Below are 133,733 nucleotides of genomic sequence, written 5' to 3'. Positions count from 1 at the left end.
TGTCCCTGGATTCCATCCCTAGTAACACACACACACACACACACACACACACACACACACACACACGCCAGAGAGAGAGCCTTTTAGATGACAGCTGCAGTTTCCAGAGTCATGGGAAACATTTCATTCTTTCCTTGCCCTCCAAAGTAGCCAAGCCAAAACTAGTTTGTTCCAAATTTGTATCCATTTTTCCATACCTTCTTTAACATCTTACATTTTAGTATTTTTTTTTACCAAGCTGCTGGTAAAGAATAGTATCTCTTAATTATTTTAATTTATATTTCCTTGATTATACCAGTGAGATTTAATAATAGCCTGTAATTTTATTAGTTTATAGGTCACTTGTAATTCACTTTCTGTGAATATCCTGGTCATATCCTTTTTCCATTTGTCTATTGAGCTGCCTAATTTTATTGATTTGTATGGGTTCTTGATGTATTTTGTATGTGAATGTTTTGTCTATTACTTATGTTTCAAATATATTCTCCTAGCTATGACTTACCTTTTAATATTATTTGTCATTATTTTCCTATAAAGAAATGTTATACTTCTATTTAGTCAATATTTACCAATATTTCATTTAAGTTTTTAGTTTTCTGTGTCTTTTTGAAAAGACACTTCATACTCTAGCTCTATAAGCATATACTTTTCCTAATACTTTCTACCAATTATTGTGGTAGTTAAATCTTTAATATAAATATAAATACATTTTTAAGAAAAGGGTGGTATACAGGGAACTAAGAATTATTTTTCCCAAATGACTGGCCAGGTTTCTAAAAACATTAATTGAAAATTTTTTTATTTTTATTTATTTGCTATGTCATATTTATTTATTTATTTGTAGTACTTGGAATAGAACCTGAGGGCTTTCTACCTCCGGGTTACACTCCAAGACCTATTTTATATTTTATTTGGAAACAGGGTCTCACTAAGTTGCTGAGAGCCTCACCAAGTAGCTGAGGCTGGCTTTGAACCTGTGCGATGCTGGGATTGCAAGTGTGCGACACCATGCCCGCTGCTATGTCATATTTATCAGGTTCTGGATTTTTTATTCTGGTCCTTTATAGATATTTTTCATATATTACACTATATTCATCACTATAACCTTATTGTCTGCTTGGATACTGAACAGTACACGTTCTTTCTGTTTTCTAAAAATTATCTTGGGTATTATTGTATATTTAATACACGGAATGATTTTTTAAAGTCCCATTTATAAAGACCATTATTGGAATTTTTACTAAAATAACATTTTTTGATTTTGTATTGTGTTGAAGAAAGGCCACATGGTGGCTCCAACTTTCATTACACCATGGGTGTGTATATAAAAAGACTCTGAAGTAAATAGAGCTATGCCAAGGTCAATATTTCCATTAACAAATTTTAGCAGGAAACAGGTCAGGACACAGCCTGCATATTGCCCCAACCCATTTGGTGGTAAAGTAGGATAGAAGAAAAAAAAAGTAATAAGTAATAAAGAGACAAATAGGGAAGGAGACTGTAGCTTTAAATCTAAAAACTCCATGATAGTCCTTTCCTTCACCCTATAGATATGTTTTCCTTCATATCTAAATTCCTAAAAGGTATGGTGAACAAAGATTCCAATAAATCTTAGAGCACTATATATCCAGTTGATTGCTATTTTATGTTTTGTTGTCCTGAAGAATGTATCTAATTTTTTATTTTATTTTTATTTTAGTATTGGGGACTGAACCCAGGAACACTTCACCTCTGAGCTACTTTGTTCTGAAACAAGGTTTAATTAGGTTTCTGAGAGTCTTGCTACATTGCTTAGGATGTCCTCAAATCTGCAATCCTCCTGTGTCAGCCTCCCAAATGTGTGCCACCATGCCCAGTTACAGAATGTATTTTAGACTGATGAGGCAATTTTTCTTGAAACAGGGTCTCTTAAGCCAGCGCGGCTGGCTTCGAACCTGCCTGATCCTCCTGTCTCCGCCTCCCAAGCTCTGGGATTACAAGTGTGTGCCACCACGCCCGGCTTGATGAGGCAATGTTTTTTTTTTTTTTTTTAATCAGTGGCTTTTGGCCCAGGTGCCATCCATCAGCCAGATGACATAAGCATGAAGATTCTGAGAAAAAGTGGATAGTCATCCCTGCTCTGAGCTCTTTACAGGGGTCCACCACCTTACACCTCCTAGAAAAGAAGATCCCTGCACTCCCAAAGTATACATCTCTCTCCATTGAGGTAGCCTGTGTTCTATCTTAAACTTGTATTTCTTACTTCCTAAATAAATCTCTGTCTATGTCTTTGACTGACTCATGATGAAATTCTTTTTCATCATATAAGCGAAGGACCCTGATGATTGAGAGTTGAGTAATTGACTCTTCTCCCTTGACTGTTTGGTACTGAGAGAAATAATAACTGGTTTCTGATAAAAACCTACTATCCTCACCTGGCATATCTCAACATTAGAAGACCAGGGAAAACTGAGATTCCTTCTCACTACATTTAGAATGGCAGTAATCAAAAATGCAAACAGAGGCGGGGCACGCCGGACCCTGGAAGAGCCGGGCCGGGTCGCAGGACTCTGGGCCCCGGGCCAGACCAAACAGAGCACGCCAGACCCCTAGAGAAACTGGAGCCCAGTCTTAAGACCCTGGGCCCCAAGCGGGGTTCAGGCGGAGCATGCTGGACCCCCTGAGAAACCGTGGCTGGGTCGCAGGATCCTGGACCCCGGGCGGGATCGCACGGAGCACGCCAGACCCCTGGAGAAACTGGGGCCTGGTCGCAAGGCCCTGGGCCGGGGTCAGGCGGGGCACGCCGGACCCCTGGAAGAGCCAGGGCCCATGTCGCAGGACTCTGGGCCCCAGGCGGAGTCATGCGGAGTATGTTGCACCCCTGGGGAAACTGGGCCCAGGTCACAGTGCTACTGAGTGCCTGATCCCACAACTTCCTCAAACCACATATACTGTCTTCTTTTATTTAAAAAAAAAGAAAAGAAAAAAGAAAAATATCGGAGAAGGGTCAAGAAGGCCATGGCAGATGCCAGGATACTGGAGATGCAGACAAAACTTATCCAAATGAACTGGAACTTTTGGAAAAATTCCTGGCGAAGGAGGACTGCTTCTTCTCTACATTCTTAAGAATCTTGTTCATCACCTATAAGGAGAGAGTTTAGTGGGGACCTAGAAGAAAGGCGGTGTTAAAAGCGGTCTCCACAATGGCGGTGGAGACTTGTATTCAGGAGAAGCAGAAATTGGATCCTACCAACCTTATTTGTTTTTGGAGAAATCACACCAAATGTCGAATGCTACCATCACGCATGCTTAGGAACACTGGACAACATTCAGAGTAAAAAAAAAAGAGGTTGGGAAAGATTTGAAATGGTGGAGGCAGTGGCAATGGCAGTGGCCAGTACTCAGGGGCGGCAGAGATCTGATGCATTACACCTGGAACCTTTGAAGTAATAACCCCAGAGGCAGAATGCTACCACCACGCACCAACAAGAATGTGGGACAAATGGCTGGGAGAAGGGGGTGCTCGGATTAGAGCCTGCCGAGGGGTGAGGCTGGTGACGGACACAGCAAAGCTGGGATTGGAGCCTGCCGTGAGGCAAGGTCGGTGCTGGGGCATTTGAGGGCGGGATTGGAGCCTGCTGAGGGGTTAGGCCAGTGCCGGGGGCAGCCAGTGAGACTAGGATCGGAGTCTACCGTGAGGCAAGGCTGGTGCTGGGGCCTCCAAGGCTGGGATCGGAGCCTGCCGAGGGGTTAGGCCGGTGTTGGGGTCTCCAAGGCCAGGATCGGAGCCTGCAGAGAGGGGTTAGGCTGGTGCCGGGGCCAGTGGCCGGCATCGGAGCCTGCCGTGAGGCAAGGCCACTACTGGGGCCTCCGAGGCCGGGGTCAGAGCCTGCAGAGGTGTTAGGCCGAGCTGGGGCCAGCAAGGCCGGGATCAGAGCCTGCCATGAGGCAAGGCCAGTGCTGGGTCTCTGAGGCTGGGATCGGAGCCTGCTGAGGGGTTAGGCTGGTGCCGGGGCCAGCGGCTAGCATCGGAGCCTGCTGTGAGGCAAGGCCGCTATTGAGGCCTCCGAGGCCGGGATTGGAGCCTGCCTTGAGGCTAGGCCAGTGCTGGTGTCACCAAGGCCGGGATCGGAGCCAGCTGAGGGGTTAGGCCAGTGTCGGGGCCAAGGAGACCAGAATCGAGGCCTCCCATGAGGCAAGGCCGCTGCTTGAGCCAGCGAGATCTGGATCAGTCCACCAGGTATCCAGGCCACTACTGGGGCCGTCAAGAGTGGGATCGGTACTTGTAACACGGCGCGCACAGAGAAATATTACAGAAAATAAAAACCAGATGCTTCCCCTAAAAAAAAAATGCTAACAATAAGCTGGGTGTGCTGGCACACATCTGAAATCTCAGTATTTGGGAGGTTGAGATAAAAGGATCACAGTTTCAAGGTTATGCACAACCACTTAGCAAGACCCTCAGCAATTTAGTGAGACCTTAATTCAAAATAAAAATAAAATAGAGCTGAGGTGTAGCTCAAAGTTAGAACATTCCTGGGTTCAAGTGTCACAAAAGTAAAATAATATGAACAATAATAAATATTAGAGAGGATATTGGGCAAGGAATACTTATATACTGCCATTAATATTGTAAACTATTACAAACACTATGTAGATCAGTATGGATATTCTTCAGGAGACTAGGAATTGAATCAGCACATGACTCTTTCCAAAATTATTTAAGTATGAATATTATAGTGATACATGCATATCTATGTTTATAGCTGCACAATACACAATAGCCAAGTTATGGAATCAACCTAGATATCTAGCAAAGATGAATAGGTAAAGAAAATGTGACATATGTACCCCAAAGTGTATAAACAAAGTCTTACTAAGCCATAAAGAACAAAACTATGTAATTTGCAGGAGAATGTATAGAACTGGAAAATATGCTAAGTGAGATAAGCCAGACTCAGAAAATCAGAGGTTGCATTTTTCTCCCACATGTGGAAGCTAGAGAGAAAATAGGAAAGGAATAAGACTTCATAAAAGTCCTTCTCAACCTTTTACATTCTCTTTTCTCATCTTTCTTATTTTTCCTTTTTTTTTTGTGGTACTGGGGATGGAACCCAGGGGCATTTTACCTCCCAGCTACACTCCCAGACCTATTTTTTATTCTTTTTTATTTTGAAACGGTCTCAGTGAGTTGCAAAGGGCTTCACAAAGTAGCTGAGGCTGTCCATGAACTGCAGTCCTCCTGTCTCAGCCTCCCAAATACTGGGATTACAAGCATGTGCCACCACACCATTTTTATTTTTCCTTTTTAAATGTACTTTCTTTCCCTCTTTTTAATTTTTTCACTATCCTTCTGTTGTATTGTTTTAGAAATTTTGTTTTTATTAATTTTAACATTTTATACGTTTGCTACAGGAAATTGAATCCAGGGGCATTCTGCATTTGATCTACAGCCCTGACTATTTACCCTGGTCTCCCTAAGTTTCTGAGAGCCTTGCTGAGTTTCTGAGGCTGTCCTTCAACCTGTTATCCTTTTGTCTCAGCCTCCCAAGTACTGGAATTACACCAAACCTAGCTACTTTTTACTTTTTGCATATTATTTCCCCTTTTTGTTTCTATTGTTATTGGTGTTATGGTAGTTGTTATTTTTAGTTGGTTATTATTCCTATATCTGGTTTGTTTTATGTGGTTGTGTCTGTTTATTTTTCATTTAGTGCTAGGGATTGAGCCTAGCACCTTTAATATACTGGATGGGTGTTTTGCTGCTGAGATACATCCCCAAGCCCAAATGAGAGAAATTGCACTTACTTCACCAGAACCTAGTCACATTTGAATCTAAGTCACACTCAACTTAAAGAGAAAGTTCCCAGCAGATGACCAGGCACCAAGTAGGCAGGGCTGGGGGAGGCCTGAAGTTACACTGCTGTTCTTTTCTTCTTTAGAAATAACACAATTCATATGAACATCTCATAGTTACCTCACCATATGTTACTCCCATACCTATTCAGACTGCACACTGCTGACAAGACTGGAAGCATAACCACAAAATGTATCCCATATACTCCATTGTCTGCAACACACCTGCGTGAACTGGCAGACAGACCCCACTCTTTCATACCTACAAAAAAAAAAACAAAAAAAAACAAAAAAAAAAAACATGTTTCTTGTGCTCTGACATAGAATGCAGTGTCAAAACCCACTAGTCCCAGCAAAAGACCCCACAGGTAAACTGCACTGTAAAGCATATTTGAAATTAAACTCACTACAACACATTTTCAAGAAAATGTTGCTCACTAAGAAGACACTCACTTAAAAGAATTTGAGATACCCATCCCAACAAATACACAAATATCAGCACAGGACATACAAAAAAACAAGGCAACCTGGTTACTTCCAAAGCTTATAACTCTCTAGCAACAGGTTCCAAAGATATTGAAGTTGATGAAATGATGGGCAAAGAATGATTTCAATGAAGATATAAACAGTTGGATGTATTAGGTAAGATAATTCAGGATATAAAAAAACAATGCAATTAAAAGAAATTCTGCAAAAAAGAAGTTGAAAGATGGCATCTGAATATGATCCTCCAGTGATTCTAGTGATAATATCTCACTATCATGAGAGACCCAAGTTGAGCAGATACCCAGGTGCCTTACCTTCACAATAACTAAGAAATTCAGAGTAGCAAAAGAGTATAATAATGACAACGGCAATTTTAACCATTGAGATTGGAAAAAAATTGCACCACCCTCAATAAGACAAGCCAGAAAAGGAGAACAATAGAGTGTATCTCTGAATGCTGGGAACTGTGGAGTTGTAAATAACCACAAAACATGGAAGAACACAAAGCCAGCTCCTTAGGATTCAATACACGGGCAGCAAAGATACCTGACACTGAGTCACTTAGGCCCTTAGTGGATCCTGGCTGGCTATGCAGAAGGAAAAAAAATCAATGACATCCATGCATTTCAACCCCATGTTTCTTGAGACAAAAAGATCTCAAGCCTATGGGAAGTGAGTGGAAAATTCATACAGGTGGGAATCAGAGAGGAAAACTTAAAGGGATGCTCATTCAGGGAGAAAACTGAGTGGGAACCCAGAGTAATCTCTATGTGTAGCAAATTGCTTGCTATACAGCATGAAAATTTGAAGAGATTTTATAGAGCTTCAAAGACAAAAAGGAGCTCAACCCAGTTCCTCCTCCTCCCTACCACTGAGTCAAGGGTGCTATGCTAACCTGGAAAAACTCAGGTATGGCTGAGGTAGAGGGAGTGAGCTGGAGAGCTCATGTCAGGGCATGAAATTTCACTTGTGAGCAGAGACTGCAGAGATGGGAAAGGGAATTAGCACCAGAAAGAGAATGGGATTAGATTAAAAGCTTCTGTGCAGCAAGAATATAAAGAGATATTCTACAAAATGTGAAAAAATCTCCACCAGCTACTCCTCTGATAGAAGATTAATATTTAGAATATGTGGAGAACTTAAAAAACAACACCAAAAACAAAGAACTCTATAAAATGGGCAATGAATCTGAATTGATACTTCTTTCTCAAAAGAAGAAATAGATTACTATAGAGTTACATTCATTTTCATGTTTACAACAGCACAATTCACAGGAGACAATCTATTAAACCAACCTAGGCATATGTCAGCAAATGAACAGATTATGAAATTGTGGTATATACAGACAATGGAATTTTACTCAACCACAAAAAAGAACACAATTGTGCAATCTGCAGGAAAAGAATGGAACTGGTGAATATCATGTTAAGTGAGATTAGCCAGAAAGTGACTGGCTAATCTCACTTATATGTGGAAACTAGAGAAAAACTGAGAAATAAAGAGATAAATGAGTAGAGACACTAGAAGAATAGTATATAGGGACTTGGGGAGGGAGGTAGTAGGGAGAAAGAGGAGATTTCATGATGGAACCAATTCAAATAATCCTTTGTTCATATATAAAGTTATCTATATCAGGACTGGACTTCTGGGAAGATGGCAACCGAGAAAAGCAGCGTTTATGAGCCCTGCTAAAACTCGATCTCTATTGCCACAAAATCAGTACTTTTCATAGCCAGAAAACACCATCAGCAGAGAAATAAAACATGTAAACACAAGGGACAGAGAAAAAAAGACTAGAAGAACAATCAGAGACCAGAAATCAAGCTCACAATGCAGCAGCAGGGTCACACCGGCACCATCTTCCATCACAGCACCAGGATCCAGAGAGGAAAGGTAAACAACGAGTTGAAGTGAGCAGCTGTGGATCATTCGGGTTTAATTCAGCAGTTCTTTCAGAGCAAAGAACGTCTAAAACTCCCAGTGGTCAAGCTCATCACACCTTCCAGGGACTCAGAACAGAGCTCAAAACCAGAAAAGAAATATGCCAGCCTCATAGCCGAGGGCGTGGTAGCGGTGCCATATTGCCAGCAGCTCCAGCCTTAGCGGCAGCAAGTTCACCATTCCCTCTACAGCTCCTGATCAACACCCACAATAACCGTGAGTGAAATTATGGTCCCTAAAAGAGAAATCCCTGTACTAAATGCCCAGCGACTTTGATAATCTCCCTGGGTCTGAGAGTTTGCAGTCCAATCTAGTCAAGGAGTAGCAGTGGCAGAGATACCACACCTTAGTCGCAGCTCCCCGTGGGAAAATGCCCAGCCTGGCACCCCCCACAGTCCTGTGCAGCCTTGATTAACTTCCTGGGTTTGAGACTTTGTGATACAACCCAGTAAAGGAGTAGTGGCGGCTGAGATTATCAGACTCGAGATACAGAGCACCCTAAGTGAAGTTGTAGTAATCCAGGGAAGGCACAAACTTCTGAAATCATGGGAAAGAGGAACAACAATAGAGCAATGAATGCCCACAACCCCATATTATCAGAACCTGGTAACACAGAAATTCAGAGATCTCCAGGAGATAAAATCAGGAATATAACTGTAGAAATACTACAGGACCTTTGAAAAGACTTTAGGGAGAGTCTAAAAGATATAAAGGATGCAGTCATTGAGGTAAAAGCCTCAATTCAAAGTATAAACAATCGATTAAACCATATGGAAAATAGAATCTCACTTCTAGAAGATGATCACTCCAAAAATGAACGCATAATTTATAACTTAGAAAAAAAATCAGAGAGAAGGAATCCGACATTGAAGAAATAGGGGCCCACTTTAAGAGAGCTAACCTAAGAATAATTGGAATAGAGGAGGGAAAAGAAGGTGATACCAAAGGGATCAATAATCTCTTCAAGGAAGTGATAGCAGAAAATTTTCCAAACATAGAGCAAGAGGTCGATACACAGGTCCAGGAAACTTATAGAACTCCCTTTAGACAGGTTCAGAGAAAAGGTTCCCCATGCCACATAATTGTCAAAATGACCAATGTGGAAGCCAAGCAGAGAATATTAAAGGCAACAAAAACAAAAGGCCAAGTGACATTCAGAGACAAATGAACTAGAATCACTCCAGACGTCCCAAACCAAGTCATAAAAGCCAGAAGGGCTTGGAGTAACATATTCCAAACTCTGAAAGAAAAAAAAAATTCCAACCAAAATCTTCCTACTCAGCACAACTATCTATCAAATTAGATAGGGAAAGAAGCTTCCATGACAAACAGAGACTGAAGGAATTTATGTCTTCAAAACCAGTGCTAGAGAAAATACTTAAAGAGATTAACTACAAAAAAGAAATAGGTAATACACACCAGAACCAGAGAAACAAGATTTTCCATCCACCAGTCAACTAAGCAAAGAATATACTCATGTGTTTATTGGTTAAATTTTTTGGAGATTCATTATTTATTTTAGTCTTTTACCTGTTTCTTGCTTTTTAAAAAATTTTTATTTTTTAATTGGTGCATTGTAATCATATATCACACTGGAATACAAGACTTGAGAGGATATACAAGTACACGTCATCAAATTAGCCCTCATCCAGCCCCCATCCCATTCCCTCCCCCTTCCTCGATCCCATGCTTGTTTGGTGATTAACTTTGATACATTTTTATGTACATCCTGTGTTTTCAAGAGGCTCCATCCTCCCCTATTCCATACCCTCTGATTAGTCACCTTAATTGCTTCTCTATAGGGCCCTTTCTATAGCTCGACCTCTTCCTGTTGCCCCTTTCCTCCTAGTTTTTGCTGATAAGGGGAAGCATCTGATTTTTATTTTCTGCAATATTTCTCTGTGCATGCTGCGTTTCAAGTACCAATCCCACTCTTGATGGTAGTGGCCTGGCTACCTGGTGGACTGATCCAGACCTCGCTGGCTCAAGCAGCGGCCTTGCCTCATGGGAGGCCCCCAATTCTGGTCTTGCTGGCCCTGACACCAGCCTAACCCCTCAGCTGGTTCCTATCCCAGCCTCGGAGGCCCCAGTAGCAGCCTTGCCTCATGGAAAGCTCCGATGATGGCCATTGGCCCTGGCACCGACCTAACCCCTCAGCAGGCTCTGATCCTGACCTCAGAGGCCCCAGCACTGGCCTAGCCTCATGGAGGGTTCGATCCCAGCCTCGCTCGCCCCAGTACCAGCCTAACCCCTCGGCAGGCTCTGATCCCAACCTCAGAGACTCCAGTAGCGGCCTTGCCTCATGGCAGGCTCCGATGCTGGCCCTTGGCTCCAGCATTGGCCTAACCACTCAGCAGGATTCGATCCCAGCCTCGGAGGCCCCAGCACTGGCCTTGCCACAAAGTGAGCTCCGATCCCGGCCTTGCTGGCCCCGGGACCGCCCTAACCCCTCGGCAGGCTCCGATCCCTGCCTTGGAGGCCCCAGCACCAGCCTTGCCTCACAGCAGGCTCCGATGACAGCCTCACTGGCCCCAGCATAGGTCTAACCCCTCGGCAGGCTCCAATCTGGCCTCTGAGGCCTCAGGAGTGGCCTTGCCTCATGGAAGGCTCTGATGCCGGCTGCTGGTCCCGGCACCGGCCAAACCCTTTGACAGGCTCCAATCCTGGCCTTGGAGGCCCCAGCACTGGCCTTGCCTCATGGCAGGCTCCGATGCTGGCCTTGCTGGCCCCAGCACTGGCCTAACCCCTCGGCAGGCTCAGATCCTGGCCTCAGAGGCCTCAGTAGTGGCCTTGCCTCACAGAAGACTCCAATGCCGGCCGCTGCCCTGGCACCGGCCTAACCCCTTGGCAGGCTCCAATCCAGGCCTCAGAGGCCCCAACACTGGCCTTTTCTCATGGTGTGCTCCGATCCCGGTCACGCTGACCCTGGCACTGGCCTAACCCCTTGGCAGGCTCCGATCCTGGCCTTGAAGGCCCCAACAATGGCCTTGACTCATGGCAGGCTCGGATCCCGGCCTCACTGGCCCCAGCATCGGCCTAACCCCTCGGCAGGCTCTGATCTCGGCCTCGAAGGCCCCAGTAGTGGCCTTGCCTCACGGCAGGCTCCGATCCCAGCCTTGCTGGCCCTGGCACCGGCCTAACCCCTCAGCAGGCTCCAATCCTGGCCTCTAAGGCCCCAGCACCAGCCTTGCCTCACTGAAGGCTCCGATCCCGACCTCACTGGCCCCAGCACAGGCCTAACTCCTTGGCAGGCTTCGATCCCGGCCTCAGAGGCTCCAGCACCGGCCATGCCTCACGTCATACTCCAATCCCAGCTTTGCTGTGTCCGTCGCCGGCCTCACCCCTTGGCAGGCTCCAATCCTACTACCATCTTTGCCCAACCAATTGTCCCACATTCTCGAGGGGGCGTGGTGGTAGCATTCTGCCTTTGGGGTTATTATTTCAAAAGTTCCAGGTGTAATGCATCAGATCTCTGCCTCCCCTGAGTACTGGCCACTGCCATTGCCACTGCCTCCACCATTTCAAATCTTTCCCAAACTCTTTTTCCACTCTGAATGTTGTCCAGTGTTCCTAAGCATGAGTGATGGTAGCATTCGACATTTGGTGTAATTTCTCCAAAAAATATAAGGTTGGTAGGATCCGAGTTTTGCTTCTCCTGAATACAAGTCTCCACCGCCATCATGGAGACCACTTTCAATACCTCCTTTCTCCTTGGTCTCCACTAAACTCTCTCCTTACAGGTGATGTCTAAGATTCTTAACAATATAGAGAAACAGCAGTCCTCCTTCACAAGGAATTTTTTCATAAGTTCCAGTGCATTTGGATAAGTTTTGTCTGCATCTTCAGTATCCTGGCATCCGCAATGGTTTCTTAACCACTCTCCGATATTTTTCTTTTTCTTTTTCTTTTCTTTCTTTTTTTTCTCAATAAGAGGAGACAGTATGTGTGGTTTGAGGAGGTAGTAAGATCAGGCACTGTGACCCAACCCGGTTTCCCCATGGGTCCAGTGTACTCCGTATTATTCCGTGTGGGGCCCAGAGTTATTTTTAGTTAATATTTGTATATGGTGTTAGTTAAGGGTCCAACTTTATTCTTTTTCATGTAATTATTATTTTTCAACAATAATTAGTGAAAGGATCATTATTTCCTTCACCAAATGTTCTTGGAAACCTTGTCAAAAATAACCATATATGGAAGAATTTATTTCTAGGTTTTTTATTTTACTCCACTGGTTTATATATCTGTCTTATAGCAGTACTACACTGTTTCAATTAATATAGCTTTATAATGTCTGAAATCAGAAAATGTATATCTTCTAGCTGTGTTCTTTTTCGAGAGAAGACAGTATGTTAGAGTTCATATTTTATGTTAGGATAGATTTTTTCTGGAAAAAAATATATGATAGTTTCACTTTCAAAAAAGAAAAAGGAAAAAAATAAAGTTATCTATATCAATGTAAATATTGCCTATTGGGAGGATGAGGGGGTATGGAGAGACCCAGAGGGAAGCACTGTGTGCATGTGTGTTTCTATCACTCTGAAACTCACTGTGATATATAATTGAAATATACCAATATAAAAAAAGAGATTCTGAGAAAGAATCAAACAGAAATCTAGGACATGCAAAGCTCAAATAAGTCAAATGCAAACTCATTTGAAAGCCTTACCAACAGATTAGACCTAGCAGAAGAAAGAATATCAAGGATTGAAGACAAGGATGATAAATCATCATATTTACATGGTAATAAAAGAAAGGATAAAGAGAATATACAAGATCCTTGGGACAACATTGAAAGAATAAGCACAAAGTCAGAATAGATAAGAGAGATGAGCTCATCCTAAAGGCATAGAAAACTTGTAGAGTGAAATAATAGCATAAATCTTTCCTAATCTTTGGAAATAAATGGACAACTCAGTACAAAGCAGTAGAAACTCTAAAGGCAAAACGGATATAGAAGATGTATTTGAAACTCTAAAAGAAAATAACTGCCAAACTAGATTACTATATCCAGAAAAGTTATCCTTCATAAAAGAGAAATAAAGTCCTTACAAGATTAGTATAAGTTAATCAAATTCATGACCACTAATCCAGCATTACAGAAGGTACTTAAAGGAATTATACACCAAAAATAAGAAACAAGATAAACACAATCATAAGAGCATGAGAAAGAATAAATCACAATAAAAAGTAGATAAGCAAATGAGAACTGTAAAGAATCAAACATTACTAATTCAGAAAATCATCAAAGCACTGACACAAGAGAAAAAGAGACAAATAGGTTATTCCAAACTATAAAAAAGAAAAAAGTGACAGAAAGTAGTATATACTTTTCAGTAATAACTATGAACATAGATGGTCTTAATTCTCGAATTAAAAGATCCAGGGTGGTGAATACATTAAAAAAGCAAGACCCAACAATTTGCTGCCTGAAAGAATATCACCTTACCGGCAAAGACATACACAGACTGAAAGTGAAAGGAATAGAAAAAGATATTCTAAGCAAAGCACATCTGAAAACAAACATTAGTAGCTGTCTATACTTATATCTGACAAAAAGACTTCAAGTAAAAATTGGTCAGAAGAGACAAAGATGGCCTCTACATATCAATAAAGAGAATAATCCGTCAAAAAGAAATATTGATTATAAACATATGCACCAAACATTGGAGCCTCAAATTCTTATCAAACAAATACTACAGGACATAGAGAAATAAGCCTAAATACAATAACAGAGTGGGACTTCAATCCCTCAATATCACCAATAGATCATCCAAACTAAAGCAACCAAGAAACATCATTACTTAATTACACAATAAATAAATTAGATTTAACAGACATTTACAGAATATTTCTTTGAATAGCTACAGATTACAAATTATTCCATCAGCAGATGAACTTCTTACAAAATGGATCATATTTTTGGACATGAACAAGTGTTAACAAATACAAAAAATTGAAATAATTCCTTGTATCGTATCTGATAATAATACAATGAAACCAGGACTTAATAGCAACATGCACAAGGAAACTGAACAATACACTTTTGAATTTAAGATAGCAGAGTGAAAAATTTAAAGATCCTAGAATCAAAAATAAAGAGGAAACATAACAAAACATAATCTATAAGATACAGCAAATTATTAAGATGTAAGTTTATAAATACCTACATTTAAAGTTTATGAGTACTTGAATTAAAAAACCAGAAAAATATTAAATAAATCTAATGATCCACCCCAAATCATAGAAAGCAAGAACAAGCCAAACCCCAAATAATTAGAATAAAACAAATGATAAAGTTAATAGGAGATATAAACAAAATGGAGACTAAAGGAACAATACAAGAATTAATAAAACAAAGTATATTCTTTGGAAAAAAGAAACAAAATTGGCAAATTTTAGCTAACCTAACCAAAAGAAAGAGAGGATCCAAGTAAATAAAATTAGATGTGAAAAAGACATTACAATAAATAATAATGAAATCCATAAGATCATTAAAAATATATTTAAAACTGTGTACCAGAAAGTTGGAAAAGCTGTCAGGCATGGTGACATACACATACAATCCCAGTACTTGAGAAGTTTAGACATGAGAATCACAGATTTGAGGCCAGCATGGGGCAACTTAGTGAGATGCTGTTTCAAAGTAAAATATAAAAAGGGCTAGGATGTACCTCAAGGAAGAAAACCCCTGGATTAAATCTCCAGTATCATACATACAATATAAATTGGAAAAATCTAAGAGAAATGAACAAATTTCTAGATACATATGACTTACCAAAATTAAACCAGCAGGATATTAAAAACTTAGATAGATAAATGTCAAGCAATGAGATTGAAGAAGCAATAAAACATCCTCAAACAAAGAAAAGTACAAGAGTGGATAGACGCACTGCTGAATTTTACCAGCTATTTAAAGAACTAATACCAATGTTCTTCAAACTTTTCCATAAAATATGAAGGGAATGAACATTTCAAAACTTATACTTCTAGCCAACACACACACACACACACACACACACACACACACACACAGAGAGAAAGTAAGAAAGTATAGGCTAATTAATACTCTTGTTGAACACAGAAAAATCTTTGATAATATACTTGCAAATAGAATTCAGTAACATCTAAAAATTATACACGATAATTAAACTGGTTCATTTGAGGCATGCAAGGATGCTTCAACATACATAAATCAATAAAGGTAATATACCATATAAATGTATTTTATTTTTATCCTTGAATATATATACATACATATATATATATATATATATATATATATATATAATGATCATTTCAATAGATTCAGAAAAAGCCTCTGATAAAAGACAATTACAGGCCGGGTGTGGTGGCACACCCTTGTAATCCCCACACTTGGGAGGTGGAGACAGGAGGATCACGCAGGTTCAAAGCCAGCCGCACTGGCTTAAGAGACCCTATTTCCAAATTTAAAAAGTATAAAAATAGGTCTGGGAGTGTAGCCCAGAGTTAGAAGGCTTTCCAGGAACCCCAGTACCACCAAAATAAACAAATAAATAAATAAAAGACAACTACATTCCATGAAAAAAGTCCAAGGTAATTTGGTCCAGAAGGATTACAATTCAATATAATAAAGGCTATATATAACAAATTCATAGCCAACATCATACTTAATTAGGACAAACTGAAAAAAGTTCCTTTAAGATTGTGAACAATACAAAACAACTGCTCTCACAACTCTTATTCAGTATACAAGTAGAAATTTTGGCATGAGAAATTTGGCCAAAGAAAGAAATAAAAAGGATAAAGCTAAAAATTATCTTTGTTTGCTTGTATGATTCTATACATAGAAAATTCAAATTTTCCACTAAAATGCTTCTAGATATAATAAACAAATTAAATAAATGTGCAAGATACAAAACCAGCATCTAAAGATAAGTAGCTTTCCTACACACCAAAAATAAACTCATCAAGAAAAAAATCGAGAGAGAAGCCCCATTTACAATAGGCACCCCCACACACATTAATAAACCTAACTCAGGGTGTAAAATATATCTCAAATGAAAATTACAACCTGAAGAAAGGAATTGAAGAAGACACTAGATTGTGGAAAGAATGTCCTTGATCATGTACTGAAAGAGTCAATATTGTTAAAATAGTCATGCTACCAAAATCTATATACAGAGTCAATGCAATCCTCATCAAATTTCCAATTACATACTTTACAGAGTTACAAAAAATCCTAAAATTCATATGAAAGGACAAAAGAGCCCCCAAAATAGACACATTGTAATACCTGATTTCCAGACATACTACAAAGTCATAGTTTTATAATACCCCATGGTATTGGCATAAAAGCAGACATGTAAACCAATGGCATAGAATAGAGCAGCCAGAAATGAATCCAGGCATCTACAGCCAATTGGTTCTCAAAAAAGATGTTAATACTATATATTAGAATGAAGACAGCCTGTTTAACAAATGGTGCTGGAAAATTTTGGCTATCCATTTGTAAAAGAATAAAACTAGATCCCTATATTTCTCCTGTACAAAAATCAACTTAAAATATTATCGCCTTAGTTGAAGAACTGAAATTTTGAAACTATAAGGGAAAAAGTATGGAAAACTAAGATATTGGCATAATTTTTGAATAGGACTCCAAAAGCTCATAAAATATAATTGACAACTGAAATTAGATAAAATTAAAAGATGCTGCACAGCAAAGGAAACAATCAATAAAGTGAAGAGATAACTTCCAGAATGGGAAAAAATCTTTGCCAGCTATTCATCTGACAGAGGATTAATATGCAAAATATATAACCAAAAAAATAAAATACCAAGTGTATTGGTCAGAGTTCACTAGAGTAACAGTACTCACTAAGCAGTATTTATCAAATAAGCTTACAGTCTAAAGCAGTGTAGTCCCAAGTTTCCTACTGCACAAGGATAACCAGAGGAACCAGTAGCTAGTCAAGCAGTTCAAGATATGGAGTTTCAGAATCAGAATGACCATTAATTCGGTCCCAGTTCAAGATGGAAAGGCCATGAAACTCTCCGGAGAAATGATGGTGAAAGTCCATTTCAACGAGATGAAAGCCAATATCTCAGATGAGAGAAGATGTACTATCTTCAGGAAGAACCACTTATGCATTCATGTGGCTTTCTCTTTCTTTTATCCAGATCCTTCACCTATCACAACTATGCTGCCTATATTCAGGGCAGAACTTCCCCTTCAATCTGCCCTTTTACATGTATCAATAATCTCATCAACACATCCAAAGTCACATAATATTAGGTGTTTCATGATCTAATCAAGCTGACAATCCAGACTTACCTCACAAGTTCACTTTGTCAATTTGACACCTAAACCTATCTCTTTAAATCATATTAATCTTAAAATAAACACAATAACAATATCAAAATATTATCTAACATGCTGTAACTATTCCACATACAATTGAAAATATACCAGTTATTCCCCCGGAATAGGAGACAAAGTTTTCTGAGTGATTCTTACTTCTAATACTTAGATACTATAATGTCAATTTAACAACACCTAAGTACTCATATTAAAATGATATTAAATCAATTAGTATTATGTTACATGATAGAGAAATAAGAGGGAGATAAAAGATATCTGCTTAATACATGTAAATTTATACACAAACATATTCTTAACAAAATAGAAATGAAGTAATTATGACAACTATAATCCTCATTTCTGTAACTGATCTCATGTCCCGAGTTGGTACTTATAACTATCTTCTTCTACTACCCATTCTGTTTTACCCCTACCTTCAGTCACCACTTCAGCAAGTCTTGGATATTTACCCAAAGGGGTGACCCACACTTTCATTCCTGGAGGGTCTCAGACATTTAGCATCTGGCATGGATGGTTGTTGTAGTTTTCCATTGAATATGATAACAGGACATGACAATACTAGGAGATGATCCAAAGGATCTACCGCTCCCAGGCATACTTCTCCTTACCTTCACTGTGAAGTAATAGTCCAATTTCTCCTTGGTAATCTGGATCAATTACTCCTGCCAACACTATCTCACCTCATTAGAATGACTATAATATAATAACTGGTGATAATGTGAGAAAAATAGAACCCTTATACTATGTTGCTGGCAATGAAAAGTAGTAGAGGCACTATGGAAAACAGTGGATGTTCCTAAAAAAAAAACTAAAATAGAACTGCACACAATAGAGCTATACCACTCCTGTTTATTGATCTAAAGTAAATGAAGCCAGCATACAAAATACATAGTTTCACACCTATGTTTATTTTGATACTATTTGAAATGTCCTAATTATGAAATGAGCCTAGATAGAAGCAAATAAACAACAAAAATGACCAGAAAGTAGAAGAAAGACCATTAGGAAATGTGAAGACGGCTGTGAGGAGGGAGAGAAGGGTATACAGGGGAGGATAAATATAATCAAAATCACAATTTTTACAATTAATATATGTTAATTAAAAAGGAAACTTGAACATTTTCAAAAGTGATCACATTATAATAAGCATTCTATTCACTCTTTCATCCCTAGTCATCTCTTTTTCCTCCCCTAGAATAACCAATATTTGTTTTCTTTCATGTGTGTGTATGTGTGCGTGTATATGTGTGTGTGGTAGATAAGCATTTATAAGTAGAGTTTTATATATTGTTTTCTCCCTTCCCCACATGATTCTGTGCTGTACATGTTGTTTTCTACCTTGCTCTTTTATTTAATATAAAAAGCAAAGTAAGGGAGAAAAATGGCAGACTAGACAATCTGAGTGTATACTGGTTACTTCCTAAGATAAAAACTAATTTATAGTGGTACCTAATAAGGTAGGAGAGCCATGGAAAAATACAGGAGTGCAGCACAGTGAGTCAGAAACTATTTGAAACCCAGAAATATTGCTTCGTAAAATAAGATAACTGATCAAAGAAGTGGTCTGCACTAGTGCCAGGAGCCCAGCATCTTGGAAAATAGGAAGCTATCCTTCTGGTGAGCTGAAAGAACAAATTTGTGTAATCTTTTTAACTGTAGACTCTCCTGTCAAGCAGTCATGTAATCCGAGTACAAGAGAGATTTTTATCTTGTAGAGTCAGTCCATGGAGAAGGAAAGATTACAGTTCTGTCTCTGGGGTTTCAGTGAGAACCTGGAATGGAAGCCATCTTAAAATGGGTTTCACTGTCCAGACCCTTTGTGAATTTCATTATTGGGGTATCTAAAACCCAGTGGCCACTTTTTCTTTTTTCTCACTGAGTCAGCAGGCAATGATCTCAAGTTTCAGGCAGGGCTTAGGGGTGAGATGGTGGCCTGATTGTGTTAAGAGCTCTGAGGAGAAGAATACAGAGCACATTTCTCCTTAGAAATTGATGATCTAAATTTTGTGATAAGGAATGAAGAAAGCTTTTTATGTATATAGGACAGAACTGAATATGAGGGAGATGCAGCTGGGCCTGGTGAAAAGTTAATTGCTCATAGCACCCTACTTTGGACTTGGACCCTATGGGCCTGGTCACATACCCCACATTCAGAGGTATTGGAAGATTCACCACCACAATATTGATACCACACACACACACACACACACACACACACACACACACACTTACACAGACAGAAGCTTTCCAGATGTGGATTATGGCACAATCCAAATCAGTCCACAGGCTATAAAGGTATAGCAGCTACACCCCATCTCTTGGTACAAGAAACAGGGCTGTTGAGGGGGAATTTCAGTCTACAAAATCGACAATGTTCCCTCAACACTTGCTGGCAAACAAGGAGGGGAAGAGGTTAGCATACTAATTCCCCTAACAGATTTTGTCTGTTTAGGTCAGAACAACAAAGAAACAAATTATATGGCAATTTTGTCCCACAAAGTTTTCAGTAACTGGCAGGTTAAAAAATGAAACCGTAGGGGGAAAAATATCTCCATAAACAAAGATAAATTTTTTGTATATTGTTGCAGTTTCTTTTTTTGTAAGTTGATTTATTATGACTTTACTCATTATTTGTTTTGTCCATAGTATTAATTTTAATTTCCTCAACTAATAGAATTTTTCAATACCTACATTTTTACTCATTTTATTTTCCTCCTGTCTCTTTTCCTTTCCTGTTTCTTATTCTTTCTCTCTCCTCGTCCCCCCATGTTTATGTCAGCAAGAAGAAATCCTAATTTATGTTAATTTTCACATTTGGTTTTGTGTAAGTTGCTTTTTGTGTCTTGTTTATCCATTATTTTCTTTTTTTATATTCAGTCTAAATTTATGCTCATTCTTTCCCTCCTTAAATTTCCACTATATCTCATACCTTCTCCAAACTTTCCCCCTTTTATTCCTATATAAGTAAATATTAATTATATTTTCATTAGTCCTTAATTTTCCATCATATTCTCACCTAATTTTCCCATTGGTTACTAGCATTGTAGAGAATATTGCTAATAAGTTTTTTTATTATATGTTGTCATATAGTTAGTTCTTAAGTTACTGCTGGTATAGTGATTATTTTCTTCTTTCAAAGAAAAGCTGTTGGTGGTTGATACTTATTACGGGCTTTGATGCCAAGATAGGCATTCATCCTATGGCACATTGTAAAGACATAACTGCTCACTTAAAAAATTCTCTCATAATAGATGAATAGAAATCCCTCATAACAGATACTTAAGCAGTAGCATAAAATAAAGGATTCATGAGAAAATAGGCCAACAAAAAGCCTCCAAAAGTTCATTACTCCCCAGTAACTAAATTCATAGATATTTAAGTAGATAAATTACTAGATAATAAATTAAAAGCTTTGATTATTAAAATGGCCAATTAATTAAAAATAACTAAGAATGATATAAGGAAGAATATACAAGAAACAAAAGAGATTTTAATAAAGAAAGATTCTTAAAAAGAACAAATATATATCTTAGAAATAAAATTCAATAAATCAATCAAAAAACTTCAGTGGAGAATCTCACTAACTACTAGTTTAGGCTAAGCAAAAGAAGTAATATCAAACAGTAATAAAAGTAAAAACTAAAAGATGAATATGTAAAAGCTCTGGGACAATAATAAATGATTCATAGATTTTGAACAAGGACAGAAAATACCAACTAATGACATATACAACAAAGTAAATTTAGGGAAATTTTCTAGTATTATTTTATTTTACTTAATTTTTTTAAGTATTTTAATTTTTTATACATTTATTTATTTTCAGAAAAATCTATCCTAACATGAAATATGAACTCTAACCACTCAAAAGAATCTTGAAAAAGAACACAGCTAAAAGATATACGTTTTTTTATTTCAAACATTATAAAGCTACAATAATCAAAACAGTGTAGTACTGCTTTAAAGGCAAATATATATACCAGTAGAGTAAAATAAAAAGCCTAGAAATAAATTCTTCCATATATGGTCAAGTTATTTTTGACAAGGTTTCCAAGAACATTTGGTGAAGTATTGAAATAATGATCTTTTCACTAAATAGTGTTGAAAAATAATAATTACATGAAAAAGAATAAAATTGGACCCTTACCAAACACCATATACAAATATTAACTCAAAACAGATAAAAGACCTTAATGTAAATCTTAATCTAAATGATAAACGTTTAGAAGAAAACCTGGGTCATATCACTTCACAACATTGAAACTGGCAGTGACTTCTTGGAAATGATTCCAAAGGCAAAACTCCTCATAAGAGACTTGGAAAACAGTTTCAGCAAAACGTAAAAATTATATATCATGATTAAGTTGGTTTCGTCCAAGAGATAAGAAGATGTTTCAATATTCACAAATCAATAAACATAATATAACACATAAATAAGATTAAGGCCCCAAACAATACATGATCATCTCAGTAGATAGATACAAAACCGTGAACAACATTCAATGTCCCTTCATGATAAGAACTTTGATGAAACTAGGGATAAAAGCAACTTAACACAAGATAGTATAGACTGTGTATGATAAACCTAAAGACAACATTATACCCAATGGAACAAAACTGAAAGTATTTCCTCTAAAATAAGGAACAAGACAAAAGTGTCCATTTGTCACCAGTCTTGTTCAATATATTTCTTGAAATTTTACCAGAGCAATTAGGAGAAATGAATAAAAATTATACAAATAGGAAATGAAGTCTGGCATGGTAGCATACACCTGTAATCCCAGTACTTGGGAGGCTAAGATAGGATGCTTTTGGGTTTGAGATCAGCCTCAGCAACTTGCAAGACTCACAGCAACTTAGTGAGATCTTGTGTCAAAATTTTAAGAAAATGTAAGCCTGGCATGTTGGTGCACACTTGTAATTCCAGTACTTGGAAGGCAGAGACAGAAGGATCGCAGGTTTGTGGCCAGCCTCAGCAACTTAATGAGGTACTCTGCAACTTAGTGAGACTGCATTTCAAAATAAAGAATAAAAAATAGGACTGAGCATGTAGCTCATAGGTAAAATTCCCCTGGGTCCAATCCCCAGTACTGCAAATAAAATTAAGAAAATGTAAAGGGCAGGCAGTGTAGAGCAGGGGTAGAAAGTTTCTGGGTTCAGATTCCAGCACCAAAAAGCAAACAACAGAAATAAAATAAAAAATAGAAAAAGAAGTCAAATTATCTCTATTTGCAGGTGACATGATCTTATACTTAATAGAACCTAAAAGATCCACCAGAAGACTTCTTAGCCTGGTAAACCTGATAAATTCAGCAAACGTGATATATATTCAGTAGTATAATACAAAATCAACACCAAAAAATTAATGGCTTTTCTATGTACTAATGTTTTTGTCTGTTTTTCTTGACACTGTAAACAAATTACCCAAGAAGAACAACTTATGGGGGAAAGGTTATTTTGGCTCATAATTTCAGAGGGTCAGGCCTTAGCAGTCTCCAAGGCAAAAACCATGGCAGCAAGTCACATGGAAGAAAAAGACCACTCTTAGTCATGGTGGCTGAATTAAGAGATAGAAGGTAAATAGCTAGGAATATATGTAGGTCTTGATTAAATAAATAAGTGCGGCGGGTCCCTCTGGGCGCACAGATACGCGGGAAGTCAGGTATAGATGCCATAAGCCTTTATTCGCCCAGAAAGCCATATCACAGGCAGTTCCTTCTCCTGCCCCACTCCCGCAGGCCCGCGCGAGCGTGAGAGCGCGTGCCTGTCTCTCTGTGTGTCTCTCTCTGGCTCTCTCTCGGGACTGGGGGACCCCTTTTAGGAGGAGTAGGTCCCCCCACCCGTGGGAAACACGGAACTCTCCCGAAATAGGGAGACGGCTTCCGGCCCCGCCCCCCTGCACTGGCAGGGGACTCAGACCTTAAAGTTCTCAAGGCCACTTACCAAATAATCTACCTCCTCCAGCCATATCCAACCTCCAAAGTTTGCTGCAGTGGGGCATGCTTTCCACACTTGAGCTTTTGGGAACATTACAAGCCCAATCACAACTTTCCAACCCTGACCCCTCAAAAGCACATGCCCATTTTGAAATGCAAAATGCATTCAACCCATCTGCAAGAATAGCCATAATTTTTAATTGTTCCAGCATTGTTCAAAAGTTCAAATCCAAAGTTACCTCTGAGACACAAGAAAAACTTTAAGCTGTGAGCCCCTATAAAAATTAAGCTAAATACTCCCATTATACAATAGAACAAAGTAAATATTTCCCCCACCAGACTAATTATTTCATTGCCTTTAAATTTAGCCTAGCACAAATTTCAGTACATGGCCTAGTAAAAATCTCAGTGATGAGTAGGAAAAGAAGGAGATATGGTTTAAATTCAGAAACAGGGCTTGGTTATTCTTTAAAAAGCCAGGCCCATACTTTAAAATCATAATGGGCTGGCTTAGAAAATTCCTGAGGCAATTAAAACCTGAGAGTTTCACCCTTCCTCAAAATTCCATTCACCTCCAGGAAGATCCTCAGAAAATTCACACTTTTTGTTAAAAGAGCCCTAAATCCTGACAGCCCAGGCTTCCTGTCTCCACTACCAAGGAGTACTGTCCCAAAAGGAATTCCCACCTTTTGTGAACAAGAAAGCTTCAAAGAAGGAGCTCTCCATCCAATGTGTCCTGGCCACCCCTCTCTAGAGGGTTAGATCTGAAGAGCTCTGAGCTCTTGGAGGAAGCCAAGAACTCAAAGAAGTTATCATGTTGTTCATGACATCAGGACATGGACAAAGAATAGACAAGTTTTTTTTCTTATCAGAATATAACATATGTGGCTTCTAGACCAATTCCCTATGGAGTCCTTCTGGTTGTAAGAAAGGAAAACAATTTGTTCTATCAAAGTTATGTGATCACAAAGAAAGTGACAGGCTTCCAATCTGTAACTGTGGCTTAGTACTTTGTATGTATATTAGTATTTTGTAATATTTTATGTGTGTCTATAGGTTCCAACCCTGGCTGTACTGGTGTCATGTAGAATCTTCCCAGAGAAAACCAGCCAAATGGGATTAGATTGTGAAGTCTTTCTCCAGCCAATATGAGACGGTGGAGTGGCCTATGTGTTAAGGAGGTAAAAGGCTGAGCAGACTGCCCACACAGCATGCCTGCACCCTTCTGAGCAGAAGTAAATTTCCTTACTGAATTATTTTTGGTTTCATGAAGTGTGTGTGTGTGTGTGTGTGTGTGTGTGTGTGTGTGTGTCGCTTCCCTAAAATCCATTTCTAACACGGTCATTTGAAGCTTCATGAACAGTTATTACTTTTCACATTCCTATTTGCATTCTGACCTTCTGAATGCCCAGCACAATCACTCATTATGCACTACTTATAGCGTTGTAAGGCTTTTTGAGGCTGTATCTCCACACCTTTTCAAACTCCTACTGTAAATCAGTTCCAAAGGCTATATGGTCATATTTAGACACAGCAACAGCCTTGTTGTTTTACAAGAAGAGAGGAAAGTTTTGGAGGTTCAGTTTGTACTGGCTGGCTGCAAGGGAGAAAGCATGGGAGCAAGGAGCATAGAGAAAAGCTGCTCTTAGTTATGGAAACTGGAAGCAGAGGAAGCAGCTAAGGATATATATAGGCCTCCAGGCTGCACTCCCAGTAACCGACCTCTTCCAGCCATTCTTTACCTCTGAGCCTAACTTTATTGGGAGACTTTGGGTGATCATTCCAAACTCAAACTGAGGAGATAGAAAGGAAATAGGCAGATAGGGAAAAGGCCTTGGTAGAAAAAGTTATTTTCCTGAGTTCCCTGAGGGGCAACAAATGCCTGAAACTCCAAAAGGCTCAGAGATAAGAAGGCCAGAGCTTCACAAAGCCATCCTGAGTTTCCTGAGAGACAACAGATACCTGAAACTCCAAAGGTTCAGAGATAAGAAGGTCAAAGCTTCACAAAGTCATCCTGAGTTTTTCTAATCAACAAACCCACCGAGCAAGTCTGGCATTCCTGAAAGGAGACCCTTCAAAGAACTTGCAAATGTCCTATGCAAATTCTCCTTGAAATCTCAAAGTCACCCTAACCACAAATGGACTTGCAAGCGGTCAGGCATCAGCCAGTCAGATGGCAAAAGCGGGGACTTTCCCGCTCGGGACCCCCTCCCCTTTTGGGGAGCTGTTCTCTCTCTCGCAGGTCGTGTTGGCCCTGAGAGAAGGCAGAGTGCATCTGAGGGCACGTGGCTCGGGCGACTCTCGAGTAGTGACCTGAAGGCCTCTGCTGGACATCATGGCTGACCAGGCCCCTAGGGGTGACCTGTACCTCTTTTCTGGCAGATCGCGTGGACTCTGGGAGAAAGTAGTTTGCAACTGATGGGCACTTGGCTCGCGCGACACTCGGGTAGTGACCCTGAAGGCAGCTACTGGACCCCGGAGTTCCGACCGCCCCTATGGGGTGTTCGGCCACTTTTCTCTATTCCCTTTCTGGCAGATCGCATGGACTTCAGAAGAAAGCAGCCTGCACCTGAAAGCAATTCGGCTTGGGCTACTCTCAAGTATTGTCCTGAAGGCAGCTGCTGGACCCAGAGTTCCAGCCCCTTTGGGGTGTTCAGCCACCCTTGCCCCCTTCCCTGCTGCTTCCAATAAACCTTTTACTCCCCTTCCTGAGGTCTGCGGGTGTCATTCTTCGCTCTCCGTAGACAAGAACTCGCCGGGGTTTTCTCTCAAGAAACTCCCGTTTCAAAACCATAAAAATCGATAATGGTTTCCAAACCCAAACTGTAAAACCAGAAAAACCCAAATCATAAAAATTCAACACATGAGACTTTGGGGATGACAAGTGGGGTCCCTCCCCCTTTCCCCACAGGAGGCGGAACCCTGCAGAAGGAGGAGGAGACTCTGCTAGGCAGGCAAGCAGGGGATATTGCGAGAGAAGCAGCATTCCTATGCGTAAATCCCACCCCCGAGTTGTATTAAAAAAAAAGAGAGGCTTTCCCCTTCTAGCCTCAGATGGGCTCACTGGTCTTTGGGACTGCTCATCCCCACCCCATCCCTGGGAGGACTGCACCACCCACCATTAAAAGCTGATACTACACATACTGGACTCCTCTCATATTTTACACTGCCTCTCCACACAAACTTAACAGGGGAGAAATTCCAAATCCAAATAATAAAAACTAATAATGGAGCAACTGCTTTGGGGGAGCACTAAATCCATGGAAGTCCTAGAGACAGCCTTGGTAACAGAACAGAATGAAACAGAAGATAAAGTGACTAGTACACAGAAAGCTGAAGAAGCAAATTTAAAACTGTTATGGTAGTAATGGTGCTATGGGCTCTTTTCCTCTATTCAAGTAGAATTTGTTGAATAGAGAAATTAAAAGTAATAGGCAGCTCAGTTGTAGCAAGTTTTTAAAAATATATTTCAAAGTCAGTGAAAATAGAAAGGAAAGAGAAGAAATGCTGGAGAGCCTGAAAATGGAACTCTGCATTTATTTCTGTCGCTGGCCTTTATTTATTTATTTTTATTTATTTTTATTTTTAAAAGATATATCAGTGTGCTCTTATTGGCTCCTTGTAGTCTCACATCATAATGTAAATCACATTGAAAATGACAGGGATGCACACAGCACTTGGTACATCTCCCTCCCTCCCCTGCCACCTTTAAATACAGATTTTGTATTGGTATATTCCTCTCAGCGTTGCCAAGGCAACAGGCTAGTAACTTATTTCCTAGGCAGGTGGTGCCTCTTTGTCTCCAGGCAGTGCACTTACTAAGTGCAGAGGTCAATACCTTGTTTCCACCTCTATTGTATTAGGCTATATTGGTTGCCCATTAACTGTGGGTGCTTTGAAGCAGCACATGGAGTTTACCTTTCCTATACTCAGGCTGGGACATAAAGAAGAGAAGGTAAACAGAGGCACTAATTGCCTCTATGTATTTCTAAGTCCAAAGACTTCAGTTGTCTCTAGGGCTTCTAAGGCTAAATGCCTTAATTTTCTTTACATTCTTACTATAGGTTAATTAAGAGAACAAAGGGCAGAGAGAGAGAGAGAGAATCTCTGCAGTGTAATAGCTGCTGCTCCTCCCTGCCTTAGTGACCCAGACTCTGACTGCTTTTTACATTTTGGAAATTAATACCAGAGCAATTTTCCAGTACCAGTACAAAAAGCAAGTTATCCTCACCCAGGACAAAGTTTCAAGGTTCAGATTTTTTATGGAATGATTACAGAAAAAGGAAAATATTTTTATTCTGGAGATTACAACATGGCTAAAGCAAAGATAAACAAGCAATTTCCTGCTGCATCCCCGGACAAATCAGAGCCCACTGGTGACCACATTCCCACTCTACAGGTGCTTCTTCAGGGAAACCAGTCCTTGTTGCTGGAAATCTGGCTGACTGATTAAAAGAGCTGAACTGCATGAATTTTATAATTCTTGTTATTTATCCTTTATGTTACTTTTCCATTTTTGTTTCCTTTCATTACCTAAGTCATTTGAAACTGACAGCTTTTCAGGTAGTAATAGTGTGTGCTGCTATTGTAAGGGAATATACACCTGTAGAACTTTTGATTAGTTTAAGTGCACTGATGAAAAGGACATGTTAGAGCAACATAACTAATCTACTTGAAAATAGTTGTATACATTACCTAATACCTAGTGTAGGACTGGTTTCCACAAGTAAAAAGCAAATTTAATGTTTTGGCTTTTCTTACTTCATTTTAATTATAGCTTTGTATGTTACTTTTTTTAATGTAACCTGTATTGTATTGATTTTTTCTGTATTTTTCTTTTGGATCTTATGAAACAGAAGTTTAAGACCACAAGTTGGAAGAAAGGTCACATGATTCAAACAGAAAACAATGGGGCTCCAAAAGATTTATATAAATGTGCTGGAACTTCATTGGCTTTAAGCCTTTAACAATAGACTTTTACTTGGGCAATACTTGCTCATTCTGGTGTAATTTATGTGATTTCATTGCTTAATGGCTGCCCTTGAAGCTAGTATTCTTATTCAGTTCTTATACTGTTGAATACCATTCATTGTTGAAGATGCGAAAGAAGTATGGATGTGCATCGACTACTGAATTCACATTTGTGATATTTTTGTGAATATAGTAGTTTTGTACAACCTTTCACAAACGTCTGTGTTGATTTCACATACTGTAAAGTATATAATGTGCCAGCCAGAAGCACATGAATCCCTGCACAAAACTCCATATATCATTACAGATTTTGTATACTAAGAGTAGTTTGCAATCTTGAGCTTATAGAATACCAAACTGAAACCTGTGCTCTGTACAAATTATTTTTCTGGTTGGTATGCTAATAATTGAGGGGAAAATATTAATATCTCCAAATATAAAGTTAAAATTAATTTCTTCTTTTTTATCAAATGCTGCATTTTGAATCTAAGGTACTAGATATCATTCACTTATAATGATAATATCTTCAGTTTCTGAATATTGTTTAATCTACTGTAAATTTTTAAAAATTTAACAATGTGTATCCCTAATTAATGTTTTGTTATTAATATTGCTATGTCAACTTGCTTTTGGTTATTATTCACCTGGTTTATTATTTTGCATCATTTTACTTTTGTTTTTTCTGTGTCGTAGTGTTTAAAACATCTCTTGTGAACTTCTAGGTCTTAGCTTTTCTTTCTTTTTTGTTTTTTATTCTAATACGCCAATCTCTGATGTGATATGTGTGTGTGTGTTCATGTTCATTTGTGTGGTACTGAGAATTAAACAGAAGTGCATTCTACCACTGGGCTACATCCCAGCCATTTTTATTTTTATTTCTAGACAATGTTTCCCTAAGTTCCTCAGATTAGCCTAAAAACTGTGGATGTATGCCACCAAGCTTGGTTCAGTGTCTGATTTTTAATCAACTAGATTTAATCCATCTGTATTAACTATGTTTATGATATATTTGAAATCATTTCTGTCATCATATTTTGAGCTTTCTGTGTATTATAGCATTAAATGTTTTCCTTCTTTCCTATTTTTTATGTTGATTCTCTTAAATTTTGTTATTCCTATTGACCTGAGAGTTAAATATGCAACTTTTAATCTTTAATATCTACCCTGAAAGAGCACATGCATAAATAACAAAATCTATTTGTAATAAGTATTTTGAACTTCCTTTAAAATACAAGAGTTCTTTCACCTTGATCTCCACATTTTATTTTATGTACCTTTTGTCTATTGTTTTTCTTTTTAAATGATATTGTTAAGAAGATTTATTAAGGTATAATTATAATACATAAGAAAGTGCACATGTTTAAAGAAAATGTGATATATACACAAAATGAAGATTTACTTATCCATAAAGAAGAGTAAAATTACATCAATTGTAGGAAAATGGGTGGAACTTGACAACATAATAGTAAGTGAAATTGTCCAGTTTCAGAAATTCAATGCACATGTTTTCTCTTATATGTGGATGCCAGAGAGAAAATAGGAATGAAAGGGGGCAACAGATAAAAGTAGGGGAGAGACCAGTAAAACACTGGAAGAGTATTGGGTAAGGGAGAAAGGGAATTAAGAAAAAAGAAGGCTCAATGAAGGAAATGGATCGAATAATGTGTATGTATAATCTCAATAACATGTTAGGGAGTAATTTTTGCATATATAAATATGTAATTTTTGCATATATAAATATAAATATATAAACATGTAATTTTTGCATATATAAATATGTCACTTTGAGTCTCACTATGATGTATAATTAAATACAACAATAAAATTATTAAAAATAACCAAATTATTTCATTTGTGGAAAAATGTATAGAACTGTAAAACATCATGCTAAGTGAGAACGAACAGATGCAGAAAATCAAGGGCCACATGTTTATGCTTATGCCACACCTAGAGAGAAAATAAAAAATAAAACAGACTTTCTGGGAATTAGGAGAAAGATCATTAGAGTAGTGGAAGGAGACTGGGGAAAGAGAGAGATATGGGAGGTATGGGAAATGAATCAGAAAAATAATCTTATGTGCATATATGAATATATCACTATAAAATAGACTATCATGTATGAGTAGGGAAAAGCAGAGAGAAAGGGGAAGTAGAGAGAAGGGAATAGACTTAATACTATTTGTGTATCTCATGTATCACTATGAATCTCCCTATTATGTGTGTGGAGGGAAAAGGGAGGTATGGGAAGTAAACACAACAAATAATACTGTGTGCATATATGAATGTGTCACTAAGGATATTTTGTTTATAAAGGGGAGAAAAATGAGGCATAGAGGTGGGGAGGAAACAGACCAAGTAATATTGTGTGCATATGTGAATGTGTCACTATGAGAAATCAAAATCATATACATTTACAATGCATCAATATAAAATTGATTAAAAATTAAAAATAAAACAATTCAAATACAAAAGGCACTATTATAAAACCTGTGGCACATGTGCACATCCATTTAACCATCACCATAATCAAGATAATAAATTTATATATCTTTCACTTCCAAATATTATTTTTAATTTTTATTGGTGCATTGTATTTATACATCATAATGAAGCAAAAAACTTGTGTAGACATAAATGCACACATCACCAGCCAGCTCCCACCTCACTCCCTCCCCATCCCTCCCTCTCATGCTTGGCGTAGTGATTGACTATGATATGAATTAGTACATTGTGCGCTTTAAAAAGTTTCCTTCTTTCCCCTTCCCATCCCCAAAGTTAGGTTGCCTTATTTTTTCCTCTATAGGATCTCCTTTTTCTCCTGGAGTTCCTCTTATGACCCCTTTAACCTTAGCTTTCACATATTAGGGAAAGCATCCAATTCCTTACTTTTTGCAACTGACTAATCTCGCTTAGCATATTCTTCCACTCATCATTTGAAAATGACTGGTTTACTTTGTTAATATTGCAAGAGGTTCATATAATGCAATAATAAACTATAGATTTTATATGGTTTTTATTTCAGTGCAATTATTTTAACATTTCTCCATGTTGATGAATGTGTTGGTGGTTAATTCCTATATATTGATGAGTAGTATTCCATTGCATGGACATACCAAAATCTCTTTATAGATTTACCTATTAATAGGCATTTGGACAATTTCTACTTTCTTATAATAAGTTAAGCTACTATAAGCATTCATGTATAAATCTTCTATAAGCATATTACCTTTTCAGTACTACCCAGGAGTTGAAATAACAAATCATATGGTAAGTATATATTTAACAGTTTTAGAATTTTATTAGTGGAATATAATTATACATCAGAAATGATATATTCATATATGTACACAACATCTTTTGGTGAAGTTTCCTCCTAACTCCTTCCCACTGACCTCCACTTCCATTCCCATACATGTTAATAAGGTTGTTAGTGATCCCTTTATAAATGGACATAATGTCATTTGATCTGTTTTCTTTCAATCCTCTTTTCTTTCTCTTTTCCTCCCTACATCAATCCCCTTTTACTATTCAACCGCTCTCACTCCTTATAATCATAAAGTACATTTTCTTTCTTATTCTCTGTCTTTCACATAGAAGAGAAAATATTTGACCCTTGACTTTCTGATACTGGTTGATTTCACTTAGCATATTTTCTAGTTACATGATTTTCCTGCAAACGACACAATTTTGTTCTTTATGATTCAATAAAACTACTGTGTATATATGTCACATTTTCTCTTTATTATACTTTTATTGGTATGATGTAAATATACAACCTAATGAGATTCAGTTATTATAATGAGATCTAAATATATATGCACATAATACTTGGTGCAATTCCCTCTGTAAGCCCACCCTGCCATATTTTTCCTCTTCCTCTCTCCCCATACATGTTAATGAGATTGGCAGTGGAACTTTATTGTATGGAAAGAACCTTATTTGAATTGTTCCATTTCTCAATCCTTTTTCCCCTACCCACCACCTGCCCCAATCCCCTCCCATTAGTCTACTGATTTCTCTTCTCATTCAACTGAACTGCCATTTGTTTCCTATTTTTGTTCTAGCTTTCATATATGAGATAAAACATGTGACCCTTGACTTTTTGTGACTGGCTGATCTCAGCACAATATTTCCCAGTTCTACCCATTTACCTGCAAATTACTTAATTTTTATGGCTGAATACTACATTTTCATTAACCATTCATCTGTCAATGCATACCTAGGTTGGCTCCATAATTTGGCTATTGCGAATTGTGCCACTATAGACATGGGTATGTAGCATTCTGTCTTTAATTCTTTTGAAAATATACCAAGGAGTGGTATAGCTGGATTATATGGTGGTTCCATTCCTAGTATTTTGAAGAACCTTCATACTGAGCTCCATAGTGGATGTAATAATTTTCAACACCATCAACAGTGCATAAGAATTCCTATTTCCCCACATTCTCACCAAATTTATTATGGCTTGTATTCTTGATAATTTCTACTTCTCAAAATTTATTTGGCTATTCTGAGTCTTTGTTCTTCCATGTGGATTTAAGGACTATTTTTTCTAGTTCTGTGAAAAATGACATTAGTATATTCATAGACACTGCTTTGGACCTATAGATTGCTTTTGATAGTATGGCCATTTTGAGGATATTTATTCTGCTTTTCCAAAACTTTTCATCTACTAAGGTACTGTTCAATTTCTTTCTTCAGTGTTTATATCATATTTTAATACATTTGTCTGTTGATAGACATCTAGGCTGTTTCCATAATTTGATGATTGTAAATTGTGCTAGTATATGCATGGGTATGCATATATTACCATAGTATTACAATAGTATTTTTTTAAAAATATTCCATAGTATCTTTCTTTTGGAAAGATTCCAAGAAATGGTATAGATTTGTCATATGGATGTTCCATTCCTTGTCTTTTGAGAAACTTTACACAGATTTACAATCCCACAAACTTACAGTCCCACCAACAATGTATAAGCATTTCTTATCCCCTCACATCCTCATCAGGCATTTATTAGTGTTTGTATGTTTCAAACTTGACATTTTAACTGGAGTTAGGTGAAATTTTAGTATAGTTTTGATTTGAATTTTCCTCATTTCTAATGGTGTGGAACATATTTATGTATTTGTTGGCCATTTGTATTTTGTATTTTGAGAAGTGCCTATTCAGTTAAATTCCCCAGTTTTTATATTGGGTTATTTGGGGGTCTTTTTGTAGTACTGGGTATTAAACTCAGGGGCATTCTTTTTTTTAACATTGAAATTGGCAGTGATTTCTTGGATATGATTCCAAAGGCAAAGCACAAAAGAATAAAAAACAAACTTCATAAAAAATAAAAAATTATACATCCAAAGACAATGTAAACAGAATTAAAAGTTACTGATGGAATGGGACAAAATATTTCCAAATGCTATATCTGAAGGTATATTATATTCCAAATGAAAGTCCTAAAAATTAGCAACAATAAAAGCAAACAATACAATTTAGAAACAGGTAAAAGACTAAAATAGATAATGAATCTCCAAAGAATTTTTTAGGAAAGAAAATACTTTAATAAAGCAGGCCAAGAACAATATCTTCTTGTATTTGAGGCATGAGAAACCATAAGACTAAAAACCAGGATTATAAAAATTAGTTTTTAAAGTTTTCTCTGGTAATTAATCTTTTTTATTGTTGTTTGAATTCTTTTTTTAAATTTTTTATTGGTGTATTATATTCATAATCAAAATGGGGTAAAAAACTTGTGTGTACATACATGTACACATCACTGATTTAACCCCTACCCAATTCCCACCTTATTCCCTCCCAGTCCGTCCTTCCTTTGCTTGGCTTAGTGGTTTACTTCGTTAAGTTTAAGTACATTGTTTGTTTTAGAGATTTTCCTCTTCCCCCCTCCTTTCTCCTCCTTTAGGTTGCCTTGTTTGCACCTCTATAGGATTTCCTTTTTCATCTAGAGTTCCTCCTATGACCCATTTCTCCCTAACTCTCACATATTAGGGAAAGCATCTGCTTTCTTATTTTTTGTGACTGACTACTATCACTTAGCATAATGTCCTCCAGTTCTGTCCATTTCTCTGAAAATGATGTAATTGAGTTTTTTTAATAGCTGAGTAAAATTCCATTGTGTACATATCCCACAGTTTTGTAATCCATTCATCTGTTGATGGACATCTTGGCTGGTTCCATAGTTTGGCTATGGTGAATTGTGCAGCTATGAACATAGATACACAGGCATTAGTTTGGTAGTTTGGTTTCCAATCTTTGGGGTAGATACCCAGAAGTGGTATTGCTGGATCAAATGGTAGATTTGTTCCCATTCTTCTGAGGATTCTCCATACTGTTTTCCAAAGCGGTTGCACTAATTTGCAATACCACCAACAATGTCTTAGAGTTCCCACTTCTCCACATCCTTGCCAGCATCTGTTGTTGTTTGTGTTTTGAATGATTGCCATTGTAGTTGGAGTTAGATGAAATCTTAGGGTAATTTTGATTTGCATCTCTCTGATTGCCAGTGATGTTGAGCATTTTTTCATGCATTTATTGGCCATTTGAATTTCTTCTTTTGTGAAGTGTCTATTTAGTTCATTTGCCCATTTTGTTATTGGATGCTTTGTTTTCTTAGTGTTGAGTTTCTTGAATTCTCTGTATATTCTAGATATAGAATATACAGAGATTAGTCCTCTATCAGTGGTGTAGGTGGCAAAAATCTTCTCCCATTCTGTTGGCTCTCGATTGAGGTTCTTGATAGTTTCCTTTGCTGAACAGAAGCTCTTCAGTTTCATGCAATCCCATGTATTGATTTGCCTTTTAATTTGATGTGCCTTTGGGGTCTTGTTGAGAAAGTGTTTATCTGTGCCTTTGTGTTGCAGTGTTGGACCTATGCCCTCTTCAAAGAGCTTCAAGGTCTCTGGTTTGATTTCCAAGTCTTTTAACCATCTTGAATTGACTTTAGTACAGGGTGAGAAAGTGGGATTAATTTCCAGTTTTCTGCATATGGTTAACCACTTTTGCCAACACCATTTGTTGAACAGGCTATCTTTTCTCCAGTGTATGTTTTTGTCCCTTTTGTAAAAAATCAATTGGCTGAAAGTGTGTGGACTTGTTTCTGGGTCTTCTATTCTGTTCCATTGGTCTATGTATCTGGTTTTTTTTTTTTTTTTGCCAGTACCATGCTGTTTTTATTACAATGGCTTTGTAGTATAGTTTAAAGTCAGGTATTGTGATTCCTCCTGAATGGTTTTTGTTGCTGAGAACTACCTTGGCTATTCTGGGTTTTTGTTATTCCAGATAAATTTAAGGACTGATTTTTCTATGTCTGTGAGGAATGATCTTGGTAGTTTAATGGGCATTGCATTAAATCTGTAGATCACTTTTGGAAGGATGGCCATTTTAATGATATTTATTCTGCCAATCCATGAACATGGAAGATCCTTCCATCTTCTAAGTTCTTCTTCGATTTCTTTTTTCAATGTTTTATAATTTTCTTTGTACAGATCTTTTACCTCCTTGGTCTAGTTTATTTCTAAGTATTTTATTTTTTGTGGGAGATCCTGAGTGGAAGTGTTTTCTGAATTTCTTTTTCAGTGGATTTATGTTTGGTGTACAGGAAAGCCTCTGATTTTTTAAGATTGATTTTTTTATCCAGATACTTTGCTGAATTTGTTGATCAGTTCTATAAGCCTTTTGGTTGAGTTTGTAGGGTTTTCTAAATCGAGTATCATGTCATCTGCAAATAGTGAAAGTTTGAGTTCTTCTTTTCATATTTGTACTCCTCTGATTTCCTTTTCTTACCTTATTGCTCTGGCTAGAGTCTCTAGTACTATATTGAAGAGAAGTGGTGATAATGGACATCTTGTCTCGTTCCTGTGTTTAGGGGGAATTCTTGAAGTTTTACCTCATTTAATATGATGTTGGCAGTGGGCTTATTGTAGATTGCCTTAATAATGTTGAGATATGTTCCTTCTATTCCAATTCTCTGCAGTGTTTTTTTTTATCATAAATGGATGTTGAATTTTATCAAATGCTTTTTCAGCATCTATTGAAATGATAATGTGATTTTTGTCCTTGGTTCTGTTTATATGGTGAATTACATGGATTGATTTTTGTATGTTGAACCAGCCTTGCATCCCTGGGATGAACCCTACCTGGTCATGGTGTATGATTTTCTTGATGTGGTTTTGAATGCGTGTTGCTAGTATTTTGTTTAATAGTTTTGCATCCAAGTTCATCAGAGATATAGGCTTTTAATTTTCCTTCCTCAAACTGTCTTTATTCGGTTTGAGTATTAGTGTGATGTTAGCTTCATAGAATGTATTTGGGAGAGTCCTGTTTTTTTTTTTTCTATTTAGCGAAATAGTTTGAGGAGTACTGGGGTTAGCTCTTCTATAAAGACTTTATACAATTCACTTGGGAAGCTGGGCGTAGTGGTGCACACTTGGAGTCCCCGCGCTTGGGAGGCTGAGACAGGAAGATCGTGCAGTTTTGAACCCAGCCTCAGCTACTTAGTGAGGCTCTCAGCAACTTAGTGAGACCGTGTTTCCAAATAAAATACAAAATGGGTCTGGGAGTATAACCTGGAGGTAGAAAGCCTCTGGGTTCTGGACTTTTCTTTGATGGTAAACTCTTTATTGCTGTTTCAATCTCTAATTGTAATTGGTTGGTTTAAGTGTTCTATATCTTCTTGATTCAGTTTAGGAAAGTTGTATTTATCTAGAAAGTTGTCAATTTCCTCCAGATTTTCCATTTTGTTTGAGTATAGTTTTTCAGAGTAGTTTCTGATAATCCTCTGTACACTGTCAGTAATAATTTCTTCTTTTACATCCCTTATCTTCATAATTTGGGTTGATTCTCTCTTTTTTTCAGTTAGGTTGGCTAGTGGTTTATCTATCTTGTTAATTTTCTCAAGAAACCAGCTTTTGGTTTTGTTGATTTTCTGTATTGTTTTTTATTCTCTATTTCAGTAATTTCTGCTCTAATTTAATAATTACCTGTCTTCTACTGGCTTTCGGGTTCAATTATACCTGCTTTTCAAAGGTTTTGAGGTGTGTCATTAGGTTATTTATTTGAAGATTTTCTGTTTTTCTTAGTGGTATAAAATTTCCTCTTAATATTGCCTTCAGAGTGTTCCAGAGATTTTTATATGTTGTATCTTTACTTTCATTTGTTTCTAGAAATTTCTTGATTTCACCTCTTATATCTTCTTTGACCCATTCTTTATTCAGAAGTGTGGTGTTCAGTCTCCACATGTTTATGTTGTTTCTCAGGGTCTTCTTATAGTTGATTTCTAGTTTCATTCCATTATGGTCTGAAATGACACAGGGAAGTATGTAACATTTTTTAAATTTGCTAGTGCTCATTTTGTGTCCCAGGATGTGATCTATTTTGGAAAAAGTTCCGTGAGCATCTGAGAAAAATGTAAACTCTGTTGTGGTTGGGTGCAATATTCTATATGTGTCTAACAGGTCCATTTGGTTAATGGTGTTCTTTAGTTTTGAGGCATCTTTTTTTTTTTACATGAAGTATTCCATTTTATTGAGAGCATAAACCTAGACTCAATACCTGAACTGTCCAGAAATGGTTATTATTGCATCAGAAATGGTTATTATTGCCACCTTAATTCAGTGGTAGCCTAGCTGAAATCCTAAAGCATCGGTCTCTGTGGGTTTTTTAAATCTCTTAAAAAAAAAACAACAAGTATGTTGTACCATATTTACTGACCCTTTGTTTGGAAGATCAGTCTAGTGTTGTGAGAAGTGTGTTGAAGTCTCCCAGTATTATTGTGTTGGGATTTATGTGTTACTTAATGTCACAAAGAGTTTGATTTATGAAAGTAGCTGCACCTATGTTTGGGGCGTAGATGTTGATTATTATTATTTCCTCTTGCTGGATTGTTCCTTTCACCAGTAAAATATGACCTTCTTTGTCTCTTCTAATAAGTTTGGGTTTGAGGTCGAACTTGTTTGATATCATAGTTGCTACTCCTGCTTGTCTTCGAGTTCCATTAGCATGGATTACCTTGCTCCAGCCCTTTACCTTGAGTTTGTTCCTATCTTTACTTGTAAGGTGTGTTTCTATTAAGCAGCAGATGGATAGCTTCTGGTTTTTAAACCATTTTACCACTTTATGTCTTTTTATTGGGGAGTTGAGGCAGTTTACATTCAGTGTGATTATAAAGAGTGTGATAATTTTTAATTCCTAACATGTTAAGATTTTATTTCTGTTTGAGATGCTGTTTATTCTTCTTTGCTTAGTTGTCTGCTGGATGGGAAATCTTGTTTCTTTGGTTCTGGCGTGTATTACCTATTTCTTCTTTGCAGTTAATCTCCTTGAGTATTTTCTCTAGTACAGGTTTTGAAAACATAAATTCCTTCAGTTTCTGTTTGTCATGGAAGATTCTTATTTCCCCATCTAATTTGATAGATAGTTTTGCTGGGTAGGAAATTTTTGGCTGGAAGTTGTTTTCTTTCAGAGTTTGGAATATGTTACTCCATGCCTTTCTGGCTTTCATGACTTAGTTTGGGAAGTCTGGAGTGATTCTAATTGGTTTGCCTCTGAATGTCACTTGGTCTTTTGTTTTTGTTGCCTTTAAGATTCTCTCCTTGGCTTCCACATTAGTCATTTTGACAATTATGTGGCGTGGGGAACATTTTCTCTGATCCTGTCTAAAGGGAGTTCTATAAGTTTCCTGCACCTGTGTATCAACCTCTTGCTCTATGTTTGGAAAATTTTCTGCTATCACTTCCTTGAAGAGATTAATGATCCCTTTGGTTTCACCTTCTTTTCCCTCCTCTACTCCTGCTGTCTGATTTTTTTCTAAGTTATAAATTATACATTTGTTTTTGGAGTGATTATCTTCTAGGCGTGAGATTCTATTCTCCATGTGGTCTAATCGATTTATAGCTTTAATTGATACATTTACTTCTATGATTCCATCCTTTATTTCTTTTTTTAAATTTTTTAAATAAAATTTAATAAAGTAATTGAAAATACAATACACATTTAAGGCTTTATCTTTGGGATATTAAGTAACTTAATGAAGAAAATATAGATTCTTGGGGTAAATTAAAAATGGATTGTTGTATAAATCATGGCACGCAGGTTTAATGTGTACCTTCATGGGGGACAAAAATAAAAAGTGTTTTCTTCATCAAAACATTTGAATGGGCATGATGCTCTTATGATGTACATGAGAACTGGAGTTCTCACACACAGAGCTGTTCTTCTTGTAGGATTATATTAGCTGGTCCTTGAATCCCTGCAGGAAAACCATCTTCATTAAAATCCATGTAATAAGACACAACGTGGATGTTATGGTGGAACACTTTCATCTCTTTGATAATTTCCTTCGGGATATCACCAATGTCCACATTCCCTTCCCCTTCCTCGATCCCATGCTTGTTTGGTGATTAACTTTGATACATGTGTTTATGTACCTCCTGCGTTTTAAAGAGGCTCCATCCTCCCCTATTCCATACTCTCTGATTGGTCACCTTAGTTGATTCACTATAGGGCCCTTTCTATAGCTCGACCTCTTCCTTTTGCCCCTTTCCTCCTAGTTTTTGCTGATTTGGGGAAGCATTTGATTTTTATTTTCTGCGATATTTCTCTATGCATGCCGCGTTGCAAGTACCGATTCCACTCTTGACGGCCCCAGTAGTGGCCTGGCTACCTGGTGGACTGATCCAGACCTCACTGGCTCAAGCAGTGGCCTTGCCTCATGGGAGGCCCCGATTCTGGTCTCGCTGGCCCCGACACCAGCCTAACCCATCATCTGGCTCCAATCCCGGCCTGGGAAGCCCCAGCACTGTCCTTGCCTCATGGCAGGCTCCGATGATGGCTTCGTTGGCCCAGCCCCAGTCTAACCTCTCAGCAGGCTCCAATCCGGCCTCGAAGGCCTCAGTAGCAGCCTTGCCTCATGGAAGGCTCCGATGCCAGCTGCTGGTCCCGGCACCAGCCTAACCCCTCGGCAGGATCCGATCCCCGACTTGGAGGCCTCAGCACTGGCCTTGCCTCATGGCAGGCTCCAATGCCGGCCATTGGCCCTGGCACTGGCCTAACCCCTCGGCAGGCTCTTATCCTGACTTCGGAGGCCCCAGCACTGTACTTGACTCATGGCAGGCTCTGATGTTGGCCGCTGGCCCCGGCATCGGCCTAACCCGTTGGCAGGCTCCGATCCCAGCCTTGAAGGCCCCAGTAGCGGCCTTGCCTCACGGCAGGCTCCGATGCCAGCCATTGGCCCTGGCAACGGCCTAACCCCTCGGCAGGCTCTTATCTTGGCCTCAGAGGCCCCAGCACCAGCCTTGCCTCACGGCAGGCTCCGATGCCGGCCTCGCTGGCCCCAGCACCGGTCTAATCCCTCAGCAGGCTCCAATCCAGGCCTCGGAGGCGCCAGCACCAGCCTTTCCGCACGGTGAGCTCCAATCCTGGCCTTGCTGGCCCTGGCACCGGCCTAACCCCTTGGCAGGCTCCGATCCCGACCTTGAAGGCCCCAGCACTGGCCTTGCCTCACAGCAGGCTCCAATGTCGGCCATTGGCCCCAGCACCGGCCTAACCCCTCAGCAGGCTCCGATCAATGTCTCGAAGCTCCAGCACCGCCCTTGCCTCATGGCAGGCTCCAATCCCGGCCTTGCTGGCCCTGGCAACGGCCTAGCCCCTTGGCAGGCTCCAATCCTGGCCTCAAAGGCCCCAGCACTGGCCTTGCCTCACGGCAGGCTCCTATCCTGGCCTCACTGACCCTAGCACCGGCCTAACCCCTCGGCAGGCTCCGAACCCGGCCTCGGAGCTTCCAGCACCGGCCTTGTCTCACGGCAGGCTCCAATCCCAGCTTTGCTGTGTCTGTCACCGGCCTCACCCATCAGCAGGCTCCAATCTGAGCACGCTCTTCACCCAACCAATTGTATCACATTCTCGAGGGTGTGTGATGGTAACGTTCTGCCTCTGGGGTTATTATTTCAAAAATCCCAGGTGTAATGCATCAGATCTCTGCCTCCCCCTGAGTACTGGCCACTGCCATTGCCACTGCCTCCACCATTTCAAATCCTTCCCAAGGTCTTTTTCCACTCTGAATGTTGTCCAGTGTTCCTAAGCATGTGTGATGGTAGCATTCGACATTTGGTGTAATTTCTCCAAAAAAATAAGGTTGGTAGAATCCGATTTCTGCTTCTCCCGAATACAAGTCTCCACCGCCATCGCAGAGACAGCTTTCAACACCGCCTTTCTCCTTGGTCTCCACTAAACTCTCTCCTTACAGGTGATGTCCAAGATTCTTAACAATATAGAGAAACAGCAGTCTTCTTCCACGGGGAATTTTTCCATAACTTCCAGCGCATTTGGATAAGTTTTGTCTGCATCTCCAGTGTCCTGGCATCCGCCACGGCTTTCTTAACCCCTCTCCGATATTTTTCCTTTTTCTTTTTCTTTTTCTTTTTTTTTTTAATAAGAGAAGACAGTATATGTGGTTTGAGGAGGTAGTGGGATCAGGCACTCAGTAGCATTGTGATCTGGTCGGTTTCCTCATGGATCCAGTATGCTCCGCACTACTCCGCCTGGGGCCCAGAGTACTGCGACCCGGGCCCCGGATGTTCTGGGGTCCAGCATGCCCCACCTGACCCCTGCCCGGGACCCAGGGTCTTACTGAGCCCGGTTTCTCCAGGGGTCTGGCATGCTACGCATGGTCAGGCCCAGGGCCCAGAGTCCTGCGACCCAGGCCCCTGCTGGTGTGCCCTGTGCAACCCCCCCACCCCCAGAACCCAGGGTCCTGGGCCCGGTTTCTCCAGGGGTCTGGCGTGCTATATGCGGTCCAGCCCAGGGCCCAGAGTCCCACGACCCCTCTTAAATACTTATGCATATTTTCTAAATAATATTTATTGTTTACTGGAGAATTCGAAGAGTTCTGTATGTATTCTGGACTCTATTCTTTTGTTGAATATGCAATGTGAAAATTTTCCAAAATTATAGCTTCTCTTTCAACATACTGACTGGGTCTTTTTCAGATTAATTTAGAAATTTTGACAATTTCTAATATACAAGATTTTCCATTTATGGATCATACTTTTGTTGTTCTTTCTAAGAATTCTTTATCTAGTGCTCTATCCCCAAGATTCTCTCCTATTTTTCTAAATGTTTCATAGTTTCATATTATACATTTATGTTTGTGGTCCATTTTGATTCAAATCTTTGTAAGGTGTGAGGTTTAGGTTTAGAAGATAGTTTATTATTTTGCCAATTGATACTCAGTTATGCCAGCACCATTTGTTGACCAAGGCATGCTTCCTCTGTTGAATAACTTTTTGCAAAATATACATGTGAGTCTATTTCTGGGTACTTAGTTATGTTACATGGATTTATGTGTTTAGCTTTCTACCAAAACCACAATGTCTTGGTTAATATATTTATAATGAACTTTAATATCATGTAGGGTAATTCCTTTCATTTCAATCTTCTTTGTAAAAAAATTATAGCTACTCTAAGGCCTGTGCTCCTGCATAAAAATTTAAAAGTTTTATTATATCTTCAGAATCCTTGGTTGGATTTTTATAAGAATTGTTTTAAACTTTGACATCATTTGGTGTTGAGCCTTTCACACTATAAATGAAGTTGAATGCTCATTTATTTAGGTCTTATATTATTTAAGAATTTTATAGTTTTAGTATACAGATTCTGTACATGTTTTATAAAGTTATGCTTAAGTAATTATACTTAGTTGTTCATGTTTACTGATACTGATAGAATTCAGAATACATTACCCAAAATATACCTTGGCATATGAAAAATCTTAAACTGAAGAAATTTGTGAAAAAACCACAGGATCAGAAATATCTCTGTGATCTTCATCTGCTTACCTTCCTTTCTGCGGTCTATAAGATTCTTACGTGACAATTGTCCTCCCCGTATGCAGAGGAAAGAGGTTTTCTTACTTCTCATGATTAAGGGTCATAGAAAAAAATCTGTACAAGTCCTGGTAGCTATTACCTAGTTTATTACCATATGATCTTCAGGATCATCTTTCTTAACAACTGTCCATTCTTCATCAAACCTGGTGTAAGAATACATAGATGTAACTGTTTCTATGGGTCTTCTTTTCCTTACAAACTCTCTCTCTCTTGTTTCATAAAACTTATTAATGCATTTATAGTATTTTCTTGTATTAAACTTTTTTTGTTATAGGTGCCTTAGCTTTGAACCTAAGATGGATGTAAAAATGCTTTTTTCTTCCCCTAACACACCAGTTTTAGTATATTCACTGTTAGTTTATATACATGTGGTGAATTGTTTATATTGATTTTGAATATATATTGCATTTTGTATACTGATTTTGAATATATACATATATTCAATTATATAATCAAATATATTCAAATATATAATCATATATATAATCATTGCTGAACTTATTAGTTCCAGTAGGTAATGTTTTGTAGATTACTTAGGATTATTTATATAAAAATATTACCAGCAAATAAGAATATTTTTTCTTAATGTAATGGATAAAATTTCTAGCACAATATTGGTTGACAATGGTGAGTAGATATCTTAGCATTATTCCCATATCATAGGGAATACTTGATCTTTCCTCATTAAGTGTGAAGTTAGTTGTAGGATTTTAATAAATAATTTTATCAAATTGAAGAAGTTCTATATTATATTTTTATTTTGATGATGATTTTAGAATCATGAATTGTATTTTGTTTTCCTCCCACAGCTGTTTTTATTTTTTGTTTTTGAAATTGTCTCACTAGGTTACTATAAATCTCACTAAGTTGCTGAGACAGGTCTTGAGAAGTAATCCTCCTGTCTCAGCCTCCCAAGCAATAGGATTACAGGTATATGTCACCACGCCTGGCTGAATTTTTATTTAAAAATATATTTTTGTGCTGGTATACACAATCATATGTTTTTAGGTTTTAGGTTTTTTTGTTTGTTTTGGTTTTTTCGGTACTGGGAATGGAACCCAGGGACATTCTGCCTCTGAGTAATACCTTCAGCCCTAATTTTGTATTTTTTATTTTGAAACAGGGTCTCACTGTGTTGCAATGGGCCTAAGTATTGGACGAGACTGTCCGTGAACCATGATCCTCCTGTCTCAGCCTCCCAAATGCTGGGATTATGTTTGGAAAATTTTCTGCTATTTCTTCCTTGAAGAGATTGTTGATCCCTTTGGTTTCACCTTCTTTTTCTTCCTCTATTCCAATTATTCTTAGGTTAGCTCTCTTAAAATGGGCCCATATTTCTTCAATGTCAGATTCCTGCTGTCGGATTTTTTTTCTAATTAAGAAACAATGCGTTCATTTTTGGAGTGATAATCTTCTAGGAGTGAGATTCTATTCTCCATGTGGTCTAATCAGTTGTTTGTACTTTGAATTGAGGCCTTTACTTCATTATTTGCATCCTTTATCTCTTTTTGGCTCTCTCTGAGTTCTTTTCGAAGCACCTCTATTATTTCTACAGTTATTTTCCTGATTTGATCTTCTAGAAATCTCTGAATTTCTGTTTTATCGGGTTCTCATCTTGTGGGGTTGTGGGCATTCATTGCTCCATTGTTATTCCTCTTTCCCAGGATTTTGGAAGTTTGTGCCTTCTCTGGGTTCTTCCCTTGGGTGACTACGACTTCACTTAAGGTGCTCTAGATCTCGAGTCTGTAGTATCTCAGTCCCCACTACTCCTTTACTAGGTTGTATGGCAGAGTCTAAGACCCAGGGAGTCAATCGAGGCTGCTTTAGACATGGGGGGTGCCAGGTTGGGCGTTCTCCTATGGTGTGATATCTCTGCCATCGCCACTCCCCCACTGGGTCAAGTCCCTGGGAATGCTGTACTGGGATTTCTTCTCTAGGGGCCGCAATTTGACTCACTGTTGTTGAGTGCACTGATGGAGCTGTAGTGGACTCGGTGAATTCGCTGCTGCTGCCGCCAGTGGCAATATGGTGCCGCTGCCACGCCTTCGACCGTGAGGCTGGCATATTTCTTCTCTGGTTTTGAGCTCTGCTCTGAGTCCCTGCAGGGTGTGCTGAGCCCAGCCACTGGGAGCTTTAGATGCTCCCTGCGCCGAAAAATCTGCCGAATCCCACCCAGCTGTTCCGCAGCGGCTCACCTCGGTTTGCTGTCCACCACTCCTCTCTGGAGCCTGGTGGGCTGTTGAGTGCGTTGGTCTAGTGCGGTCCGGTGAATTCGCCGCTGCCGTCGGCAGTAATGCGCTGCTGCCGCGTTCTCGGGCGTGAGGCCAGTGTATCTCCTCTGTGGCTCTGAGCTTCCTTCTGAGTCCCCCTCCTCTCTGGGACCTGGTGCTGCAAGGAAAGTTGGTGCCTGCCGCTCTGTGCCACGGCTCCAGCTGCAGCACTGCAATCTGGTTTCTTTCTGTGTCTTGTTTTTCCAGCCCTCTTTTTCTCTGTCCCTTGTAATTACATGTTTTGTTTCTATGCTGATGGTGGTTTTTTTTTTTTGACTATGAAAGGCGCTGATTTTGTAGTAATAGAGATTGGTTGTTAGTGGGGCTCATAAGCCCTGCTTTTCTCCATCGCCATCTTCCCCTTTACTTAATTTTTAAATATATGCCTACATATTAACTTTTTTCTGTTTTACCATACTTCCTTTTTACATTTCAGATGTCCATCTGGGTTCTCATTCAACATCAAATTTAACTTATAGAATTTTCTGTGGCAAAGATGTTCTGAGAGCAAACCATCTCAGTTTTTTTGTTGTTTTCTTTTTATTTGATTAGAAAGTCATTATTTTCCCTTTATTTAGCTTTAAAAATGGTAGTGCCATGTCGCACGGGGCACGCTGGACCCCTGGAAAAACCGGAGCCCGGGCTGCAGGGCCCTGGGCTCCGGGCGGGGGTCTCGCAGGACACGCCTGACCCTTGGAAGAACCGGGGCCTGGGCCGCAGTGCTACCAAGTGCCTGATCCCACAACCTCCTCAAACCACACATACTGTCTTATCTCATTAAAAAAAAAAGGAAAAGAAAAGAAAAATATCGGACAGGGGTCAAGATGGCTGCAGTGGCTGCCAGGATACTGGAGATGCAGACAAAACTTATCCAACTGAACTGGAACTTTTGGAAAAATTCCCTGGGAAGGAGGACTGCTTCTTCTCTACATCCTTAAGAATCTTGGACATCACTTGTAAGGAGAGAGTTTAGTGGAGACCTAGGAAGAAGGTGGTGTTGGAAGCGGTCACCACGATGGCGGTAGAGACTTGTATTTGGGAGAGGCAGAAATCTGATTCTACAAAACTTATCTTCTGGAGAAATTAGCCCAAATGTCGAATGCTACCGTCACGTGAGCTTAGGAACACTGGACAACATGCAGAGTGGAAAAGAGCTTGGGAAAGATTTAAAATGATGGAGGCAGTGGCAATGGCAGTGGCTAGTACTCAGGGGAGGTAGAGATCTGATTCATTACACCTGGAACTTTTGAAGAAATAACCCCAGAGGCAGAATGCTACCACCACGTACCCTCAGGAACGTGGGACAACCTGCTAGAAGAAAAGGGTGCTCGGATTGGAGCCTGCTGAGGGTTTGAGGCCAGTGATGGGGACAGCAAAGCCACGATTGGAGCCTGCCATGAGGCAAGGCCACTTCTGAGGCCTCCGAGGCTAGGATTAGAGCCTGCCAAGGGGTAATGCCGGAGCTGAGGCCAGGGAGGCCAGGATCAGAGCCTGCCATGAGGCAAGACCACTACTGAGGCCTCCAAGGCTGGGATTGGAGCCTGCCGATGGGGTTAGGCGGGTGCCGGGGCCAGTGAGGCTGGGATTGGAGCCTGCCTTGAGGCAAGGCTGATGCTGGGGAGTCTGAGGCTGGAATCAGAGACTACCAAAGGGTTAGGCCGGTGCCGGGGCCAGAAAGGCCTGGATTGGAGCCTGCCATGAGGCAAGGCCAGTACTGGGGCCTCTGAGGACGGGATCGGAGCCTGCCGAGGTGTTGGGCCCATGCCAGAGCCAGTGAGGCTGGGATCGGAGCCTGCTATGAGGCTAGGCCACTACTGAGGCCTCCAAGGCTGGGTTCGGAGACTGCCAAGGGGTTAGGCTGGTGCCTGGGCCAGCGAGACTGGGATTGGAGCCTGATGTGAGGCAAGGCCAGTGCTGGGGCCTCTGAGGCTGGGATCGGAGCCTGCCAATGGGTTAGGCAGGTGCCGAGGTCAGCGAGGCCGGGATCAGAGCCTGCCGTGAGGCAAGGCCAGTTCTGGGGTCTCCAAGGCCAGGATCGGTGCCTGCCAAGGGGTTAGGGCGATGCCAGGGCCAGCGAGGCCGGGATCAGAGCCTGCTGTGAGGCAAGGCCAGTGCTCGGGCCTCTGAGGCCGGGATTGGAGCCCGCCGAGGGGTAAGGCCGGATCCGGGGCTAGCGAGGCCAGGATCGAAGCCTGCTGTGAGGCAAGGCTGGTGCTGGGGCATCCTAGGCCAGGATTGTTGCCAGCCGAGGGGTTAGTTTGGTGTTGGAGCCAGTGAGGCCAGGATCTGGGCCTGCCATGAGGCAAGGCCGGTGCTGGAGCCAGCGAGGTCGGGATCAGCATCCTCTGGGTGGCCAGGCCACTACTTGGGGCTCTTAAGAGTGGGATTGGAACTTGCAATGTGGCATGCACAGAGAAATATCACAGAAAATAAAAACCAGATGCTTCCCCTAATTAGCAAATACTAGGAGGAAAGGGGTAACAAGAGGAGGTCGAGTTATAGAAAGGACCCTATAGAGAAGCAATTAAGGTGACCAATCAGAGGGTATAGGATGGGGGAGAATGGAAGCTCTTTAAAACTCAGGAGGTACGTAAACATATGTAACAAAGATAATCACCAATCAAGCATGGGATCGAGGGAGGGGGAGGGAATGGGATGGGGATTTAATGAGGGCTATTTGGATGATGTGTGCTTGTATATCCTCTCAAGTCTTGTATTCCAATGTGATGTATGATTACAATGTACCAATAAAAAACTTAAAAAATTAAAAAACAGTAGTGCCTCAGTTGAACCCAGGGTTTTATGTATGCTAAGCAAGTACTTTACTACTGAGCTACATCCATAGATCCCATTCTTGGAAGACATTCTTACAGGGTGCATTAATTAGCTTTCCATGGCTGTAAAAAAAACAAAAAACAAAACAAAAATACAAAAACTGAGTTATTTTGCCCTGTGGTTTTGAAAGGATTCAGTCTATGTATGGTTGCCTCTGTTGTTTTTAGATCTATGGTATGGCAGAGCATTATTGTAGGGACACATTGTAGAAGGAATCTGCTAAACTTGTGGTTGAAGACAAGCAAAAATTGAGAAAATGAGTAGTGGCTCCAATATCCCTTCAAGATTATACTCCCAATTGTGTCAATATTGGAAAATTGCTCCAATATTAATTTCCAAAATGTAAAAAGCAGTCAGAGTTTGAATGCTGTGCAAGTATTCAGGCAGAGAGGGGCAGCAGCTCTTACACTGCAGACCTACCCTGTCTTTCTGCCCTTTATCCTAACGTTTACCCATAGCAAAGCCCTAAAAATACATAGAGACAATTGGAAACCCTCAGATCACAGTGACTTTGCTTGGAGCATTTCAGAGACATAAAGATAGCAAAAGCCTTATGCTGTGCTCTTAGAAATTACACACAGCTAAATGGGCTATAATTTGTGCTCCTATTTCTCTCCTCTTCTTTGAGATTCAGAAAGGTAAACCCTGTGTTATTTCAAAGTCCCCATAGTTGATGAGCAATCAATGCAGCCCAATACAACAGAGGTAGAAAAAATATAGATTATTGATCCCTGCATCATCTAGCATATTTATAAGTTACTAGCCTGTTGCTTTGGTAATGCTGACAAGAACACACAAATACAAAATCTGTATTTAAAGGTCAGGACAAAGGAGGGCAGAGATCCATTTTGGGGCTCTCCAATATGGCTAAAAGGCATGCTGCTATTATTCTCTTCCCTTTCTAGTTACCAGTGATTTTGTAATAAAGATTTGTTGAAGTTGAACCAAGCTGTTAGTTTTATTTTCCCAACTCAACAAATTTTAGTTGAATTCAGGAAAAGAGCCCTCAACTCCCCAGCACCATTACAGCTGTAACACAATGACCTAACTTCCTTCTACTAGGCCCCACCTCTTAAAAGTTTCACAACTTCCTGATAGCATCATTAGCTGGGTATCAAGACATCAAAACAAGAGACTTTGGAGAATAATTAAGATATAGAATTCTAAAGGAACAATTATTATTTTAGCAAATGTGTAATATAAGTACATTTTGCTCATTTCCAATGTTATGAGAAATAAACTGCTGATCTAATTGCTATTGTTGGATCTATTTTGCTCTGTTTCTGATTTTTTCTGTCTTTGAAGTTCTTCAGTTTTGTTACAATACTTGTATGGTGAATAACTTTGCTTAGGATTTATTAGGCTTTTGGAATCTAAAGATATGTGCCTTTCATCAATTAGTAAAAAAAAATCTCTGTTCTTTTTCAAGAAATGCAATGAAATGTATATTAGAGCATTGAATCTGTTTTCATAGCTTCTTTTATGAACATCACTGTTTAGCTTTCCTTTCTTTCAGGACTTCTGGAAACATTTTTAGTACAAGCCCCATTGAATTTTTAGATATAAATTTGTCTAATAAGAATATTCTACTTGATCCTTGCCCAGATCTAACTTTATTTTCCTTTGCAGTGAGAGAAATAAATATTGTTTGTTCAAAGTAAAGCTCTGGAATTGGGTAGGAGCTAAATGGGCAATGTGTACATGTATGTCCACACAAGTTTTTTACCACAATATGATGTAACAATACAACGTAACAATAAGAAAATTTTAAAAAGTAAACCTCTGAGCCCTCTATTTGAAGGTGAAGTAATAATAAAGGTGATAATAACTAGTACTCATTATAATCAGTACTCAGTCGATTGTTTGCTGAGATCTTATTGTAGCCTTTATGACCTCTCACATCCTTCCACTCATCAACACCTTTCTCCCCTCAAAAGAAGCTTTATAATTGGAGCCTCCCTGAGGTCCAAGAAACAAGGTGAATTAGTCATGTAAACAAACAGTATTAGGTTCACTTACAAAAGGGTAGCAGGGAATGTTACATCTAAAATATAACTCAATGAGTATATGTTGATAAGTAAAATGAAAAAAACCTTTTGTTATACTGTTTCAGTTTCAGAATCCGCTCCTAGTTCAGCACCATAATGATGTACATCCCACGACAACACAGTAATTTTGAGAATTGAAGTAAAAATAGGCATGTACTAATGAATCTGATCACTGATCCAGAGGTGTTTCTCACAGATATTACAACCTTTATCTTCATCTAGTGTACATTTTGCTTCTTGTGATACAATCAGTGCCTACCCATACAATATAGGCAGTGTCCAGATGGCTCTGTCAAAAGTGTGGCACCAAGGAAATCGCTTAGGCAATAAACAAGGGTATTGCTTGTTCAGATGTGGATTGTAAACCACCAGCATCAGAATCACCGACTGAATCAGAACCTTTAGGGAAATAGACCCAGGAAAGCTGCAGGTTTAATAAGCTCTCTCTGTTTTTTGTTTAAAAATAATTTTTGTCATACGTGTGTGTGTAGAATTCAGTAGACACCCATGCATCAACCACATGGATGAAAAAGTAACATCTGGTATAGTCTTATGCATATTATAATCTGGGAATCACTGCACTTGGGACAATGTGAAGGCAAAGGAATGTGAGTCAGGAGTGAGTGCAGAGCTGGACATGGTGGAGCACACTTGTGATATCAGTACTTGGGAGGCTGAGACAGGAATATTGCAGGTTCGAGGACAGCCTCAGCAATTCAGCAAGGCTCTCAGCAACTTACCAAAACCCTGTTTCAAAATAAGAAATAAGAAGTGCTAGGATGTAGCTCAGTTTTAGAATGCGCTTGGGGTTAATCCCCAGTACCAAAATAAAAAATCAACAAACAAAACAACAGAGAGATTACAGGTAACTGTGAAACGGCACATATTAATGGGGCGAGGGGAAGCAGGCAACTCTTAAGTATGGAGATAAAAGCAGGGAAAGACCCTCCAAGTCATCTTTGGCACCTCACTCCAGCCCCTAAGTGGGGATTCCCCATGAATTATCCGTGAATTATGACTGCTTCTACAGCTTCACTCACTCTAAGGCTTGCAAATATCTCTCCGTTTTAACCTCTCTCTTTGACACAGTGCATGTTTCAAGGATCAGGTTACAATCTGCACTCTTTGCCTTTGTCTAAGGTGGTTCTGAACCTACTTGATAGAATTTCTTCCTCTCCAAAGCCTGATCAAGTTTTCTCACCCCCTGATCCACCCTAAAGGCACAAGATCCTTCCCTAGTTGTGTACAAATGTGATTTCCAGAGCCAAGACACAACAGGTGCAGGCAGTTAAAAATAATTCTTTGGTCCCTGGATTCATAATCAGTTTAATTTCCACTCCACTTCAGCCACTCCAAGTCTGACTCATCCCATGTCCTGTTCTCTCTCTATGGTGTGTCTGTCTGTACACATGCATGCACATGTGTTGGCCATGTGAGAAACCTGATCATCCCTTCCAGGTTCCTGATATACCTAATCAAGTCCAAGTGTCTCCTGTGTCCCCCAGAGGATCAGGATAAAGAGGCTGGGAGAATCGGCAGTGTCCATGGTTGTCACAAACTATTTTAGAAGTCCACACAGAGGAATAAGGCCAATTCTAATGTGATCTAGCCCTATCCTGAGAAATAAGTCACTGATCCTGGTAGGAGCAGATTTCTGCCTTTTCCTGGCAGCTCTGAAGACTCTATTTTGTTCTTGCCCAGGTCAGTATTTCTTTTTGTACTTAGGGATTGAACCCAGGGGTGTTCTACCTCCAAACTACACCCCAATTTTTATCCAATTTTTTATTTATTATGATACTGGGGATTGAATCCATGGATATTATTTTAATTTTTTGTCCTGGGTATTGATCCCAGAGGCATTCTACCTCCAAGCTATTCCCCTAGCCTCATTTTTAAAAATTTGTTAACAGGGTCTCATTGAGTTTCTGAGAGCTTGAATAAGTTGCCAAGGCTGGCTCTGAAACTGTGATCTTCTTATCTAAGTCTTCAAAGCAATAGAATCACAAGCAGGTGCCACAACACCTGGAAAACCCAGGAGCATTCTTCCTCTGAGATATTTGCCAGGCCCCAGGGTTTTGTTTGTTTTGTTTGTTTTTTTTGAAACAGAGTCTCACTAAGTTGTAGAGGGCCTTGCTAAATTGCTGAGGTGAGAAACAAATTTGTGATACTCCTGTCTCAGTCTCCTAAATAATAGGATCACAGGCATGAACCACCATGTTGGGCCACAGTCCTATTATTTATTTATTTATTTATTTATTTATTTATTTATGTGATTTTGGGGATTGAACTCATAGACATTTTACCTCCATCTTAAATCTCAGCCCTATTTCATTTCTATTTTGAAACTATCTCACTAAGTTTATGAGAGTCTCACTACTTGATAAGCCTGTCCTCAAAACTTGAACTCTCCCAACTCAGCCTTGTTGTGTTTTTAATTATTGATTTCTCCCACAGTGTTCTACATATGACTGACATTTAAACACTTTACCATTCATGTTGCCTGTGGACTCTTTGGTCAATTGCATCAGTTACCAATTTGCTTAAAAATTATTCAGTGTGCCCAATAAAGTATTAGATTCTCTGGAGACTGCATTATACCATGGACTTTAGTCTGTTGGTCTGCTCTACATGAAAGTATAATGGGATTAACTCCCTCATGTCAGACTGTGGAAGCACATCAACACAAATTTACAGTAAAGACTAAATTTACTATTCACATTATTTAATTTGTTAATAGTCACTGAGGAAAAAAGGAATAAGCTAGAAGATTAATTTGACTTTGGGAAGCTAAAGTAACAAGCTGTGGAGAAACTGATTTGGCATTATTCTTCCTGAACCAGCTCCAAGGGCCTGCCCACCATGCTCCCATTTTGGTCTTACTTTTTTCACTGCCTTACCAGACATGTGTGATTAAACTTGTGCAATATCAGGAATATATAGTTAGACCTCCAAGAAATTAAACTAGAACACATTCCAAGAAAGAAGTACACATTCCTAGTGACCATTGTGTTTGTGTTGCACCTCACTAAGTGTGCTGAGAATTGTTCTTTTTCACAATATCTCTTACCTAGAATAATTAAGTCTTGCATTTCGAAAAGAAGCTCATGATTTTCACCTAATGACTACAGCCAGGCATTGCTGAATCTCTAACATCAGAAGTATTGAGTCCAGGCTTCATAAGGGATCAAGTGCAAAATTTTCTTCTAATCACAAATCTACCTAACATTTTTAAATGTGATATTCAAAGCCAATTGAGCCTATTGCTATTATAATCAACATGAAGTGGAGTGGTATTCTCCAAAAAAAAAATTTAGAACAGAAAAATTTCTTTGATTTAAGACCTGTTAGGACCTCTCCTTTTATTATTCCACAGTGGCCTCTGGTGTACCACTTTTACTGAATCCAAGAATAAAGTCCATACTATACAAATCCGTGGGCTTTGGCACAGAGGGCTGTTGGGCCACTGGAAAAGTGATCATGAACTTTTCCTTCTTTGTCTACATTTACTTCCTAGGTCATAACTTTAAATACCACCTGTATACTAATGGCCTCCAAGTTTATGTATAAAACTCAGCCCACTTTCTGATATCTAGAGTCAATGTACAACTGTCTACTCTGTATATTCACTTAAATATATAATAACTATCCCAAATTTAATATGCCCCAAACTAATCTGTTATTACTCCTGATTGTTATCTTTCACATTTAATCTATTTTTCCTCACAATAGTGATTTTATTAAACTAGTTGCATCATAAAATATTGTAGATATCATAATTAACATAATAATTTACCAAAGTATAGTTAACTGGTACAGTTTGCTGAGTATATATATATATATGTACTGGGGATGGAACCCAGGCGCATTCTACCTCCGAGCTATACCCACAGCCCTATTTTTTATTCTTTATTTTGAAAAAGGGTCTCACTGAGTTGCAAAGGGCCTCACTAAGTAGTAGCCGAGAACCACCATCCTCCTGTTTTAACCTCCCAAATGCTGGTATTACAAGCCTGCACCACCACTCCTGGCTTGAGTATGTTTTATAAAGGAAAGGAAATGCCAAAAACCTTGTTAAAGTTGTTCCATTGCGGCCTAAAAGAACAAAATAGATTTGTTTCTCAGACATTTAAACCAGGCAAATAAAAACAGGTTAATTCCCCTCCTACACTGATCCATTCCACCAGTAAAAATAATCTGCTAAATAAAAACTAGACCGTCTATGCACTCATGAGATTCCACAACTTTCACTGTGATAGTTTTACCTTCTCTAGCTTCAAAGTTGGGAGTGTTTAATTTATTTAATTTTTAAGTATCAAAATAGTACTTTTCAGCTGCACTATTTCCTTACTCTGGAATATGCAGTATTCTTCATAATGTATTTTTAACATCCTCAAGCTCAACTCTTTTTTGTGGCATTGGGGGTTGGAATCCAGGGGCATTGAACTTTCAAGCTACACCCTAAGCCCTATGTCTTCCTTCCTTCCTTCCTTCCTTCCTTCCTTCCTTCCTTCCTTCCTTCCTTCCTTCTCTTTCTTTTTTATTTTTGCGGTACTGGGGATGGAACCCAGGGGCATTGTTCCTCCAAGCTACACCCCCAGCCCTATTTTTTAGGTTTCTTTTGGAAACAGGTTATCACTCTAAGTAGCTGAGGCTGTCAGTGAACCATGATCCTTCAGTCTCTGCCTCCCAAATGTTGGGATTACAAGCGTGTGCCACCACCCCTGGCTTATTCTTTGTTTTTGAGACAGAGTCTCACTAATTTGCAGAGAGCTTTATTAAGTAGCCGAGGCTGGCTGTGAACCCACAATCCTCCTGTCTCAGCTTCCCAAATACTGGGATTACAACCCCAAGCTCAATTTTAAGACAAAGCAATTCAAATACTAGCTGCACACCACATGCCATTTCTGCAGACTGATTTTCTTGACAAGTTATGAAGTAGTTCAAGGAGGTATGGTTAAGGCTGTATTAATGAATGATGCTGGTAAATAATACATAATTTTTGTCATGTTGCAAACTTTGTTTCCAATTTAGTGACTGCTGATATGGAATCAGATAAAAACAATGACAGCATGATTAGGTTTGTTTTGTTTTTAAACTGTGATTTAGTAGCAATTGAGGTTCCCAATTTGTCAAGGGGTTATATAATCAGCACAAAAGATACTGCACTTCTGATTATAGCATTTTGCAGAACTGAAAGGAAAGCAAGTTGTGTTACATGTTGAAGGGATTGTGGACCACCAAAAGAAAATATCAGGAGAAGATAAAATGTCACATTAAGTCTTCATAGTCTTGTATATACCCTCCATCATAACCACCATAATCTGCCAAATCATCTTTCATGGTGGCCTTTAATCTTCCTCCAGGAACCATACCTTTCTTCTTTTTGGCTTTGCTTCACTTTGTTTGCTTCTGTTTTTGACTGTAAAGCACAGTCAATAAATTGGTAATCTTTTTCAAATCCTCATTTCCAGTGAAATAAACATATCTTGAACTAAGGCTTTCAAAAAACTGGGATAATATACTTTTTATAGTGTGTAATTTTATCTGTTAGTAACTTCCCCAAATCTCTGAGATCATCTCTTGAATTTGAGTTCATAGCAACTATTCCACAAACTATACGTATTGTTAACACCAAAAGTTTATTTCGCTAGTTCAAAGTCTGACTCGTCCTGTAATTTCTTTAGCCATTGTTTATCTGCTAATTGTTCTTCTGATGTGAGCACTTCAGATTCTTCAGGTTCTTCTAACCTCTTTTAAATTTCTTCTTGCCTTTTCTTCTGTTGTTGTTCTTTCTCTTGTATCTTCTCTGATATTTTTGTCTTGTATGAAAATTTTATTTCTGGCTTTGTTTCTGCTTCCTCCTTTTGTTTTCATCACCATCCCAGTTATCCTCGACATCCTTATTGTGGTACTCACCCTCCCAGTGGTCTCCACCAACCTTGCTGCCATCCCTCAACTTATGTATTGGGTTTCCAAGGAGAACATGGCAGTGTTCCAGGAGTTGGAGCCCCCAGCTGCTGCTGCCATGTTGAGTGGAGCATGAGCATGTGTGAGGGGGACAGCTTACGTTTCATTCTTTTTTAAACTTTAAACTTTTATTGGTGCATTGTAATCACACATCTTAATGGAGTACAAGATGGTAGAGGCATATGTGCATACATCACTCATTTAGCACTTCCCCAATTCTCACCCCATTCCCTCCTTCTCATGTTTGGATTAGTAATTGACTTTGATATGTTTGTGAATGAACCTCATGTACATTAGGGAATTTCCCTCTTACCCCCTCATATCTCCCTTACTTAAGTCGCCTTATTTGCTCACCTATGGGTTCTTCATAAAGAAACAAATATTTAAAGTGATGGCTACCCTAATTACCATGAGCTGATCTATTATTAAATGTATAAATAAATAAAAATGTCACAATGTACTCATATATATGTGTACATATAATGTGTCAATCAAAAAAGTTATATTTTATAAAAAAGTGGATTGAGTAGAACTGGGTTTCAGTCTTGGCATTGAGGTTTATTTATTTTTATTGGTGCATTGTAGTCATACATCTTATTGGGGTATAAAATAGTAGAGGCATACATGCACACATTATTCATTTAGCCCTATACCAATTCCCAACCCATTCATTACCCCTTCCCTACTTCATCATATTTGGCTTAGTGATTGACTTTGATATGTTTGTGAATGTACATCATTAGGGAATTTCCCTCTTCTCCCCCTCTAATCCCCTTCAGTTCACCTTATATGCTACTCTATGGTTTCTCCTTCGTCTAGAATTCCTCTCATGACCTTCTTTCTCCCTAGCTTCCACATCTTAGGGAGAGCATATGAATTTTTACTTTTTGTAACTGACTAATCTCACAGCATAATGTTCTCCAGTTCCATTCATTTCCCTGTAAATGATGTAGTTTTGTTCTTCTTTATGGCTGAGTAAAATTCAACTGAGTACATATCTCATAGTTTTGTTATCTCTTCATCTGTTGATGGATATCTTGACTGGTTCATTAGTTTGGCAGTTGTTAATTGTGCAGCTATAAACATAGAAACACATGCATTAGTTTAGTATTATCTTTACGGTTAACATTCCCCAGCCACTGATGCCATGTCAAAAGGAACATGAGGATGTGTAAGGGTAATAGTTTACATTTCACTTCTTTTTTGACTTTATTTTTTATTGGTGCATTGTAGTCATACATCTTAATGGAGTACAAGATGATAGAGGCATATGTGCACATATCATTTAGCCCTTCCCCAATTCCTACCCCCTCCCCTCCCCATCCCTCCTTCTCATGTTTGGCGTCTCATGATTGATTTTGATATGTTTTTGAATGTACATTATGTACATTGGAGAATTTCTCTCTTCCCCCCTCTGATCCCTCCAGTTAGGTCACCTTATTTGCTCATCTATGGTTTCTCCTTCTTCATCTAGAGTTCCTCCTATGACCCCTTTTCTCCCTAGCCTCCACATATTAAGGAGAACATCCAATTTTTCACTTTTTGTAACTTACTAATCTCACTTAGCATAATGTTCTCCAGTTCCATCCATTTCCCTGTAAATGATGTAATTTCTTTAAATGGCAATTTTATTGTTCCAATTTCTCAGGCAAAATAACATGAAGTCAGATTTGACTCCTCTCTTTCACACCCTATATCTGTTCCATCAAGAATTTGTATAGGTTCCACTTAAAAAATACATCAAGAGGTAAAGTGACCATATTACCAAGAGTGATTTACTGATTTAATACAATTTCTATTAAAATATCAATGGCATTTTTAAGTCCTAGAGTTCATATGAAAAAACACAGAATATTCAAAGCAATCAGAGCCATAAGAACAATACTAGAGGTGTCACAATATCTGATTTTCTGATTTCAAATTTTACTACCAAGCTATAGTAAGGAAAAATACCATGGTATTGACATAAAAAGACTCATATATCAGTGAAATAGAATATATAGAGATAAATTACACAATTACAGAACCTGATCCTTTAGCGGTGCCAAAATACATTGGAGAAAAGAGCCTTTTCAACACAGGGTGCCTGGGAAACTGGAAAGCCATACACAGAATAATCAAACTTGACCCTTATCTCTTACCCTGCACAAAAATAAACATAAAGTTGACCAAATACTTGGATATTATTTAAGAGACTTTCAAATTGCTAGAAGAAAAGTTAGGGTAAACTCCCCAACATCACAAGCAGAGACTTTCTCAATACAATGCCAAATCTCAGGAAATAAAATCAAGAACCAATAAATGGGATGAGATCAAATTTAAAACCTTCTGCACAGCAAAATTTAAAAAAGCATGAAAAGAAGTTGACAGAATGGAAGAAAATATTTGACAGCTACTCTTTTGACAGAAGACCAGTATTCTAGTCTTCTACTAGAGACTTTCTTTCAAAGAGAAGACTTTTGACATAAAAACTAGAATTCTAGTATTCAGAATATATAAAGAACACAAAATATCAATAAATGGGAAATTAAAACTGAGTTTAGTTGTGCATATTTGTAATCCTAGTACTTGGGAGACTGGGAAAGAAAAATTAGAGGTTTCTGGTCAACCTCAACTACCTAGTGAGGTCCTCTGCAACTTAGTGAGAGCCTGTTTCAAAATAAAGAATAAAAAATAGGGCTGGAGTGTAGCTTGGAGGTAGAATAACCCTGGTTTCAAACCTCAGTTCTGAATTAAAGGAAACTGACCTATATAGACCCTCCTCAAATGAAGAAATAACAAATGATCAACAAATATATGAAAATATGTTCAACATCATTAACAATCAGGGAAATGCAAATCAAAATGACACTGAGATTTAACTTCAGTTACAATGGCGATAAAGAATACAAGCAATAATAAATGTTGGTGAGTAAGTGAGGAAGGAATGTTAATACATTATTGGTGGGATTGTAAATTAGTACAAATACTATGGAGATCAATATTAAGATTCCTCAAAAGTCTCGGAATGGAACCACCATACGACCCATCTCATACCACTCCTCAGTATCTTTCAAAATAATTAAAGTTAGAATACTATAGTGATACATGTATAAACATGTTTATAGCAGCACAATTTACAATAGCAAAGTCATGGACCAAGGTATGTGTCTGTTAACAGATGCATAGTAAATAAAATATGGTATATATACAAAATGGAGTTTTACTCAGATATAAAAGAAATTTGCAAGAAAATTGAAGGAATTGAAGAACATAATGCTAATAGAGATAAGCCAGACTCACAAAACCAATGATCATATGTTTCTCTCATATATAGAAATAAAGGAGAAAAAAAGTAAGATAAGGGGTCACATAAAAATGAGAGAAGAGACCAGTAGAGCTGTGGAAATGGACCAGGTGAGAAAGAAGGGGAGAAAAAAGAAAGATGTGAGGAAAGAAACAACTCACATAATAATGTGTCCATGTATCAAGGTATTACTACCAACCTCACTAGCATTTACAGGGAGGGAGGAGAGAGGAATGTGGTGCAGATGGTATCATACCAAGAAATGATATGTGCATATGTGAATGTATCACTTTGAATCTTGCTATGATGTATAATTACATTGTATCAATAAAATTCTAAGAAAAATAGAAAAATGGCAAATCAATAACCTAAACTTTCACCTAAAAAAATTGACAAAGAGGAAGAAAAGGCAAAAAGTAATAATAAGTAGAAAAAAATAGAAAAAAATCAACATAACCAAAAGTTGGTTCTATAAAAATATAGACAGAATTGATAAAACTTTACTTACACTGATAAGAGAAAAGGAGATTCAATATATAATAATAATTATATATAAAATATGATATGTTTATAATAATGAATTATTATTATTATTATTATTATTATTATTCAGTAGTTCTGGGTATCGAGCCAAGGGGCTCACACATGCTAGGCAAGTGTTCTACCACTGAGCTGTACACCCGGTCCACAAATTATAAAATAAAAAATGAAAGAAATATCAGTACTCTATTCTTTTTCATGGATAAGTAAAATTTAATTGTTTGGATAAATAAACACATTACCCTATAAATTTATTTATGTTTGATATAAATTGTATTGTTTATATTTTTGGGCTACTGTTATTAATATTGTTATGAATACTATTATACATATTTTTGCAAAAATGTATGTTTTCATTTCTCTTGGGTATATACCTAGGCATGATACTGATAGAAAAGTGGTATTGTTAATGTTTAATTTTTTGAGGACTTTTTAGATTGTTTTCCAAAGCAGTTGCATCAACAACAACAAAAAGTGGTACCTCACTGAAGTTTCAATTTTTATTTCCCTTATAATTAACCTTATACATCTGACCATTTGTATATCATTTTAGATAAATGTCTATTAAAATCCTCTGCCCATTTTAAATTGATATTATTTGTTGCTGTGATCTGAATGTAGTTGTGTACACCCTACATTCATATGATGAAATACTAACCCTCAAGGTAATAATATCAGAAGGTTGGCCTTTACAAGGTGATTAGATTATGAGGGCAGACTGGTCTTAGTGCCTTTATAAAACGCCCCTAGAGAGCTGGCTATCCCTTTTCACCAGGTAAAGAAACAACTAGAAGGAACCAACTAAGAACCAGCTATCAGGCCCTCACCAGATACCAAATCCAGTGGTACTTTTATATTGGTCTTCCCAGCCAAGAAATACATAAATATCTGCCGTTTATACCTTGTTTAGTTTGTGGTATTTTATTATGTACCCCAAATGGCCTGAGACATTTGTCTTTTTATTTAATTTTTTTTTATTTTTTATTGGTGCATTATATTTATACCTCATACTGGGGTAAAAAACTTGTGTGTCCATACATGTACACATCACTAATTTAATCCCTACCCAATTCCCACCCCATTCCCTCCTTCCCTTGCTTGGCTTAGTGGTTGACTTCATTACATTTAAGTACATTGTGTGTTTTAGAGATTTTCCTTCTTCCCCCCTCCTTTCTCCTCCTTTAGGTTGTCTTATTTGCTCTTCTATACGATTTCCTTTTTCATCTAGAGTTCCTCCTTTGACCCATTTCTCCTTAGCTTTCACATATTAGGGAAAGCATCTGTTTTCTTATTTTTTGTGACTAACTAATCTCACTTAGCATAAAGTCCTCCAATTCCATCCATTTCCCTGAAAATGATGTAATTGAGTTTTTTTGATGGCTGAGTAAAATTCCCTTGTGTACATATCCCACAGTTTTGTAATCCATTCATCTGTTGATGGACATCTTGGCTGGTTCCATAGTTTGGCTATGGTGAATTGTGCAGCTATGAACATAGATACACAGGCATTTTCTTGGTAGTTTGGTTTCCTGTCTTTGGGTAGATACCCAGAAGTGGTATTGCTGGATCAAATGGTAGATTTGTTCCCATTCTTCTGAGGATTCTCCATACTGTTTTCCAAAGTGGTTGCACTAATTTGCAATCCCACCAACAATGTCTTAGAGTTCCCACTTCTCCACATCCTCGCCAGCATCTGTTGTTGTTTGTGTTTTGAATGATTGCCATTCTAGTTGGAGTCCTGAAATCTCAGGGTAGTTTTGATTTGCATGTCTCTGATTGCCAATGATGTTGAGCATTTTTTCGTGCATGGAGAATAGAGTCGTTTTATTCTTGAGTTTTAAATATTCTCTATATATTCTAAAAACAACATTCTTAGATATATTATTTGTAAAAAAGTAACTCTCATTTTGTTCATTTTTTCTCCTTTGATAATGTTCATAATGTTATAATTTTGATGAATTCATATATATCTATAGTTTTCTTCTGCTGCTTCTGCTTATAGTGTTATATCTAAGAAATACTCTCCTTAATCTAAGATCTTAAAATTTTACTTTTATGTTTTCTTCTAAGGTTTTATTGTTTTATCTCTTATATTTAGGTCTGTGATTCTTTTGAGCTCTTTTTCCTGTGTATCATGTTGTATTTGTTCAATTCATTCTTTTACATATAGCTATCCAAGTGTTTCGATACTGTTATAGTTAGATACAGAATGTCCCCTAAAGAGCTCATTTATTAATATTCAGGGTTGATATAGTTAAGTAATGAGAGTTGTAATCTCCTCAATGGATAAAGGCAATAGATTTCTTTGGGTGGTGGCCTGAGCTGTTAGGGTGTGGCTAGAGAAGGTGAATTCCTGGGGCTTTTGCCTTGGGAACCATATATATATATATATGGTTCCTCCTTCTCTCACTCTCTTGCTTGCTTCTAGCCTCCATGATGTGAGGAACAATGCCTTGTACTCTCACTCTCTCACTTGCTGCCACCATGCCCTGAGACCCACTATCCCCACCTCATATGGACTGAACCTGGAACTTCTAAGGAAACTGAGCAAATAAATTCTCTTTCCTCTAAGATCTAAGGTCTTTAGAGTATAGCTGTGAAAATGCTGACTAATACAATTACCATTTGTTGAAAAGATATTTTTCTCCACTGAATAGTCCTAACATCCTGAAAAGACATTTTTCTCCATTATAACATCCTGTCAAAAAGTAATTTAACATAATTGTAGAGTTATAATTCTAAACTTTCTAGACTAGTTAATTGATCTATATTTTTATTAATGCCACTATAGTACTGTTTTGATTACTATGACTTTATAATAAGTTTTGAAAATGAAATGCATGAATTCTTAAGCTATATTATTTTTAAGATTATTTTATTGTGAGTTGCTAGCATTTCCAAATAAAATTTAGGATCAGTTTGTTTATTCTAAAAGGAAGGTCTTAGTCATTACTCCTCTCTCTTCTGTTTTTTACTTTCTACCCCTCTATGAACCAGGTTTCTCCAGATAAACAGAACCAATACGTTATAGAAATAATTATACATATTGAGATAGAGATTTCTATAAGGAATGATCTCATGTGATTATGGAATAGGCTAGCAACTCTGTAGTTCAGGCTTACAACCTAGGAAATTCAATAAGTTTCAGAGGTTGGCAAGTCCTGTCCAAAAGCTAGGAAACTGGAAAACCCAAGGGAACATACAGTACAGATAAATCTGAAGGCTGTAACTGAAGTTTAATTTTGCTTAAGGAGGCTGCTCATTTTATTCTACTCAGGCCTTCAACAGATTGGATGAGGTCCACCCATTTGGAGGGCAATCTGACTTACTCAGAGTCACTAATTTAAATGTCACTCATCCAAAAATACCTTCAGAGTTGAAATATAAAATTAAGCACCATATCCTTTTCCCTAGTATTTAAAATTTTCATTTAAATTATTTATGATTCACACATCTCTATTTTCAATCAGATGGTTCTCCTGAGATTATAGGTCGATTATAAAGAGATGATATGTATTACACCTCTACATATCCACCTACCAATTTCTCATCTTCATCTGAATATTTTTCAAAACCCTCAAACTCTCAAATTTGGTTTGTTCAAAACTAATTTCATCCTTGCTCTCTCCCCATCAAGCAAGCAAACCAATTTGCTTCTCATTCTCATTATTCTCTTACTCAACAAATCCCAAAGCTTTAGAGTTATGTGAGGCACCTCTCTCTTTCATATCTACCATCAGTTATCGAACATAGTTATATCCTATCCATTTCTTCCATGTATCTTTCTTATTATCTCATTTTAAGTGTACCATCTCACTATCATTCTTACTGCCAGTAACCTGCTCCTAGCCTTTATCCTCTCTTTTCTGAAAAGATTTTCTAATTGATTTTCCTTATTCTAGCCTCATTTCCCATGTACTCATCCTGTAGGTTGATTCTAAAGTTCTTTTTTAAAAATTCACATTAGCTCATTTTTCTACTTACTTAAAATCCTATAACGGCTACATCATATATAAGGTACTTTCAAACTCCCTCATATGTCCAACAAGTTATTGAAAGATACAGGCCTTGCCTCCTTCTCCAATCATATTGCTATCAAGAACTCCTTGCTGCTCCCCACAAATTATTATCCAGCAATATAAAATTGAATACTATTTTCAGAAAGTGCCATGACATTTTATGCCTTTTCATACACTACAATCATCATCTAACCTCTCTCCAACCTCCTTACTCCTCTGGTAAACTTGAATGCATCATTAAATACCACACTACTTTGGCCTTCTAGGGTGATGTGTCCCATGACCCTAGAGTTGTAGATAATCATCTCTTTGTATATGTTACTTCTGCATCTTGTACTTGCCTACATTTTGTTCTTTTCATAATGTATTGTAATCATATTACATGTCTCTCCTGTTTCATATGACAGAGGAGACTGTCTCATTCATCGCTCATATCTACCCCCAGCTCATACAGGATTCAATAATATTCGAGAAATTTTTGTTGAATGAATTTATGAACTACTTATTCAAATGAAAATAGATTTCACCTGCTACTTACATGCTTATGGCTCCAAATCCTTTTTTGAATTCTAGACCTATATATAGCTGTTATTTGAATATTTCTACTTGGATGCAATAACTCCAGGTGAACCTGTACTAATTGACCTTCTCAAATATGCTCCTTCAATTTTGCAACTTCTATAATATATATATATATATATATATATATATATATATATATATATATATGAATAACATCATTATTCATTAACCCAGAAATACAATTTCAAAACCTGCAACTTACTGTGAACTTCTCCCATTTCTGTCCTTCAGCTTTTATCACCTCCCTTCTAGTCAGCCACAACATATTACTGATCCTAACTCAATAACTTCTCTTATATTGGTTCTCTAATGGCCTGTCTGGGCAAGTAAGAATATTGTGTATGATCATCTACACTAGAATATGGAGTTACAAGAGCTATGCTGACCAGAAAAGTTGTGAAGCTCAAATGATATAGTAGGTAAGAAAGGTTCATGAGCACTCTTCCTATTCTATTATGACTGCAAATGCCTTTCCCTTCCTTTATTATTACACAAAATGCACCATTTTTGCAAGTGTCACACATTAGCCAAAGAAAATTACTATATAACTTCTGCACCAACTGGGGAAAAACAAGCAAGAATGTTAGTCTTGTGATCGAACCCTTCCTTTAGGCTTGAGGTCCTATCAGACAGTATTGCTTACAAAACAAAAATAAATTAGGTGCCAATTATTCCCCTAATTTGAGAGCCAAAATGGAGTAGGGGTTAATAGTAGACTGTCTGAGTTTGACTTATATTAATTACCTAGGTATGTGATCTTGGGAAAGAAACTTAATCTCTTTTCCTCATATAAAAATGATGATAATTATAGTGCCTATGGGTCATGAGGTTGTTATAAAGATTAAAAGAATCATTACACAAAATGTTCTTACAACTATACTTGTCACCTTACAATATAAGAATCTGTTACACATCATCATTAATTTATGAGTCAGGCCTTTTGTTTGATGTTGGGTTATTCATCATGGCTTTAGGCAAATCTTAAATGCAGAAAGTCAAAGGAAGTAGGAAAAGAAACATAGCCTGTGTTGCAGCTGTACTATCCAGTGTCAGATCTAAAGAGTGAGAGGGGAAGCCAAAGACCAGATAGGAAAAAGGGTGCTTAGAAGACTGAGGATGAAGCCAGGGGAAGAAATCAAAGCAAGGAGAGATTATAGGTATCAGAAGATGGACCAGAAATCACAAACTTGCAACAGGGTAGGAACTTAGGAGTGGTATCAGACCAGATAAAAGTTGTTTACTGGTGTAGCATAAAATTGTGCAATCAGAGAAGCTGGAATGAGGAGGCAGAGACTAGAGCTAGAAGAACCTTCCTAAGTGCCAAGGAAGACAGGAGATGAATGTCTGTGAAAATGTATAAAAATCTGCGAAGATCAGTGCAGAAGAAGTAGGATGGAGGCATTGTTGTGTGTTAGAGGCAATGTAGGACCAACCAAGATCACAGAGCCAGGCAGCAGGTGGGGTGCAGGCTGCGATCCAAGCAAACAGGCTCTGTTAAGGAATAGTAATAGTTATCATATAGTATGAACCAATAACTAAAACCACTGATCACTTGATAAAGTTGGTAAACCCACACAAATTATAGGCTGGAGAAAGTGGCTAGAATTATTGAGCTAAGATAGGGGATAGAACTTGGGAGGCTGAGATAGAGGATCATGGCTCGAGGACAGCCTCGGCTACTTAGTAAGGCCCTTTGCAACTCAATGAGACTCTATTCCAAAGGAAAGAATAAAAAAAATAGGGCTGGGTGTGTAGCTCAGAGGTAGAATGTCCCTGGGTTCCATCCCCAATACCACAAAAACAAACAAAAAAGATAGGACTAGGGCGCTGGAAGAACACAGAATTGGACCGTGAGCTCTGGGACTTTGATTGGATCTAGGAGAAAGTTCTTGACATTGGGCCAGAGCAAACCATATAGTCAGGGCAGGAGAAAGCACCTATCTGCATTAATTACCCATGGATCCATGCTCTTTGAAAAAGGTGATATCACATAAGCCTATAAGAAACCATCCTGTTGGTACCCATGGGCAGACTGTTGTTTCACCAGGGTAGACAAGGATCTTGGGTTGTAGTGGTGCTGTCAAAGAAGGAACTACTTAAGAGGAGGGCAGGGTTCTGCATGGACAAGTGCACAGAGCTGTATAAACCAAAGCTGTATAAATCAAAACATGACATACCGTGACTGGGATCTAGGCTCTCTTATTCACATTTAGGTGATCTTAGACAAGTTGCCTGGCCTCTTTGTCATATAGAGGACAAGAATCATACTTTTCTCATGTGACTTCTGTGAGGATGAAATGATAAAATGCCCATGGAACACTTAGCACAATGCTAAGGCTTAGCTTTGAAAGGGCCCTGCAAAAATGCTCAGGTGTTGAAAGCATTTTCCTCTATTAAGTGAGTTTTTTAGAAAGAGGCTTTTTGGAAGTGATTATATCATAAGGGCTCTGACCTCTTCAGTGGATTCATGCATTAATGGCTGAATGGACTACTGGGAGGTAGGACCTACTTGGAGGAAGTGGGTCATTGGAATAGTGCCCTGGAAGGACACTATTTTCTCTCTCTCTCTCTCTCTCTCTCTCTCTCTCTCTCTCTCTCTCTCTCTCTCTCTCTCTCCTCTCTTCTCTCTTCTCTCTCCCTCCATTCCCCTCTGCTCTGATTCCCATCATATAAAATGAGGAAACTACTAGGATGTTTTGCTTCATTTCAGGCCCAGAACATTGGAGCTAGGCAAACATGGAAAGACTCCTCTAAAATAGTCAAACTAAACTTTTCTTCCTCCAACTTGTTCTTGTCAGGCATTTTGGTCACAGCAAAGAAAAGCTGAGTAACACATAGTATCTTGAACACAGTGAGCGCATCTAATGAGTACAGTTATTATTATCATCACTATTATTACTATACCCCCAAATGAAAGGGTGGAACTCAGGGATGTGCTCCCCAAACTCCCACTGCAGAGGTAAGTAAAGTCAAACCTGGGAAAGAAAAAAACAGTCTTCAAACCTGCCAGGAGAATACAGAAGTCTACTCCTGGCAGGACCAGGAACTTATTTTTCAGGACAAGACTGGATCACATTAGAATTGGCCTTATTCCTCTGTGTGGACTTCTAAAATAGTCTGTGATACCATGGACATTGCTGATTCTCTCAGCCTCTTTATCCTGATCCTCTGGGGAACAAGGGAGACACTTGGACTTGATTAAGTATAAAGGAACCTAGGAGGGATGAGTGGGGTTCTTGCATGGTGCACGTACACACACACACACACACACACACACACACACACACACACATACACACACTACACCACAGAGCGAGAACAGGACATGGGATGAGTCAGACTTGGAGTGGCTGAAGTGGAGTGGAAATTAAACTGATTATGAATCCAGGGACCAAAGAATTATTTTTAACTGCCTGCACCTGTTGTGTCTTGGCTCTGGAAATCACATTTGTACACAACTAGGGAAGGATCTTGTGCCTTTAGGGTGGATCAGGGGGTGAGAAAACTTGATCAGGCTTTGGAGAGAAAGAAATTCTATCAAGTAGGTTCAGAACCACCTTAGACAAAGGCAACGAGTGCAGATTGTAACCTGATCCTTGAAACATGCACTGTGTCAAAGAGAGAGGTTAAAACGGAGAGATATCTGCAAGCCTTAGAGTGAGTGAAGCTGTAGAAGCAGTCATAATTCACGGATAATTCATGGGGAATCCCCACTTAGGGGCTGGAGTGAGGTGCCAAAGATGACTTGGAGGGTCTTTCCCTGCTTTTATCTCCATACTTAAGAGTTGCCTGCTTCCCCTCGCCCCATTAATATGTGCCGTTTCACAGTTACCTGTAATCTCTCTGTTGTTTTGTTTGTTGATTTTTTATTTTGGTACTGGGGATTAACCCCAAGCGCATTCTAAAACTGAGCTACATCCTAGCACTTCTTATTTCTTATTTTGAAACAGGGTTTTGGTAAGTTGTTGAGAGCCTTGCTGAATTGCTGAGGCTGTCCTCGAACCTGCAATATTCCTGTCTCAGCCTCCCAAGTACTGATATCACAAGTGTGCTCCACCATGTCCAGCTCTGCACTCACTCCTGACTCACATTCCTTTGCCTTCACATTGTCCCAAGTGCAGTGATTCCCAGATTATAATATGCATAAGACTATACCAGATGTTATTTTTTCATCCATGTGGTTGATGCATGGGTGTCTACTGAATTCTACACACACACGTATGACAAAAAATTATTTTTAAACAAAAAACAGAGAGAGCTTATTAAACCTGCAGCTTTCCTGGGTCTATTTCCCTAAAGGTTCTGATTCAGTCGGTGATTCTGATGCTGGTGGTTTACAATCCACATCTGAACAAGCAATACCCTTGTTTATTGCCTAAGCGATTTCCTTGGTGCCACACTTTTGACAGAGCCATCTGGACACTGCCTATATTGTATGGGTAGGCACTGATTGTATCACAAGAAGCAAAATGTACACTAGATGAAGATAAAGGTTGTAATATCTGTGAGAAACACCTCTGGATCAGTGATCAGATTCATTAGTACATGCCTATTTTTACTTCAATTCTCAAAATTACTGTGTTGTCGTGGGATGTACATCATTATGGTGCTGAACTAGGAGCGGATTCTGAAACTGAAACAGTATAACAAAAGGTTTTTTCATTTTACTTATCAACATATACTCATTGAGTTATATTTTAGATGTAACATTCCCTGCTACCCTTTTGTAAGTGAACCTAATACTGTTTGTTTACATGACTAATTCACCTTGTTTCTTGGACCTCAGGGAGGCTCCAATTATAAAGCTTCTTTTGAGGGGAGAAAGGTGTTGATGAGTGGAAGGATGTGAGAGGTCATAAAGGCTACAATAAGATCTCAGCAAACAATCGACTGAGTACTGATTGTAATGAGTACTAGTTATTATCATCATTATTATTATTACACCCTCAAATAGGGGGCTCAGAGATCTACTCCCACAATTTTCACTGTAGTGTAAAATAAATTTATATATGGACAAGGATCAAGTAGAATATTCTTATTAGGCAAATTTATATCTAAAAATCCAATGGGGATTGTACTAAATAATGTTCCAGAAGTCCTGAGAGAAAGAAAGCTAAGCAGTGACAGTTATAACAGAAGCCATGAAAAGAGATTCCACTATGTGCATAGTTATATTCACCTGTGATATACAATGAAGGCAGGCATTTAGGAAAGACAAATGTCATCACATAAAATGATTTTAAGATACATTTATGTGACATAAGTCATCGTGTGTTCATCAAAATCTAATATCTTTATCTTCCATAATAATAGTTATGTAGGCAAAACTGCAGGCCCAGTCTCACTAGATTTTACAGTATTAGATATGGCCTTGCAAATAAATTTTACTTAGTGGATTGGGAATGCAAATTTATATACCACTTCAGGCCTGACCCCGCCCCAATTTTCTTTCTTTCTTTTTTTTTTCTTTTACCAAGGATAGAAATGATAATGATCAGAGTAACTGTGAAATTCACAGGTTAAAGATAGTCTATCAGCATGGAGCCTTGATTGGCTATGTAGAGCAGAGACTCTCTCTCTCTCTCTCTCTCTCTCTCTCTCTCTCTCTCTCTCTCAACACACACACACACACACACACACACACACAGAAATGTTATGCAAGAGAGAAACTTGTATGGTGTTTACACAATTTGATTTTGAGTCTATTTGTTTGAACTCTTTAGCTTAATCTAATTAATTTGATCTACAGGAACACATTTAGTTCATAAATCTATGAAAGACATTCTCCAGTTGGAATAGACTGGAAAGCAAGGGGAGGAGGACACTTAGGAGGCAGAAATTGCAAGTACAAAGAATCCAGAGCAGGAGTCAGAGGCAACATGAGCTTCAAAATGCCTCCAGTACTGCTAGGATTTGAGAAATAGAGAAGAGGAGAGAATTGGGATTTCAGTTACTCTAAGTCACACCATCTTGTACCCCATTAACTTATATGACTACAATACACCAATAAAAATTTTTAAAAAGTTGTTTATCATAAAAACAACTTTAGGGGACCACATTCAGTTCAAGTTGAAGGGACAAGACACTGTAAGGGGGAGAAAATGGATGAACAATATTTTTAAATATCAGAAGTTAAGACAATAAAAGGTTTATAGATACTCCTTTTTATAGTCTCACATCATAATGTAGATCATGTTGACAACAACATACATTCACACAGTACTTGGTGCCCCGTATCCCCATTTCCCTTCCTCCCAATACCAAGTGTCCTGGTTAACAATATTATATTCACATGTATACACATAGTCAAAGGTAGCATTTTCATTAATGAACTTCAACCTTTTTCTTCCCCTATCCTTCCTCCCTGGCTCACTGAGAATCCCCTGCATTATCTGGAGTCCTTATGATATCCCAAATACTTCCTATCTCAAGCATATTAGGGAAAATAAATGTCCCTTCTCTTTCTGTGCTTGGCTAATCTCACCATGTTTTCTAGGTCTTTCCATCTTCTTACAAATGACAATTGTTCAACAGATACATTAAAAATGCTCAACATCATTAGCAATCAGGGGGATGAAAATGAAAACTACATTGTAATTCTATCTAACCCCAATAAGAATGGCAAGCATAAATCAGTCAAATAGATATTCCAAAATAAATAGTGACAGTTTGTGGAAGGCCCAAGTGACACAGGAAGAGAAAATTTCTCTATTTTGTTAAAAGACTGAACTGTCTCAGATACCATTTCTCAAGAGATGAGGAAATATCTATGAATGGAAGGTCTCCAACCCTCAAGGGCATGGACATATTAGTACCACAATTAACCTTTTTCGGAGAATTCTTCCAAGTTTGAAAACCTAAGGGGAAATTTCTGGATAATGCCTTTGGACCTAAGGGGGAATTTCTGGATAATGCCTTTGGTTGGCCTGATACTTAGAAAATCAGAAACCATGAAGCTGTAGTTATGTTCTTTTTCTTTTTTTCATTTTCTTTCTGTTTACCTCCTTCCCCATTTGTCATGGTCCACAGTTGATAGTACAATTGTAGTCTTAGGGGGTAAGATGAAATTGTAAATAGCAATAGTAGGCAACTTTTGGTTCTGGGAGTGTGGTTCTGTTTTGATATATCTATTTGCTCTGATAGCTTCCTGAGTACTTGAATATTGGACATATTGAAACTTCACTTTGGCTTACTCAGGGAATTTTCTGTCAGTTAAGATACCAGATCTGCTGTTGTATAAAAAAAGGAAAAATGATAGTGGTTTAAGGAATAAGGCTTATATTTCCAATATTAACGAGAAAATGCAATCCAGGGCTAACATGATGGTCTTCATGGTGTTGAGGCCACACTGCTGTATCATCCTTGGTATGCTTTTCCGTGTCATTGTGTAAGATGGATGCCTCAAAGCATTCTACCTTGGAGCTACACCTCTAGCCCTATATTTTGTTCTTTGTTTTGAAACAGAGTCTCACTGAGTTACAAATGGCTTCCCTAGGTAGCCGAGGTTGTCTTCGAACAGTGATACTTCTATCTCAGCCTCCCAATGCTGGGATTACAAGCATGCACCACCACACCTGGATCAGGTTCTGCTTACACATTTTTGTTTAGCCATCAGGAAGAGAGAAAGTGTAACAGGTTGGCATACACCTTCCTTTTGAGGATGAATTGTAAATATAGAATTACATCCCATTGGGTAGAATTAATTTAGGTGGGTAGCCTCTTTTAGTTAAAGGTAGCCTAGGTCAACTATGTGATAACCAAAACTAAGGTATCCTACTAATAAGTGGAAAATTAGATAATAAAATAGGAGGACATACAGACATCTATTTGATAGTTTGCAAACTCAAATGGCCACAGTGACCAGGCATGTAATGTAAATGAGTGAAATAGGTCCAGTCTAAAAACAGAAGGAGTAGTAAAGACTGGAAAAGTAGAAAGCACATGTTCTATATGAAGGGAGCAGCCTATATTATTATTTCAATTTTTTCAAATATTTAAAAATGTAAAAAACTCATTCTCAGCTTGAAGACCATACACAGAGAACTGGACAGATTTGAACCCTGAAATATAGTTTTTCAACCTCAGGAAAATATATGCCTTGTATTTTATGGTTCTAGAAAGCTATCAGAGCAGCTAGCATGTCAAGATGTAACAAAATACATGCTCAGAGAAAAAGGAAAATATTGAATGCTAAAATGTTTTGTCTCTGTTTCTTTGTACAAATGGACCACTCCCACAGTAATTTTGCTTTCTCCCCTGTTTAATTCTTGCAGCATATAATACCACCCTAAATCTAGAAAACAGTCAAAGTTTAGAGGTGCTTTAGGCCAAGTGGAGGACAGGCAGGATGAATATACTTGCCAAGACTTGGCTCGTCTTGGCAACAGCATGCAACTCAGGGAGCCATCCAAGTGAGAAACCTGCTGTTACTCTGCTAGCACCAGAACCATACCACCTGATCCTGTGGAAAACGTGATTACCTCTTCCCAGAATAGGCCTTAGAAATATGAATCTTAGAAATCATAAACAAGATTGCCTTCAGAGGAAGAATGAAATATTTGGCTGGGAATCCAAATCTTTGAAACTGGCCCTAGGTTCCTGCATGTCCTTCAGGGCCAATTTCAGAGGGTCACTCCAGGTTCCAGTATGTCCCTAAGGGCTATATGGAAAGGGTCACCCCAGGCAAATGTGTTTTATTGCTAACTAGGGACCTTGGATCCAAACACCTGTATTATTTCCTACCATGATAAATAGAACTGGACCAAGTATAGGCTCAGGGACCTCATTTCACCCCCTTAGTCAATGGTTTAGTAAAACAAGAGTTTTCAACATTGACTGTATATTGGAATTTATTTATTGGGGGAATTTTAAAATGCCAATGATCACCCCCAGAGATGTTTTTGTAGTTGCTCTAGGATACAATCTGGGAAATGGGAACTTTAATAGTTTCTCAGGTTTATCCTCATGAGCATTCAGAGTCGAGAAATAATGATTCTTAATTCCTATGGTGCATAATAAACCCCTAGAAATTGTGTTAAATCAAAGTTTCTGATTCTGTATATATATGGCAAAGCCTCAAAGTCTGCATTTCTAACAAGTTCCTGAGTAATGTCAATGTAGCTATTTTGCAGACCACTGGAATTAAGCACAAGAAAAGCACATGAGAAGAAAGTAGGGAAGAAAGTTATTGCTGTACATCTAAGGACTCAGCATTTTTTCTGGTAACAAAGAAATAATGTAGTAATGGAAGTTATTTATAGAGCTAAATTTTAAAAATGGAGGTGAAAAATAGTTTTTTATATTGTTAGAGTTGAATTCCTTGGGCTCTACTGCTGATATTATCTGGTGTAATATATTTGAGCACAGTTTCAGATGGGAAATATAATAGGGATGAATTCTTGGCATTAGTTGTCGTGTAGCTTTGGAATTAGCTTAGTTGAAGTATTATCCTGATGCATTTAAGTGTTTTCTAAGCCCAATACATTTATTAAAGGTCTTGAGAGATCAATCTAACCAGCTGTTTCATTGATCAGAGGCAGAGCGCCAACACCTGGAGAGGCAGCTTTAATGGTGGAACAAACAGAAATTTTCTAGTGCTCTGTGGATTACTTCCCACAAAGTGGCCAGAAACAAATCTGGTTGATCACAGATCATTCTGTTGAACCCATTTGTTTAAATGGAAGAATAATAAAATATAGAGAAATGTCTGTAACACATGCTAACATGCAGGAAGTGGGCAAGATTATCACCATCACTTCCACCAGTATGGATAACTTGTTAGTAATTATTGGTGAGAGTAGAAATGATGTTCAGTTTGTATCATTTGGAGAGATCAATAGATCTTTACTCATGATGTGCTTCTTCATGCTTTGTTCTTGTTTAGACCTCTATCTTTTCACTGCTATATAATTAATGTGGTGGGCTCATTGAGAGGAATATTTTGTCACATGTGGGCAACCAGAAGTTTTGACAGAATAGAGCACTGTCTTGCTTCTGTTTGCCTAGTCCCTAGGAGCTCTGAAACTCCCTTATAATAGAAGCCTAGGAAGTGCTGCATCTGGCACTGACTGAATTTGTAGATGCTCCAGGCTTTGGTAATCAGATTGTATGCTTATTCCAGAATTGATTCATATGGGCTGACTTCAGTAATTTACAGTCTATTTCATTTCTCCATTGCCTAACCAGATGATTCATCCGATTTAAGCCCTCTCTAATGTCAGGTGCTTTGAAAAAAGTAAGAGAGAGAAGAGGCCCATTTACTAAGTATGTGGAGAAATGGAAAAAAAACTATAGAAATGGTGTGAATTGTCCAAGGACCTGATAATTCTTCAACTCAGGATAAATGGCCTGTGGCCAACTCAGCGTTAATGGCTTCAATGCTCAGCTTGAGGTCCTCACATTTCCTATCTTAGCAAAGCCAAATAAGTGATGGTAAGTCTCAAGGCAGCCCTACAATCTTTCACCAGTACTTGAGCCTTTAAAAATGACTTACTTTGACCCTAGATCTTATTTATCATGAAAAAGATACCCTGTTTTCTCCCCTACAAAGTGAACATATCAGAGATATTTTCAGTTTCTGATCGATTTTCACAAAGATCACCTTATTAAGACACAAGAAAATAAGAGGACCTAATTACTTACAGTGGACTCAATGCTTGTTTATCTACTTTTTCTAATACAGGGAGACAAGTTTGATAAATGAGAATACCCATCTTACTGCTCAATACAAAGCTAACATATTAGTCTAATTCTTTTTTAAGCAAAAATTTCTTTCTTAATATTTGTAGAAACTTTGGTCTCTATTTTTCAGAAGTAGAAAAACATCTTAAAGGGAATATTATTCATTGTGATTTTTAATCCAAAGAGCAAAAGTTCAATAATCACAAGCTGACCTTTAAAAAAAAAACGTTGACAATAATCATAAGAGGTGGTCCTTCAATAGATGGTGGCTCAAAACCTTTATGATAAATAGTCCTTGCTCCTAAATGAGTTGATTTTGTTTCATGAGAGCTTGTACAAGAAGATTATGAATGATATTATTCACTCGCCTCAGGGGTTTGCAGGTAATAGGCTCAGCTTCCATTTCTTTTTATTATGAAGGAGCAAGCCAGGTCAGGCTAGGCTCTGATGTAGGTGTGAGGACAGTCAAAACATGGCATTAGTTAGGCTTCCTTACCTCCTCAGGCAAAGGCCATGGTTATATAAAATTAGTAAGCATACCCTTGAAGAAGCCACATTGCCATATTTAACTCTGTACCTCGGCTACCTGCCACTTTTGTTCTGATTTGATATATAAACTGGACTGAAACTGTCCAGTGCATGAATGACTTATGTGGACAGAGCTTGCACGTACCCAGTCAGTTGCCATGGGGTGTAGAGGCAGAAGCTTTTCGTGTTCAACTTGTAGCTGGAATAAAGTCATAGTTCACTGCCCCTTCCCAGAAGCCTCACTTTTTTGCCTAGATGAACCAGATCAAACCTTCAACTTCCCATCCTTGGCCAGTTGCATAACTATATGTACAGATGAAGATAATTTTAATTCTCATAATAGTCTTCATTATTTTATCAGTTAATTTTGGCTGCAAGCAAAAGAAAACCAAACTATACCAAGCTAATTTAATCAAATAAGGAAAATAATTGGTTCACATCATGAAGTTCACAAGTAGAGTGAGCTTTGAGGGTTGATCAAGGGGCTCTAGCTTCAGTTCTCTGCAATTTTGTCAGTTTTGTCTTCCCCCATGATTTTTTCTTTATCTCTAGGTAAAATTACTGTAGCAGTTCTGGGTCTTGTATCTATATGCCATTGTATTTAGAGGAAAAAGAGAGAAAATTGGTTCAATTTTTTTTATTCTAGGAGAGTGAATAAAAACTTTCCTTAGAAGCCAACCGAAGCCCTCCTTTTGAATCTCATTTGCCCACATTTTCAATCTTGAAGTGAATACTGTCAGGGAGAATGAGATTGGGCCACTATGATAGATGGAGTTGGGGTCAGCTTCATGAAAGATACATGAGCTACATGGGGGAAGGAGTGAGTAATGAATAAATTAAGTATTTTGTTAAAGATAAAGAAGTGAACTGATGCTAGAAAGGCATCTATAATCTTCCCAAAGTGAATTGCCTTCAATGAAATAGTCACTCCTTTCATAAAGGTAATTTTTTAAAACATCAAAAAACTATTTTTAATCTAAAAATAGAACTAGTGTTTTTGATAAGCTGAATAATATCCACTATTTGAAATATTTTTCTTAGGGGTGCATTTTAGTCCCACATCATAATGCAGTTCATAATGATAATGACATACATGCACACAACACTTAGTGAGCTTTTCCCCACTCCCTTCACCAACCTGTACACTATATTGAGAGATTGGCAGTAGTTGTGTGTGTGTGTGTGTGTGTGTACATTATCATATATGTGCTTAATGTCAATGAAAGTGCTTCCTTCATTAATTCTCCCCCCACCTTCCCTTAGACTGCCACTCTCACTCCACTGGGGTTTCTCCTCCATTATCTAAAGTTCCTCTTGTATACCAATTACTCCCTAGCTTCCACATATGAGAGAAAACGTATGACCCTTCACTCTCTGTGACTGGCTAATCTCACTTAACATAATGTTATCAAGGTCCACCCATTTTCCTGCAGATGTAATAATTTTGTTCTTCTTTATTGCTGAGTAAACTTCCATTGTGTATATATTTTATAATTTATAATCCATTAATCTGGCAATGGACATCTGGGTTGGTTCCATAATGTGGCTGTTATGAATTGTGCTGCTACAAACATGGGTATGCATATATTACTGTAGTTCTCTGATTTCAGGCACTTTGGAAAGATACCCAGGAGTGGTATGCTATAGCTGGGTCATATGATGGATCCATTTTCAATTTTCTGAGGAATCTCCACACTGATTCCAATAGTAGCTGCATTAATTTGCAATCCCATCAACAGTGTAGAAGAGTTCCCATTTCCCCAGTTCCTAACCAACATTTATTGTTGTTTGACTTCTTTACAATTGCCATTCTGATTGGGATTAGATGGAATCTCAGTGTAGTTTTAATTTGCATCTCCATGATTGATAATGATGTTGAATTTTTTAAAATATATTTTTAGACGGTTTTCCAATATGGCGACAGAGAGACGCAGCATCCCTCACTAGCTGAAGCAAACTAATTTCAACTACTGAGACAGAAGTATCTTAATAAAGAAAAAATTAAATATACAATTCAAAACAGACTTGGGGAGTACGGCAGAAAAAAATCCAGCAACTGAACTGCAAGATTCACCACAACACACAAAGAAAGCAGATAGTGAGCTGAAGACTCAGCGGCCGGCGGAGTGCAGGCACAGGCGCAGTGGCCTCAGGGCCGCTGGCCCAAATGGGACTTTTGGGTCTTTAACATTCCCAGAGAAGCTCTAAAGTCTGAAAGTGACCAGAGAGTTCCAATACCTGAAGTTGCTAGCTAAATGGAGCTCCTGAGCGGCACTCAACAAAGGCAGCCCTGCACACATGCCCGGAGATCGGCAGGGACCGGGAAGTAGACCTGCTCACTGCGGGAGTGAAAAGTCAGCAGGATACGGGAGAGCTGCCAGAGCTTCAAAGCCATAGATTGGACTGCCAGCATGAATTCAGAGGAGCCACGGACCCGGCGAGCACACAGTGAGTATGATATATGTGAGTGCCAGTGTGCGCAAAGTGGGCCGATTCAACTCCGGGACCAAAGAAGAGCGCTTAAGGCACGATACCTGCATGGGGCCACAAGGGGAAACTCCAAGCAAATACAAGATTCACCATATATCAACAACATGGTAGGACTGTTATCTCTTTTATTATTTTTTTCTTTACTAATTTTCTATCTTTTTATATTTTATTTTTTACTATTGTGGTTTGGTATTGTTTGTTTTACTTTTTGGGTCTTTGGGTTTGTTTTGGTTTTTGGTTTTCTGGGGGGATAAGTTTTTTTTTTTTCCTTGGGGGATAAGTCTTTTCTAAAGTCCTAATACAAAGACTGGGCTAAAAATAACACCCACTAACAATGGGAAGACAGCAGAAAACCAGACCTGGAATCTCTAAAAATATGAGATCTAGGAATAATGGAGAAATGACAGAAATCACGAATACTGACCTACAAGAAATGCTGGAAGGGGAGTTCCAAATCTTGATCTACAATATGATGAAAGGATTTAAAACAAGCTTAGAGGAGATGAAAGATGAGTTAGAAACACTAAAAAAGAATCAGAAAGAGGTTTGGAAAGAAATGAGTCAATAAATTAAATGAAGTCAGCAATAGAAAGAAATTCTGGAAGATTAGAGGAAATGGAAAGTAGAATATCACTGTTAGAAGACAGTTCATCCAACACCGAAAACACAGTCAATAGTATGCAGAAGTCATTACAGCAACAAAACCTAAACATACAGCAAATATGGGACAACATGAAATGCCCTAACTTACAGATAAAAGGCATTGAAGAAGGGACAGATGTACAGACCAGGGGCATCCGTAATCTCTTCACAGAAATAATTTCGGAGAACTTCCCTAACATGGAACAAGAGATAGATCTTCATGTTCAAGAGACATACAGAACACCATTAGGACAAGATCAAAAAAGAACCTCCCCACGCAACATAATAGTCAAAATGACTAACATAGAGGCCAAGGAAAAGATCTTAAAACCAGTGAGAACAAAAGGTCGGGTGACATACAGAGGCAAAATAATAAGAATCACCCCAGACTATACAACCCAGGTCATGAATGCCAGGAGAGACCGTTATGACGTGATCCAGACCTTGGAAGAAAATAACTTCCACCCGAAGCTGCTTTATCCAGCAAAACTACTATTCAAAGTCAACGGTGAAATAAAAGTATTTCAGGATAAACAAAATCTCAAAAAATTTATGAATTCAAAGCCAACACTAGAGAAAATACTTAAAGAAATAAACCATAAAGAAGAAAAAAGAAGCAGACTTTAGAACCAGAGAAGAGAGGAAAGTGATCAGAGGGGCTTCTAAGTAAGAAAGAAAGAAAAAGCTACCAAACAGATAACAGAACACAAAATGACAGAAAAAAAATCATATTTAAATAATAACTCTTAACGTCAGAGGACTTAACTCACCAATCAAAAGACATAGATTGGCAATGTGAATAAAAAATCATAACCCAAATATATGCTGTTTGGAAGAAATTCACCTAATAGCCAAAGACACTCACAGACCGAAAGTGAAAGGATGGAAAAAGATATACCACGCTACTGGAGAACAAAAAAGGGCAGGGGTAGCAATCCTGATATCCAACAAAACAGACTTTAAACTAAGACACATCAGAAGAGACAAATCAGGGCACTTCCTTTTATTAAAAGGAACAATACACCAAGATGATAGAATGATAGTAAACGTTTATGCTCCAAATGTGAATGTAACCACGTTTGTAAAACAAACCCTTCAGGACATCAGATCTCAAATAGACCCAAATACAATAATTCTGGGAGACTTCAATATGCCTCTCACACCACTGGATCGCTCTTCAAGGCAAAAGTTGACTAAAGACTCTTTAGAACTAAAGAAATCTATAATCCAAATGGACCTAATAGACATATACAGAACATTTCATCCAGAAACTACAGAATACACATTATTCTCATCAGCCCATGGAACCTTCTCCAAAATAGATCACATCCTGGTACACAAAGAAAGCACCAGCAAATTCAAAAGGTGTAATATAATTCCTTGCATCGTTTCAGACCATAATGGAATTAAAATAGAAATCAACAACAGGAAACTCAAAAGAAATTATGCAAATACGTGGAGACTGAATGATACACTATTGAATGATAAATGGGTAAGAGCAGAAATTAGAGAAGAAGTAAAAAAAATGGAAATAAATTAAAACAGAGACACAACTTACCAAAATCTCTGGGACACTATGAAGGCAGCATTAAGAGGAAAGTTTATTGCATTGAGTGCTCACATAAGAAGGACTCAGAACCATCAGGTTCAGACCCTATTGGCACAACTCAAGGATCTAGAAAGACTGCAACAGTCCAACCCCAAAGCCAGCAGAAGACAGGAAATTATTAAAATCCGAGCAGAAATAAATGAAATAGAGAACAAAAAAACATTTCAAAGAATCAACAAAACAAAAAGCTGGTTCTTTGAAAAGGTTAATAGAATTGATAAACCCCTGGCCAACCTAACCAAAAGAAAAAGAGAATCAATGCAAATTACTAAAATCAGAAATGAAAAAGGAGACATCACCACAGATAGTGAAGAAATTCAAAGGATTATCATAAACTACTTTAAAAATTTATACTCCAATAGACAAGAAAACATGGAAGAAATCGATAGATTCCTAAACACAGTTAACCTACCTAAACTGAACCAAGAGGACATAGCAAGCCTAAACCAACCAATATCAAACAATGAAATAGAAATGGCAATAAAAATTCTTCCATCAAAGAAAAGCCCAAGCCCAGATGGGTTTCCAGCTGAATTCTACAAAGCCTTCAGTAAAGAACTAACACCAATACTTCATAACTTATTCCAGGAAATTGAAAGAGATGGAACCCTCCCAAATTCCTTCTATGAGACCAGTATCACATTAATCCCCAAACCAAATAAAGATACCTCAAGAAAGGAAAACTACAGACCAATATCTTTAATGAACATAGATGCAAAAATTATAAACAAAATACTAGCCATACGCATTCAAAACCATATCAAGAGAATAATACACCATGATCAAGTTGGTTTCATCCTGGAAAAACAAGGTTGGTTCAACATACGCAAATCAATACATGTCATCCACCACATAAATAGAATCAAGAATAAAAACCACATCATCATAGCAATAGATGCTGAAAAAGCCTTCGACAAAATCCAACACCCATTCATGTTAAAAACACTACAGAAAATTGGAACAAAAGGAACATACCTCAACATCATTAAGGCAATATACAACAAACCCAAAGCCAACATTATACTGAATGGGGAAAAACTGCAAGAATTCCCACTAAAATCGGGAACAAGACAAGGATGTCCATTATCACCACTCCTCTTCAATATAGTCCTTGAGACTCTTGCCACAGCAATAAGACAAGAGAAGGAAATAAAAGGAATTCACATAGGAAGAGAGGAATTAAAATTATCCTTATTTGCAGATGATATGATCTTTACCTAGAAGACCCTAAGAACTCAACCAAAAGACTTCTGGAGGTAATTAATAAATTCAGCAAAGTTGCAGGATACAAAATCAACCTAAAGAAATCAGAGGCTTCTTTTATACCAACAATGAATCCACAATGAAAGAAATAAAACAATCAATTCCATTCACTATAACCTCAAAACCAATAAAATACCTAGGAATAAACCTAACTAAAGATGTAAAAGACCTCTACAACAAAAACTATAAAACATTAAAGAAAGAAATTGAAGACGACCTTGGAAGATGGAAAGACCTCCCGTGCTCGTGGATAGGCAGAATAAATATCATCAAAATGGCCATTCTGCCAAAATGATTTATAGATTCAATGCAATTCCCATCAAAATACCAACTACATTCTTCACAGACCTAGAAAAAGCAACCATGAACTTTATATGGAGAAAGAAAAGACCCAAAATAGTCAAAGCAATTCTCAGCAACAAGAATCACGCAGGAGGCATCGCAATCCCAGACTTCAAACTATACTATAGATCAATAGTAGTAAAAACAGCATGGTACTGGCACAATAACAGGTACACTGACCAGTGGAACAGAATAGAAGATACAGAAACAAATCCACACACCTACAGTCAATTAATCTTTGACAAAGGGGCCAAACTCATACGCTGGAGAAAAGACAGCCTTTTCAACAAATGGTGCTGGGAGAACTGGCTATCTATTTGTAGAAAGATGGAACTAAACCCCTATATCTCACCATGCACAGGAATCAACTCGAGATGGATCAAAGACTTAGAAATCAGACCAGAGACTGTGAAATTATCAGAGGAGAACATAGGCTCATCACTACAACATATAGGCACAGACAGTGACTTTCTCAACAAAACCTCCAAAGCTCAGGAAATTAAAGCAAGAATCAACAAGTGGGATAGCATCAAACTAAAAAGTTTCTTCTCATCAAAGGAAACCATCAAGAACCTAAAGAGGAAGCCTACAGAATGGGAGAAGATCTTTACCAGTCACCACACTGATAGGGGGCTAATATCCAGAATATACAAAGAGCTCTAAAGACTCTGCACTAGCAAAACAAACAACCCAATCAAGAAATGGGCAACTGAAATGAATAGACACTTTACAAAAGAGGAGATACAAATGGCCAATAGATTCATGAAAAGATGTTCTTCATCATTAACCATCAGGGAGATGCAAATCAAAACTACACTGAGATTCCATATAACCCCAGTCAGATTGACAAGCATAAAGAAATCAAACAATAATAAATGCTGGCGAGGATGTGGGGAAAGAGGGACTCTTTTACATTGTTGGTGGGAGTGCAAACTAGTTCAGCCACTATGGAGATCTGTGTGGAGATTCCTTAGAAAACTGGGAATAGATCCACCATACGATCCAGCTTTACCACTCCTGGATGTTTTTCCAAAGGGGTTGAAAACAGAGAACTACAGCAACATATGCATACCTATGTTCATAGCAGCACAATTTGTAATAGCCAAAATTTGGAAACAACGTAGGCCCCCATCAACAAATGAATGGTTTGCAAAGTTATGGGAAATACACACAATGGAATTCTATTCAGCTATAAAGAAGAACAAAATCACATCATTTGTAAGATGGAAAGGGCTGGAAAGCATTATTTAAGTGAGATCAGCCAAACACAGAAAGAGAAGGGACATATATTTCCTCTAATATGCCCAAACGAGTGGGCATTGGGGATACCAGAGGGACTCCAGATAATGGAAGGGAAATCTCAGGAAAGTTTGAATGGAAAACTAAAAGAGGAAGGAAGCTGAACTTGATTGATGAGCGGCTATTTCCAAATGGTCCTGGGTTTCACCCCCAGTACTGAAAAAAAGGACCACATGGATAAATGACTTATATAAAGCCAAATCCGAGGTACTAATCACAATGTTTTCAAAAGAGACAATAACCCTCCATGCAATTTAATGGAACATGCAATTTAGGGCGCTGGAACCCTAAAGTCACATTGAATGATACAAATGAAGGCTTTCCCCAATATTTTAATTGGTGGAGTCTGGTTTGAAATGCTTTCTTTCAGTGTTTTTTCTCTCATATGTAACCCCTGTATGATTCTGAGGTTTAATTTTCTCCATGCCAGTATAGCAGGTATGATGTTGGGAACAATTATGCGCCATCACTAAACTTAGGCTTCACTTTGCCTACCATTGTCCAAGTTCCTCAATCTCTCTTTGATAACTGATGCTGGATTGCTAGCAAGGAATATGGAAGGTCACGTGAGCTCTGAATACAGATTCTTGACAATGTATTTCCAAAGGTTTTGAGACTGATTCAGGAAGAGTATATACACATTTCTCCAGAATTTAGGATATAGTTAGGAAGTTAGTGGCCCACTATTATTACCTGACACTTCTTCTAAGAAGACACCTTGGCAGATCAATAGCTGGCCTGGCACTCTAGGTACCAATAAGCTTCCTCTGTTTCTCATTGTAAGTACTAGCAGGCAAAGGCCACAATGAAGAACATGAGCTGGGTGCTTCAACTTACAATAGATCTATAATTTAAAAAGATAAAGGATTTGCAGCACAGGAAAAATGAGTAATGGGACTGCACAATCCATATGGTTTTCTGCCTTGACCTCTGAGGGTAAGGCCTTATGGATATTGATGGGTCCTCCCAGCTGTGAACACATATTGACAGCATTAACCCAGACCATGCTGAGGGTGTAGCATGTTGGGAGGCATAGTTTGGAATAAGACATCCTGTGTTTAAATACTGGTTTTTGTCCACATGACTTTGGGCCTCAATTTCCTCAATCGTGAAAAGAAGATAACAGAGGTAAATTTTTAGCTGTATCAGGCAGGCTGTTGCCATAGCAACAAAAATAAGATAAATGGAGACACTGTGACATAAAGGGTTACAGACAGTGGAGCTTATAGGAAGGATGAGAAACGCCATGTATTCCCTCATCCAGTTGCTGTCTAAAACATAACCTGTTGTGATAGTGGCTAGCTCTAGCTGCTGGCTCTCAAGAGATAAGAAATAAGACTTAGATATAAACCCCAAAGATCCAGGGGGCAGCAGTATCTCATTTTGAGTATTCCATCACCTTAGTGTGGTGCCTTCTCTTTTACTTTTCCAATAAATCTCTTAGCTTTGCAACTGATGTTTCTGGCTTCTTATTTCTATATGTTGTATAAAAAAGACCCATGGTAAACACCAAACTATAACATCTGTAGTAGCAATAGTAGTAGTAGTAATAGAAGCAAAAGTAATAGTAATAACAGTAGCAATAGTAATAGCTAGGCTTATTTATACAAAACCCAGGTGAAAATATTTTTGATGCCTTGGAGTACACCATTACCTGGATCTCCTTGGATGTGCCTTCTTATATATAGTCTTTTAGGTAGTTAGAGTACCCAGGGATAGAACAAGGGAAAGGGAGGGGAAATTGTTAGCCAGGCCACTTCTATTCCTAGTGGCCTCAGGCTTTGTGCCTCAATAAGTGAATATTATGCCTCGACAAGTGAATAAAACATAATAATGCCTGTTGGCATGAGCTATGACATGGTAAGGGGCATGTTCCTCCTATACATATGGTCTCATCCTAAATCTTGTGGTGTGGGTCTCTTTTGGGCCATTGCATACTAGGCAGTAGGCATATTTAGGAAGCCAGCTGGCTGACTAGCCACATAATAGTCACTAGTTTAGCCAGATAGCTGCCAACTTCAGCAGTTGGGCGGATTCATTGAGCACAGGGTTGGCAAGCCAGCCTGCCTGGAATTATGTGCAACACACGGTACCTTTCGAGGACAGGGCTAAGCTTAGCAGTCAGAACTCTGTCATCTGTTGACTGACTTTCCTTCTCCTCTTTGGGGAAAGGTAAAATCTAAAACCACATGAGTGTAAAACCCACAAAGACTCTTCCCCACAAAAGCCCATCAAAGGAATATTTTCTCTCTCTCTCTCTCTCTCTCTCTCTCTCTCTCTCTCTCTCTCTCTCTCTCTCCCTCCCTCCCTCCCTCCCTCCCTCCCTCTCTCTCTCTCTCTCTCTCTCTCTTTCTCTCTCTCTCTCTCTCTCCAGTACTGGGAATGGAACCCAGGAGCATTCTACCTCCAAGATACACTGCCAGCACTATTTTTTTTTATTCTTTAATTTGGAACAGGCTCTCACTGAGTTTCAAAGAGCCTCACAAAGTAGCTGTGGCTGTCCGCGAACCGCGATCCTCCTGTCTCAGCCTCCCAATGCTGGGATTACAAGTGTGCACCACCACGTCCAGCTGGAGATTGTCTCTTTACACTCAAGATTAGTAAACTCTCTGCCTCCTCCATGAGCCAGGAAATAAATCTATCCGTTCCATTTCACCTATAAAACACAAAGCCCAAGTGTCCAAGAAGTTTCTGATTTGTATGAGAAAGCCAGAAAACTCTGTTGTTTAGAAAGAAAAAAAAGCACTCCCACAAAAACCTTAACTGCAGGCACACCTGCAGAGCCAGTGCTCTTAGTTGTGTGTGCAGACCTAATGAGACCAGAAACTCTCCCTTGACCTCTGATAGCTTGTTTGTTAAGCCTGGCCTAGCAAATTCCAGTGGACTCTTAGAGATTCCAGAAGGAGTATCTTCAACACTTGACGACCAGGACTCGGGTGACACCATTACAGCTATACACAAAGGGGCACTATTAGGTTAGAAGCAGGTGTACCAAAGATGGCCTAAGGCAGGATAGAGAATTAGAATGCTTTTCAAGAGGAGCCAAGGCTACAACCAGGACAAAGCTGCCAAGTGTCAAGTCTGAAGGGTGAGGCATGTTCTAAAATAGGAGAATGAGTAACAGCTGTTAGTAGCCAGACTGGCCAGGGCAAACTAAAATCAGGTCAGAGTTAATGAAAAGACCTGGAGGAAAATGCTCAAATCCTAAGAAAAGACATCTCTAGATATTGGATTTCCAGTGGTTTTTATTTTCTCTCCTCTGTATTATCTGATTTTTTTCTAATGCACATGTATTTTGTGTGATAAAATAACATTAATAAAAACGATGATTTCATAAGAAATAGAGGTGTGACACCAACAATATTAGCAAACACTTATATGCCTCATACTGTATGCAAGGTATATTCAAACTGCTTTTCAGAATTAATTCATTTAATGTTCTCATCAACTTGATGAGACAGCTATAATAATATTATCCCTGATTTACAGATGATGAAATAAAAAGATTAAATAACTTGAGCAGAGCATACTGCTAGCAAATTAGAAATGGCTTGAATCCAGGAAATCTTACTCTGGAGTTTATATTTTAATCACTAAACAAATTTCTATGAAAGTTGGCCAACTAATCATGCATGTTTCTTTTCCCTCTTTAGACTCCTTAAAATGATAATAAAGAAATAAGAAAAGTATAAACCAGTAATATAAAAGAGACTGATTAGGTGGTTTTTTAGTGCATAATCCATAAATTTCTGGAAGCTGAAAAGCAGCTCGGTTACATTGTTATGCAGGGCATAAGGAAGCTGCATCTTAAAATATATAGAAAGAGAGAGCTGAGATGGAATCAGCATGTCTTGATTCAAACAAACAAAATGAATACAAGAGATTATTGGGATTTAAACAAAAAAACAACAGAGAGGTACATGCTGGGGTAAAGAATTGGAAGCTGGTACATACGCAGTTGATGGGCAAATGTCTAAGCATTAGACATTGATATTCAGTACTTGTACTAAAGGAAATTGGAAATACTCAAAGAAAAGATTGTCCTAACATTTAAGACATTCCTGGCACCTTGCCTGTGACGGGCCCCGCCCATCAGCCAGTAAGTCCGAGAGCTAAGATGGCGCTGAGCGGAAATCTTCCCCAGAGCACTTAGGTGGTAAACAGCTTTCAGGAAGTGACGACAAGAGCATGAGATACACGGGAACACCGCATGCCATAGGGCAACAGCCAATGGACTGGCTGTTGCCATGAGTTGTGCACGTGAACAGTCTGCTGATTGGCTGTTGGGCTCTATATAAGGGGAAGATTTCTGGGGGGAAGAGAGAGAGAAGAGAAGATTTACGGGAAGAAGATTTGCGGGAACTGTACAAGAACCTGGGGTAATAAAACTGCTTGAGGAAGATCGTGTAAGAGTCGTCACTGCGCGCGACAAGTGGTTGGCCCGTACGGGGACCTTCGCTTTGATCAGAACCTCGGCAGTCCAGGGCAGCCGGCTGGTAAGTACTCCTTGACTCCGAAAAGGGAGGAGGAGGCTCCGTTTACGGAGGGTTATTTTCCCCGATCAAAGGGGGCTCCATTAAGGAGGATATTTAGTAAATAAGGCTCGCGGATAAGCGAGGCTCGCGGAAAAGCGAGGAACAGCGCTGTATTTTCCCCGATCAAAGGGGGCTCCATTAAGGAGGATATTTTTTAGTGTAAGTAAGTTAGAGAATCGGGCTGGTCCTGATTCGACAAGATGGGAAATAGTCCATCTCACCCATTGCATAAAGCATTGAAAGCTTTGTTGAAAAGTAGAGGCCTAAAGCTTAGGGACAAGACAATACAAGATTTTCTCGAACAAATAGATAGGGTAGCGCCATGGTTTACAGTATCAGGGAATCTTTCTTTAGCAAGCTGGGATAAATTGGGAAGAGACGTAGAACGCGCCGAAGAACAAGGTATTGTCACAGGAGGGACTCGGCCGCTTTGTCGGCTGATTCGTGCCTGTTTGGAAGAAAGGCGCTTTAGAAGATTTGTGCAGGAGGGCCAGGCAGCTTTAGACGGTGTAAAAGAGGAACGTTCAACTTCCTCTAAAGTGGCCAGTGAGGAGGATTCAGAGTCAGAGGGGGAGGATGAATCTGAGGAGGAATTAGAGGCCATTTGTAAACAAGTGAAAGCTTTTGAACTGATTAAAGAGGAAATTTCGCCTCCTCCGTATAACCCTTCTGCGCCCAGAGCAGGAGAAGGTGTCTCTTTTAGTAGTCAGATGTGGAGAGATGCGGGAATTTTTTTAGCAAATCAAGCTTTCCCAGTTTTCCAGCTGCAGGAGGGGGGAAATCGTTATCATGAGCCTTTGGACTTTAAAATAGTTAAGCATCTCGCAGAGTCAGTTCGCACATATGGGTCGTCAGCTGCTTTCACTATAGCAATAATAGAGAGTTTACATCGCTATGCCATGACCCCAGGAGACTGGCAAAATTTGGTTAGGGCCACCTTAAATCCTGGCCAATATTTGGATTGGAAAGCTTATTATATAGAATATGCCACTGAACAAGCTGCACGTAATCGAGCAGCAGGAAATTCAGCCTGGGATATAGACATGCTGATGGGCCAAGGACGATTTGCTAATCAACAGCTTGGGTATCCACAACAGGTGTATGAACAAATCAACAGACTCGCTACCCAGGCCTGGAAGGCCCTCCCTAACAAAGGAGAGGTATCTGGTAACCTTACAAAGATTACTCAAGGATTGACTGAACCCTTTTCAGACTTCGTTGCCCGTCTAGTAGAGGCTGCGGGAAGAATTTTTGGGGATTCTGACGCGGCCATGCCGCTCATTAAACAATTGGTCTATGAGCAATGCACTAAAGAATGCAGACAGGCCATCACTCCTTACAAACATAAAGGCCTAGAGGTGTGGATGAAGGTGTGCAGGGAACTCGGAGGACCCTTAACCAATTCAGGACTTGCTGCAGCCATTATACAGGCCTCCGGACAACAAAGTAAGAATAGTACCAAAAATGGCAATTGTTTTTCCTGTGGAGCGACAGGACACTTAAAACGAGATTGTCCTAAGTGTAGGGCGTCCCAATCTTATCCTTCTCCTCCTGAGTATTGTCGTCGATGTAGAAAAGGAAGGCATCCTACTTTTGAGTGCTGTTCGGTTAAAGATATCGATGGCAACCCCTTGCCCTATACTGGAAAGCAATCATCAAATACTCAGACAAAAAACGGGAGGGCGGGCCCTCGTTCCCAGGGCCCACAAAAATATGGGAACCCTCAGGTGTATGGGGCCATGGAGACACAGCCACCTCAGTGGCCCAATTTACAGCCTCCGGAACAGTCCGGCGAGCCACTCCAGGTTCGGCAGGATTGGACCTCTGTGCCACCTCCAGGCTGGTATTAACGCCACAAATGGGGGTTCAAATTATTGAAACAGATTTTCAAGGTCCTCTGCCACCTAATTCTGTTGGCTTACTTTTTGGAAGGTCTTCCTCTACCATGAAAGGACTTGTAGTCCATCCGGGGGTTATAGATGAGGATTATACCGGTATTATCAAAGTGATGGTTTCAGCGCCCCGGGGTATCGTTGCCATTTCCCCTGGGGATAGAGTGGCACAGTTACTTTTGCTTCCCAGTCTACATGGTATGTTTCCTTCAGCAGAGGGACGACGCGGTATTGGTGGGTTCGGTTCTTCAGGAAATGAGTTAATATCTCTTGCCTTTGATATGGGAACTCGTCCCTTGATAACCTTGGACGTGGAAGGCAAGCAAATCCTAGGACTTTTAGATACTGGGGCAGATAAAAGTGTCATCGCCTGTAAAGATTGGTCATCTTCATGGCCCACTCAAAAGGCTACCGGAGAACTTAGAGGTTTGGGTTATGCTAAAACCCCTGACCTCAGTGCTAGGGCTTTACATTGGAAAGATCAGGAGGGACATAAGGGGCAGTTTGAACCCTATGTGCTGGAGCTGCCAGTTTCCCTCTGGGGAAGAGATTTATTAGTGGACATGGGATATTCCTTACAAAATACATCTTATTTCCCCCAAGCCCATAATATTCTCCTTCGCCAGGGCTACCACCCTTCCTACGGGCTGGGAAAACACCTCCAGGGACGTAAAAGCCCAATTCCTACTAAAGAAAAGAGTGGTCGCGAGGAACTGGGTTTTGTGCAGTAGCCACTGAGGAGGCAATTCCCATTACCTGGAAGACGGGAGATCCAGTATGGGTTCCTCAGTGGCCTCTCTCCCGTGAAAAGCTTGAAGTAACAAGGAAATTAGTACAAGAGCAATTACAGTTAGGCCATATCCGGCCATCCACCTCTCCTTGGAATACCCCGATTTTTGTGATAAAGAAAAAATCTGGAAAATGGAGGTTATTACACGACCTCCGAGCCATAAATAGCCAAATGCAGATTATGGGGCCAGTCCAACGAGGGCTTCCACTCCTCTCTGCTATTCCGAAGGAGTGGCCACTTATCAGCATAGATATAAAAGATTGTTTTTTCTCCATCCCTTTAAATCCTGCGGATACTCCTCGTTTTGCTTTTACTGTTCCCTCTATTAATCAAGAGGAAATTGACAGTAGATATGAATGGGTGGTCCTCCCACAAGGAATGGCCAATAGCCCTACCCTCTGTCAATTATATGTAAATAGTGCTCTTGAGCCCGTAAAAACCAAATTTCCAGAAATTCGGTGTATTCATTACATGGATGACATTTTGTTAACCACAAAAAATCCCTCCATACTTGAGGAGGCTTATTGTCACCTTGTAAAGATTTTGGAAACTCATCAATTATTCATCGCCTCAGAAAAGGTACAAAGAGGAGAAAATATACACTTTCTTGGCAACATTGTTCTCCCCCATGCAGTCCTGCCTCAAAAATTAATCATCCGCACTGATCAATTAAAAACCCTCAATGATTTCCAAAAACTGTTGGGAGACATTAATTGGGTTCGACCCTTTTTACAAATTCCTAACCATGCCTTGAAACCTTTATATAATCTGCTCGTAGGCAATCCTCAATTAGATTCTCCTCGCGTCCTTACCGATGAGGCCCGCCATGCGTTACAATTAGTAGAACAAGCACTTACGAAAGCGTCTCTCCGTCGAGTGACCCCTGGACAGCCATTATGGGCTTGTATCCTGGCCACTGAAAAACAGCCTACTAGTGTTCTTTGGCAACAAGGACCCCTTCTTTGGATTCACCCCAAAGTCTCCCCTCAAAAGGTAGTTGAATATTATCCCACCAGTGTAGCAAGCCTTGCCCTTAAAGCCATTCAGCAGTGCATCCAACACTTTGGCAGAACGCCCGATAAGCTGGTGGTACCGTACACTGCTCTGCAAGTACAAACGCTGGTAGCCACTATTGATGATTGGGCTATACTTATGTGCTCTTTCAGTGGTGAAATAGACAATCATCTTCCCAAAGATCCATTGTTACCTTTTGTTCTGGAACATCCTCTCATTTTCCCATTGGTCACTAAAAACAAACCTGTAGCTAATGCAATTAACATTTTTACTGATGGATCCAAAACTGGTGTGGGGGCCTACCTAATAGAGGGAAGCGATCCTGTTATCATCCAATATTCACATACCTCTCCACAACTGGTTGAATTAAATATTGTTTTAGAAATTTTTAAGAGAGTTTCTTCTCCTTTCAATTTATTATCAGATTCACAATATGTGGTTAATCTGGTTAGATCGCTTGAATGCGCGGGTCAACTCTCTTTACATACTCCTATTCATTCTATGGCTAGCCAAATCCAGATTTATATACATTTAAGAAAGACACCATTCTTTATCCAGCACGTTAGGGCACATACTGGATTACCTGGCCCTATTACATATGGAAATGATCTAGTAGATAAACTCACCAAGATACATATGATTTTTTCTCTTACTCAAATGCAACAGGCACAGGCATTTCACCGTCAATATCATGTAAATTCTAAAACATTACAACAGCGATTTAAAATCCCTCGACATCAGGCTCGGGAAATTGTAAAAACCTGTAATGCCTGTGCCCCTTTTTTACACCCCCCACATGTGGGCATTTGCCCACGAGGCTTGCTCCCTCTACATCTCTGGCAAATGGATGTAACTCACATATCTGAATTTGGAAAATTGAAATATATCCATGTTTCCATAGATACTGTCTCTGGAATTATTCATGCATCTGCTCATGCCGGGGAAAAGGCACATGACGTCGTCAATCATTGCCTTGAGGCCTGGGCAGCATGGAATATGCCTAAAGAAATAAAAACTGATAATGGCCCGGCTTATACTTCCCAAAAATTCACATCTTTTTGTTCACAGATGGGAATAACTCTAAAGCATGGCCTTCCGTACAACCCTCAGGGACAGGGTATTGTGGAACGCGCCCATCGTACTCTTAAAGAATGCTTGATAAAACAAAAAGAGGGAATTGGAACCAATATGAAACCGAAGCAGCGCCTATCCTTAGCCCTTTTTACTTTGAATTTTTTGCAATTAGATGTCAATGGCAAGACTGCTGCCGATCGTCATTTTGCCCCCTCGGGTACGAGCCAGGGTTTCGTGCGTTGGAAGGATGCCCTCACAGGGCAATGGAGGGGACCTGACCCAGTGCTCACATGGGCCAGAGGCTCTGTTTGTGTGTTTCCACAGAACGGCGCCGATCCTGTCTGGGTTCCAGAGCGGCTGACTCGTCTGGTGAAACAAAAGGATGATGAGCCATCGACTGATTCTTTTGGGGACCATGATACTGTGGAATTCCAAGGATAGGAAGTGATCCACAATGGGGGCTTTTGACTGCTTTTTCTTTTCTATTGCCTTTGAGTCATTCTGCTCAAGTTCTTCCCCGCTTAATCCTTTTACCTTTTTCCCCTAAAATTGGCACAGGAGCAAATTCTACTTTTGCAGGTTATAATTTTACTTATTAGAGCCTGACCATGGCCTTTCATTCTAACCTATTTGATCTGTGGCTTCTTTGTGGGATAAATGGCAGTTGCACGGATTTAGCTCCCCTTGTCATGATTAATGATAATGCGTTTATTGCCGCTAATCTTTCTTGCGAGCTTTCTGCATATCCTACAGATAACCGGTCATCGAAATTTGACAATTTGACAAGACGGTTGCGGTTGGAGATCATCAAAACCAATACTACTCAAGTTGACCCGGTGATGGCCCGCACCTTGATGTCCTGGATCCAACAAGCAGCTCGTCATTTAAAAGAGTGGGCTGGACTGGGTGCTCTTGGTCTTTGTCTGGTCTTACTGTGTATCTTATGTCTCTACTGTCTTAGAAAACTAATCCGTCAGCGCGCTACAGATCAAGTGCTCATAGCTCAGGCATTTGCAGCCATGGAGTTGGGACAATCCCCTCAAATATGGCTTGCGGCGATGGGAAAGTCTTAATGACAGGATGCCAGCTAGGACTGCACTCGGGACCCCGGGAGGGTGCATCCCGAGGAGGGCATGCTCAACTGCATACGGGTTGCCACTGATTCTTGTCCCGTCCCTGGCAAAAGGTGGTGGGCCTAGAAGCCCCTTCCAAACATACAGGGGTTGAGTCCTCTGTCCTCTCCTGTCTGAAAAAACAAAAAAGGGGGAACTGTGACGGGCCCCGCCCATCAGCCAGTAAGTCCGAGAGCTAAGATGGCGCTGAGCGGAAATCTTCCCCAGAGCACTTAGGTGGTAAACAGCTTTCAGGAAGTGACGACAAGAGCATGAGATACACGGGAACACCGCATGCCATAGGGCAACAGCCAATGGACTGGCTGTTGCCATGAGTTGTGCACGTGAACAGTCTGCTGATTGGCTGTTGGGCTCTATATAAGGGGAAGATTTCTGGGGGGAAGAGAGAGAGAAGAGAAGATTTACGGGAAGAAGATTTGCGGGAACTGTACAAGAACCTGGGGTAATAAAACTGCTTGAGGAAGATCGTGTAAGAGTCGTCACTGCGCGCGACACTTGCCCAAAGCCACCACCCCCAATTAAACCCATTTCCAGACTATCTTTGTTAACGTAGAAATCCCAGTCACATTTATGATGTCTCATAATGTATATATATAATCATCAATAAATAAAAAAAACCTTAATTGCTAGAATAAATAATTTTAAGATAAGGATTAGAAGACAAGGTAGAAAAAATTAAAAATGTAAACATTTCCATTGATGTTATGTACATTAGTGAGAATACACGCACACAACACTTGATGAGCATTCAATCCCCAGCACTCTCCCCACTCCTCCTACCCCATACATAATAATGAGATTGATGTTGATGTTCACATATAGGTAACTAATGTCAATAGAAGTGTCTCCATTGTTTCTCTCTTCCCCCCTCCAATCTCTCCTAGATCACCAGTCTTGTTCTACTCAGATTTCTCCTCCATTATCTGAGGTCACTCTTGCATTCCGATTACTCCCTAGCTTCCACATATGAGGAAGAACATATGACCCTTCTCTCTGTGACTGGCTAATCTCACTTTACATAATGTTCTCCAGGTTCATTTATTTTCCTGTAAATGACATAATTTTATTCTTCTTTATTGCTGAGTAGAATCTCATTGTGTATATATCCCATAATATGTAATTCATTCATCTGTTGGTGGACACCTAGGTTGGTTCCATAAGTTGACTATTGTGAATTGTGCTGCTATAAACATGGATATGAATTATTATTATAATATTCTAATTTCAGTTCTTTTGGAAAGATACCCAAGAATGGTATAGGCAGATCATAAGGTAGATCCATTTTCAATTTTCTGAGGAATCTTCACACTGATCCTCATAGCAGCTTCACTAATTTTCAATCCCACCAACAGTGTAGAAGAGTGCCCACATTATCACCAGCATTTATTGTTGTTTGAATGCTTTACTATTGCCATTTACTATTGCTAAATGAAATTTCAATGTAGTTTTGACTTGCATCTCCCAGGTTCTAAAGATATTGAACATTTTTTCATATATTTATTGACCATTACTATTTCTTCTTTTGTGAAGTGTCTGGTTCAATTGCCCATTTCTTGACTGGGTTTTTTAGTGATGAGTCTTCTAAGTAATTTGTATATTCTAGATAATAGTCCTCTATCAGAGGAACATCTGCCAAAGATCCCACTCTATAGGCTCTCTCTTTAGGTTGTTAATGATTTCCTTTGCTGAACAGAAACTTTTTAATTTAATGTCAGCCCATTTATTAATTTTTGCATTAATTTCCTGTGCTTTGGAATTTTTACTGAGGAAGTTTCTACCTGTACCTGTATGTTGGAGTGTTGGACGTATGCCCTCCTCTAATAACTTCAAAGTCTCTGGCTTAATTTCCAGGTCTTTGATTCATCTTGAATTAACTCTTGTGTAGTATGGGAGGTAGGGATTAAATTTTATTTTTCTGCAAATGAATAACCAGTTTTCACAACACCTTTTGTTGAAAAGGCTGTCTTGACATAGATATTCAAAAAATTTACCACTAACATACCCATTATTAAGAAGTTACTTGAAGATTATAAAAGAAAAAGGGAAACAAGGAATACAGAAAGAATAGCTTCAACCTAAAGAAACAGTGAAGGCAAACCCCAGTAATTGTGCAACAAGTTTAAAGGTAGCCAGTCAAAATTGGATCAAGAACATGGAGTACCCCAGTAGGGAGAACTGAAGAAAAAATAGGACTTAATATGAAATTGGACTGGAAAAGTGACTGGAAAACTCCAGGCTGTGATTAAAACTAATGGAGCAAAAAAAGAAAATCAATTAAAAATGCCAGGAAAATAAAAGATACACAGAAAAGAAAATATAATAAAAGGAAATGTAATTATTGGCTTCACAGTGAAAATTAGAGTTGTCAAAACAAGGCAAATACTGTTTATTGATGTTCAGCCTTTAGAACCACCCTCAAAGCAAGCAGACTAAACTATAGTTGAAAAGAAAATGTGATTGTCATCATCCTTGACAGAGAAAAAGTTAAAGTACAGATGCAGACAGTGAGAGCTAGCAGGAGGAAAGAGGACCAAAGGGAAGGAGTGTGAATACTAAGATACTAATATCTTCATCCTCCAAATTAGTAAGTCAAAAGATATCATTTATTGTGGGTAAAACAAGAAACAGAGGTGCTAAAATACTAATTAATGATATCAAGAGTATAAGCTAGAGTAGCCTAAAGTAATGTGACAAATACAAGGATGATGTGGCAAGAGGTGGATTCTAAAAGCTGAAACTATGATAGATAGGAAAGAATATATCATAATTTAAAGGAACAAATCAATAAATAGCTACAGAAATAATTGTGGAAGACGGATTATTACTCAAATGTTTAAAGACTAAGTAGATAATATAAATGAGTGAAATGTTAAGGAGTGTGACAAATTAAATGGCTTGTCTTACCAAAAGAGGGCAGTCACTATTCTATTGCATTCCATATTTATGCGTTGATAGAGAATCTACTACAGATTTTCACAGGACTGTTAAAAAACTGGATTTTTAAGCCAGGTGTAGTGGCACACACACGTGTAATCCCAGCATTCAGGAGGCTGAGATCAGTGGATCTCAGTTCGTGGTCAGCCTCAGCTACTTGGCGAGGCCCTTTGCAACTTAGTGAGACCCTGTTTCAAAAAAAAAAACTGAAAAATAGAGCTAGGGGGTGTAGCTCAGAGGTATAATGCCCTTGGGTTCCATCTAGAAAACAACTGGATTTTTATATGAAATTATTCAACTGTTAGGTATTTTAAATTGATTCTGAGGATTTTAAAATAGTTCATGGTCACAATAAAACAGGTCAGAAGGAAGTTAGCATTTAACTTTTTTTTTCAAAATAGTTTTGTAGGTTATTTTACATATCTGCAAACTGTTGGCTTAAAAAGAAAAATAAGCTGTCTTCCTCTAGTGAAGTATATTTATTGTGAAGGTGAATAGTATGAATAGGTAAGTTAAAATCAACTAGTGTCTATGGAAGTTCACCATAATTTTGGTGCTTATGTCATTTATCCAATTCATAAACAGAACTGACATATTTTCTTATTTTTCCTTTTTATTTTTATTTTCTATTATTTTATTTTATTTTATTTTTTATATTGGTGCATTGTAATCAAACATCACATTGGAATAAAAGACTTGAGAGGATATACAAACACATATCATCCAATTAGCCCTCATCCAATTCCTTCCCCCTCCCTCGACCCCATGCTTGATTGGTGATTATCTTTGATACATTTGTTTACGTACCTCATGAATTTTAAAGAGGTTCCATCCTCCCCCATCCCACACCCTCTGATTGGTCACCTTAGTTGCTTCGCTATACGACCCTTTCTATAACTCGACCTCCTTTTGTTACCCCTTTCCTCCTAGTTATTTCTAATTAGGGGAAGCATCTGGTTTTTATTTTCTGTGATATTTCTCTGTGCATGCCACATTGCAAGTTCCGATCCCACTCTTGACGGCCCCAGTAGTGGCTTGGCCACCCGGAGGACTCTGATCCCAATCTCGCTGGCTACAACACTGGCCTTGCCTCATGGGAGGCCCCGATTCTGGCCTTGCTGGCCCCTGCACTGGCCTAACCCCCCAGCTGGCTCCGATCCTGGTCTCGGAGGCCCCAGCACTGGCCTTGCCTCAAGGCAGGCTCCGATCCCAGCCTCGCTGACCCTGGCACCGGCCTAACCCCTCGGTGGGCTCCAATCCAGGCCTCAGAGGCCCCAGAACCAGCCTTGCCTCATGGCAGGCTCCAATCCCAGCCTTGCTGACCCCAGCACCAGCCTAACTCATCGGCAGGCTCCAATCCTGGCCTCGGAGGCCCCAGCACACGCCTTGCCTCATGGCAGGCTCTAATCCTGGCCTCGCTGACCCCGGCACCAGCCTAACCCCTCGGCAGGCTCTGATACCGGCCTTGGAGGCACCAGCACCAGCCTTGCCTCACAGCAGGCTCCAATCCCAGCTTTGCTGTTCCCGTCACCGGCCTCACCCCTCCGCAGGCTCCGATCCAAGCACCCTCTCCAGCCAGCAGGTTGTCCCACGTTCCTGAGGGTGCGTGGTAGTATTATTCTGCCTCTGGGGTTATTTCTTCAAAAGTTCCAGGTGTAATGCATCAGATCTCTGCCTTCCCTGAGTACTGGCCGCTGCCATTGCCACTGCCTCCACCATTTCAAATATTTCCCAAGCTCTTTTTCCAGTCTGCATGTTGTCCAGTGTTCCTAAGCATGTGCGACGGTATTTCGACATTTGGGGTAATTTCTCCAGAATATAAGGTTGGTAGGATCAGATTTCTGCCTCTCCTGAATACAAGTCTCCACTGCCATCACAGTGACCACTTCCAATATTGCCTTCCTCCTAGGTCTCCGCTAAACTCTCTCCTTACAAGTGATGTCCAGGATGTTTAAGGATGTAGAGAAGAAGCAGTCCTCCTTCGCGGGGAATTTTTCCAAAAGTTCCAGTTCAGTTGGATAAGTTTTGTCTGCATCTCCAGTATCCTGGCAGCCGCTGCGGCCATCTTGACCCCTCTCTGATATTTTTCTTTTCTTTTTTCTTTTTATTTTTCTTTTCCTTTTTTTTTAATAAGAGAAGACAGTATGTGTGGTTTGAGGAGGTTGTGGGATCAGGCACTTGGTAGCACTGTGGCCCGGGCCGCGATTCTCCTGGGGGTCCTGCGTGCCCCGCGTGACCCCCGCCCAGAGGCCAGAGCCTTGTGACCCGCGCCCCTGTTCTTCGGGGGATCCAGCATGCCCTGCATGACCCAGCCCTGGGCCCAGGGCCTTACGACCCGCTCCCTGGTTTTTCTGGGGCTCCAGCGTGCCTCGCGTGACCCCACCCAGGGCCTGGGTCACAGGACCCTGGGCCCCAGTTCTTCCGGGGGTCCGGCGTGCCCTGCGTGACCCTGCTCTGGGTCCAGGGCCTTGAGACTCCTTACTTTTCCTTCCATCTTAATGCTATTTTACATTGATTTTTGTTTTTTAAAATTGGTGCATTGTAGTCATATGTTATGAATCAAATAACATTTAGTAGAAGAAAAAGTAAAAATATTAACAAGTGCTTAACTTTGATAAATAGGCCTGAGAATCGGAAGGGGTTACTAACATCTACTGTAGAATATAATAGATGGAATAACTTGCTATTCTACCCATATATTGATTTGTTAAAACTTTTTGAAGTTAGTAACTTCAAATAAAAAGAATCAAGAAGCTGGGGTGTAGCTCAGTGGTTCAGTGATAGGGTATTTACCTAGTATATGCATGAGTCCCTGGATTTGATCCCTAGCACAGAAAAAAATTAATCAAGTGTGATCATTCACTTATAAGTGATGTAAAGCTAATTTAAATGGTGAGAGTGTGCACGAGTACTCCGTTTACTTGGGTCTAGGCAATGTGAAGTGAGAATGGTGGTGATGAAGGTGGATTGAACCACTGATCCAACTTACCATTATGACGCTGGATTTCCCATTTGAAAGAACTGGACTATTGTGAAAATGGATATGATAGCAGAAATGAATCACACAATGAGTTGTACACTGAAATACTTTATAAAAACACACAGGTGGCTCATGCTTGTAATCCCAGCATTTGGTAGCCTGAGACAGGAGGATTGTGGTTTACAGACAGCCTGTTTCAAAGTAAAGAATAAAAATGGGGCTTAGGGTGTAGCTCAGAGGTATAATGCCCTTGGGTTCCATCTCCAGTATCTAAAACAAACATATTTTTTTGTTTCTCTGTAAACCTCCAGACATCCTGGGGTCGGTCTTAGTGAAATCTACAGAGAAAATTGAAGTCGAACACATACTACAAGGTTAGACTTTGCATAAAACACAATACAAGCTTACCCAGAGTCATTAACATTTTTTGTTAAGGGGGAAAGATATCCTGTGATCATGGACTGGAATAAATAATATTGATTTTTTTTGGGGGGGTTCCGTTTTGCTTTTAGAGGAAGATTTATTTTCTCACAGTTCTGGAAATATCCTTACTACTCAGTGATATGCAATTTCAATGGAATTTCCATAAAAATTCTAAGGGCATATTTCATAGAAATAGTAAAGAAAGAGTCTAGCCTGCCCGGGTCCCACCCCAAGCACAAAAAGAGAAGAGACACATGTTTTCTCTAATATGCCTAAACTAGGGAGTATTAGGAATACCAGAGGGACTCCAGATAATGGAGGAAGAAGGCTTAGCTTAATTAATGGAGGAGTTGCATTCAAATATGTGTATAAGTGTGAATTAGCACGGTCAACCCAGACACTCATTGTTGGCAGGGGGGAAGGGGAAGCAGGGGCGGAGGGAGGGCACCAAGCACTGTGTGAATGTGTGCCATTTTCAATATGATCCACATAAAAATAAAATAAAAGACATAGTAAAGAAAATTCTAAAATCCATATAGAATCATAAAGCCTCTGAATAACCCAAACAATCTTGGAATAGAATAAAACTAGGGGTATCACGTTACCTGATTTCTAAATATACTACTAACCTGTAGTAATCAAAACACCATGATATTGACATAAAAATAGACACATAAACCAATGGAAAAGAATAGAAAGCCTAGAAATAAATTCATGCTGATAAATTTAACTGATTTTCCACAAAGGTGTTATGAATACACAGGAAAGAAAGGACTGTCTTTTCAATAAATGATGTTTGGAAAATTGTGTAACCATATGTGCAAGAATGAAACTAAAACTCTATCTCTCAATAGTTACAGAATCAATTAAAAATGAGTAAAGGACTTAAATATAAGAGCTGAGACTATGAAACTACTATAATAATACATAGGAGATATACATTAATATATTGGCATGGAAAAGAATTTTTTAAAATTTTATTGGTGCATTGTAGCCATATATCTTAATGGGGTATAAGATGGTGGAGGCATACATGCACACATCATCCAATTAACCCTTAACCAATTCCCGCCCATTCCTTCCCTCTCCCTCCTTCTCATGTTTGGCTTAGTGATTGACATTGATATGCTTGTAAAAGTACATCATGTGTATTAGAGAATTTCCCTCTTTCCCCTACCATCCCCTCAGTTAGTTTGCCTTATTTGCTCATCTATAGAGTGTCCTTCTTTGTCTAGAGTTCCTCCTATGACCCATTTTCTCCCTAGCTTCCCCATATTAGGGAGAACATCTGATTTCTTCTTTTTTGTGATTGACTAATTTCACTTAGCATAATGTCTTCTAGTTCCATCCATTTCCCTGTAAATGATGTAATTTTGTTTTTCTTTATGATGGAATAAAATTCCATTGTGTACATATCCCATAGATTTGTAATCCATTCATCTGTTGATGGTCATCTTGGCTGGTTCCACACTTTGGCTATGGTGAATTATGCAGTTATGAACATAAATACACATGCATTAGTTTGATAGTTTGGTTTCCATTTTTGGGGGGTAGATAACCAGGACTGATATTGCTAGATCATATGGTAAATTCATTCTCATTCTTCTGATGATCTTCCATACTGTTTTCCAAAGTGGTTACAATAATTTAGAATCCCACCAACAATGTATTAGAGTTTCCACTTCTCTACATCCTTGTCAGCATTTCTTGTTGTTTGTGCTTTGATTGCCATTCTAGTTGTAGTTAGGTGAAATCTCAGGGTAATTTTGATTTGCATTTTCTGATTGTTAATGATGTAAAGCATTTTTTCATGAATTCATTGGCCACTTGCATTTCTTCTTTTGTGAAGTGTCTATATAGTTCACTTGCCCATTTTTTATTGGGTTATTTCTTTTCTTGTGTGTGGGTGTGTGTGGTGCATGTGTTACTGGTGGTGGAACCCAGGGGCTTTCTACTGGTTATACTCCCAGACCTATTTTATATTTTATTTGGAAACAGGGTCTCACTAAGTTGCTGAGAGCCTCACTAAGTAGCTGAGGCTAGCGTGCAATCCTCCTGTCTCAACCTCCCAAGCACGAGGATTACAAATGTGCTCCACCATGCCTGGCTTTTGTGGTTTTTTATTGGGTTTTCTTTTTTTTTATTTGTGGTGTTGGGGGTGGAACCCAGATTCTTTTCTACCTCCAGGCTATACTACCAGATCTATTGTATACATTATTTGGAAATAGGGCCTCACTAAGTTGCTGAGAGCCTCACTAAGTTGTTCAGAGCCTCACTAAGTAGCTAAGGCTGGCTTCAAATCTGTGTGATCCTCCTGTCTCAGCCTCCCAAGTGCTGGGATTACAAACATGTGCCACCACGCCTGTCTGGGTTATTTTTTTTTATTAATGCTGAGTTTCTTGAGATTTCTGTACAGTCTAGATATTGGTCCTCTATTGAAGGAGAAGGTGGCAAAAATCTTCACCCATTCTGTTGTCTCTCAGTTGAAGTTCTTGATAGTTAACTTTGCTATACAGAAGCTCTTCAGTTTAATGCAATCCCACGTACTGATCCACATTTTATTTTCTTGTGCCTTTGAGAAAGTTTCATCTGTGCCTATGTGTTGCAGTGTTTGACCTATGCCCTCTTGAAGGAGTCTTAAGGTCTCTGGTCTAATTTCCAAGTCTTTGATCTTTCTTGAATTGGCTCTTGTGCAGGGTGATAAAGTGTGATTAATTTCCAATTTTCTGCATATGGTTAACCAGTTTCACCAATACCGTTTGTTGAACAGGCTTTTTTCCAGTGTATGTTTTTTGGCCCCTTTGTCAAAAATCAATTAGCTGTAAGTGTGTGGACTTTTTTCTGAGTCTTCTATTCTGCTCCATTGGTCTATGTATCAGCTTTTGTGCCAGTACCATGCTGTTTTTATTACTATGGCTTTGTAGTATAGTTTGAAGTCAGGTATTGTGATTTCTCCTGGATATTTTTTTGTTATTATTGTTACTGAGAACTACTTTGGCTATTCTGGGTTTTTTTTTGTTGTTGTTCCAAATAAATTTAAGGACTGATTATTTTTCTATGTCTGTGAGGAATGACCTTGGTAATTTAATGGGTACTGAGCTGAATATGTAGATCACTTTTGTAAGTATGGACATTTTGATGATATTTATTCTGCCTATCCATGAACATGAAAAATCTTTCCATCTCTAAGTTCTTTTTTGATTTCTATTTTCTATGTTTTATAATTTTTTTATAGAGGACTTTTACCTTCTTGTTTAAGCTTATTCCTAATATTTTATTTTTTGTGTGATATCCTGAGTGGAAATGTTTTCTGGATTTTTTTCAGTGGATTTATGGTTGGTATACAGAAAAGCTTCCAATTTTTTAAGGTTGTTTTTTTTTTTTTATCCAGACACTTTGCTGAATTTGTTGATCAGTTCTATAAGCCTTTTGGTTGAGTTTGTTGGTTCTTCTAAGTATAGTATCATGTCATCTACAAATAGTGAAAGTTTGAATTCTTCTTTTCCTATTTGTACTCCTCTGATTTCCTTTTCTTGCTTTATTGCTCTGGCTAGAGTCTCAAGTACCATATTGAAGAGAAGTGATGATAATGGACATCCTTGTCTTGTTCCTGTTTTTAGGGGAAATGCCATGGACAAGAAATTTTTGGAGAAGACCCCAAAACATAAGAAACAAAATCAAAAATAGACAAATAGGATTACAGCAAACTACCTTGATTCTTTATTTTGTTTTTCATTCTCTTTCTCTCCCTCTGTATTTTCTAGCAATAAAATCCATGCAAATAAAGCCCTATGTGATTAAAAATGAAAACAATATGAAAAAGAATAAAGTAAAATTTTGATTCCCACGCTGCATCATTTGTGTCTTTCTTTAACCTATCCAATTTACATAATTAGCTAGTTTTATTAACTTCTTTTGTAACTCTCCAGAATATTTTTATTTATGAAAACACAAATAAATGATCTTATCTTCTCGCTTTCTTGAACAATTATTTTGTACTCTTCACTTTACCTTAATTATATATTTTTTGTGTTAGTTGGCATCTTCATAGTTATATTCAAACCAACTGACCCTACAATTTAGAGAAAGGAAGATTTATTTGCTCATAGTTTGGATATTTTTAGTTCAGTCCATGTGAGGCCAGGGACAGTAGAGCATGGTGGTAGTGGGAATTGGAAATATGGAGAACACAAGACTTTGCTCTCACATTAAAAAGGCTAGAAACAGTGAGGAGAGGAGGAACCATATATAATCACCAAGGCTGCAGCCCCAGGGATCCACCTTCTTCTGCCACACAATACCAGCCCAGACCACCACCCAAAGATGGATTTATCCACTGCTGAGATTACAATTCTCATTACTTAATTATATCAACTCTGAATCTTAATAAATGAGCTTTTTAGGGGACATTACATATTTAACTATAACACTGAAAATCTTTAATGTAATCACAGGGAATGTCCTCATTTTTCTAGTTATACAACATTTCCATTGTATGAATACATATTCCTTTTATTTATAAGTAATATACTCATTTAATTATAAATAATGTATCTAGCCAAGCTTCTATTGATGGACAATGGTGGGTTTCAGTATTTTGGTATTATAAGCAATCATGTTGATCCAACACAATGTGTAATGTTGTACAAGCATCATTTCATACTTCTATAGATGTATATATATGACAAATTCCCATAAGTGGAATGCTGGGTAAAAGGGTAAGTATATATGTAATGTTTTACTTCTGAATCCCAACTCTAGAACTTGCCTATCTGCCTGAAATTTTGTCTTGGCTAATCATGTACTCATGCTTACCTAGAGTCACATTTAGCTGCAACCCTTCTCTCTTAGTGACTTCTTTTCTAAATCCAGATTTTTTACATTCTGGAAGGCTGCCTGGTTCCAGTCCCATTCAGTTCATAATAGTGAAATGATTAAGTAAAATGCATCAGTAGATAGAGGGAGATCCCATTCTAATTAGAAATCAGTACAAAATAAACATATTCTGGCTCAGAACCTCTGCTATCTCAGGTCTAGTAGCTCAACTGAAACAGTGCTGGTGAAGCGGGTAGCAATCAGTTTAATAACCAAAACATAATTACTCATTTTGGGTAGACTTAATGATAGATCTACCTCAATATGAAGGGGAGAACTTTGACATAATAGCAAAAAAGAACAATATTATCAGACAGTCTGAGGTTGAGCTAAGTTTCCACCATACTAGAAAGGTAACTTTCAACAAGTCTCAACCTCTTCAGACCTTAGATCTTGAAAAGTGGGGATAATAATATATACCTTCCAAGGATGAAAAAATATGGTATGTTTGCATATACAAAGTGATTAGCACAATATCTTATACATAGTTGGTGCTCAGTAAATTTAGAAAAGTGTTTGAAAACATTGGAACTTCCTTTGAGCTTTAGGTGCATAGCTGTTGGACTCAGAGGCTAAAAGAAAATTTATTTTTCTTTTTTAAACACTTTTATTGGAGCATTATAGTCTCACATTATAATGTAGTTTATAGGGATAGTGACATGTATGCACACAGAACTTGGTGAGCTTTCCTCCAGCTACCTCCCTCCCCCATACAAGATATTGAGTTTGGCACAGGTATCACATATGTACATAATGTCAATGAAAGTGTTTCCTTCATTAAGCCTCCCCTCCCTCCCCAACCTCCCCTAGACTACCTCCCTTGCTATACCAGGGTTTCTCCTCGGTTACCTAATGTCTTTCTTGTATCCCAATTATTCCCTTATCTTCCTCATATGAGAGAAAACATATGACCCTTCACTCTCTGGGATTGTCTAATCTCACTTAACATAATATTCTCCAGCTCCATCCATTCTTTTTGCAAATCACATAATATAATTTTGTTATTTATTGCTGAGCAGAATTCCATTGTGTGTATATCCCATAATTTTGTAATCCATTCATCTGTTGATGGACAATTAGGCTGGTTCCATAATTTGGCTTTTATGAATTGTGCCGCTATACACATAGATATGCATGTATTACTATAATATTCTGATTTCAGCTCCTTGGGAAAGAATTCCAAAAGTGGTATCTCTAAGCCAGGTATGGCAGTGCATGCTTATAATCCTGGCATTTGGTAGGCTGAGACAGGAGAATCGCGGTTCACAGCCAGTCTCAGCTACTTAGTGAGGCCTTTTGCAACTCAGCAACACCCTGCTTTAAAAAAAAAAAAAAAAAAAAAAAAAACATTAAGAACTTCTGGGAAGATGGCGATGGAGAAATCTCCATTACCACAAAATCAGCGCCTTTCATAGCCAGAAAACACCATCACCAGAGAAACAAAAAAATCACCAGGCTCCAGAGAGAAAGCGGACTGAGAACAGAGCCAAAGACGTGGCAGTAGCGCTTTACTGACGGCGGCAGCGGGGAGTTCACTGGACGGCTACAGCAAGCCGAGGTGAGCCGCTGCAGAAAAGCCAGGCGGGATTTCTCGGCGCAGAGAGCATCTAAAGTTCCCAGTGGCTGAGCTCAGAACACGCTGCAGGGATTCAGAGTGGAAATCAAAACCAAGAAGAAATACACCAGCCTCATAGCCGAGGGCATAGCAGCGGCGCCATATTGCCACCGGCGGCAGCAGCAGCGAATTCAGCGAAGCCAGTACAGCTACATCTGCGTACTCAAGAACAGTGAGTCAAATTGCGGGCCACAGAGGAGAAATCCCAGTACTGTACTCCCTGGGACTTGACCCAGTGGAGGAGGGGCAGTGGCAGAGATATCACACCATAGGAGAACGTGCAACCTGGCACCCCCCACAGTCTAAAGCAGCCTCTATCGACTCTCTGGGTCGGAGACTCTGTGATAAAACCCAGTAAAGGAGTAGTGGGGTCTGAGATACTACTGACTTGAGATCCAGAACACCTTAAGTGAAGTCATAGTGACTGAAGGGAAGAACCCAGAGAAGGCACAAACATCCGAAATCATGGGAAAGAGGAATAATACTGGAGCAATGAATGCCCACAACCCCAAAACATCAGAACCCGATAAAACAGAAAATCAGACATTTCTAGAAGAGCAAATCAGGAAAATAACTGTAGAAATAATAGAGGTGCTTTGAAAAGAACTCAGAGAGAGCCAAAAGGAGATAAAGGATGCAATTAATGAAGTAAAGGCCTCAATTCAAAGCACAAACAACCGATTAGAACACATGGAGAACAGAATCTCGCTCTTAGAAGATGATCATTCCAAAAATGAACGCATAGTTTCTAATCTAGAAAAAAATATCCGACAGCAGGAATCTGATATTGAAGAAATATGGGCCCATTTTAAGAGAGCTAACCTAAGAATAATTGGAATAGAGGAGGGAAAAGAAAGTGAAACCAAAGGGATCAACAATCTCATCAAGGAAGTAATAGAAAATTTTCCAGACATAAAGCAAGAGGTTGATACATAGGTACAGGAAACTTATAGAACTCCCTTTAGACAGGATCGGAGAAGAGGATCCCCACGCCACACAATTGTCAAAATGACCAATGTGGAAGCCAAGCAGAGAATCTTAAAGGCAACAAAAGCAAAGGGCCAAGTGACATTCAGAGGCAAACCAATTAGAATCACTCCAGACTTCCCAAACCAAATCATGAGAGCCAGAAGAGCTTGGAGTAACATATTCCCAATTCTGAAAGAAAACAACTTCCAGCCAAAAATTTCCTACCCAGCAAAACTTTCTATCAAATTAGATGGAGAAATAAGAAGCTTCCATGACAAACAGAAACTGAAGGAATTTATGTCTTCAAAACCAGCACTAGAGAAAATACTCAAAGAGATTAACTACAAAGAAGAAATAGGTAACACACACCAGAAGTAGAGAAACAAGATTTTCCATCCAACAGACAACTAAGATTGGTTATCTGTGGAGATTCATTATTTATGTTAGTCTTTTACCTATCTCTAAAGGGTATTGTTTGCCTTTATTGTTGTTAATTTTTAGGATTTCTAGTTGGAATATTAATATACCTTCAGATATAGCATTTGTGAAATATTTTATCCCATTCTATTAGTAGCTGTTAACTCTGTTTACATTGTCTTTGGATATACAATATTTTTTAGGGAGTTTGTATACTCTTCTGTTGCCTGTGCCATTGAAATCATAACCAAGAAATCACTGCCCATTTCAATGTTGTGAGGTTTTATGACCCAGATTTTCTCCTAAAAGTTTATAGTCTTAAGATTTATATTTAGGTATTTTAACTATTTTGATTTAATATTTGTATATGGGATTAGGTAAGGGTCCAATTTTATTCTTTTCCATGTAATTATTATTTTTCAACAATATTTAGTTAAAAGATTATTTTTTCCACCACCAAATGTTCGTGGAAACCTTGTCAAAAATAACTTGACAATATAGGGAAGAACTTAGCTCTAGGCTTGTATTTAACTCCAATGGTTTATATATCTGCCTTTAGAATAGTACTACACTGTCTCAATTATTGTAGCTTTATATGGTTTGAAATCAGAAAATATATATCTTCTAGCTTTGTTCTTTTTCAAGATCGTTTTGGGTACCTAGAGTCCATATTCCATATTAGGATAGATTTTTTTCTGAAAAATAAATATATAAATATATGAGAGTTTCACCTAAAAAAATAGAAAAAAAATATTCTCTGGTAAGAAAGAAAGTAAACAGAAATATTGAAATGTTATCTTTAAGTCATCAAAAGCTTGGTATCAGACAAATGAAACTGTTATGTGAGAATATCATTTTTAATTTTGGATAAATTGCTATAATACTAGATGTCAACCACTAAGCCAAGCATGGGAGGGAGGGATGGGGAGAGAATGGGGTGGGGATTGGATGGGGGCTGACTGGGCGATGTGTGCATGTATGTCTACAAAAGTTTGTATCCCACTATGATGTATGAATACAGTGCACCAATAAAAAAAAGGAAAAAAAAAGATTAAAAAATAGGGCTGGTGGGTAGAGCTCAGAGGTAGAATGCCCCTGGGTTCCATCCCCAGACCCACAAAAAAAATCAATTGGCTATAGGTGTGCGCATTTATTTCCGTATCTTCTATATTCTGTTCCATTGATCTATGTGCCTGTTTTTGTGTTAATACCATGCTGTTTTTGTTTACTACAGCTCTGATAATCTCAATTGATGCTAAAAAGGCATTTGGCAAAATCCAACACCCATTATTATTATTATTAAAAACACTGCAGAAATCAAAATAGAAGGAACTTACCTCAGTATCATAAAGGTAATATACAATAAGCTCAAAGACAACATCATATTAAATGGCAGAAATTGAGAAAATTCCCTTTAAAACAGGAACAAGACATGAATTCCCATTATCACCACTTCTTTTCAAAATAGTACTCGAGACTCTAGTCAGAACAATAAGACAAGAGAAAGAAACTAGAGGAATACAAATAAAAACTGAAATGTTCTCTATTTTCAAATGGCATGATCCTCTACTTAGAAGACCCAAAAACTCAACCAAAAGACTTTGTAGAGCTTATTGAAAATTCAGCAAAGTGGCAAGACACACAAAAAATCTTTTAAAAATCAGTTGCTTTTCTATATACTATGAATCCACTGAAAAAGAAATCCAGAAAACATTTCTATTTATAGTTACCTCAAAATCAATAAAATCAATTAAGAGAAGGCTCAAGAGAAGGCTTTTATAAAAAAAAGTAAATTCCAGAGAAAGGATCTGGAACAGTTTGCTTCCACAAGTGGAAAACGACAGCAAGTTCTCTGCCTGATAGGATTTGTTTTCTCTGAAAACCTTTCCCCCATGTATATGCATTTGGGGGAGGAAGCTATCTCCTTTAGCACCACAACTTAGTGCATTTTTGCTGTTTCCACCATGTTCGAAGCATACCCCCTTATCCTTCCCCCTGTGTGCCTAAGTGAAACCCTGGGGGAGGGACGTGGGGATGTCTAAAATGGCAATTGAAGCTGGTGGTGAATTTCATTATCTCTTCTCATGAGAACTGGCTTGATCCTCTGTTCCATTCCTTTCCCTGCCCTTCTCATCTTCAGTCTCACTACCTAACATTCTTGCTTCAAGAGACCCTGAAATCATTTAGGGGTTCATCTTCTATAGCTTCTTCGAGTTGTATAGGGATATAAACATGTCAGGACCTCTTGGCTTTTGCTCTCTGTGAGAACAGGGCCTGTTGGAACTAGAGATGTTCTTGGAGGGCAGATCAGTCCACAGGGCCTCATAGTAGTTGGTGTCAATTGAAGAGGGGTTGGTAGTTTTGTCTAAGACCTATTTAAACTTTGATAGCCTGGAGCTAGAAGGAAACAAATTTCATTAGCAAGTTTAGGAGACCAAGAGCAAGAGAAAAGAGGAGTAATGAGACAAAATAGGTCTGTGAAGGGCAGAATCAGGTAAACAAGGTCCAAGCCTTCTTTAAGAAACTCAGCCTTGGGCTGCCTTTTTCTTAAATTGTGATACCTGTTTAATGAGCTTATCCAGAAGTAAAGTGACTTTTAGCTAGAGAAATAGCCTAGTTCTCAAGGAAGGCAGCTAAAAACTAGGAACTTATGGGAGGGTTACTCATCTTTTTCTTTTCTAAAAAGTAATTTAAATAATCTTTGGGCTCGCTGTTTCATATAGGTGTGGTTTAACCTTGAGATTCAAGATTTGTATTCTATGAGCAGGGGTTAACTCACATATGATAGTTCCAGCTAGTGACATTGGGCACATTTTTTGCTTTGGGGGTAGAGAATAGTACAGTAAAGGGAACTCCTCCAAGAGGGGTTAATTAGAATCTTTCTGAGTCTTAATGAGAACTTGGCACCCATATAAAGATGTCACTTGGCCTGCTTTATCTCCTACTTCTTTTCCATAGGCACATATTGACTGTTGGAGTTGATAGAGACAGAAATGTTACCTATTTGGTTATGCCAGGTTTTCAGTATCAAGTATCAGGTCAGTGCATAAGAATGGCTTGGCATATAATATTCTGAAAGGGCTAAGCTAGATACATACCTTCAGAGCAACCCAGACTTTAAGAAGAGCTATCAGAGGAAGTTCTAGACAGGGTAGTGAAGTTTCTTGACAGAGCTTGCCTAAGATACATTTTAAAGTCTGGGTAGCTCTTTTTACCGTACCAGAAGTTTAAGGTCTCCAAGTTGAGAATGGAGGAAGTATTTAATTCTCAGTTTTCCACTTGCTAGGGTGATTTGACATAAAAATGTAGGTTAGTTATCACTGCAGAGGTACCTAGGCAATCTAAATCAGGGAATAATCTTGAGTAGGAACTTTGATACATCCTGTGTACACTCTGTCCAGGTAGAAAAGGCTTTTACTCAGCCTGTGAAGGTATCAATAAAGATCAAAAGGAATTTATAGCTTCTGAAAGAGGATAATTGTAAAGTCTAATTGTTAGTCTTCCCTTGGATAAGAGCCCGTATTCTGTATAGGTTGAACCAATAGGGAAGGCCTGGTATCTTAGGGGTTATTTTGGGGCACGATGATGGCATGCTTGATAAACTATAATTTTACAGAGTCCCTTACCTATGAAGAGGTATTTTTTATCGTGTGTAAGGAGAGAAGAACAAATAAGCTCCCAGCATTTGAGATATATTCCTTTACAAGAGAGGGCTAGAACATTTAGACGTAAGTAAAAATTGTACAAAGGAGGTATAAAATGCTATTTTGTTAATATTCTATTCGCCCCCATTGCCTGGCAGGATATACAGAAGTAAAAAGGGATCCACAATATACAGTTAGCACAGAGTGGGAAGGTCATGAATTTAATGAAAATTTGAGGTTCTACTTTCCAGACCCAAGGTTTCCTGGGTTCTATCCCTTTGATACGATCTCTGATGTGGGAGCCAACTGGAGTGAAGTGATTTTAAATCCCTTTGGCCCTCAGCAGCCTTTCTCCCAGGAATCTGGCCTTTGCATAAAGGATAGGGTTATCAGGGGCCTTTGTCTCTTTCAGATATTTGCTTTACCAGTGTTCAGGATTCCCACAGTGACTGGCAGTTTTCTTGGGGCAGGATCTCCTTGTGGGGCAACCTGGAGTTAACTGTCAGATCTTTTTTTAATAAAAAATATTGTAGTATGGTTTTATTTTTTGGTTTTTTAATTGGTGCATTGTAGTCATACATCTTAATAAGGTATAAGATGGTAGAGGCATACATGCATACATCACAAAGATCTTTAAAGTAGCCAATTGTTGGGTCCGTGTTTCCTCCCTATTTATCCTTTCCCTCTATATCTTGGTCTTGGTTATAAAAGATGAAGGAGGCTGTTTTAGTGTCTGTGGCAAATTGGGTGAGAAATTTATTATTTAGAATTAAAGACCCTTTCAGGAAGTTCAGTCTCAGGATTGTGTATTTAATAAAAGCCTTTTGAGATCTCTCTGAAGGCTGTGGAATTTTCATTGGGGCTTTAATCTATGACATCCAGTTTTTTATAATTTATAGAGTTACCTGGTGCTCTCAAAACATAACAGGTGATTTCTTGCCTAAAGTCTCTTAGGGGTTTATAATCCCAATGGGGATCAGGTGGAGGAACTGCACTAGCTAAATTATAAAAGTGCTTAATATATCACTCAGGGTCATCTGAGAATTTTTTTCAGATTATATTTAACCTAAGATACTCCATAGAAAAGGGAGCATCTACCCTCGTAGGTTGGCTCCTCGGGCTTGCTACCTCCTATAGAGGATATATCTGAAAAGTAGAGGAAGTCCCAGTATATAGTGGGAGAAAGCACTTATTAAGACTACAGCTGTGGATTATTTTGTAGAAGGGAAGAAGGTTTTGGGTAAAGGGTCTGGGTGCTAGTAGATGGACTCCTAGGACAGTTCCATCAGGGGTTTTGTCTTATGCCCTGTGTTGGAGTCCAAAAAGGGAGATAGGAGATTTAATACTGTCATAATGAATATAATTCACTGGTTTTTCAAAGGTCAAGGATGTCCCTTAGGGTTTTAAAGGCCTGAATATATAGAGCCAATATTCATTTTTCCTGATCATGTCAGAAAAAGTCTAGCTAGATAATGGTATTAAAATGAAGGCTCTGTTCAAAGTACATGTTTCTTGATCATTTAATTGGTATTGAGACCAATTGGCCCTACAAAAGAGCATTAACCTCTTTCCCTTTAAATTTCTGGAGTCAAACTATTCACAATTTCCTAGAATATATCCCAAAAGAGAATATAGAGGCACTGCAATCTGGTTTTCTCCCTCCTTGTTCAGGGTCCATGCTAATCTTCTCTGTATTGTTCAAATTTTAGTTCATGTGCTCCCCTCCAACTGAGAAAACATGGTTGCTCAAGAAAAGGGGTGTCCTTACCTGCTATCAGCCAAATCTTTTTCTCCCAGGCAACAACAACATTCCTATAAAGCCTAATAACCAAGAATCCAGTATACTGGCTGCCCTTACCAGATCTCAAAAACCTGCCTAGTCTTTTCAAGTTCCTATCCTGTGCTGTGAGAGCTGGCATAAATTTGTTAAAACTTTTAATTTTTCTAAGAAGCATTTACCTAATTCACTTTATTTTACTTTTTGTAGTGCTGGGAATTGAACCCAGGGACAGTCTACCTTGGATCTACAAACCTAGCCCTATTTTATTTTTTATATGGAAACACTGTCTTGCAAAGTTTCCAAAAGCCTCCCTAATTTCCTGAGGCTGACTTAGAACTTGTGATCCTCCAGTCTCAGCCTTCCAAGTACTTTATACCACCATGCCAGGCTCCTAATTCACTTTTAAACATTTATTTATAGATTACCTCTGAAACCCAAAATGAACAATGTTAACATCTTAACATTTTTCCTATCAAAGAGAAGTTCCAAAGCAATGAAAACTATAGTTTAAAATATCTTACAGAGACAAGCACAATCTAGATTGGCTAGCCATGTAGGAAATGAAAATACATGTGTTGATAATTCTAAGGACATCTTTTCCTTTATCTTATGAACAAATTTTACTCTACTTATTTATCAAGGATTTAAATTATGCAAACTAAAAGGCCTTTGAGTTTGGGTTTATGTTTTCTTAATTAATAAGCACTCATTTATCTACAATCTAATTTGGTACCATGCAATCAATATATAGACACAAGTGCATATACAACAAAACAAGCAATATACCTATACATAAGTATTAATAATGTTAAACAGAAAATCATTAACCAAGTACTGGAATCCCCACAGGTAAGAGAAGAGTTGCAGATGCTCATTAGAGAGAGTTCCTGTCAGACTTACAGCTTCCAGAAACCAAAACATATTCCTGTTACAGGTTTTACTGTATGATACTGACAGGTTACAGGGTTTTTATTTTACATGCCACAGATCTGTGTGGTTGGCTATGTTTGGGGCAGATCTCTGCCCTTTTAATCCCAAGTAACACTGAGGGTTAATCCTTGACTAGCTGCTGGGTAAATATAGCAGGAGAGAAAAACAAAACAAAAGAAGGCCCAAAAGCCTCTGGTTCGATAGAACAAAAATCAGCTGGGCATGGTAGCATATGCCTGAAATCCCAGTACTTGGGAGGCTGAGATAGAAGGATCACAAGTTTGAAGTCAGCCTCAGCAATTTAGTGAGGCCCTCAACAACTTAGAGGGACCCTGTTCTCAAATAAAAGATAAAATAGGGGTGAGGGTATAGCTCAGAGGTAGAAGGCTTCTGGGTTCAATCCTCTCCTAAATAAATAAATCAAATAAAAATATATTTAACTAAGTATGCAAAACCATGTAAATTTTTAAAAATAGCATAAGCTCAAAAAGGCAAAAGAGTTTTTTTGCCAAAAAAATTAAATGGCTGTAGTCGCTTTATTAAAAGACACACAAGTGGGTATGGTGGCACACACTTGTAATCACAGCATCTGGCAGGCTGAGACTGGAGGACCATGGTTCATGGACAGCCTCAGCTATCCTTTGCAACTCAGTGAGACCCTGTTTCAAAATAAGGAATTAAAAAATAGGGCTGGGGTGCAGCTTAGTGGTAGAATGTCCCTGGATCCAATCCTTAGCAGCACACGCACGCGCGTGCACACACACACACACACACACACACACACACACACACACAGATTGGAGTTAGTCATACCAGATATCCAAAGATTGTGAGAGCCCATAAAGTTCAGCATATCAACGAGACCTCTAGGAATATTTTACCTATTACAAGTTTGCACGCCACAGGTGCCCACTCACGATGATTTTCTTATAACCTCCCTTTCTTTTGTTAGAAAATGGTTCTAATGCAGAGCCCTCAAATCCTAGGATTTGATCCCCAGCTGGCAAGGGAGCAAACAACAGGAGATAAAGTCCTTAGAAAACTTATTTTTAGAAGGAAGACCAGCAGGGAGGCAGAGAGCTGCTGAAGGTTCTACAGTTGACCTGTCCATTGGGTTTTGCTTGGCTGTGCTTGACTATCCACTTTCCGGAAGGTAGCCCTGGAACAGTGAGTCTGAGGCTCTCCCTTGTAAACCTTTCCAGAGGCATTAGAGGGCCTTGGGTGGAAATAAACCACAGTGTAAAAGTCGTGGTTTACCTTTTCCAAAGCTGACATATTGACCAAACATATAGGTATCTACCAGATCTTAATTTGCTGGGAGGTAAATGCTGTGGGGCCATGGTGCCTTGGTTATGGCTGGGTGTTTAGGCATGTTAGCAGAGTGAGCCAAAATGGAAGTATAGAGAAAGCCAATATGGTGAGTCTGTGTGTGCCACACATGCTTGAGGGCATGGTGTGCCAAGATATTGACACAGACCAAGCCAAATATGTACCTGGTATGCCACTGGTTATGGGAGGGTCACCGTAGATGATGGCAGGTGGTTGTGAGCAGCTCCTTGCATAGCACTGCAAGCAGGACCTTGACATGAGCCCTGAGACAGGAGCTTGTCTAAAAACCATGCCCAGGATGCATCACACTGTTCCCGGGAAGGATCCAATCTTCCCATATCCTGGCTGTGGATGCCACCATTGGTGAAAGGTCCTCCTTAGTGCCTGTGGGGGCAGGAATGTATCTGCAATGTGAGGCAGCCTGTGGTGACACAAATGTGCCCCACAATGGAAGATTGCCCAGCTGTGAAAGCACAGGAAATTCCACAGAGAGCTTCCTGGCTCACCACACATGAGTGCTTCCCATCCTTCCTCTCCTGCAACAGCAGATTGATCTGACATGGCTTTACATATGCACCTTGGACTCACACAGGCACCTAGGCTTGGTTTCTCTAGGAGCCAGAGACACCATTTTTGGGCTGGTTCCAATGCTTTTAGAGGCTGTTATACTGGTTTGATGGCACTTCCTCCTCCCTACAATATGTGTTAGAGTTATCTTTTACATTTTTGCTCCAGTGTGGCCTGATTTAAAGATACAAGTTATGTGTGCCAGAATATTAAAAGGTAAAATCTTTCCTAGAAATAAATATTATAGTACAGTTATCTCTCAGCCTCAGTCTTTTCTTTTCAAGAGAAAGATTCAAACAGAAAGCACAAGTATGGGAATATAATATAAAAGGTTTATTTAGGGAAGTTGGTGTACAGCTTAAGAGAAGGCTTTGATAAATAGGAACATTCCAGAGAAAAGATATGGAATGGTCTGTTTCCAGAAGTGGAAAGTGGCCCATTTTAAATTTTTATTTAATTTTGAATTTTATTTAATTTCAATTAATTTAAATTTTAATTGGTACATGCTTATAGTGACTATTGTATTAGATAAAGCAGCTGTAGACTTTAATAGACATCCATTGACACAAATGGATCAATGACCCATCTTAACCTTATGGCCTTTACAGCTAGTGTTTTTAGATATCTCTGCCTTTCCTAAATCATATGTTAATTTTATATATATCAAAACTACTAGATATAACTTAGATATCAGCTGATAAAGAATAATTGGGACCAAAAAAACATTAAGCACATCATTTGGGATTCTTCCAATTGTATATAAAAGAAATCCTGTTCAAATTGACTTAAAATTGTATTATTTCACGTAATTGAAAAGTCCAAAGATAGGGTGTTATGGTTTGGGTCTGGAAAACATTCATGTATGGAAAGCATATCCTCAGTGCAGCCAGGTTCAGGGGTAGGGAATGGCTGGAGGAGGCAGATCACTGGAGGCATGGCCTTGAGAACTATATTTATCTCTGACCCAATCCCTCTCTCCCCTCTCCCTCTCTTCTTCCTTTCCTCCTCCTCCTCCTCCTCCTCCTCCTCCTCCTCCTTCTTCTTCTTCTTCTTCTTCTTCTTCTTCTTCTTCTTCTTCTTCTTCTTCTTCCTTCTCTCTCTCTTCTAGCTGACATTAGCTTCCTTCCACCATGTAATTTCTGTCTTGGAGTTGGCCAACCATAGACTGAACCTCTGAAACTGTGACCCAAATTAAAGCGTTCCTCTTCTAAGTTGTTCTTCTCAGGTATTCGTGTCACAATTACAAGCTGATTAACAAATAGGGTTAGCTTCAGGTGAGGAGTCATGTGGCATTTCAACATTTTCAAGGACTTTATTTCCCTCTTTCCAACCTATTTACCGATGTTGGCTTCATACTAAATCTGGCTTCCCAAGAAAGCTTATAAAACCTTCAAGGGCTATACATTTCAATGTTCACTGTTCATATGTACAAAAGAAAAGGCAGCATCATTATTATCCCAGGAGTTCCATTATATTACCAAGATTCATTCTGATTTAACTATCAAAAATCACATGGTGACCCTTAAACTAATCTCTGTGCAAAACTGATAGTGACAACTTAATACCTGAAGGTATGGAATCAACTTACCTGAAACCACCACACACTGACCCTGGGTTAATCATGGTTTTCCAAAAGAATAGAACCAATTATAAGAGGGGAGATATTATATTACTGTATATAATCAAAGGTTAAATAGCCTCACTATGGCCATCAGAGGCCTGAAGGAAGATTAGTCAGGATTGCTTTGGTTGCAAGTGACTTAAACTCAAAGTGTGCAAAGCAAAAAAAAAAAAAAAGGGGGAACTTATTGATTCAGGTATCCTAAAAGATAAATGACATCTGAATTCAAGAGCTTGATGATATCATTAGAACCTGGCTTCTGGTCATAGCTCTGTGTCATTCTCAGCCACCTCCAGCTTCATCCCCAATAATTCAGGCTTATATCATGTATTCATCCACAATATAACCTAGTGTCCAAAAACACAAGCTAGATTATTGCCACCAGGTTTTGAATCCTGGTTCAGCCATCTACTCTGTGACTTTGACAGTTACTTGACTCTCTGCATCTGTAATATGTGGATTATACTACTATCTACATCACAGTTACTATTGTTATTATTAAATAAATTAATCAAAATAAAGGATTTAATCAACAGATGAATGGATAGCAAAACTATGGGAAATACACACAATGGAATTCTATTCAGCCATAAAGAAGAACAAAATTATATCATTTGAAAGAAGATGGAAAGCCCTGGAGAACATTATGTTAAGTGAGATCAGCCAAGCACAGAAGAAGAAGATACATATGTTTCCTCTAATATGCCCAAACTAGGAAACACAAAGAATACCAGAGGGACTCCAGATATTGAAGGGGAAATACTAGCTAAGTTTGGATGGTAAGATAGGAGAGGAGGAAGGCCGGTCTTGATTAATAAGGGTCTACACTTGAACATGTGTAAAATTATGAATAAGACATGGTTAACCTGGACAACCATTGGTGGGGGGGGAGGGAAAATGGGGGCGTGGGGGAGGGCACCAAATATAGTGTAAATGTATACTATTTATGTTCAATAAAAAATTGTTATAAAAAAATAAAGGATTTAGAGAAATAGCAAATGTTCATCAAGTATTTACTGTTATTATCTAGCAGTAAATTTCAGTATATTCTAGCAGTATATCTAGCAGTATATTCCAGTGGATATAAAATATACTTCTATCAACAGTTTCATAAAAAATCCCAGGGTTGTTTCATCTTTAGTAACTTTCCCATCTCTGGACATTCACTGTGTCTAAGGAAATGAAACCTCATTGGCCAGAGCTGTATTATATATCAACCCATTTGAGTCAGGGGAAGAGGTATGTCAGACCACTTGACCCACAGGAAGTCTCTCCAAAGGGAAACTGGAAAGGCTGATAACGAAAAAGAAGGAAAGGGATGCTAGTAAGGTTAAAAACAAACACTTGTAAAAAAAAAAAGATGATCATATTAAGGTGCTTCCTGGGTGAAAGAGGGCAGATCTTAAGAATAAAGGACTTCATCATGAAATTCCATATCTTCTCTCCCCACTGTAAAGTAGTAACATGGTGGTGCTGATGATTATGACAATAACAAGAATGACAATGAGGAGGCAGAATGTATAAGGCAGTCGACTGCTGAGAAGCAGTAATGGATATTTGGGAGATTTTAAACTAGCAATGTACAAACGACTTTTGACAAATAGCATGAAATTCTTCCAGATTCCCTGCGTGATTGATCATTTGAAAAAGAACAGATGTCTTTGATGGCAATAGTTTGTCCTGGGTGTGAGTGACTAAGAAAAGTGTTACATGTTTCTAAAATCGGGAGTGTAAGTGGATTCAGAAATTTTTTTCAGAATTTTTTGGATTTTGACCATTTTTGGTCATAAGGATTGAACCCAGGGGCATTGTACCTCAGAGCTATACCTTGAGCCATATTTTATTTTTATTTTGAAACCAGTCTTTCTTACTAGATTGCTAAGTTTTCACTAAATTGCTGAGGCTGGCTTCAAACCTGTGATCCTTGTTTCTCAGCCTCCCAAGTACTGGAATTACTGGAATGTGACATCACACCTGTCTGAAGTTTGGCTATTTTTAAAATAAAGCAAGTCTAGTGTACTTGATGCTTGCTTTCACAAATGTATAATATTAATGTCTGGCAAGTGCCCTTTAATTTTCACAATTGGCCTAAAAACCTAGTGATCTCCCACTCTGACTCTAGTATCTCTATCTCCCTCCAACCTCCATCAACGCAACTTACTTTTCATCCTAGACAACCTGCAGTGTCCAAATAATTGTGTCACTTTACCTCCTTTCCTGCCACTTTCCTTTCTCTGTGTCTTTGTTCAAACTGTCCCCTCCTATACCTGAAATTTCTTTTTTGTTGCTTCTTCTCTCTATTGACAGTTCTATACATCCTCATGATCACAGCTCATATCTCATCTACTCTAAAAGTTTTCACAAATTATCTCACTCTAGAATAAGTTCTTTTACCTTTGTTCTCTCACTGAACATTCTTTGGTTATTATCATAGCAGCTGTCACAGTCTATCTTAGGAGATTTATACATAAGTGGATTTGGCCCCTGGACTAAGTTGTAAGGTATCTCTACTAATGTTAGGACAGAGACTTAATCCTTACCCACTCCCACCTCTCAAAATAGTCTGATACAAGTTCTTTATTATAGTTAGGCCCTTATGAATGTTTTTCATTCACATATTCAACAAACACTGAGTACCTAGTATATGCCAGGCACTCTATTAGTTACTGTGGATATACAAATTACCACAATAGTCAAACATCCATATCCTCATGGCACTTACACTCTATAATGGGACACAGACAATAAGCAAACATAAAATATATTGTCTGTAAGGTAGTGATAAGAAGTATTAAAAAGTACGGTAGTGTAAGAGAGATAAAATAACATGGTGGTAGTAGGATATATATATATATATATATATATATATATATATATATATATATATATATATTCAGGAAAAACCTAAAACCTCTCAGAAAAGGACATTTGAGTAGAAATCTAATGTAAGAAAATTGGACATGAAAGTATATGGATAACGAGTTTTTCAAATTGTGGTAACAGAAAGTACAAAGTGCTCAATGTAGGCCAGTGTACCTAAAAGAGTGAGTGAGATAAACAATGTCAAGATACAAGATATAAGGCCAGAGAAAGTAGTAGGAAGCCAAATCACTTATAGCATATTGACTTGAATTTAATTAAAAATAAATTAAGACAGGTAAAGATGGAAAACCAATGGAATACAAGCAGGCTTTATTGAAAATAAACTGGGTATGCGGCCAGTTTAGACTCCTGTTCTCACTCAAGCACAGGAGGTTCACCTTCTAGGCTTAATTCCTTCACTTGTTCATTAATCTTCAGGAACTTACCCCTTTTCACAGATTTTAGCTGCCTTTCTCCCAAGATGAGCCAAGACCTTTGACTAAATTGAGCACTTTCACAACTGAACCCTGAACAGGAATCTGAAAGCTGTTTGCAACAGAAAACTCACAGAGGCCTCTATTTTCTAAACTGAACCAGAAACTCAAAGAAGATTTCAAAAGTTCAGGGGCTATTTTGCCTGCTCTTTTGAAAAAGTTAAACTTTTGTTACAGACCATCCAGGGTTAAGTTTCTAAGGTTAATCAGGGACCATCTCAGCAGCACACACAGTGGGTTGTGGGGAGAAGCATGTTTGCATGCAAACAGTTTTCCAGCATGCAAACATGTTTCCAAGGTCCCAAGGTATCCAGTAATCAGAAATGAGCCCAGATGGAACCCCCTCCTCCATACTGTATTTGTTCTTGATATATGCTGAGAATTGTTCTTTCTCTAGATTCCAAGTTGTTTCTATGTATCCTGTGTCTAGCATTAACACATGCTTTTTTAAACTTTTCAATAAAAGAGGTTCCTGCGGGTTGCAGAAGTAGAGAAGCAGCATCTCTTCTCTTCCCTCCAGCTGTCCCTAAATGCATTCAATTCATTTATGACTCTGAGTCTTTTATGTAAGGACACAAATAAAGCTTCAAGTGTCTGCAGCAAGAAGTGTCCCAGACAAACTCTGAGTCATCTTCTTGGTCTGTGTAAAAAGCAGAATGCTCCCTCCTCAAATAGGTTTCCATACCTGAAGAAAAGTTCTTGCTACCCATCTCTTTCCTTGGGCCAAGCCAGAAGTGGAATGTAACCTTTTTTCTGGAGGGCATTTAGTGGAGAAATTGAGTCAATTCTTGCATAGCCCTGCGGTATTGCATGGGAGGAAGTCGTGAAGAGGAGGCGGAGAAAGACCCAAACCACAAGCAGCAATGTGGATATTTTTGTTAGCAGCATTTGGTACTGGAGCTTGTTTAGTCACAGGAAATTGAACAGAAGATCTGCATGATGGGTGGAACCCTATTAACCATTAGATTCCCCTTTTACCGATTCAGTTCCAGGAACTGTCTCTGGCAGAAAGACAAAGTTTAAGTTCTACATCCCTCCTGGCCCCTCAGAAGTGTCAATGGGACTAAATTATGGCTGCTTGGCATACTGGTTGGCTAAGACCTAGAAGGGAGCTAGGGGCCTAGGTAGAAGACAAAATCATGAAAGAGAGAACACTAGGGTGATAGAATTCACCTTAGTGTGAGCTACAGTTCCTTAAAATGAAAGCCAGACAGCTTATGATGAAAATGCTAAAGCTAATGTTGCAAACTGGTAGTAACTATCTTTATAGCCTGAAGCATTGTATTATTTAGTCAGCATGGTGTTTTAAAAAAAATATTAGCCAGGCATGGTGGCTGGCTAAAACACCTTTAATCTCAGTAATTTAGAGGCTGAGACAGGAGGATCACAAGTTAGAGGCTAGCTTCAGCAATTTAGTGAGATGCTCAACAACTTAGTGAGACATATTTTAAAATAAAAAATAAAAAGGGTATGAGGGTATAGTTTGGAGGTAGAATGTCCCTGGGTTCAATCCTTAACACACACACACACACACACACACACACACACACACACACACAAAATAAATAAATAAATAAATAAATAAATAAAATTTTAAAAAAAGTATAGCTGCTGTTATATTTGCCTAACTTGGCAAAACATTTGTGTTTTCAACCTCGGGTGTAAAGGGAAGAACTCTAAAATAGGTGGCATAAAAACTTCACAATGAAATTATCCTTCGACTTGGGCCTTAAAAGAGCAGAGGGACTGACCTAAGAAATGCCATAGATGTATGAACCCATGGGTCGTTTTCAGGGCAGAAACTACTTCTGAAGATTAAAGTAGATGTACTTTCTGGGGGAATGGCAGGAGTGTATTTGAGAAACAAGTCAAAGATGGATTGTGAAGAATCTGCTATGATCTCTGCTGTTTCAAATAGTCACTTGAAATCAAGTCCCACTTGTACTTAAAAATGTTGGGGCAATACATCATTCATTCCATTCCTCGGTGCTAACTAAAGATTTACTTCTTCCTGTCCAGGAAGTATATTAATATAATTAATCATATCTTATTTTTATCTTGGCTATCAGAGATCTCAGGGCCAAGAGATCTCAGGAGAGTTCAACTAGTGCTGTAATCATTTTATATTTTTCTTTCCCTTAGTCCTTTTTATTTTTATATTTAATTATTATTTAATATGGCACGATGCTATTATTTAATATTTTAAGTAATGTAACATTGTTGCCATTCAATCATGGGGAAGAGTAGTGTATAAATACAATGATAAATAGAAAGGATTTGGACTTTATCTTCAAACATTGTAGAACTGTGAAAAGTCTAAAAGCAGAGTGAAATTATTTGGTTTGGCTTATTTATTTATTTATTTATTTATTTATTTATTTATTTATTGTACTGAGGATAGAACACAGGGGAATTCTACCATCAAACTGCACTCCAGCCCTTTTTCTTATTTTGAAATAGGATCTAAATTACCATATTCTTTTTAAGTTTACCCTTTCTATATCTTTTGTATAAATGAGCAGATAGTGTTTTCTTACATCCCTTGTTTAGGTGAAAGGTAAAATTATCACTAGTCTTTTGTGCTTTTTCTTTATACTTAAAAATATCCCCTGGAATTAATTCCAGATCAGTTCAATAGATAGCTCCTTAATTTTTTCCCTAGTTCTTTATGATAACTTCATAGCACTCAATTGTGAGGATGTACCATTGTGAGGATGTCTCAAGTACTTGGAGAGAGGATTTTTTGTGTGTGTGTGTGGTACTGGGGGTGGAACCCAGAGGCTTTCTACCTCTGGGCTATACTCCCAGACCTATTTTATATTTTATTTGGAAACAGAGTCTCACTAAGTTGCTGAGAGCCTCACTCAGTAGCTGAGGCTGGCTTCCAACCTGTGTGATCCTCCTGTTTCCGCCTCCCAAGTGCAGGGATTACAAGTTTGCACCACCATGCCCGGCAAGTAGGCAAAATTCTAATATTGTTCCTGTGACCCTTGCTTTTGGGTTGCTCCCTTGATTCTGTTACCTTATATTGCCAAAAGAATTTTGCACATTTAAATAGGGTTACTAATCAGTTGACCTTAACAAAGTGAAATTATCCAGTATGAAGTCTAACCTAATAGTACAAGCCCTTTAAATGCAGAATGTTACATCTATCAGTAAAAAAAAAGAAGATAGAGAGATCCAAGAGAGTACATTTCAATGTATGGAAATTCTCCATTTCTAAGATGAAGAAGTCCATATAGAGATACCTGAGATGGGCTTCTAGAGGTTCAGAATGGCCTTTGGTTGACAGACAGCAATGAAGCAGTGCCTCAGTCTTACAACAGGAGGAATTCAATTCTGCCAACAAACTGAATAAACGTGGAATTAGATTCTTCTTCAGAGCCTCTGGATAAGAGTCCAGACATTGGTGCCTTATTAGCTAAACCCACCCAGCCTTCTGACATATAGAACTGTGAGTAATAAATGGGTTTTATTTTAAACTGTTAATTTGTGGTGGCTTGTTGCACACACTAGAAACTAATATAGTGGTTGAAGAGAAAACTTTGGTACCACATCACATTCTCTCAGGCCACTTTTGATTTTAGCTGTAGCTCTTGTTGTCAGTATCCTACCTCAAAAGAACAGTGAACATCTTTCTAATATTCTGCCCCAGTGCCTTTTCTCATGCTGTAGAGTCTCAAAAAGTAGAATGGAAGTAGAGGGAAAATTATTAACCCCAGAAGCAACCCTTAGTCCATGGAGAAAGAAGAAAAATATAATCAGATATATATTTTAGCCTCTGAAAGATGTTCAGAAAGACAGTTCTGGGAGATATAGTATATGCTTTTCAGAGACTCTGGTAGAATCCTGTCTTTGTTGTTTATAGTAGTGATCTAAAATATGTATTTTATGTGAGTTTTTTTTCCTTTAGTGCCTCTTCCTCTCTGCTCCATTACCCATGCTTCCTTGTATTACCTCCTAAATAAATTATATATTCCAGATACTTACCTAAGTCTTTGCTTTAAAAAGAAAAGGCAAAATAAGCCAATGTTGCTATAAATTAACATATAGAATACTATAAGTTAGAATATGTAAGATAATGAAAATAAAGATAAGTTCAGTTTTAGATATATTGAATTTAGAGGACCCGTAAAAATAATTCATTGAATTATCCAACAAATATTGATCATTTATTATGCTATACAGGAAAGGTAAAGCAGTGAATAAGGCAAACTAACTCTAATTTTTCTAATGCTAACCGCCTGAGTTAGTTGGATCTTTGTTGGTATGGCCAAAATGCCTGACATGAGCATCTTAGAGGAGAAAAGATTTATTTGGGCTCAGTTTCAGAGTTATCAGTCCATGGTCAAGCAGCTTCCTTGCTCTGGAACTCAGATGAGGCTGAATGTTATGATGGAAAAATGCGGCAGAGGAAAACTGCTCAGCTATGGCAACAGGGAAGCAGGGATTCAGACAGAATAGAGTACCCAAGGGCATGCCCCTGTTACCTACTTCCTCCAATCATGCCACATCTGCCTAAGTTTCTACCATCTTCCAGGCTGCTCTACAGCCTATTCTCAACCATGTAGTTAAAGTGATTTTATTAAAACACAAGTTAGCTAGGTATGGTGGTACATACCTACAATTCCAGTACTTGGAAGGCCAAGACAAGAAAATTGCAGTTCTGAGGCCAGCCTCAGCAACTCAGTGAGGCCCTGTTTAAAAACAAAATATAAAAGGGCTGGGAGTATAGCTCAAAGACAGAACCCCTAGTGCCAAAAAAAAAAACACAAAAAACTCACAAGTTAGATCATATCACTCCTCAAAATTCTCCAAAGGCTCCCCAACTAATTTTGAGTAAAATCTAGTCCTATAAAATTTTATAAGAACTAGCCTACTTAACTATTCTAATCTCATCTTCCGATTAATTTCCTCCCCTCCTTACTCATTCCACCCTACCCTGAAACAGAACAATCCTGCTTTCAGCTCATAACCTTTGCCCTCATCTGTAGTATTCTTCTCATAGATGCTTACATGATTTGGTTCCTTACCTATGCCAGGTCTTTTAAAAAGTTTGATTATAGGTAAAACATTTCTCAGATAGAATGGAAGCTCCATGAAGCTGGGCACAGTAGAGCATGCCTACAATCCCAGTACTCTGGAGGTATTGAGACAGGAGGATCACAGGTTCGAGGACAGTCTGAGAATCCTAGCAAGAACCTCACCAAATTAGCAAGGGCCTGTTTCAAAATTTAAAAAAAACAGTGAAAAAGTGCTGAGGCTGTGGTTCAGAGATAGAATGTCCCCGGTTTTAATCCCCAGCACAAAAAAGTAATATTTTGTTGTCACTGCTTTTCATTCCTGAGTAGTTAGTGCCTAGAACCATGTTGAAATATAATGGGTACATAATAATTGGATCGATGAAGGAATGAATACAATCTCTTGTGCCTCTTACTACACTGCATTGCAATTTATAGCTTCATAAATATATTCTAGACACTTGATATATGTATATAAATCTGTTGAGGGATTGAATGGAAAGCAAAAAGTCTTGTATAAACTGTTCCCAAGTACCTGTCTGAACACAAATGACTGTAATGTAATCCACACCTTATGGCTCACTTGATACCTACAACATTATATTTTACATTTTCCAAAGCACTTTGTATCCATTCTTTCATTTGAACCCCCATATCAGTCTTTCAGGTGCCAATATCTACATATTCTAAGTTAAACAAAAGAGTGACCCACATGAGATGAAGTGACTAATCCAGGGTCAGTTAGAAAGCTCTGGACTGGGATTCATATTTCCAAACATTTTATTTTGTTATAAATGACATGGATAACATTATGTTGAGTGAGATTATCCGGTCAAAAAAAGTGAAGGGACATATGTTTTCTCTAATATGTGGAAGCTAGGAAGTAATGGGGATGCCAAAGGAACTCCAGATAATGGAGGAGAAACCTCAGTGGAGCCAAGGAGGTGGTCTAAGGGAAGGGGACGGGGAAAGTGAAGTTAATTGAAGAAATTACTACTATCAGCTTTGTGTACATTTGTGAAAATACCAATGCCAATTGCAGTACTCTGTATGGGAATAGGGGGAGATGGGGAGGCATGGAGGCCACCAAGTACTGTGTGCATGTATGTCACTGTCAACATGATTTATTTATATTATGATGTGAGACTATAATATGCCAATAAAAGCATATTCAAAACATAAAAATAAAAATCAGAGGCTGAGATGCATATAAAAATAAAATAAAATTTTAACAAACCTCAAAAAATAAATGATTTTATAAACTATCCTGCAAGAAAATATGCCTGTAAATAAATATGTGTGTAGCTTGAAGAAATTCTAATTATAAAACATGCACATTCGGATAGAGCCCAAAGGCAGTTTTTCCACTCCACTCCTGTACTGTTAATTGTGTCTACCATTCACTTGGCACAGAGCTCACCCTATGCAGGGAACATGATAATTAATTACATAAAGCCTCTAAATCAGAGTTGAAGCTTTCCTGGTGTGAGCCCTCCCCACCCTCCTGCTGCCTAGATGCAAGAAAATTGGTGACTGGTGCTGGGGAATTGGGGAGGAGAAAGACAGAAGGGAATTACCAACAACCCCCTTCATTCTCCACTTATTTAAATTGTGGAGAAACCAAGGAAGAAGCTTGGCTGGAAGTGTCATTTCCCCACCATCATTTGTTATGTCTGTCATTTATTTTAATCATCTTACAAGTTGTGCACTAATTCAGAACTTCCTAGGCACAAAAGCCTGCAGATGTGAGTTACAGTCCAATAGTATTCCCTAGGAAAACTTGCAGGCTAATAAAGGAGAGAAGATATGTCCATGTATAGTAAGGGTTAAAAATAAAAATGTATAGTAAGGATTAAAAATAAAATCCGTCGTGTTATGGGATAGGTGCAAAGAATTAGGTGGCGGTGTCAAAGACATGAGGGAACGACTCCCAACTTGTGGAACAAGTAATATATATCCTTAGAGAAACAGGGGGGCTGGTGGTTCAGCTTAATAAATGGCTAGGGTATGGGCTTGTTATTGTTAGGGAATGGAGGAGAGATGGCAGGTCATTTCTGAGAATATGATGGCAGCAATTATGACGCATTTCCTGAAAACGGTGAGAAGCTAAATGCATCTTAGACTGTAGGGTGCAAGAGAAGAAAAATAGGTGCCAGAGAAAGGTTAAGACTAATTTCTGAAGCGACCCAAATGCTGTGAACTAGTGAAATATTATGGACTCACAGGGTGGACAGAGACAGGGGATAGGTCCTCCCAAAAAGACCCAAACTTCCCTATTCTGCCTCTGAGCCTTTCTATGAAGGCGTTTCCTAATGCCTTCTGGAAATAGGACAGCCCCATGGGTTTCTCCCCACATTCAATTCAAGCTTATTTATACAAGGCACATTCAGTCTCTAGGGAACGACTTCACCATAGCAACAGACTAGGGCCCTAGCCTGGTCCAGCAGTGAAATATTTCTCTCTGGCTGGAAAGGGCAGGATTTCTGCTGAGCGGCCACTGCCTGGGTTTACCACCTCTTCCCAGGCTACCAGTCCTGGCCTCAATCGGCAGTATGCCCAATTAAGTTTCTTATTCCATAGGACACGTGGATGCTTTAGCTTGTCCTCTCATGATTTTCCCGGGACCTCCTAATTAACTGGAAAGGCTGTTTGTCCTTAGTAGCCCAATTTTCCCCTTTATTTGAGAGATCTAAGCTGCAAATAATAATGTCTACGGCTCAATTATCGTAAGGATTCACCTTCCTCACCTTCCATCTCACCTTTCTCTCAGTGCCCCTTCAGAGATGTGTATTATGCCACATTGAGCTTCTATCCAAGATGAAGACTCTAGTAAATCCGGGTCCACATTTAATTTTTTTCTCTGCCTCATTGCCCTACCACTATTTCTAGCTCTTTATTTTTTTAACAACCACCAGTATGAAAAAGCCTTAGGGGGTTTAGTTAACTACAAATTCAATATGAGTCAGCGGTGTGATGTGGCTGCCAAAAAAAAAAAAGTTAATGCAATTTAATCAGAAGGAGCAAGGCAAGAGCTTTAGTTCTGCTTTGCTGTTTCACTCTGGGAGTGAGTGAGCACCTATCACCTCACCACTGCAGATGGAAAGAGTAAGGGACACTGTCTTGGGAGGCTGTAACTGCACAGCCTCCTGGAGGTTCCTTATCAGCCCTGTTTACCCTCCAGCCTCAAAGACTTTGAACAGGCTGCTCTTTTTGTTTGAAAACCCTTCAGTCCTTAACATGGTTCATCCCTGTATTTCCTTGGCCTCTGAATAGATATCCTCTCTCTGGAGAGGCCACCTTTAATCTTGCAATTCCAAGGAGTCCTTCCTATCACATTTTATCTCTTTTATTCTGTGTGGTACTGGGGATGGAACCCAGAGGCCTATACTCTGGGCTATACTCCCAGACCATTTTATATTTTGTTTGGAAACAGCGTCTCACTAATTAGCTGAGGCTGGCTTCGAACCTGTGCAATCCTCCTGTGTCCGCCTCCCAAGCGCGCGGGGATTACAAGTGTGCATCTCTCCTCTGTCCTCTGTCCTCTCTCCTCTCTCCTCTCTCCTCTCTCCTCTCTCTCTCTCTCTCTCTCTCTCTCTCTCTCTCTCTCTCTCTCTCTCCTGCATTGTTTGCCTTTCTAGCATTATCAGTTTTTGACATATATTTTTCTCATAGTTGAATGTAAACTCATCATAAGGATTTTTTCCACTGTTGTGTCTAGAGTGATGCCTGACAATGAAAGTTCAACACATATTTAGTTGTGGAGGCTGGCCTCATACCTGTGATCCTCCTGTGTCAGCCTACCAAATACTGGGGTTATAGGTGTGCATCACCATGCTGGATCGGTATACTTTTTTGTGGTACTTGCAATGGAACCCAGAGGCATTCTACCTCCGAGCTACACCTCCAGCCCTATTATTTATTCTGTATTTTTAAACAGGGTCTCACTGAGCTTCAAAGGGCCCACTAAACAGTAGCTGAGGCTTTCCATGAACCACAATCCTCCTGTCTCAACCTTCCAAATGCTGGGATTACAAGCTTGCGCCACCACACCTGGCTTTCAATACATATGTAATAAACAAATTTTTATATAATTTATTACATTATACTGTAGTTTATCTTTTCATTTATATAAGCCCCACTGTATTTTTTCTAGGAGGCCTTTCTTAACATTTTAATTAATTGCCTAGCCAGTGTCTGCCATGACATATGTTGGGTGAATGGATATACTAACACAGGTGTTTCAGGGGTGTTTTAAACACTGGATAAAGATTAGTTCAGATCTATTCTGACCCAATATTGTAGTTACTAGATACATGTTAATTTTTTACAATTGAAAGGAGTCTTGCCAGGCATGGTAGCACATGCTTGTAATCCCAGCATTTGGGAGGCTGAGACTGGAGGATCAAGGTTCGCAGACAGCCTCAGCTACTTAGTGAGGCTCTTTGTACTCCGTGAGACCCTGTTTCAAAATAAAAAATTAAAAATAGGTCAGGGGGTATAACTCAGAGGTCAAATACCCCTGGGTTCCATCCCCAGACCCCCCCCCAAAAAGAAAGGAGTCTTGTTGGGATTGATATATGTAAATGAAATAATATAAAATATACATGTTAACAAATGTAAAATATACATGATATTTTGAAGCCTTGGCATCAAAATATGTAAGATATTTTATTAATAATATTCTTTTTTGTGGTACTAGGGACTGAACTCAGGGGCTTTCTACCTCCAAGGTACACCCCAGCCCTAGTTTTTATATGTGGTACTGAGAATGGAACCCAGGGGCATTCTACCTCCCAGCTACACCCCCAGCCCTATTTTTTATTCTTTATTTTGAAAAAGGGACTCACTAAGTTGTGGAGGGCCTAAGTAGCTGAGACTGGCTGTGAACCTGCAATACTTCTTTCTCAGCCTTCCAAATATTGGAATTACAAGTGTATACCACCAAGCCTGGCCCCAGCTCTTTTTTTGTTCTTTATTTTGCAGTGGTCTCATTAAGTTGCAAAAGGCCTCATTAAGTAGCTTATTAATTGCATGTTGAAATAATATTTTGGCTGTATTGGGTTAAACAAAATATAATCCTAAAATACAATTACCTATTTTACTTTTTTGATGCATCTTCTGGAAAATTTAAAATTAAATGTGTAACTAGCTATGTATTAGAGAACATTGCTCTGAAGATTTTGACTACTTACATGTTTAAGCTCTGACCTTTACAAGTGTGTGTGTGTGTGTGTGTGTGTGTGTGTGTGTGTGTGTGTTAGAGGTGGATTCTTATAATTAACATAGGAGAGGGCTCTCCATAATCATTACTATTGGAGACTGGTGACAGTAGGGTCAGATAAACACGATGGCCTATTGCTCAACATCACCTTTTTTATTTGTGCCTTTTCTTATTCCAGCTAGCACCAAAGCCAGATTGAATGGATAGATTTTTTCACCTCTCTTAGTTCTCACCTACCAACGTTTCCCCTGACCAATTATCAAGAGGTGAGTTGCAAAATGAAAGAGAAGAATCTAACCATGAGCACCCTAGGTGATCTATATTCTGCATAATACCCACTTGTAAAATCTATTTCTTTATGATAATGAATTTATGCCTATAACAAATTTCTCTGGCAGAGCCCCATGCAGGGATCCCAGGAAGGCGATAGAGAAGCAAAAGACATTTTCCTCTAGGGATTATAATCAAGTTGGGAAATGAAGATAATGTATATGGGACAAGTTAGAAAAAAACATAGAATGGTCATCCAGGATATAAGGGACAGAGTATGATTAATGGCCAAAGAAATGACCCAGACTCATGGTGCTATAGGAGTAGTCCCAAGGACTGAGGCCTGGAAGCTTCCTGGAGGAGGTAAGTACTTGAGCTGGTTCTTGAAGAATGTGCATGATATTACAAAATCCTGGATTTTTAGAACCTGAAGTACCCTGGCAGACATAGTACATCCCTCACTATGCAAATAAGGAAACTGAGATCAAGAGAGAGAAATATCACAGGAAAAATATCAGGATTAGGGACAAGATTTTCTGGTTCCCTGCCTACTACTGTAACAGGAGCTGAGAAAGGAGGGATGGTAGCCCAAGAGTACAAATGTGTGAAAGTCCTACATGCCCAATTGCCTGGAGGAACTACTCATTTTTCAACCCATACTCCTATCCAACACACTCAGAAACACAAATACACACACACACACACACACACACACACACACACAACTTTATACTTAATCTAGAATCTCCCTTTTCTTTTTCAAGGATGTTAAATTGACAGGAAAACACATAACACTGAATTCATGGTGAAACATCAACTCATTTTTATTTAGTTAGCAATGAGCCATGTGATGATAAATGGCCTCTCTGATGTAACTTCCCATCTCAAAAGCTTTGAGATTAAGAGGCCCACCTTCAGTTCCTTTTTGTCCCACCACCACGAGGAACACAGACTCGATCTTAATTACTGTGACTGCCTGGCTACCTCGACTCTGGCCTTTGGTGCGCAGGTCCATGGTGTTGTTGCCCTCGGTGTACAGGTTGTCTCGGATCAACAGACATTTGGTCCCTGCCAGGGTAATTCCCTGAAGGAACAATTTCTCTCTATCTTCTCTTGCCAGTACGATCTGAATTTCTTCCTGGGTCAAGTGCAACAAGTTGCCTTCAGGATATGAAGCTAACAGCCAAGGTGGAGAATTGGTGATAATTGCTGCATCACAGCACATCTCAGTCTGTAGGAAGAGAGTAATGCAGTCCTGCCATACCTCATTACTGATATCACGTACGCACTGCATGATTCAAGTAAGTAGTCTCCGTAAGATGGATAGAGTGATTTCTATTAAGTTGTTCTTCAGAAAGGTTGTTGATAGTTGGCTTGAGAAGTCTGATCAGTTGAGAGAGAAATAAGTTAAAAAGTTCAGTCTGTTTCTTATGGCCTCTTTCCTGCAGCAAGATGGATGAGGTCTTGGTGAGATATATGAAGTTCTTCCACAGCTGCCCTCTGCTGTGTAAGCTACCCCTG

At 38.9% G+C, this 133,733-nt stretch overlaps 1 protein-coding gene and 1 pseudogene across 2 annotated transcripts; both read right to left on the bottom strand.

Moving 5' to 3' along the window:
- Positions 1-55,843: 55,843 nt before the first annotated feature.
- Positions 55,844-116,494, bottom strand: LOC308279008 (eukaryotic translation initiation factor 3 subunit J-like; annotated as a pseudogene). The gene is made up of 4 exons: positions 116,351-116,494; positions 85,916-86,001; positions 56,219-56,595; positions 55,844-56,066 (listed from the first exon to the last, which is right to left on the bottom strand). The product of its transcript is annotated as a eukaryotic translation initiation factor 3 subunit J-like (transcript).
- A 16,550-nt stretch (positions 116,495-133,044) lies between these two features.
- LOC308279007 (profilin-1-like) lies at positions 133,045-133,506 on the bottom strand (the record flags this gene model as incomplete). The annotated part of the gene is made up of 1 exon (XM_080718978.1): positions 133,045-133,506. One exon carries the CDS (start codon positions 133,504-133,506, stop codon positions 133,045-133,047), a length of 462 nt encoding a protein of 153 aa, XP_080575104.1.
- Between the last annotated feature and the right edge of the window lie 227 nt (positions 133,507-133,733).

This window comes from Muscardinus avellanarius (assembly GCF_963383645.1).
Source record: "Muscardinus avellanarius genome assembly, chromosome: X".
NCBI classification, from domain to species: Eukaryota; Metazoa; Chordata; class Mammalia; order Rodentia; family Gliridae; genus Muscardinus; species Muscardinus avellanarius.
Note: the sequence above shows the minus strand (reverse complement) of the source record. Positions and strands in the feature narration are given on the sequence as shown.